Source organism: Dasypus novemcinctus, chromosome 5 (genome assembly GCF_030445035.2).
Source record: "Dasypus novemcinctus isolate mDasNov1 chromosome 5, mDasNov1.1.hap2, whole genome shotgun sequence".
Taxonomy (NCBI): domain Eukaryota; kingdom Metazoa; phylum Chordata; class Mammalia; order Cingulata; family Dasypodidae; genus Dasypus; species Dasypus novemcinctus.
The window spans coordinates 3587022-3731200 of NC_080677.1; the positions used below are offsets into that span (position 1 = coordinate 3587022).

The 144179-nt window shown below is 37.5% G+C and overlaps 1 pseudogene; it reads right to left on the bottom strand.

The window, feature by feature from the left end:
- Window positions 1–24063: 24063 nt before the first annotated feature.
- LOC101425662 (DNA endonuclease RBBP8-like) lies at window positions 24064–99827 on the bottom strand (annotated as a pseudogene).
- Window positions 99828–144179: the final 44352 nt, after the last annotated feature.

The following is a 144179-nucleotide window of genomic DNA, read 5'->3' on the forward strand; positions in this document are numbered from 1 at the left end:
TTTCCCATCCCTCAGAACCTCTGATAGCCACTATCTTTATATCAATGATAAGAGTTCTTCCATTGCCAAAAACAGTAAGTCTACTTTAGTCCACTGTTCATTCCACAATCTTGAGAATTTGGGATGGAGATGCCCACTCTGTTTGTAATTGAGACGGAGCTTAGATCCCATGGGGCCAATGGATAGACCTAGCTTGCTTGCAGTTGCAGACACTCTCTGTTCCTTGGGATGGTGTTAAACATCCTTATCGCCTTGATAGTTGTCCTGGGTGAGTCCAATGAACTGGCCATTAGGTGTCTCAACTCTGCTGAAATTCAGGGCTCAACTGGCATGTGAATGGATTAAAGATTTGAGTCTCTGGGACATATATTATCTAGTATAGTGTTAATTATAGGTTCAAATAAAAGGGGCAGAAAAGTCAGGTGTAGAGAACCTATAAATGAATCTAATTCTGTTTCATGCGGAAGCATAAATTCCAAATTAAGGCCCACTGACAGGGTGCTGAATTTCAGAACTGTCTGCCCTGTTTATAGTTTCTGGATGTCTCCAGAGCCCTCAAGATCACCACTATTTGAGGCACTGTTTGCTGTGGCAGTCAACGATATCCTGCTAAGACTTGCATAAGTGCAACCTTTGGAATGACCTCCCAACTCACCTTGAAGTCTCTTAGCCATAAAAACTCATTTTTATTTACCATTTACCCCTTTTGGTCAAGGTCTTTTTCCAGATGCATTGCTAGTTGGCACTTGGCAATAATCGCTCAGTGTCAGGGAGGCTCATCCCCAGGATTCATGTCCTATACCAGGGGGAAGGTAGTACATTTATGCAAAGTTTGGCTTTGAGAGAGACCACATTTGAGAAACAAAGAGTCTTTTAGAAGGTAACTCTTAGGTAGTATATAATACCAGGCTAACTTTTAAGTTCACAAGAAAAGGTTCATAAGTACAATTATCAATATCAAGGGCCTGGTATAAAGTTCTGTCTTCCTTCACTAGGCACTGCCCTTGCACTCAAGGTTTTCTTGCTGTCCTGTAGAGTATGTAGCAGGACTCCCCAAGAGGGTATTTCAATATTCTTTTGTTTATTGTGTGGATCTCCACCCACTGAGACAATGCCCATGAACTTTGAACATATTTATATGCTTCAAAAGTATGCCCTAGGTGAACCCCTTCCCATGCATCTCTTCATCACTGACACCCTGCACCAGTGATCCTCCCCCATCACTGTTATAACCTTCTGTGATCCAAAACCTCTCCCAAAATGAACTCAACAAAAAATTAAAATTAATAAGGAAATGAAATAATTATAAAAATAACCAAAAAGTATATTTTTAAAAAAATTTGAAATATTAAACAAATAAAAAAATTTAGACATTGCATCTTCCATCACTTTAAGAACTGTTGTCCTGTAAGTACAGTGACATTTTCTTCCATATAGTTCCCCAGTGCCTTATTTTTTTCATTTTATCTTCAAAGAAGCTTTAGGATACATAAAAGTCATATAGAGAAAATACGGGATTCACATAAACCCAATGCCCTCTCCCTTTCTCTCTTGCTCCTATTATTAACATTTTACATGTGGATAGTATACTCATTACAATTGGTGTACAAATATTAAAGCATTGCTATAACTATGGTCAATGGTTTCATTATGGTTTACATTTTGGATCGTACATTTTTATAGGTTTTGAGGAATGTTGAAATGACCTGTATCCATTATTGCAAGATCATGCTGAGCAATATTAAATGTCCAAAATGCCCAAGTTCTACCTATTCTATTTTCCCCTCCCACTCCCCTCAGAACTTATAGTAAACACTAAGTTTCAAATTTTGAAGAATAAGAGTCATAGTTACTTGCAATAAGATTGAGGGTTTGGCATATTGGTTCATTGTCTTTTATCAGGTATTGACTATTCTCAAGGGATTCTCGTCTCTCTAATTGAAAGCATAGCAGGATACCCCAGGATGGGAGTTTGGTATTTTCTTGTTCATTGTGTGCACTCCACCCACTGATATAGCACACTATGACAAGATAACACATATTCCACAGAAGCCTGCCCCCAGTGTGCCCTTTCCCAGGCACACCCCCCACCCCGCATCCAAAATTCTGTACCAGTAACCCTACCCTGCCATAAATGCCAAAGAACATTCCCAAAATTGTAGTTTTAACGATAGACCTGCAAATCCCTAGAGTTCACATGCTCCTTCCCCTGACCCTTCTCCCAGTTCCATGGATAGTCAGCACCACTGAACCCAAGGCATTACTGCACCACTATACCACTGCACAACTACCCCTTCCACCTGCTGGGTGAAGTAAGCTAGGCATTGAAGGACAAATATTACATGACCTTACTGATACTACTTAAGAATTTGAGCAGATTCATAGAGCTAGAGTCTGGAAGATAGGTTTACAAGAAGACAGAAAGGGAGTAGAGGATGGTGAGCCAATGCCCATCTGGGCAAAATCTACCACTGTCCTCTTAATATCCTTACTCTCTTTAGCCATCTCATTGAATTAATTAATGAGATTTGTTTGAACATCTATAAGTAGTTGTCTCAACACTTTGATGTCAAATGGAGGCTTATCTTCTTCCTTTAACTGGGCTATATCTTCCTGTTTCATGGTTTGGATTGTAATTTTTTTTTTTTTTTTTTTTTTTTTGGTGTCTTGGCATGTGGCTTGCTGAATGTGTTTTTTCTGTGTGTAGTTTCTTTCTTTAGTTTAGGGCTTTCTTGCCCTTTCCCTCTTGCTAGTTGTGTAGTAGGAACTGAGGATGTATTTGGTGCTATGAGCTGTGGAGGCTAAAGCTGCCTGCATTGTGCCAGGGACCAATGAAGCTTCTTCCACCTTTCTCCTTTGGCAGAGGTCAGGACAGAGCCACAGCTGTGTGTAATAATTCAAGTCATGCAGACAAAGATCGTCTGTAGTTGTCCAAGAGACTGATGAAGCTTCACACCCCTTCCTCTTCTGCCTGGGATGGGGATGGAGCTGCAGATGTGGGCAGCAGTCTATGCTATGAGGGTCCAAAATGACCTCAGTTACTCAGGTAGATTGACATAGCACCAGTCCCCTTCTTCCTGCCAAGGGGGGTGATGGATCCTCTTGGACTGTCTAATAATCTCATTGGTGTGGGCCAAATGCACCTGAAGTTGCCTTGAGTGCCTGAAGGAGTACTGTCCTTTTTTCCCCTTTAGGGGATGGGAATGGAACCACTGACAACCAACAGTTTAGCCTAGGCAGACCAAAAGTGACTGCAGTTGCTCAAAGAGGCTGAGGAAACACAGCTCCTCTCCTTTCTTATTGGGGTCCAGGGATGGAGCCCCAGATGACTCCCTGTTCTGTCTGTGCTGGCCGAATGTAACTGCAGTTACCCAGAGAGGCTGGTACAAGTCCTTCCAGTTTTCTCGCTACCAGAGGAGGGGCTGGAGCCTAACTTAGGTTTGCAGTATGATCTGCATGGAAAAAAAGCTGCTCCCTACTGTCACTATGATTTTTCAGTTAGCCCTGCTTCCCCTCAGGCCAGGAGTGGAGTAAAAATGGTGACTGCTGGCCTCTTCCTGTCTTAGGCAGATTCAAACTTTAGCTGTTCTTAGGATTATACTTTAGCCCAATGAATTTACTAATCAGTAGCTGAAGTTGGTGCCCACTGTCTCTTCCTCCCCATTTTTGGGAAATGGAGCTTACAGTTCCAGCCATGGAATAGCTCCCAAGGATGCTTGTGTCACAGGCAGTGGTCTCCATAGTGTGGGGTCCTTTACTCCCAAAGCAGTTTCCTCCTTTCATTCTTTCAAGGATGTTGCAGGATGCTCTTCTGGTCTCCTGGAGCCCCCAAACAAGTGCTTTAGCTAGCTATCTGTAATTACTAACTGCCCTATCACACAAGCTGACTCTTGGAGCTCCTTATTCTGCCACCATCCTTGTTGTCTCCCCATATCTGAACTTTTAAACCAAACTATATTATAGTTGTTTTATATAGATTTTTGTTTTTTTGGATTGTGCAGATATTCTATACATTTATAGCTGCTCTTTTCTTCATTGATTCTTGCTTACCAGACCTTTTCTTCTGTCAAAATTATATCATTTAGAAGTTTCTTTAGTAAAGGTCTCTTGATGACAGTTATTCTCAGTTTTATTTGTATCTAAACCAAATAATATCTTCTTCCTTAAAAAATGTTTTCCCTGGGAATAGTAGTTGGCTTATTTCTTCTCCCCATGATCCATGATCTTGATAAGTTTTTGTGACTTTGATTGCTTTATGTATGTTTTCGTTGGAATTCCTTATGTGAATTACTTGGGAAATTTATATGAGCATGTGTCCCTCCAGTTATGATTTGGTTTTGTCTTCTCCAGTGCATGCGATGCACATTCAGACTTAACCCATATTAAACTAAATTCTCAGTTTGATATACATACACACATACACAAATACACATATGCACCCATGCATATATATAAATATATATATATATATTCGCAAACATAGACATATGCATATGTATTCTTAAAATTCTCGTCTTGTGGTTTTAAACTGAAACTTTACATGGGAGCTGACTAGTGTTTTTTACTCTCAGGGAAAATTCTATTCTTCCCTCTATCAGAATTTGAGACAAGTGATGCAACTTGCATTTCTCTGGTATAGTTATATAAAAATTGGGGGATGACAGAGAAAACAAGTTTATTTCTAGGTCTTCTGTATATTAAAGATATAATCTTTTAAAATACAATTTTGTGAAGAGGTCCACCTTGGGTGGTCTTGGACTTTGTTTCCTGTTCTGTAGATCTTGGATGCACGTAAAGATAAAGCTGAAGTTCACTAGGCTCATCAAATGCTCAGAATGGGAAGCCTACCTAGAATTTAGATATGTGTATGTGTATGCGACTGTGTATAGTTAGAATGAATTTTGAGTTGTTTTCCACTAGTGGTATGGTCAAGGTATATAAACCAGCATGGTTCCAGAAGCAGAAGCCTCCTCTGTCATAAATCCTTGGATTATAAAATAATAAAGTAAATCACTGAACCTGAATATTTTTACACTGACATCAGTAAATGCTGTTATGGAATCCAAAGGGGAAACTTCAGAAGATGGAAACAATGCAGTGTTAAGAAGTTTACCAATACCTGCCCAGTCAGACAAGGAACATTGATATGTAAGCCCAGAGATAGCAGAAACTTATTTAAACATTGACTTTGGTGCTAAATTGAAATACAGTGCAATTAAGATTCTTACACTTAATGTTAGGATGTAGCCTCAGAGAAATTAATTATAGGCTCCAATCCCAGTCTCTTCATCTATTAAATGAGAATAATACTTATATGATTAAATAAACAAGTATATTATACATATACATATATGTAAATATATAATGTCAATATAGCTCATGTCGTCTGAAGTTTTATCAGTATGAATGTGTACAAACTTCACATTAACAATAACTTCCTAAATTTCATGAATATCACTTACTTTCAAGACCCAGAACTATTAAGAACCGTAATTTTTACTGTGCTGTTTATTGGAATGAACAGGAGAGTATGACAGGAGCTATCAAACTGTCCCCTCAAATACTTCTACTCTACAGTCTTGTTGGTACTTTTTCTCCTTAAGACACATGAGGTTGTCTCCTCCTGCACTGTTAGTGATTGATATGTCAACACTAACGTTTGCAAAAGGCTTATTTCTCAGTGCTTCCAAAGAGATAAAATCCTTAAGGCAGACAAAAAGGCCTCTGAATTCATTGAGAGTCTTATCATGTGAAAGCCAATATGCCTTTCCATATAAAAATGGGAAGAATTTTCATTTTTTACTCTACATCAATGTAACCATAATATAATATAATATAATGCTGAGTCTCCCAGAGGCTTTATATACATTTAATTCAACTTTTCTCTGAAGACCCTTCTTTATAGGGCTATCCCATAGATCAGGTTCCTGGGACAGAGTCCACACTGTCTACCCATTCCATTTCTATCTCCATGAAGATAGTAATTAACACAAAAGCAAAGTAGTACCAAACATGCTATAGTCGAAACGGCTAATCAAAGTGAATTTCCAACCGAGACCCACACGTATGACAAGTCTAAATCCCGCCTTATGCTCCAAATTTCTCCCTACTGTAGAATAGAAATCTGTGCTTAAAAGCACGTTATGAAGAGCCTGGCCTACGTAGAGCATTTAATCCATATTTGTTGGTGTTGATGCCATAACTCTTACTAATGACACTGGGACGTTTCAAACTATGAAAGTCAATAAAAGACTACCTTTTTTTTTCCATTTAGGAAATATAGTGAAAATAGACTGGGAGAATAAATGGTAGGTGAAATTTCAAATAGATTTATCTGAATAGGTTACAGCAGAGGACATTTGAAATTTCTATCTATTCACCCCCACCCTTCAGGACATCAATTACAGCCATTCTAATCTGCCTATTTTAACTTCAGCACTGCTCTAATTTTATTCTATTTATGGAACTCTAAATATCACAAGCTCATTGGAAAGCAATCATTTTGGTCAGAAATGGAATCTGATTGAGGAAGCACAGAGTGATTCTAAATCATTAGTGGCAATGTCTGTTTGCCAGAACATAGTTTGACTGGGGTCAGCGTAGTGAGTCTGCATCAGAAGAAGAGAATCCCAGTCATCATTTCGCAGGCTGGGCCTCTGAAATCAGCTGGCTCTCAGACATACATCTGCCACCAGGTATGAGGACAAAGTCTGGGAGAGGACAGCCCGATCCAGACTACTACTGGAAAAATGTTCAAGTAACATTTTTTGTTTGACAGGAAGCTCAATGGAGGCATCATTTTTGGATTAAATGATAGAATTTTCAGGCCCCTTTTTTATTCGTGGAAGGGAAAAACCTATAACAGTGTTAGTTTGTCTCACATGTTGCTGATTTTGATAATGTTTGAGAATAGCAATTTTGGGTTAAGTTGTTTTTCTATTAAGACCAACCCTTAGAAACATTTCACCTGATTGTTAGAAAAACAGAGAAAACAGGCTATTGGAACAGATTTGTAAAGTAAAATTCAATAACAAAAAGGAGACCAATATCCAGGAAAAAGTAGAATTGATAAATCACCCCCAGTAAAGCCCATGCCATGCTGATGCATTTGTTGTATAGCTTTCCCCTATTTGTTCCCTTGACATAGACACAGAATTGTGTTTGGACATCATCTGCAATGCTCAAAGGAGCCCTTACTTCACTCATATCTGTAAGTAGTGTCTGACCTTTCAAGTGATTGGCCAAACTTCCCGTGTAGAGCACATATAAGTCATGAGCCTTACAAAGGTCTTTATCCACAAACATAAGCATTTAAATAGAGTTGTAAGCATGCAGTCAACTTTGAGCTTGTACTTTGTTCATTTCTGTGTGTGAATTTCTGCTTTGTTACATTGCTAAACTAGCTTTGAGGGTAGTTTCCAAAGACTTCTTTTGTGCCTCCACTTCTCCAGTTGGCATCTTCCCATGAATGTTGAGTATTCCCTTTATTGGGTTTCACCGTAATGCTATACCCAATTTCTTAAAGGTAGGCCAGCTATGTGCTTAACTTTATGTTTGCATGAGTTTAATATTTTGGACATTAGTGAGGCACAATAACTGCACTGGAAAAATATGTTTCTGGGCACAGAGGGCTAAGGGAACATGCTTCTGTGCTCACCCCACAGTTAATGCCATAAATCAGAACCCAATACTCTTCCGTATATCTATTTGTATGATTGTTTAATTATTCTCCCTCAGAAATGTAAGCTTCATAAGGGTGAGGACTTGGTTTTGTTCCTTCATTTGTTTAGCTCCTAGAACACGGTCTGCCAGATACTAGGTACTCAATAGATTTGTGCTGCATAAATAAATGAATTAGAAAAGTGACCATCTTTCTAGTTTTGACATTTTCTGACATGTCTCTGGCATATACTTGGCAAAGTTTACTTATGCTTGAAACTCAGGGAGTTCTCAGCTCTTACATCAATGGACATTACTCACAGAGCATGGTTCTAATGGCCAGGTTGGGGGTGGAGACACACACACACACACACACACACACACACACACATACAGATTTTTTCCTCTATAGCTCTTTGAAATCTATTACTGTCTAATTTTAATTAAGTACAATATGTTCCTAATGTAATTTTGCTAAACAAAGTTACATAATTAAAGGTGATTTTTCTAATATGCTAGGTTGCCAAGAGCAAGATAGCGAGAAATAGGTTGACTTTTACAATGGGGATTTATTAGCTTGCACTTTAACAGTTTTGAGGCTGTGAAAATGTCTAAGTCAAGGCATCATCAAGAAGATACCTTCTTCCTGAAGACTGGCTGCTGGCAATCGCGAACTCCTCTGTCACATGGTGAGGCACAGATAAGATCTGCTGGTCTCTTCCTCCTCCTCCAGGTTTTGTTGCTTCCAGCTTTTTTGCTTCCATGGTTTTTTTCTCTTCCTCTGAATTTTATTTTATTATAAAGTTCTCCAGTATGAGGATTAAGACCTTAACTGAAGTAACCTAATAGAGAGGTCCTGCTTACAATAGATTTATACCCACAGGAATGAATTAGCTTTAGGAATATACTTTCCTGGGGTACAAACAGCTTCAGACCATAACAGTGATTATCTGGATAACAACTCGATGATAGCAACCCACTCGGGGAATTCAAAGGAAAATATATGGATGGTGAAGTTACATGGTTAGTAAGGCAACCTTCATTTTGTAAAGTTACCAAGAGTGTTGGAAAGGAGTTTTTCCAAAATACTTGCTCAAATTTTTAAAATAAAATTTTTATTTTGCAATAATTTTAGCTTTTCACAAAACTTGCAAGATAATAGAATTCCTGCATACTCTCAACTTTCCTCTACAGTTTTTTATATTACCATAGTGAATTTGTCAAAAATAAGAAACTTATTATGAATCAAAATCTAGTCATTTTTGGATTCCACTAGTCTTCCATTAATGTACTTTTTCTATTCTAGAATCTAATCCAGGGCACCACTTTGCCATTAATTTCATTTAATCTCTTTTTGTCACTGACATTTCTCAGCATTTCCTTGTTTTATTTCACCTTAATATTCTTCAGAGTACTTGCCAGATGTCTTGTAGAAAATTCCCTAACCTGGGCTCTTCCACTGCTTTTCTCATGATTAGGCTGGTGTTTGGTGGATTTTGAAAGAATACAACAGAGACGGAGTGACCTTCCCTCAAATCATATCTAAGGTACATGATATCTACATATCATTGCTGATGTCTTCATCACTTGGTTGACATAGTACTGGCCGTGTTTTTCCACTATAGAGTTACCATTTTTTCCTTTTCATACTGTATTATTTTGAAGTGTGTCAGTGAGCCTAGTCCACCTTCAATGGAAGGGGTGCAAATTAAGCTAATGGTTTTATCCTTAATAGTTAGTATCTGCTATGGATCAACAAACGAAATAATGATATAGGACAACAGGACCTACATAATAAAACTCTTTTATGTTGCAAATAAATAAAATACAACTTGAACTAGCCTAGGTAAAGTAAATGAATATATTTGAACATAAAAATTCATGGGGGACCAGCATGCAGATGGGCTGTGAGGCAAATTCAACATGGGGAAGGGAATACTCCACGAGTGTCTTGCTACCACTTATCCATGATATTTTCTGTAGGTTATATGAACAACTGCCATGGGGTTGGACAGATGCTTATACCTATCTTCTATGTGCTTTGTATTTATAGTTTCTCTAGTAGAAATGCCAAGAGACTTATCTCTGATCTCATGTCCCACTATCCCAGATAAGGGATCTAATGGGCTTAACTTTAGTTAGGTGCTCTGATTAACTGGGCTTAGAAGAATTGTTATAAAATGTGTGAGAATATTGAGCAAATTCTGAAAGAAGAAAAGAGCTACTATGGATGGGAATATTCAAAAGAACTTTTTCTTGAGTGACAGCTTCAAGATGGTAACATAAGGCCCCTGAAAAGACATGTTCCACCTCAGAAATGACAAATCCTACTTGTGTGAAACTGTGGAGGATGATAGAGACTTTAGAAGGACTCAACAAATGCTGAATGAAAGAAGAAAAAAATATAAACACCAAAACCGATAGGAGAACTGTGACTCAGATTTACCAGTCCAGACACCTACCCCTTGCTTGGTCTCACACAGCTTAAGAGTTACATAGAGGAAGTACAGTGAGGGCACCTCCTGCCTTGGCTGCAGACCATTGAACCACTCAGGGCAGAGAATTAGTACTCCAGGCACTATTGAGGCAGAGGACCCAAGCCCGCATAGACCCAGGGCAGAGCCCAAGTGACTGGCAGATGTGAAAACACAAGAGTCCTCAGGAAAAAAGAGAGATGTGCCATAGAACTGTTGGCAAGAAGAGCATACACCCAACCCAGTCTCTAACTGAGTACCTTAACAAAAATGGGCGTTTTTGAAAGCTGATCCCATCTGGCCACCTGGAGTGGGATACTAAATGGAAATTAGCAGGGGTAGAAAGTCCTCAAGGTAAGAAAAAGAAGAGTAAGAATATTGAATGACTGTAATGTATGACAGCCCCAGGACTGAAAATTGTAAGGAAAAGGGGGCAGTGAGGGAGAAGTTGAGCAAATCATAGGATCTGGGGGGGGGGGGGGACACTCTGCACAGAAACAAACAGAACAGCTTGACTCCTAGACAAAGAACAGGGGAAAAGAAATCTTCATCTAGATGTGAAACATTCGCACTTAAAAGGGAAATCTTAACAGTTGTGTTCCATGCCCAGGATAGGAAACAGATGCAGATGACTTGTGAAAATCTGAAGAGTTAAGCACTGTCTACTCTGCAAATCAGATGTAGAGCCTCAAAACCTAGCCAATCTACAATAAAACTCTAGGCAAGAGAGAGAAACTGACTTATGGATTAGTACATCAAAAAAATCAGATGTCCAGACATCAGCAAAAACTTCAAGCCATACTAAGGAACAGGAAGATATGGCTCAGTCCAGGGAAAAAAATTAAAACATCAGAGGAGACACTAACTTTGGAACAACTCATCAAAAAGTTCGAATAAATCTCCTAAATCAGTTTAATGAGCTGTAGGAACATATGTATAGAAATAAACTAAAAATGTATATAGAGTTTTAAGAAACAATGTGTTTATAGAGTTTTAAGAAATGTGTATATAGAGTTTTAAGAAACAAAGAAGAATTAGAAAATATAAAAAGAAGCATAATAGAAATTATGGGAAGAAAAACACAATAATAAATATTGGAATTACTACTAGGGGCATTAACAGCAGATTTGACTGGGCAGAAAAAAGAGTCAGCAAACTATAAGAGAGGAAAATTGAAATCATACATTCAAAAGTAAAGATAGGGAGAATTATAATTAAAAACAAACAACAACAACCGAGCAGTGTCTGAGAGACCGAACAGCATGATAACAACATATGTATCATATTAGTCCCTGAAAGAGAAGTGAAGGGAATAGGGGCAAAAATAATATTTGAGAAAATTGCAGACCCAAATTTCCCAACTTTTATGAAAGATATAAATATGCATATCCAAGAAGCAGAACATACTCCAAACAGGATAATGACTTATAGATTTCTCCAAGACACATAGTAATCAAAATGTTAAATGCCAAAGATGAAGAGAGAGTTGTGAAAGCAGCAAGAGAAAAGTGATTCATCACGTATAAGGGAACCTCAATTAGACTAAGTGCCAATTTCTCATCAGTAACCACAGAACTGAGAAAGAAGTAGTATAATATATTTAAAGAAACAAAAGTGAAAAACTAGAGCCAAATTTTCTTTAACTGGCAAAACTGTCCTTCAAAAATGAGGGAGACTCTAAGTCATTAATAGATAAACAAAAATGATAGAGTTTGTTACAAAAACACATGCTCTGCAAGAAAAACTAAAGGAAGTTCTTCAGATTAAAAAGCAAGGACAGGAGAAAAAGCCATATGAAGTGAAGATCTTCAGTAAAGGCAGCCAAATGGGTAAATGCAAAATCAAAGTGTACTGTATCCTCAATATGCAACTACACTCATTATTCCTATTACAGTTAGAATACAATTGAATAAAGATAATTGTATTTATTGATAATGGACATTGAAAACCTAAAAGGGTGATTTGGGATAAAAACAACATAAAGAGGGGAATCCATGGGATATGGGAACAGAGAATGCCTATTCTACTGAAGTTAAACTGGCATCTTCAAAATAGTAGACTATAGTCTTAGGCTGTGTAATATAAACCCCAGAATAATCCCAAAGAAGGTATTTAAAATACATATACAGAAATGGAAATGATAAAAAGATCCATCAGTTATATCATGAAAGATCAACTATATAAAAAGGGATGTTGCAATAAAGGAAAAGAGAGGTCACACATACATAAGAGGAATTAAAAAAAAAGAACAAAATGGCTAAGTAATATCACTGAATGATAATGGATTAAACCCCAAATCAAAATAAACAGATTTGAAAGAACTAATAAAGAGGATCATTCAACTGTATGTTGTTTACAAGAGACTCACCATAGACCCAAAGATACAAATAAGTTGAAAGTTAAAGTATGGAAAAGATAATCCATGCAAATAGTAACCAAAATAGAGCTGGGGTAGCTATGCTAATATTCAACAAAATAGACTTTAAGTTAAAAGCTTTTACAAGGGACAAAGAAGGACACCATATATTAATAAAAGAGTCAATCCACCAAGAAGTATAATAATCATAAATATTTATGCACCTAACCATAGTGCCCCAGGATATACGAAGCAAATACTTGCAAAACTGTAGGGAGAAATAGAAACCTCAACAATCATAATTGGAGATTTCACACACCATTTTCATCAATGGATAAAACATCTAGACAGAAGATCAATAGGGAAACAGAGACCTTGATTAATTTGATAAATGAACTCTACCTAAGAGACACAGAACACTGAGCTCTGTACAGCAAGATAAAATTTTTTCTGAAGAGCACATGGATCATTCTCCAGAATAGATCAGATGCTCAATCACAAAACAAATCTCAATAAATTTAAAAGCTTTGAAATTATACAAAACAACTCCTCTGACCACAATGCAATGGAGCTGGAAACCAATACCTTTGGAGAACTGGAAAATCCACAAGTAAATGGAAAGTAAACAAGATACTCAATGTGATCCCACAAGGGAAATTACTAAATAGCCTAAAATGAATGAAAACAAGAAAGCAACATATCAAAACTTGTGGAACGCATTGAAGCAATGTTCAGATGGAAATTTATAGTTCTAAATTCTTACAATGAAAAGAAGGAAGAGATCAATTCAAAGAACTCAGTGGAAAATTGAAAGAACTAGAAAAATAGCAGCAAACTAAATCCAAAGTGAGCAGAAGGAAGGAAATAACAAACATTAGAGAAGAAATAAATACATAAAAAACAATAGAGGGGATCAGATCTAGCTTAGTGGTTGAGTGTGTCTGCTTCACATGCATGAGGTTGCAGGTTCATTCCCTGGTAATTTCTGAAAAAAAATAGAGACAATTAAGGAAACAAAAAGTTGGTTATTTGAACAAATTAGTAAAATGGTACCTTTATCAGACTGACATGAACAAGAGAGGACACAAATAACTAAAATGAGAAATGAAAGGGGAAGACATTAGTACTTATCCCACAGAAATAAAAATGATCATAACAGGATATTATGAACAATGTTATGTCAACAAATTAGACAAATAAGATGAAAGGGAAAAGTTCTCAGAAACACAAAGAAAAACCTGCACTGTTTCTAGGAGAATATCCCAACTGAAACAAACCAGTTACAAGTAAAGAGATTTAATCAATAATCAATCAGGTGGCTTCACAGGTGAATTCCACCAAATATTCCAAGAAGAATTAACATCAATCCTTCTCAAATTCTTCCAACATATTAGAAAAGGCCAAGACACTACCTATCATTCCATGACGGCAGCCTCGCCCTAATACAAAAGTCAAATAAAGATACCAAAAGAAACGATATTTATAGACTAATAACCCTCATACATTTAGAAGCAAACATCAAGAAAATACTAGCAAACTGAATCTCACATCATATTAAAAGAATTGCACACGATTCTCAAGTGGGATTTATCCCAGGTATGTAAGCATGATTCAACATAAGAAAATTAATTTATGTAATACACCACATTGATAGAACAAAAGGAAAAAAAGACACATCATCCTTCCAAATGAAAGAAGAGTCATTTAACAAAATCCAGCACCTCTTCTTGATAAAGACACTTAGAAAACTAGGAATAGAAGGAAACTTCTTCAGCATAATAAAGGGCATATATGAAAAACCTACTGTTAAAATCATAATCAATAGTGAATTAATGAAACTTTCCCTGCAAGATCTGGAACAAGAAAAAGATGCCCAATGATACCATGGTTATTAAACATTGTATTTAAAGTTTTAACCAGAACAATTAGGCCAGAAAAAGGGAAAAAAAGGTAACCAAATTGGAAAGGAGGAAGTAAAACTTTCACTATTATCAGACATGATCCTTTATATAGAAAGTCCTAAAATGTCTATAATAAAGTTATTAGAGCTAATAAATGAATTTGGCAAAGTGGCAGGATATAGGTTAACAGGCAAAAGTCAGTTAGGTTTGCATACATTAGTCATGAGCAATCTGAGGGGGAAATTGATGGAAAAAAATCCCATTTCATGACAGTGAGAACAGCCAAACATCTAGGAATAAACTTAACAAAGAATGAAACAACTTCTATATAGAAAATAGCAAATCATTACTAAAGTATACCAAAGAAGACCTGTGTAAATGAAAGGGAATTGATGCTTATGGTTGGAATACTCAATATTGTCAAGATGTAATGTCTACCCAAAATCTTTCAATGCAATCCCAATGCAATCTCAATCACAACCCCAGCAGCCTAAAAATGGAAAAGACAATCATTAATTTTATTTAGAAAAATCAACAGGCACTTGATAGACAAAGACACTTTAAAAGTGAAGAATGAAATTGGAGCATTCACACTTCCTGATTTCAAAACTTACTGCAAAGCCACAGTGGTCAAAACAGCATGGTACTAGTGAAAGGACAAATATGTAGAGAAAGTGATTCAAACTGAAAGTTCAGAAATAGACCCTAACATTTCTGGGTCAATTGATGTTTTTAACAAATAATTTTTATTGATAAATATTAATAAAGCATAAATCCATCCAAAGTCTACAATTAGTGATATCAGTATAATCATGTAGTTGTGCATTCATCACTTCAAACATTTTCAGAACCTTTTCATTATTCCAGGAATAATAATAAAAAGCAAAAACCAACCAAACAAACAAATAAAATTCATCACCTCTCAATCTCTTTACACCTCCCATGCCATGCATAGCTGCAATTTTGTTTCCTTCTCTCTTGTATATTCATATTTGTATTTTGTAAAAACAGTCTTATAAACGTATTATCACCTATATTTGTGTTTTACATGAGGCTGAACTATCTTGTACAGTCCAATTGGCAATTTTTTAGCTTTTCTTCTAGCAATATACATGTCTTAGACTTTCCCTTTCAACCACTGTCATACCTATATAATAGCTCTGCTAGTCACAAACACCATGTTGTTCTCTCACCATTTCCATTCATTTCCAAAGACTTACAAACAACCTTTGGATGCATTCTGCTCAGATTAATGCTCAGATTTCCATGCTCTACCCTCATTCTATTTTCTGGTGACTTATATTCTAATTATTAGCTCCATGAATTTACATAATGTTTTTAGTCCATAATAGCACAATCATAGAGTATTTGTCCTTTTGTGTCTGGCTTGCTTCACTCAATATAATGTCTTCAGGTTCATCCATGTTGTCATATATTTCATGACTTCATTTCTTCTAACTGCTGCATGATATTCCATCATGTACATACACCACAATTTGTTTACCCTGTCATCAGTTGATAGATACCTGGGTTGTTTCCAACTTTTGGCAATCATAAATAATGCTGACATGAACACTGGTGTGCAGATGTCTGTTCGCGTCTCTGTTCTCAATTCTTCTGGGTTATACCTAGTAGTGGTATTGCTATGTCACATGGCAGATCTATATTCAACTTCCTTAGGAGCTCCACAGTGGCTTCACCATTCTACATTCCCACCAACAATGAATAAGCTTTCCTTTCTCACCCATCCTCCCCAACCTTTACAGATTTCCAACTTTTTAATAGCAGCCATTCTAATATGTATGTAATAGTACCTCATTGTAGTATTGATTTGCATTACCCTAATCACTAGTGATGACACATTTTTCATGTGTTACTTCACCATTTGGATTTCTTCTTCAGACAATTTATTTTTCAGGTCTTTTGCCTATTTTTTAATTCGGTAGTTTGTTTTTTTGTTTGTTTTTTGAGTTGTATGATCTCTGTATATCATGAATATTAAACCCTTATGGATATGTGATTGCAAACATTTTATCCCACTGAGTCAGCTTTCTTTTCAGCCTTTGGACAAATTCTTTTGAGGTGCTGATGTGTTTAATTTTGAGGAGGTCCCATTTATCTATTTTTCTTTTATTGCTTGTGCTTTGGGTATACGCTTTAAGAAACCACTGCCTACCACAAGATATTTACCATGTTTTCCTAGAATTTTTTCTAGGAGTTTTCTTGTTGTTGCTTTTATATTTAGTTCCTTGATCCATTTTGAGTTAATTTTTATGATATTTGATATATAGGTCCTATTTCTTTCTTTTGTATATTGCTATCCCATTCTCCAAACACTATTTGTTGAATAGACTGCTCAGGACCAGCTGGAAGGATTTGAATGCCTTGTCAAAAATCACTTGACTGTAGATATGAGGGTCTATATCTGAGTTCTCCCTTGGTTCCATTAGTCAGTCTCTATGTCTTTATCCCATACAATGCTGTTTTTATCACTGTAGCAAAGTAATATCTTTTAAAAAACAGGAGTGAGAGTCCTACAAGTACGTTCTTTTTAAAGATATTCTTTGCTATTCAAGCCTGTTACCCTGCCAAATAAATTTGAAAATTGGCTTTTCTGTTTCTGCAGCAAGGCTGTTGGGATTTTTATTGGGATTGCATTGAATGTGTTTGGGTAGAATTGACATCTTAACTATATTAGTCTTCCAGTCTATGAACACAGAATGTTCTTCCATTTATTTAAGTCTTCTTAGGTTTCTTTTAGCAATGTTTTGGAGTTTTCTGAATACAGATCCTTTATGTCTTCGGTCAAGTTTATTATTAAATATTTGATGGTTTTGGTTGCTATTTTCTTCCTGATTTCCTCCTCAGATTGCACATCAGAAGTATATAGAGAATCTAATGATTTTCACATATTAATCTTGTAGGAAACAACTTTGCTATTAATTCCAGTAACTTTTTTGTGGATGATTTCTCAGGAAATTTTAGATATAGGATCATATCATCATTGAGTACTGAAAATTTCACTTCTTTTTTTCCTATTTGGGTGATTTTTAGTACTTTATCTAACCTAATTGCTCTAGCTAGAAATTCTACTCAATATTGAATAACAGCAATGACAAGTTCCTGATCTCAATGGGAAAGTTTACAGTTTTTCACTGTTGAGAGCATGCTAACTATAGGTTTTACCATAGAGGTAGCATCCTTCTAATAGTATGTTTGGTGTGTTTTAATCAATAAAGGGTGCTGTATTTTCTCAAATGCCTTTTCTGAATTAATTGAAAGTATCATGTGATTTTTCTTCTTCAATTTATCAATGTAGTTTTCTGTCTTTATTTATTTATTTTTTATGTTACATTAAAAAAATACGAAGTCCCCATATACCCTTACCCCCCTCACCCTACTACTCCTATATCAACAACCTCCTCCCTCATCATGGGTCATTCATTGCACTTGGTGAACACATCTCTGAGCACCGCTGCTTCACATGGACAATGGTCAACACTATAGTCTACACTCTCCTCTAGTTCACCCAGTGGGCCATGGCAGGACAGACAATGTCCAGCAATTGTCCCTGCAGTACCACCCAGGACAATTCCAAGTTCCAAAAATGCTCCCACATCACCTGTCCTCTTCCTTCTCCCTAAACTCAACAGCTACAATGGCCACCCTCTCCACATGAATGCTATATTTTCCTCCATTACTAATCATAATTGTTCCAGAATAGAATATCAGCAAGTCCACTCTAATCCATACTCTATTCCTCCATTCTGTGGACCCTGGGGTAGTTATGTCCACTCCACCTCTATATCAAGAGGGGGCTTAGATTCCACTAGGATGATGGGTGCAATTCTCCTGCTTGCAGTTGTAGGCACTCTTGCCTCCCTGGTGTGGTGGTTGACCTTTTTCACCTCCCTGTCAGCTGGCCAGGGTAAGTCCAAGAAACCAGAGGGTAGGAGCTGTAAACCTCCTGAGGCCCATGGTCTGGCCATCACATAGACAGTTCATGATTCAGGTCTCCTGAGTATACACCAGCCCAAACACTAATCACAGGTCTAGTAAAAGTAACAGAAGAGGTATGTGTAGAAAGGTCATATCTGAGTCCAACTCCATCACACTCAGGAACACAAACTCCAAAGTAGGGCCAACTGATATGGCACTGAACTCCATCTGTCATGACCATAGAGCCTGTGGGTCTCGGTAGCCCTCAGAAGAACCAATACCTCGGCTTGTGTCTACTTTGGCTGTCTCTGGGACCTTGCTGAGGCGTGCATAAGGGCAACCCCTCTGATGACCTCCTGACTCTTTTTTGGAGACTCATAGCCATACAAATTCATTTGTCCTTTCCATTTCCCCCTTTTATTCAAAGTCAAAAAGCATTTTACCATCTGATAATACATGTAGGCTGAAATATCCTGCTGGTCTGAGTTGACCCTTTTATTCAAGGTCATTTTTTAGTTACATCATTAACTGGTACTTTGTAGTAATCCCTCGGAGCCAGGGAGGCTCATCCCCAGGAGTCATGTTCCATATTGGGGGAAAGGTAATACATTTACATGCTGAGTTTGGCTTAGAGAGTGGCCACATTTGAGCAACATGGAGGCTCTCTCAGGAGGTAACTCTTAGGTACCCTGCAGCTCTAGGTCTAGTTCTTATTTCAGGCACAGGCTCACAAGCAGTCCTTAGTATTAAGAGCTCATTGTTGGACCACCCTTCATTATTGGTCTTAGCCATTGCCCTTGGGGTATTTTTCTTGTTCCATTGGGAAATGTGATGGAGCTAGCCTGGCTAGGAACTCAGCTCTCCCTCAGTTGTTGTTGTTTTTAACTGTAACCACTATGAAAATAGCCAAACATTTTTATGTACCCTGTATACATGCCCTGGAGAACACCCTCACAACCATGTGCCCCCAATCAATAACACTCCACACCTGAATTCTTCCCCTGCCATAGTTGAACCTCTCTGTGATCCAAAACTTCTTCAAAAATGAAGTCTAATATATTGCCAGTTTCCATTAATAGTAAAATGGAATATAGTAATGGGTTTAAGAGTTAGATATAGAATACACACTAATTTAGAAAAATTAAAGTAAAAATAAATTAGGGTATTAAAAATTTTTTAATGAAAAAACTTTTTTTTTGATATTTTGCCTTCCATCACTGAAATAAGTGTTGCCCTGTATGCACAGTGGCAAGGCAACTTCTTCCATCTCTTCCTCAGTGTCTACGTCCTTTCTTTTTTTTTCCTAATTATAAGTTTGTCTTCACAAAAGTTTTAGATCACAGTAATTCGAATATACAATGGACAGTTCTCCCACATATCCAACATCAACACTTTATCCCTTCCCCAGCAATGATCTTTTTACATGTGCATATATTTGCTGCAAGTGATGTACAGATATTGAGATAATAGATTTCCAACATGGTTAAACTTGGGTTTACATTATGGCTTATATTTTAGACTATCCAATTTTCTAAGCTTTTAGTTATCTTGTGTTTTACATTATGATTTACATTTTAGCCTATAGGCCCCTATACATTTTAGGTGTAATTTAACATGTCCTATATCCATCCTTGCATAATCTTGTGGAACACTTCCATTGCACTATTCACTATTGCCAAAAGTTGGAATTAACCCAAATGCCCATCCACAGATGAATGGATAAATAAAATGTGGTATATACATACAATGGAATACTACTCAGCTATAAGAACAAATACAGTACAAACACATGTGATAACGTGGATGAATCTTGAGAACCTTATGTTGAGTGAAGCAACCCAGGCATTGAAGGACAAATACTATATGACCTCACTGATATGAAATAAATAAACCAAGCTGTCTTGGTGAGCTAGAGACCAGATGATAGGCTTAAAGGAATATGTGGGGTAGAGGAAGGTTGCGAGCTGATGCCTACTTGAAAACTATAATAAGCTGGAGGTAAGTATTTGTATGGGGAAGGAATAAAATAGGGGCATAGGGATACCTTTGAGTGGGGTTTTGTGGACTTGAGGGGGGCTAGGGATGGGAGGGTGGGTCAGATGGCCCAAGAAATTGGGGGGAGAGTAGGGAGCAATTGAACATAGGAGATTGTGAGGTATGTGGTTGAAAGTATAATGTTGAGAAAACTTTTTCAAAAATATAATAAGGAAGTTACCTATTTAAGATGCTTAAATGGGAAAAACTAACACAGGGCAGGCTTCTAGGAAGTATGTGAGGGCTCATTTTGACATAGTGGGTTATATCATTGGATGGGTACCCATACAATAAGAGTGAAGGTATACCCACATCCTGGGGAGGACTGATGTTTTCAAATAGAGGGAATTGTATTTCTATGGAGAATTGGTGGCTCCCAATGGGTTAGGGCAGTCGAGCATGTCAAGCCCTCAATATTGTTGCAAGTATTTCTGAATATGGCCCTTCAAGTAATGAAGATTGATTGTCAATGTGGGCCCTGAGGGGAGGGGAAAAGAGGTGTTGAATAGATGGAATCAATGTAGTTTATTACACTAATCCATTTTCTTATTTTGTAGAACCAGCCTAACATAACTGGGGTAAAACTCACTTGAGCAGGTTGTATAATTCTTTTAATGTGCTTTTGGATTGGGTTTGAAAGTATTTTGTTGAGGATTTTAGCATCTATATCCATTAAAGATAATGGCCTGCAATTTTCTTTTCTCATGGCATTGTTATCTGGTTTTTGTATTAGTGTGATGTTAGCTCATAGAATGAGTTTGGTAGCATACTTTCATGCTTAAATGTTTGGAAGAGCTTGAGCAAGACTGATATTAGATCATCTTGGAATGATTGGCAGAATTAAACTCTGAAGCCCTATAGTCCTAGGTTTGGGAAGCCCTATAGTCCCAGGTTTGGGAAGTTTTGATGAATTTTTCAATCTCTTCACTTGTGATATTATTGTTGAGGTCTTCTATTTCTTCTAGCATCAGTGTAGGTGGTTCCTGTGTGTGTGGGAATTTGTCCATCTTGTCTTTATTATCTAGGTTTTTTGGCATACTTTTGTTCATAGCATCTCTTTTGGTCTCTCTTATTTCTGTGGGGTCAGTGGTAATGCCCCCTTTCTCATTTCTCATTTCATTTATTTGCATCTTGTCTCTTTTTCTTTATCATTCTAACTAAGGGTTTGCCAATTTCATTGATCTTTCCAAAGAATGGACTTTTGGTTTGTTGACTCTCACTATTAATTCCTGTTTTTGATTTCATTTATTTCTGCTCTGATCTTTACTATTTCTTTCCTTCAACTTTGTTTGGGATTAATTTGCTGTTCTTTTTCTAGTTTCTCTAGGTATGCAGTTAGAGCTTCAATTTTTATCTCTTCCTCTTTTTTCATGGAAGTTTTGAGGGCTATAAACTTCCCACCCAACACTCTCTTTGTAGTGTCTCATAGGTTTTGATATGTTTTGTTCTCATTTTCATTTGTCTCAAGATATTTGCTAATTCGATTGCAATTTCTTCTTTAGCCCACTGATTATTTAAGAGTATGTTATTTAATCTCAATATATTTATGACTTTTCCTTTTTTCCATTATTTTTTCCAGCTTTGTTGTGTTATGGTCAATGTGTTTTATATAATTTCAATCATTTAAAATTTGTTGAGAATTGTCTCGTGACAGATATATGGTCTATCTTGGAGGAGAATCTGCGACTGTTTGAAAAGAATGGTTATCCTGCTCTTTGGGGGTACAATACTCTATAGTTGTCTGTTAGCTCTAGTTCATTCACCATATTACTCAAGCTCTTTCTTTACTTATCCTCTATCCAGATGTTTTAACTGATATGTAAGTGTACCTAAGTCTCCAACTATTAGTATTATTGTAGAGACATCAATTTTTCCCTTCAGCTTTGCCAGTGTGTACCTCATGTATTTTGGGGCACTCAGGTTAGGTGCATAAATATTTATTGTAGTTATTTTTTTTTAATGACTTGCTCCTTTAATAATATATATTGACCTTCTTCATCCCTTATAACAGTTTTGCATTTAAAAATCTACTTTGTCCACTATTAGTACCACTACTCCAGTTCTCTTTTGGTTACCATTTGCATGGAATATTTTTTTTCCAACATTTTACTTTTAACCTGATTGTATCCTTACATCTGAGGTGAGTCTTTTATAGACAATATATAGCTGGCTTATATTTTTTAATCCATTCAATCTATCCTCTTCGGGGAGGTCAAGCCATTAACATTCAATGTTATTACTGTAAAAGCATTACTTACTTTATCCATTTTATCCTTTGGCTTTCTGTTGTCATATCATTCTAGTGCCTGTCTTTTCACCCTTTAATGTCATTCAGTTCCATAAGACTCTTTCATTTGTTTCATTTTCTTCTCTTTCTGTTGTTCTGTGTTTTCCAGCTCAGATATTCTATCTTTGAAATCACTAATTCTGTCTTTGAGCCATTGAAATCTGCTCTTATGTATGCCTAATGTATTTTTCATCTCATCAGTCATGTCTTTCATTCCCATATGGTCTGTTACTTTTCTTTGCAGCCTTTAAAATTGTTCTTCATGCTCACCCAGTGTCTTCTTAATATTCTTTATCTCTTCAGTGATATTTTCTTTAAATTCTTGGAATTGATTTATGAGAGTTAGGTGATTATCATTGATTAATTGTCTCAAATACTTTATCTCTTCAGGATATCTGGTTTGTTCCCCTAGCTGGGCCATCTCTTCCTGTTTCCTAGTATTGCTTCCAATTTTTTGCTTATGTCTAGGCATCTGAATATGTTGGTGAATTTACTCTGATGGCCAATTTATCTCTCTTGCTTACTGTTCATTTTTTTCCACAGCTCTTCTTTGGTTTTTAGTTTAACAAATTGCTCAGCTTACAGAGAGTAATAAAAGCAGTTTTTGTCCATTCATATTCCATACTGGCCAGCAGATTGTGCTCATCAGCACACCTTTTCTCAGAGTTGTTTCTTTCAATTTCTGCTTTCCTGTGTTTTGGTCTTGCCAAAACTGTGATTCAAAGTAGGCTCTTCTGGCTGAATTCACTGAAGAGAAGCCTCCCAAATCCTCCTCCATTTTTCTTTTCAAAAGCTAACAGAGTAAAAGATGTGTTCCCCTCTCAGTCAGCTGCAGTGAGCCAAGGTTTTACCCCAGCTTAATATCTTGGTTGTGGGGGAAAGGAGCTTTTCCCTACTGCTGGGGGTTTTGGTAACTCATGTTGTCTTTTTGGGTTCATCATCTCTCTGTCTCTCACCCTTCTGGGAGCTGTGTAACACTGCCCTGGTCTGCTGACCCCTAAAGCAGGTGTCACAATAGCTTTTTGTTCTTTCTCCATTGTTTTTTGAAAGAGTTGAGCCCTGCCCGCCTACTCCAATGCCATCTTCATGGAACTTCCTATAAAATAATGGCTAATTGATTTTTTAAAATTTGAAATTGTAGTTAGTCACTATCAAATAAAGTAAATAAACAACTCTTAAATTTTAGTACAAAATGAAGACAACTTATTGTTTTAAAGATGCAAAAGGAAGAAAATACAACATTAACTCATCTACATTTTAAATAGTTTTGTGTTTGGTAAATGGTATTTTAAAACATTTTTAATAGAACATTGATTTTAAATTAGTTTATAGGAGGTCAAAATATTCAGTTTTAATACAAACTTTAACTATAAATTTTAAAAAAGGAAAAAAATGTCCTTTGTTTTCCAATTTTTACTTACATGTATGTCTTCTGCACATTCCCTTTTGGAGAAAACATTGCATTGTTAGGCTGCCATCTTTTTGGATGAGGACAAGGATCAAGATCTTCCTTAATGTAACCTCTCCCAATACAGGTTTGAGTGGAAGGAAAACCAAGTTCCCAGAAATTCTCTGGTGTGTTTGGTGGAATGTAGTAGAATCAGTGTCTTGAGGAGGAACTTATTTCTTTTCTTATTCTTCTGCTGGTATACCTGCATAGTAAATTTCACATCCCTTTAATGTATGTCCAAGCAATTCTCTTTTTTCTTTTTTTTTACTAACCCCCAATTTTGTAGGTAGTCTCCCTTTCATCACCTTTAAAATATGGCTCCACATATGCTTTTTGTTTAAAACTTTATCATGTTTATCACCGTGGGTGTTTAGTGCCTTTGTGGCTGCTGAGAATTCTTCCTTTTCATCTACTACTTTGGGAAAAACTATCTGCTAAACAGGAATCATATTCTTCATGTGTTGTCCACTCTAACATATCTTCCAATCTATAATTCATCATTCTTTCCACATCTGGATGTGTTTCTCTTTTCTGTTCTTGCTTCTTCATTTTTAAAAGTATGGTTCCAATAGCCAATGTACATTCCAGATCTACTGTCTCTTCTCCTCCTAATTTTAACTGACTGACATCCTTTATATCTATTAGAGTAATATCCATTTTATACTGAGAAAGGTCTACTCTTAGATTTATATTCCACTGGATACTTTTTAAAAATATGTCTTCATTGTTTTGTAGAGACTTTGCTTTAGCAATTCTACATGGATTTGATTGAGGAACTGATGCAAATTCAAATGCTTCTTGGGCTGACCTGGTTTTCATTTTTATTGGCTCACGAGAATGTGAGCCATTCATGTCATGCCCCCTTCATGTCATCAAAGAGTTCTGTGTCTCCAAATTTTCCCATGGTTTTGGAGAGACTTTTAAGATTGGATATTTTGGATATTCTTCTTTTATTTGTAATGGTGTTTTATTATCTGGAGAGGATTTAAGGACTGGAGGATGCATTTTTATACATAGAGATCCTCTGGGGAATCTTTGGTTAACAATGCAGCTCCAATGCAAGGCCTTACAAGTTGAGTAAGAACTCTTTGGAATGATTTTCAAAGTCTCATAAATAGTCACTTGCTTGGACCTATTTTTAGAGGTGTCATTTCCTTGTTTATTCTCTTGATATTGAATATTTGAAAACCAAACAGACAGATCCACTGGTTTACCCATCAACAAGTCAACATTGATGGAAAATGATTTTCCATTGGAAAAAGAAAAGCATTTTCTTTATCAAAAAAGGCTTGGGGGCAATTTACTTCATGTTCACTTTCTTGCTCAGTATTCTTCCTTTTGGATGTTCTTTCTCCCAGTGGTTTCAGAGGCACCAAATGTTTATCTTTATCAATAATGACATGTTTAATGTGAGCAGTAATATGCTGTACACCTACATACTCATTTGTTTTTATTTGTAAGCATTTATTTTTTAGAAGATGACTGCCTAATGATCATGATCATGTTCATTTCAGACCTAAGATAATGATGCATGAAAATGATGCTATCTTCAGATTTTGATCTAGCTTTCTCTGATTGGAATTAGAAGTGTTGCTGAATGGGCTTATATTCACAAAGATTTTTTTTTTTTTTGCCCAGTCTCTAAAAGTGAAAGTAACAGGCTTGTATTCAAACCTAAACTATTTTTCACATGAAAGGTAGCTCCAAAAACAGGAGATGATAAGCTAATAGTTAATTCTTCTTAGGGAGGAGTCTTTGAAGAAGAATCTGAAAATCTTAAACCATCTTCACTCTTTCTTGTGGATTTTTTAAAAGGTTGTTTCTTGTGTTCTTCTTTCAGACAGTGGTGGAGCTCATTACCAAGAGGACTCAGGATCTTGAGATTCAGATTCTTTTAGAACCATAAGTTTCAACAATAACTATAGCTAAATTAAAAGATAGCTTAGTGGGATAACTGCTTGTTCCATGTGTTTTAGCTATAGAAGATTGACTTTGATCAACCTTCCATGCATCAGCCCCTAGAATTTCACTTTCATTAGGGTTATGTTGTGAATGAGTTGAAGAATTTGGAACTTTTCTCAATTCATTTGTACACAGAGAATGTTCCAGTTTAGTATGTGTTTGTTCTACATGTTCGACATGGAGGTTTTCCTTTCTTTGAAGCTGGTTAACTCCAGAAAATGTAAAGGCTGTTATTGGTTAATCTGGAATAACATCTTCAAATTCAAGGTGAGTTGCTTGAGGCAGTTGATTATTCCCAACTTTCTGCTGCAGTTGTTCAGAAAGGTTTTTTCTTTTCTTCCTGTATTCTTTTCATTCATAAGCTTTTGATATTTTAATATTCTGCTGCCTAATATTTTCAAACTCTTGCTGGTTTTTGACATTTGTTCTTCAGTTACTGCACAGCAAATACATAATCCTGCTCTGAACCAATCTTCTAAAACTTTGATAGTTTCATGAAGGACTTTCTGCTGCTCTCTGAATTGTTGGTTGGGCTGTCTGAGTTTTCACCAAGAAGATGAACTATTTTTCTAATCTTAGTGCATCTAAAATTTATTCCTTTTTCAGTTTGGTTACTTTTACTTTTAAACCTTGTACTTCTTTATCAGATACTCTTAGAATTTGTTCCAAAGTTCCTTAATGTTATTAGATATATCTGCAGAACTAGGACTTCCATAACTACTTTCAGAGATGTTTATCTTGCTTAATATACCCCACACTTTATTTGTCTAATATTTCTGACCCTTTCTGTTACATTATACAAATAAGAAGTTTTCTTTGTAGAACATTGAAATATGGCTTCCAAGGCTGTCTCAACATTCCCAAAACCCCCATAGAGAGGCAAGCACCCTTTGAGACTGTGAAGAGATGGCTACTTGCTTTTTCTTCTTTAGCTCATTTCCCTCTCCAGACAGCCACCCCTCCAGGGTGGGAACCCAGGTTCCTCAGGGCAGCCGGCACTTTCTAGGGGGAAGAGAAAGAGGAGGGCCACTGCCTAACTCAGAGGCAGACATACCCACCCCACCCGTGACTATGTGGCATCTGGCCAATTGATTTTTTGACAAAGGTGTCAAGTCAACTCAATATGAAAAGAATAGTATTTTCAACAAATAGTGGGGAAATTGGATAAAATATGCAAAACAATGAAGGGGAATACCTAACTCACACCATATGCAAAAATTAACTCAAAATTGGTGAAAGACCAAAATATAAGAAGTGAGCCTCAGAACTATTAAAAGAAAAAGCCAGGAATCATCTTCTGGACTTTGAGGCAATAGTTTCTTAGAAAGTATACCAAAAACACAGGCAACAGAAGAAAAATAGAGATACATGGGACCTCATCAAAATTAAAAACTTTCATGCATCAAAGGATTTCCTCAAAAAATAAAAAGACACCCTCCGGAAAGGGAGAAAATATTTGGAAATCATATATCTGATAAGCATTTAATTTTTAGAATCTATAAAGAAATCCTATAACTCAACAAGAAAAAGACTAACAATCCAATTAAAAAATGGTCAAAAACTTGAATAGACAGCTCTCCAAGGAGTCATGAATGGCCCAAAAAACCACATGAAGGATGTACAACATCATTAGCCATTAGGGAAATGCAAACAAAACCACAATGAGATACCATGTCACATTCACTAGAATGGTCACTATTAACAAAAAACAATAAACAAGTGCTGGAGAAACACTAATTCATTTTTGGTGGGACTACAAACTAGTGCAATCACTATGGAAAAGAGTTCGGTGGTTAAAGTTAAGTATAAAGTTACCATATGACCTGGCAATCCCAGTTCTAGGTTTATAATGAAAAGCATTGGAAGCAGGGACTTGAAAAGTTATTTGCACATTGATATTCATAGTAACATTATCCGCGATTGCCAAAAGATGGAATCAACCTAAGTGTCCATGAATAGATGAATGGAGAAACACAATGTGGTATACATACTCAATGGAATATTATGCAGCCATGAAAAGGAATGAGGTACTTGTATATCGACAATATGGCTTAAGATATCCTGTTAAGTGTTAAGTCAGACACAAAAGATTAAACATCATATGATATCATGAATGTGAAATAATTAGAAATAATTCATAGAGTCATAAAAACTAATAGAGGTTACCAGGGGCTGGGGACAACTTGGAAATAGAAAGTTAAAGCATAATTATTACAATTTTTTCTTGAGGGTGCTAGAAAAGTTGTGGTAATAGGTGATGGTAATGCTAGCACAGCTTTATAAATGTAATTACCACAATCGAATTATATATCTGGGTTTGGTTAAAGGTAGATATGTTAAACTGGATATATTTTACTATAGAAACAATTTAAAAACAAAACATTTTCCTGTAGAAGGGAATGAAGGTACCAGTGAAATGATGGAGAGGCAAAACTTTCAGTGCCTTGTGGCCTGAGGGGAAGCTGCGGATATAGCCATTATCAACAAAGAGGTCTGGCTCAGAGACAAAGGTGCTGCAAATAGACAAAGTAGTCGCATTCAAAATGTGTTTCATGCAGCAGTATGTACACATATGCCATCAGTTCAGAACTATTTTCCAGCATTAATTATGAGAAGTAAAGTGTCCTTGTTTTAATTTATTAAAACGTGCTAAGTTGGGGAGAGTGAGTTAAATTGTCTACTTTGCAACACGTAGAAAACACTCTCTAACACCTTAACTATAATGCCCACCAAATATAGTACTGGTATATAAAAAATTCTTAAATATACATGAAATTAGGCAAAAACATAACATTTTAATATGAAAGAGTTTGTAGGACATATATTAATGAGAAAAAAAAAACATAAAAGATTTCGACATTTTTAATAAGGTATAATGTCTAAATACTTGACAATATTTAATAGAAAATATATGTAAATTTCCCCTAAATGAAAATGGGATATTTCTTAAAATTGGGCCCTTAGCCATTCAAAATGAAACTTTAAAAATTCTATCACTAAAAATGCATTCAAAAAATGCAGCAAATTAACCAGTTAGCAATCATTCATTTCAAGTGAATTTTAGTATGAGTAATTATCAATTAACTATATAAATACATTATTCAATTAATAGTATTCATTTTATTTTTAATAGCATTAAACAAACATCACATAACATGAAATTAACATTCTATTAATAAAATAATTTATATTAATTATTTAATGATTACATAACAGTTAAACAAGAAATGTTTATCTTGTCTTTAAAAAATCTGACATAAGTGACCATTGGGTTAGCAAGGAAAGAAGGACACAATATAGTAAACACAATAGTAAATATTAATTGTCATAGTAAACAGTAACATATTAGGCAATGATATTGATGACTTTGGTAATTATCAGTTTTTAAAGAATAAACTGAAATAATTTTGAGAAGGTTATAGAGTTAAATCTTTTTCCTAATTAAAAAAGTAAATTAAGTAAATACTAGGAAGGCAATATTCTATAGAAATACTAAGATGAAGGAAATTAGAAGATAAGAAATAAATTAGAAAGAAAACCCAAAATAGTTGAATATATAATGGAAATTAAGAACTAGGTCTTTGAAAACAGTATCAAAGAAATTTGTCATGCAGAACATGATAACAAAAAATATTGGCCATAAATAAATCAATAGATATAAGATTTTAAAAACCTGGAAATATCACAAAAGGAGTTAAAAATATAAAACGAATTGAAGATTAAAATATAATTATAAGAACTGCTAATTATATGGTAAGGCATAACATGCCTAAGTCTACAAATACATTTTAAAGTTTGAGAGTTATTTTCAAAGAACTTTCATGATGTATATGAAGTTGGTAGGTAAGTTATTTGAAAATTATACATTAAAAAAAAATTCCTGGGCATTCGAAAATCAAAGCCTCATATTTCTTTTTACAAGTTAAACACTGCTCAGTATAACACCTTAAAAACATACCCCCAAAACTGTTTTGCCTCAAATGTTTAGAAATACAAAGGAAGAATTTCAAAACGAAGGATGCCACTTAATTTAAAGAAGGATGCAAGGTATCCAGCAGACGCCATTTCAGAGATTCAGTGATGCAGTCAATTCCTTTGGTGGGCAACTTAGCAGAGTGCGTGAGCGGGGTGATGGGAGGATGAAGGAATGGAAACCTCACGGGCACTTCTGTGACACGTGGTGGGACAAGCTAAATTAACAGAAAACTATTTTAAGATCCATGTCGTCAGCCTGCAAGGGAGAAACAGCGGCTGTCAGGCCACGTCTGTAGCTCCAGGAGCACAGCTTGGCACTGCCCTACAATGTCCGGGGATGGTATTAGGTACACGGTGTTCAAACTTTCCTCGGAATTGCACAGAAAATAACCCCAAATATAAATGCTTAGTCAAGACTCAAATTTGTATCAATTAGAATTTTTAGGTTCAACTATACTGAGATTCTTAAAGCTTCCTATGCTTGCTATTTATTGTAAAATTTCATGTTTTTTAAAATATTTATTTTTTCTGGATTAAGCCTTTCCTTTATTTTTACCCAATGGTAAAGTCCAGCATATATGCCGTCTCTTGTAGAAATCTTCTCTGGAAGCCCACTGTGTTTTGTTGTTTGAAAAACACACCATTAAAAACAAAGCATCAACATGAAACAAGACACTTACTGTGTTATTACAAAGAATGATTCAGCTATACATTTACCCCTGGCAGAGCAGTGGGATGAGTCAAACATTAGATAGATGGTCAGGTAGTTCTCAAAGGTTGCTTGCAAGCATGAAAATCCATGATTTGTACAAATGTAATTGAAAAGAATACATTAAGATATGACAACTCTTTACAAGTTAAGATATAGATTTAATGCATTTCCAATTAAATGCTTAATAAGATACTTTATGAAACCTGACAAAATGATCCTAAAATTCATTAAAAAATAAATGAGTAAGACAACTTAATATCTTCTGAAATGAAAAGAATAGCGATGATGTAGGAAAGATCTCACCAAAAATTAAAACATATCATATATCAAGAATAATTAAACTTCTATTGAAGGAACATAAAAGACAGAGAAATAAATCATTGAAATAATGTAAACCATAAATTATAGCTTACATAATTTAAAAAGCATTGAATGACTCTTAAACCGAGCAAACAATTTAAAAAAGAAACAAAATACATTCTTTATTCTTTGAAAAACTGGATGCCAATATCAAGGAAAAAAAATGTTACTTCCATACTTCCTGGTGCAACACTAAAAAAATTCCCAATGTATCAAGGGATACATATTAAAGAGAAATTAAACCATTAAAATGTTTTATAAGATAGAACATTCTAAATTTGAGCTGTACGATATTTTATGTGAATAACAAAGAAAAAAGTAAATATATACAGTATATATAAAAATAAAATAATTAGATTTGGTAACACATGGATAATGAAATTCATTATGTAAAAATTATAGATTTATCTCCTCTTTCTAAGTCATAGAGCAGTTTGATGTTACTGGTTACATAAAAAGAACCAACAACAGACTGTGGTCCTGAGAACACAGAAAGTATGAGCTGTGATCTGCGTGTAGCTATATATCTATAACTGTCTTAGTTTGTCAGAACTGCTATAAAAAATACCACACACTGTTTGGCTTAAGGGGCTTATGGGCTCACAATATTGAAGGCTAGAAGTCTATGATCACATGTCAGCAAGGCCATACTTCTCCAAAGTCCATAGCATTCTGAAAATGACTTTCTGGCAATCTTCCATCACATGGCTATCTCTTTCTGTCTCCTCTTCTGGCTTCTGCTTCTATATCTTTTTGTTTGTTTGTTTTTTATAAGGACTGTAGTGATATTGGATTAAGGTCCATCCTCATTCAGTTTGGCCACAACTTAAATAGTGACATCTTCAAAGATTGTGTTGATAAATGGGTTCACATTCACAGGAATGTGGATTAAGATTTAAACATATTTTTGTGGAAGGCATTATCCAATCCCTAAACAGTAAACATGAGTAAGACACCCAACCATCATTCTTCCTCCCTCCCTCCCCCCCCTCTTCCTTCCTTCCTTCCTTTCTCTCTTTCTCTTTCTTTCTCTCCTTTCCTTCTTTCTTTTCTTTCTATTCATTCTATCTACCTACCTACCTATTAATATTTATCACTTATCCATTCACCCATCTATCATCTATCCATTCATCTATCTATCCATCATCATCATCATCTCTCTCTCTCTCTCTCTCTCTATCTATCTAATATCTATCTATTTATCTACCTATCTATAATCTATCCAATCACTTATCTATTTGGGTTATATGAATTATCTGTTCTGTGCAAGCCCAAGTAAATCATTCCTTTATAAAGAAATGTTTCCCTGGGTTTGCACTGGCATGATGTAATTTTGCCCATCATTCTAAGTTCAGTCTTCCATGTCGTGTTAGTTCTGGGCACAGTTGACAACATCTAGACAGCATGCATGAGAGTGTCTTCACTGACTGGTGTTGACTGAATTTTGTTCTGGCCATTGATGTGTGTTGATTCATTTGTATTTATTTTCATCACTAGTACTTTCCTTAATCCTATAATTTATAGAATTTATGAAAATAAACTATTATTCTTTTCTATTTCTTTTTTTCTTCTTTATTTTTTTTTAAATGTAACATTCAAAAAATATGAGGTCCCCATATCCCCCCACCCCACCCATGCCACCACTCCCACACCAACAAACTCTTCCATCATTGTGGCACATCCACTGTACCCGGTGAATACATTCTGGAGAACCACTGCAGCACATGGGCAGTGGTCCACATTGTAGTCCACACTCTCCCCCAGTCCACCCAGTGGGTCACAACAGGACACACAATGTCCAGCATCCATCCCTGCAGCACCACCAGGACAACTCCAACCCCTGAAAATGCCCCCACACCATATCTCTTCTTCTCTCTCCCAACCATCAGCAGCCACCATGGCCAACCTCTCCATATCACTACTACAATTTCTTCCCTTACTAATCACAGTAGTTCCCCAGCAGAACACCAGTAAGTCCACTCTAATCCATACTCTATTCCTCCATCTTGTGGACCTAAGATGGCTATGTCCAGTCTCCCTCTAAATCAAGAGGGGGTTTAGATTCCACGTGGATGATGGATGCAATTCTCCTGCTTGCAGCTGTAGGCACTCTTGGCTCCCTGGTGTGGTGGTTGACCCTCTTCACTTCCCTGTCAGCTGACCAGGGTAAGTCCAAGAAACCAGAGGGTAGGAGCTACAAGTCTGCTGAGGCCCTGGACCTGGCAGTCACATGGACTGTTCAGAGATTCAGGTCTCCTGAGTATACACCAAACCAAATGCCAACCACAGGTCTGGTAATAGTAACAGAAGAGGCATGTGTAGAAAGGTTATATCTGCTTATTAAGGGAACAGAAATAAATATGATTCAAAACCTAAAATATAGAGAATCAAAGAAATATCTCAACAATGAGATATCATCTTTCCTATTTCTTTAATTCTCTATATCTTAGGTTTTTGAACCATATTTATTTCTGTTCCCTTAATAGGCAGATACAAGCCCACTCTTCATCCTGAAATCATGGGGGGAAAATTAAAATTCATGAGCTGAAATAATATCATGAGCAGAACAGTGAAATACCCTTTTATACAGATGGAAGGCAGGCATCTTCCATCTTCATTTTATTTCATTAAAATCCCTTAAGTGCTTTTTAAAAATAAAGTGAAAAATTATTGTTGGAATTTAGATTCACAATATAAAAATATTTTCATATGTATATATGTCTATATTTAATATCCATGCACTTTGCATATCAGATTCTATTTGTTTCTCCAAAGACCATCAAGAGAAGGCAATTTATAAAGCATTTTGTGTTAAAGAAAATAGGAATCTGTGTTAGTGGTCAGTGAAAGTTAAACTCTCAACTCATTGACCAACTTGGAAGGTCTCTGGGCCAACAACATCGGAATCCCTTGAGGGGACTGTAAAGGATGTCAACCAATAAAGTGGAGAAAACGCTCGTACTTCAGTGTACTTTTAATTTGTAGTCTTTATGAAAAAGGCTGAGCAATTTTCATTTTACACTAGATATTTGTGGGTCTACAGCTATGAAATGTTTGCCTATTATTTTGCATTGTTATATCAATTTTTACAATTGATTTATAAGAATACTCTGTATATTAGAAGATATAAAATTTGGTTGACTTTGAATGATGACAATTTTCTCATTTTTGTATTTGTGGACGGAATTATTTGTGTATACTTTTATAAACTGTAATCAATCTAACTTATTAGCCTTTATTTTTGGATTAAATATAAATTTTATAATATAAAAATTTTAAATACAAATATTTCAGGAATTATTAATGTGTCAAGAATATTTTATGGCATTCCATGTCAATTTAAATTTCCTTTTAAAATGGTAAAAAAAATAGTTGTTTAACTCTGGGCAAAAAGATTTTGAGATTTTCCATGAATATTAAATAATAATAATAATAGCTACTATTGTTTATTACTGACTGGTACTTGTCTAAGAGCTTCATATTGTTACTGGATTTTGTCTAGGTTCTTGGCTATGATGCAGAAATGAGTTTCAAGAGCATGTCAGGTGAGTTAGGCCAATAATTTATTCAGGTAGAAAGGGATGAGAAATGGGAGATAAAACAGATTAGGGGTCCCAGGCAGAGAGAAAGGGGCTGAAAAGTGATAAAGTGGACTGATTTACAGACTACAAGTCTCCATTACAGATTATAAATGCCAGGTTTTACTTATGTGTCCACATGGAAGAGGGAAAATGGTGAGAGCAGTGCATGGAGGGCAGGAAGAGCGGTCCACAGGTGAGAGAGCAAGTTCAGGCCTTGCACCTGCTTTTTGAACCATTAATGATTCCACCTCTTTGTTCATGGCAGGGGAGGAGCCCCAGCTGTTTGTTGTTTTGATTGATTACCCAACCCATCAATCCCCCATGAGGGCCCAATGATAAAGTCTTTGGGGAATATCCAGGGCTTCTCCTGGCTTCCAGAAGGAGTCTCTTTGTTCTGAGTGGCAGAATCTTGGGGAGGTCTTCCAGCCGCCTTCTTGGGGTTATTGATGTCCACGTGGACTCTCTGCCGCGTTCCAGATCCACCTATTGATTCCCTATCTTCCTACCCAGCTTCAATATTACATGTAATTTTATCAAATAAATGACACAAGAAGGTATGTGTTTTTATGACCATTACACGACACAGGAATTTGGGGCTTAGAAAGGTTAAAATGGTTGCCAAAATTAATGGGATAACTTTGTATTTTTTATTCATGTAAATATTTATTTGAAAAACATTTTTATAAGATTACAATCATTCTGATATTAACCAAGGTCTGATTAGCTATTTTGAACATAAACTAGGAAACACTGTGGACTTATATTTCATAAGGGCAATAATTGGATCAATTATTGTTATTGGAATGTTAGCTCAAATTTTCTTTATTCACCCAGTAAGTTTCTTTGTATTTGTATGACCACAAGAAGCTTCCCTTTAGTTGTTTTTTTCTGGAATAGTCTTGTAAATTATCCCTCAGAAAAATGCTATTGCAATTCCAGATTTGTTTTGATTCAAAATTTACATAGAATCTGAATAAATAATGAGATAGTAGAGTAAGTTAATAGAATTGAACTGTATGATCTTATGAGTTACAAAAATATATAAAAATCCAACTGTTGGGGTAATATTTTAATTGGGAAAATACTCCTTCATTAATTGATTTATTCACCAAATGTTTGTGCATGATTTCTGCACTCAGCTTTGAGCTGTACCTGGAGAAAAAATGCAAGGATAATATATGGCCCTTGCTTAGTAGAAGATTATGATACAAAAAGGTAAATTATACTTTCTTTGCACCATAGGATTTTGTTGCAAAAAATGTGTAGCACAAAAACGTGTTGTAATAAACAGTAGGGCTAAAGATATTAGAATGAATTTCTTAATAACAAACATACTGGTATTCACACTGCTTTTTTTTTTCCTGGTTGACTAATGAATTCAAAAAGAAAATGGTATTTTCTCCACTTGACTCAATATGGTCTTAGGGTGGCAAATGAAAGGCAACTCACAAGCTTTAAAACTTACTCCTCCACAAGGTGTTTAAACCGCGTTTCATCTCATTGAAACCTTATCTTAAAAAAAAAAAAAAAAAACCAGCCAGGAATATGGAATATGTTTCAATTGGATTAAATAAACATCAGCTCATGATCGTCAGTCTATACTCCCTTGTCTACCCACCTTCACATTCCCACTACATATTCAAATTATTTTGCATAATTCAATCCCCCTGGGGACCTTAAACGACCAGCTGAAATGAGGCATAGAGCCTATTGCTGTGGACTCTATTATTTTGTCTGATGTTTTACAGGCATGAGTCTAAAAACTTCACCAATAGGATATTTACTCTAATACATTTTAAGACATTGTCTTTCACAAAACATCAATAATGTGCAATTTTCCTAAATGGATCTTGGAAACCTGTAACAGCTCACTAGAATTTTGTAGAATGGATTTTTTTAAACAACAGAATTCTTTCAATACATCCTCTAAATGTAGTGGGTACATGTGTTACAATTCCAGTCTTAGAATAAGTGTACATGTGTAATTTTTAAAAAAACATATGCTTTCAAACAATCTACATGATGTCCAATTTCCACAGAAGTGCCTTGCTTTATGGTTGAAATAAAATTATTTTATATCTTTGGAATGGCTGTGGTTTGAGAAGATGATTAGCTTTGTGTTCTGATTTCTGGAGAACAATATTTATCTCCTCAATATGAACTTTAATCACAGGTAACCTCAAAAGTGAACATAGGAAAGTTGTCAGAACCTTTGAACTAATCAGAATTTAGATATAACTATATAATGATTAGGAGAGAAACAAAAACTAATACGAACTTTCAAAGACTTTTAAAGAAAGGTGTACTTGCTGTTCTGTTCCTAAAATATATAGCTTTTTATTTTTTAGGTTATAAAGAGAAAGTCAGGTTTAGTTTATTTGCTCAGATTTGTTACTTTTCTTGGGGAGAATTTATGGTGCCTGAAAGAATCAATAACCCTGGCAACAAAAATCCTGTATTTATCCAAAGAGAAGGAATAGCAAGGCACAATAAATAAAAGTGCCACTGTGAAACTCACCCTGGCTCCCCTCCACCCCTGAAGAGAGTTCCAGGCAGTACTGGCCTCGGGCAAAACCCTGAGTTCTGTGTTCAGTGCTCAAGGTCCTTTCTAGCTCCTCTTCCTCTGACTGCCCTCACACGGACCAGCCCCTCAGAGAAGAAGCTCTCCAAAGCAGTGCTGTACCCCTTTTTGAATCTGTGCTCTGGCCCTGCCCATTTAGCTGCAGGTGTGACAAGCCCTTGCAAGCCCAAACACAGTACCTACCTCCAGGTGATTCATTAACATTTGAAGTAATCTATTCTCAAGTGGCTTGCATTTGGCACTAAATGGACTAAAGACCTGCAAAGTCTTGGGAAATGACTATCAATGCAGGAATTTCAGGAAGCTTTAAAAAAGCAACATAAAAGGAGTAGCCATAGAATTATTGTGACCCAAAATGGGCCAACATCTTAACTCAGTGAAGTAAGGGGTGAGCGCCACAGTGCCTCCTGGCAAGCAGGAAGCATTGGGTGCTCTTCTCTTTTAACTCTTAGATAATGCCTTTGCTCAATGTGAAACTCTTGGCGATACAGTCTATAGTTTCTTTTATCTTAGTAACTCAGTAGTTATGATGACAAAGTTTAATATATGTTCCCTCAGGTAAGTTTAGGAAGCCAAGTTTGATGACGTAAAGTTACACCAGCTTCTTCGGTACAGGAATTTTCATAGGATCCAAATGAGTGAAACATTATGCAACAGAAATATTTTATGAGGCAGTTTCCCAAGCTTCATTTAGTATGGTAATCATCTGTGTGTATGTGTTAGCAATTAATAATCTCTCAGAAATAATTGTGAACTAGGAAATTGTAGGTCATAATCTAAGTAGATATATAGAAATTTTTTTTTTCTATATTCAGATTTACTTTTAGTGATCTTTGAGCTATGTCTACAACTTTTGGCCTTTATCTTTGTATTTGCTCAATTTACTGATAATGAAGGTAAAAGGAAACATTTGGCTCTAGGCAATAGCCTCGCTATGAGGACCTCAGGAGGACCCAGATCCCAACGATTTTCAAGAGAGGATTGGGAGAATTAAGCAGCACAGAACACCAAGGGCTTACAGGAGAATGACACTGGACTCCTGAAAATGAACTTTTATGAAATGGGAGGGACATGCACATAGGCAGATGAGTAGTGCTCTCTTTCTCCATAGTGGTGCCTCTGTTTATTTCAGGATATGGGCTGTTAGAGTGATGGATTTAGGGATAGGAGAGGATGGACATAGAAATATGTATAGAGACTAGGTACTATGAAAGTTTGCTCTTTGGGAGTGGGCTAGCAACAGCAAAATTGACACAGTTGCATTGCTGATATGGAGTACAGAGTTGCATTGCTGATATGGAATATATATGTGTGTGTGTGTGTGGTATATACAAAAAGAACTGTCTAAGCTTACCTCTGCATTTCCTTCATTACTTTAGATGCCCAGGGAGGTCATGATGAGAAAGTCAAGTATTTCTATATGAAGGGCAGTAGATTGAATTTCAGGCAAAGAAAGCACTGAAGCAGATACCATGTGGCAGGTAGAATACTGTTACATGTTTCAAACCACAGCACTTCAGCCACACCATTTTTTTTTTACTTCAACTTGTGTTGTGCTGTGTGATTATTTTGCAAATTAATTACAAGTAGTACAATGTGTTCATGTGAAGACAACCCATCTCATAGACTGACTGAGCTAATGAACCCCTTGAAATGGCAAAGACTTCTTTAAGGTTTAAAAAAAATTGATTAAATTTGATTGTGTTTTATCAGGTTGCAGACAGAAAAACTTTCAATGCATTAATTAGAAATAACAGCTACTTCACATTACATATATATATACTTAATTTTTGTCCTCTAATAAAAGACTATCAATATTACAGATTTTGTAGAGTTTAAACCACCAGAGAGAGAACATTACAAATGTAGTATGAATCATCTAGTGCCTCTTCTTTAAGAAAAATTAGATGTCTGCAGGAGAAGTCATGACACATCTGATGCCCATCTCCTAGCCCTCACCTAGCACTCTTCCTTTCCTATTGTGTATAGAAGTTTCAATGTTTCCATTCCACAGCCCCAGGGACATGTTAAGTCTAATGGAGTGACCTGCCATACATTTGACAGTTTGAAGTTATTTGTGAATTTCAGAAAATTTCATGTTCTTCAACTAATCCGCTGATGTCAGTTTGGGGCCCTTTGATTGTATTAGGGGTCCCTTTGATTAGTTCACTTAAGTAGATCACTTAGAGTCTTTGAGTGGACCATGTCAGTGAGGCATGACCCAGGGTGATTCTCTGCCCTCTTGCTGGGGTAGTATATAAACAGAACTGGAAGCAGAGACACACAGAGAGATTTGCCATGCGATCCTGCCACGTGAGAGAGGACTGCAGAGATCAGCCTCCATCTGGCCTTGCCACAGGGCAGGATTCCAATACCTGCCAGCAGTCAAGAACTTCAGTGAGAAAGCGTCTCTGATAATGCCTTGATTAGGACATTGTTTTGCAGTTCTGAACTGTAAACTTTTACCCCAAAAGATTCCGTTATAAAAACCAACCAATTTCTGGTAGTTTTGCATTGGCGGCTTTGGCACACTAAAACAAAACCTTTACCCCTGAAACCCAGAACAAACAGTCCCTGCTGTTGATCAGGGCAGCAGCTCTCAGTGGCAGGTCCTGCAGAACTGCCATCCATCATCCCTGACCAGAGCAGGTGGCCTCCCCAGGAGACCAGCCACGATGGGCTCTCCGACTCTGCTCTTTGGAACATTTGCTCAATGTAAGTAATAAAACAGTCATTGGCTGAAAGTTTCAGTTATGCCTGAGCCTGCGTGCCCACAACACAATATATAAAAATATCACAATGTCAGCATGTATGCTTGCAGAATATGCTTGCCCAAATGGAAAGTGTTGAAATTTACTTCTTATTTACTTATTAGCCAATCAAAAGAAGAGGAGAGAAAATAGATACCTGGCTGTGTACAGAGCTAGGCCTACCAGAAATGAGCAATTAACTGGCTTCCATATATTGTGGCACAGTCACGACAGCAATCTTAACTAAGGAAATAGCAGCACAGAAAAAGAGTTGCTGGAGTAATGAAAGCTTACATAGTTAGCAAATCACGATCCTAATTTGAATTCTGGTTGCCCTTGCCTTATGAAATCATATGCGTGATTCACGCTCACTTTCAGATTCCTCAGGCTGTAGGTTGGTTTGGCAGTGCGTGGCAAATTATAGAAGCATGTAAAACAGCTCTGCTTGTGTCTCTTCCTATGCAAGAGCAACTGATGAGATTGTGAGGGAGGTGGTTGCCAGAACAGTTGATTTAGATGTCACGAGCACATTTAGTGGATTAATTTACTTCTTAATTCTGTTTCTTCAAGATGTTTACTTCTTTCAAGGAACATTTGGGATCAAGTCAACGAGACTTATACCACTGAAAGTATCTGGCAGATCAACTAATGTTCTGAAGAGCAAATTTTCTGAGTTGAGCTTGAGGACAGCTTGCACCACTGGATGTACAGCCATTCTGACCATAAGATCTGCAAATCTCTTAATATCCAGGTTGACATAACTTAATTAAGCCTTTAGGATACATGTCAGTTAACCACTTTCTTTGGTATGCCCATGTGTGGGTGTACCAAAGTACCAAAAACATGGTGACTTAAAACAAGAGCAATTTATTGTCTATATCATAGTTTTGAAGGTTAGAAGTCTAAAATCAAGGTATTGGCAGGCCCATGCTCCCTCAGAAACCTATAGAAGAAAATCCTCCCTTGCCTCTTCTGGATTTTGGTGGTTCGCTAGCAACCCATGGACTTTGGTTTGCAGATGCATTGCTCTGCCTCCTTCATCATCACATCGCCTTCTCCCCACTGCCTCTCTGTGTGTCCAAATTCCTCTTATAAATACACTAGCCACACTGTCATGTTGTTTTAAGCCACCCACTTTGCAGATGGTTGTTAGAACAGTTCTAGGAAATTAGGCACCTCCAAATGCTTTCCATTTCCAAAGACTTCATCCTTGCCTACAGGGTCCTAAAGAAGACGCTGAACTTCCCTGCCCACTCCTCTCCCCATCTTTACGAAATCTTTTCTTTTTTTGCTTCCCTTTCCTCACTGTCTTCCAAAGCCACAGCCTTCCTTGTGTTAAAACATGCCAGGCATGTTCTTTCCTGAGGACACGTGCATTTGCTCCTCTCCCTGCCTGCATCTCTGTTAATCCTGGTGGCTTAAGAGTTTGCACTCTCCCTGCTTCAGTCTTCACTCACATGCCACCTGCTCATCCACTGCACCTGCCCTGACTACACAGGGGCAGATTGCATCTCCCAAACACGTACTTCCTCCCCTCCATCTCTGATTCCATTTTTTTTGTAATGCGCCCAACTTTGCAATGTCATATCTTTTATTTGATTTTTACAGGGTTATTGCCTGTCTTGTCCTCTTTAGAATATAAACTCCATGAAAGCAGATTTTTTATGTCCTTCCTTCACTGCTGAATTCTTAGCATCCCTATAACAACTTACCACAAAATAAATGCTCAGTAAATATTTGGTAAAAGTAGGACTCAGGGAAGTTGTATGTTTAAAATTCACCTCATTATGTCTGTAACATGTAAAAATAAATTCACAGTTTTTGGAAATTTGAGGCTTTATAAATGAGTAGAATTTTTGGCTCAAAGTAATTAAACATGGGAGAGATTCTCAAGATGTTTTCCGGGATGATTTCTTAAAAATGAGTGATTTACTCTAAAGCCACACTTCTCCAGGGTGCATATTTTATGACTCAGTAATCAGCATTGTAGGATGATGACGATTAAGTGGAACCAATACCACGTTTCATCACCGCTTTTAAACCACAAGAGAGATTTGAATTACAGGGCCTTAAAGCAGAGGTCAGGAGAGTCCAACTCCACCCGGGAGAGTCACCGTGAAGGTTTCTCACACAGTCTCCCTAGCTGAACATGTCCCCTTTCCAAAATATATGCACATACTCTCAGCACAAAACTTTCAGCTTCCTACAGAGAATTGCACTGGGAAGTAGAAGAAGAAAGAAGTAGCAAGTGGTCGTGCCTGGACAAACAGATCTATCGACACCAACAGGTCACGGTGGGATATCTGCATAGGAGATTTCTAGAATGATATGGCAGAAGATAATAACACACGGTCTTATAAAATCACAAGAGTAATTTCCAATACTTGGTTTACCAAGGCTAAATATCTGAAATCTCTACTTCCTCCACTTTTTTTCCCCTCTCCACATCAGAGAATCAAACGATGTCTAAGATGATCAGAAGGCAGAAGTAGCTGTTAATGAATAAGGCCTGTGCTGTTTGATCAAATGACTGTACTTTTAGCACAAGTTTATCACAAGACCGAGTTTTACCACAATGCAACAATGCTGGGGAAAGTAGGAAACAGGTAACTTAATTCTTAAATATCAGATTGAAAATCCCTGAGATATTAAGACCCAGGTGCTGGCTTTCCTCACATTTGTGAGTTTATATCACTTCTTTCTAGCTGTAAAAGAACAGTGTTAGAAAATAATGACAATGAAATAGTGTAGAAGGTATGTCAGTGAAAAATGCACAATCTTACACAGTTTTATTACTGATAAAACAAATAACTAAGTGAACTAGATTTTCAAAGGAAGATGTTAGAAACATTAAAATGAAATCACTGAAGGAAAATAGGAGAAAAAAGAAAATTTTCATTTAGTAAGCAAAAACATAAATTTAAAAATTAAGACCAATACTAATCCTTAAAAATATGATACAGTAAGTAAATATCTAATACCTCTAATAAGAAATATATGCAAATATACAAAATATTAAATAGGAAATAGTATAAGCAAATATAGAGGACATTCAAATTTTAGGATTGCTTTGCAGAACAATATGCCAATATATTTAAAACATAAATTTCTAGGCAATTAATTTAGTTAAATTAATTTTGAATAATTTTTTTCTAGGAATTTGATAGTTCTGGCTGTCATATTTAAGTCTTTGATCCATTTTGAGTTCATTTTTGCATGAGGTATAAAATAGTAGTAGCCATCCACATTTTTTTTTTTGCAAATGGAGATCCAGTTTTCACAGCATCATATGATTTGCAGAAGAGACTTTTCTTCTTCAATTAAGTGATCTTTTCTAACTTGTCAAAAATCAGTTGGTCATTAAGGTGAGGGTTGATTTCTGACTCTCGATTCAATTCCATAGGTCTATGTGCTTGTCCATAGGCCACACCATGTCATTTAGATGTTTTTGTTTTTGACATGTACAAATATGTGCCTAAGGAAATAAAACTGGAAAGAAAATTATCAACATATTAAGAGTGGTTAACATTAGGTGATGAAATTTACAGCCATATTTGCTTTCCTCTGCACACAATAGTGTGGAGCACTGTTGACAACTTGGGGTGGGAAATATAATCATTATGCCCCAAGATGGCACAGAATTCCTGTTCCTCCAGAGTGGTCGAAACCCTCTTTATGGGGAAAGAGCAGAAGCCTTCCAACTAATCTCCTTCAGTCAGAATTTTGTCTAGTTCCCTGCATATTACAGATAGGTGTCAAACTTCTCTCTCCAGCATGTAAGTCAGCACAAGCATCTGATGATGCATGGTAACAGCCTATGCTCCTCTTATGATCTTTGCCTGCCTGATCCCTGCAGGTCTAATTTGCCCTAGACAGCTGATGCACTTCACCAAAGTGTAAGAATGTAAACAATGTTGAGAGAGTTTTAAGAAATCTCTGCCTTGATTCACAAGCATCTAGGCCATCTCTAAGCTAGGTCTCTCATGCTTGTTGTGATTTTTCCTTGGGAAAGAAACAGAAGGCCTTCAGTTATTACGCATAACAGGCTGTGGTAGTTTGAAACTGTGTGTACCCCCAGAAAAGCATGTTTTTAAAGCTAATCCATTCCTTGAGTATGAACCTATTATAAGTAGGATTTCTTGAGTTTCCTTCAGTTAAGGTATAGCCCAGGATGGGTCTTAATCCTATTACTGGAATCCTTTACAAGAGAATGAAATTCAGACAAAGAGAAAGCCATGGAAGCCAGAACCTAAAAGCAACAAAACCTGCAAGAGAAGGGACCCCAGCCGAGGCCACCATGTCCCTTGCCATGTGACAGAGGAGTCTGATTGGTGGCAGACCGTCTTCAGAAAAAAAGTGTTGTCTTGATGTGACCTTGATTTTGACATTTTCAAAACGGTAAGCTTGTAAGCTAATAAATTCCCATTGTTAAAAGCCAACCCATTTCATGCTATATTTCTTTCAACAGCCTAGCAAACTAAAACACAGACCTGCTTCATTTGCTTTGTCGTCTCTTCTCTTCTCCATCTGAAGTTTTAATTTACTCATTTATTTTCTCATTGGTATGTGGAGCATAGCAGATTCTCAGAACCCAAGCTCTTAAGTGATCAATCTATGCTATCACATCCCCAAGGATGGAATTATTATGGAGATTAAAATTTGGAAAGAGTCCTGAAGACAATGTGCATCCTACCTGCCATATGCCTCACTTTCCTGGAGGATAGGAGGGATTAGGAACCTATATTCAACAAGCTCCTATCTGTCAGGGAAAATGGTCATATTTGCAAAAGTCTTATACAAATCTAAATGTGAATGGAAACTATGAAAAATGGAATCTAATAAGGAAATGTGGAAGTCAGTAGGAATATCAGCTTTTCCTCAGGGGTAGCTTGTGTGGTCATAGGACAGAGAATATAGATACTTTGTAAATGTTAATTTGAAAAATCAGTAAGCCTTGCAAATGATTTGCTTTTTTATCTGTTTGTGTTACATCAATCCCTAAGGACCAACTACAGGCCCTTATTTTCCTAACAGTGCATGCTTCTTTATTTTTATTTAATTTTATCATTATAAGAAAATATGTTAAGTGTCCATTCACGATACTTTCCTAACTTAATTTAGTCTGTCCCTGAAATCCAGGGGGCATTGCTTGCCAGATTAATAGGCTTTAAGCAGTTAAACAACTTTTAATTCCACTGACAACTCCTATGACCATAGGAAAGTGTTCAACTAAATAGATGGTTGAACTTAAATATCGTCACCTGATTTAGATACTTTCTACACAACCCTGCCTGTATTGAAATACCAATAGGTCCAAGGTAAACAGATGTGAGAGATGTTAGGAAGATTTCCTGCAATGGGAAAAGGGAGAAGGTGCTTGCCAGTGATTGGATTTGGAAAGATGCAAGAAGGCAGAGAAGGCATTTCAGCTGCAGCTTGAGGTACGTCTGCGTTTGGTGGAGATGAAAGAGAACATAACAGGCTGTGAACTCCCCTAGCAAAAGCATGGAGGGTGAAAGAGTTCCTATAGGAGCAGGACGAACTCTCCATTGGCTGATGGGAAGGTTTTAGGAAGGGGCATGGAGGGGACGCGTATGAACCCTTGAGTTCCCAGCCGATGCTACCCCTGGCTTCACTCTGACGACTGCACCCTGGCATGTCCTTTCCATGATATCCTATCATCAGACCCAGAGGATTTGGCACAACACTAAATTGCCCTAAGAGCCAGGCTTCTCAAATGAGATCTTCTGGGTTCTTATCTCTACTTTGCCTCTTACTAACCAAGTGACCTTGGATAAGGTGCCTAATTTCTTATGCCTCAGTGTCCACATCTGAAAAGGAGGATAATTTTATTGCTTGCTTCCAAACATGATAGCAATGACTGAATAAGTTAGAAGTAAACCACTTAGAACTGTGCCCTCATTAATCAATAAATAGTAGCTATGATGATGATGGTACTTCTACCTCCCCACGGATTGCAGTCAACTTCAAACTAAAGTCTGCATCTTAAATTTTATTCAACCAAATGCATAGCATAAGCTGGATATAATATAATTGCTCAAGAAACCCTGTCTTGCTTCACTTTAAAAATGGTGATGAAAGTCAAAACAAAGTCTATCATAGAGGAGAACATGACATTTGTTCAAGTCTGTTCTGATTTCCTTTGGGATCCAGATGAAAAAGAATTAAGACTCATGGGAAAAGAAAGGAAAAAGGAATAGATGTTAGGTAATACAATTCCATGAGAATGGCACTCCAGGTTTTTTCTGGCTCATGCTGAACTACTTTCCCTGAAGAAGATACTTAAGAAGCTAAATTTAAGTACAAGCAATATCAGACACTGGAGAGGGAGCTCCTGAAGTATTTTTATACCACTCGACTTCTCTAAAGATATTCAGAAATTTTATGGCTATGGATAGCAAGACTAGGAAATCAATGCTGAATTCTAAATAGAGGTAAACGAAGGTGAGGAAGTTATTACCTGAATTTAGGGAATGGTGGAGATTCAAATATGAGGGTCAATGTTACTAACTTCTGTTTTCACCTAGTAAAATGACCAGAATATATGTAGATGCCTTAGGGAAAACTTTGATGGTAGGTAGTAAAACAAAAGACACTCAGGAAAAATATTATCTGTTACTACTGTGAGGTTAAGAAATATTTATGCTCAGTAAGTGGAACCAGTAGACACTTATATGATCTGTAAACCAGAATCAGCAAAGTAGGCTGAAAGACTAGACAACACTTCATTCATTCTCTTTGGGTATTTGTCTCTGTTTGTGTGTCTGTGTTTGTTTGTGTGTGTAGCTCAAGTTTTGGCCAACTTAGATTGCATTGACTTTTTATGTCTAGGCTTAGGGGCAAAGATTCAGGCAAGACAGGGTCCCAAGGCCCATTACGAAGAAACTCAGAGCAATGGAGTGAGACTGATAGCTTGCCTTCTCATGACTCAAGAACCTAACCCACCTTTATCACTATCTCCAATGGGACACACTACCCATAAAAATGAAAGGACTGCTTGATGGGTTAGCAGTTGGGCAGGTATTTGAATTTCGAGGTGGAGATTTATTCTTTCCCAGGGGTCCAAGTGACCAACTGAGTTAATCAACTCCTTTGCAAAGGAATAGTTTTTCCAGTCCCAAAAAGCCATCAGACTACCACAGAGGACCAAAAATACTCCTTTATCCACCATACTTTGACTTATAACTGGGTACTAGGAGTTCAGCCCATTATTTCCAAACATGAACGGAGCAACTTGAGGGAAAAATACCAGATATTTTCCAGAAGGAACTTGATATTTCACAAAGGGTGATTCTAAACAATGTACCATTTATCTTTAAAAAGTTCTATTAGGAAAAAATCAGTGATGTCCCCTACTACTTAAATCAGTTCTTTCCATATTTTTATGAAGAGTACGAAGGACCTTTTATTGAGAGAAAGTGTTTACAGATATGATTGCCAGATGTATTCATGGAAGTACTTTTTTTTTTTTTTAAGATTTATTTTTTATTTATTTCTCTCCCCTTCCCTGCCTGCCCCCCCCTCCCCCCAGGTGTCTGCTCTCTGTGTCCATTCGCTGTGTGTTCTTCTGTGTCTGCTTGTATTCTTGTCAGTGGCACTGGGAATCTTCAGCTCTCTGTGTGTGCGGTACCACTCCTGGGAAGGCTGAACTGTTTTTTGTGCAGGGTGGCTCTCCTTATGGGGCACATTCCTAGCTCGTGGAGCTCCCCTATGCGAAGGACACCCCTGTGGGGCATGGCACTCCTTGCGTGCATCAGCACTGTGCATGGGTCAGCTCATCACATGGGTCAGGAGGCCCTGGGTTTGAACCAAATCTGCCTTCCTGGAAGTATTTCTAATGATGACACTCCCAGAAAGGTCCAAGGGTAGGTCTCTTGAGGCAAAGTTACATATCCATAGGTACTAGCTATCTACCACTGCATAACAAATTACACTCCCCCCCCCCCAAATTATTTAAAACATGGCTTAAAACAATAATAAACATTTATTACCTCCCTCAGTTTCTGTAGGTTGGTTCTGACTCAGAGTTTCTTATGAGACTGCAATAAAGACGACTCAGTCACAGTTTATTTGAAGGTTTGACAGGGGCTGGAGAATGATTTTTACAGTCTAACATTGTGTGATAGTCAATTGCAAAAATGGTACCCAATGATCCCTACCTGTTGGAATTTACCCCTGGTTTAATCCTTTTCCTTTATGTGTGGACCGGACCTAGGAATTTGCTTCATTGAATAGAATATGGCAAGATGGGATGTCACATCCAAGATGAAGCTTTACAACACTGTGACTTTTGTCCTGCTCATATATATTACACAAGTCTCTCTTGATCAAAACTTAAATGGGCTGTAGCCTATAGGAAGCACAGAGTCGGAGGATAAAGTTAAGCCATACTTGATTCCTAACCCACAGAAACATTTCAATAATTTTTTTTTTTTTTTTTAGTTTTCTAGGCTGCTGAAATTAGATACCATAAAACTGGTTGGCTTTTAACAATAAGAACTTACTAGTTTACAGTTTTGAAGTTGAGAAAAATTTCCAAATCAAGGCATCATCATGGTGATGCTTTCTTTCTGAATCTGGGTGCCAGTGATATTTGGCAAGGCACATGGCTGGATTTGCTGATTTCTCCCTTCTTATCTGGGTTTCATTGCTTCCAGCTTCTTGCTTCCTTGGCTTCTTTTCTACATTCATCCAGTTTATAAAGGACTCCAGTAAGACGATTAAGATGCACCCTGACTTGAGGCAGGTCACATCTTAACTAAAGTAGCTTCATCACAAAGTCCTGCTTACAGTGGATCTACTCCCACAGGAATGGACTAACTTTAAGAACATACTTTTCTGGGGTCCATACAGTTTTAAACCACCACAATAATAAATATGGGTTTTCAGGTCGAAAGCAGTATCAGAACAGCCTAGACTCTGGGAGAAAGCATGGCCCAGTGGTATCTGCGTGTTGGACTTTTTTTTTAATTTATTATTTTATTTTATTTTTATTCATTTTTTAAAAATATTACATTCAAAAAATATGAAGTCTCATTCAACTCCACCGCCCCCACCCCACCACTCCCCCCACAGCAACACTCTCTCTCATCATCATGACACATCCAGTGCATTTGGTAAGTACATCTCTGGGCATCGCTGCACCTCATGGTCAGTGGTCCACATCATAGCCCATACTCTCCCACGTTCCATCCAGTGGGCCCTGGGGGGATCTACAATGTCCCGTAATTGTCTGTGAAGCACCACCCAGGACAACTCCAAGTCCCGAAAACGCCTCCACATCTCATCTCTTCCTCCCATTCCCCGCACCCAGCAGCCACCATGGCCACTTTTCCCACACCAATGCCACATTTTCTCTGTGGACCTTGGATGGTTGTGTCCATTGCACATCTATGCCAAGAGGGGGCTTAGATTCCACATGGATACTGGATGCAATCCTCCTGCTTTCAGTTGTAGGCACTCTAGGCTCCATAGTGTGGTGGTTGACATTCTTCAATTCCATGTTAGCTGAGTGGGGTAAGTCCAATAAATCAGAGTGTAGGAGTTGAAGTCTGTTGAGGTTCAGGGCGTGGCTATCATATTATCAGTCCAGAGATTCAAATCCCCTAGATATATCTTAAACCCCAGCACCACGTGTTGGACTTTTAACCACCAAAATTGGGAGTCAGTATATTCCTTTTTTTTTTTCTTAACAGATTTTTTCCATTTTTATTTTATTACTTGTAATTCCACATGAGAATTGTTTCTATCTTTGCCTCATTTTTACATTTTCACAAAATTTATTGAAATATATTACTCGCACATAAACAGATACATAAATAATAAGTGTATAGTAATAGTTGTGAATTTATAAAACCATATCTATAACATCATACAGGACTCTCTACCTCACCCTACCACCAATAATTTGCATTGTTGTTAAGCATTTTTAACTAATGCTTAAAGAACATTCTCAAAATATTGCTAACCAAAGTATTTTCCACCAACCCACCCTATATATGAACATACATAATAAGTGTATAGTAGAAGTTGTGAACTTACAAAGCAAATGTGCATAAGATCATACAGGGGTCCAATACATCAACCCTCCACCAACACCTTGCATTGTCGTGAGATATTTGTTAAAAATTATGAAAGAATATTGTCAAAATCTTGCTATATTATAGTCCTTATCTTACATTTGGTGTATTTTCCCCCAAATACCCTATTATTTTTTTTAAATATATTTTTTATGACAGAATATGTAAACTTATACAAAAAATCATGCACATGTGCATAATTCCCAAACAACACCCCTCTATCAACACACCACACTGTGATGGAACCTTGGTTACAGATAAGCTAATATCATCATGTCCATATTGTACATTTGGCAAACATTTTTCATACTGCACCATTATCAACAAAGTACATTTTTGGCATAGATGCAAGAATATTATATTACTACTGCTATCCACAGTCCATAGGTCACTCCAGCTGTATTTTTCCCATGCTTCTCCACATTTCCAGCACCCTGCAGAAGTGATATACATTTGCTCTAGCTCACAAAGGACCCTCTTGGATCTGTACCATCAACCACAATTCTCATCCACCTCTTGGTTTACTGTGCTATTCAGTTCCTAGATTATTCTCTAGCATTCTGTCAATTGGTATTTAAATACCTAGACTACCATTTTCAGCCACATCCCCCTTTATAAGCTAGCTGTTAGTCACTATGTGTTAGCATTCACTCTATACATTTCCACACTTTTACAGTAAAGCTAATTAAAACTTCTATATATGTTAAAAATCAGTAATCCATCTCAATTCTCCTCTTATCTCCTTTAAGAATCCACCACCTACCAAAGGTCTTGAAGACATTTTCATACAATTTCATCAAGAAGCTTTATGGGTCTTGCTTTTATGTTTAGGTTTTTGATCCATTTTGACTTAATTTTTGGATAAGTAGTGAGATAGGGGTCCTCTTTCCTCTTTTGGCTATGAATATCCAGTTTTTTCAGCACCATTTTTTGAATGGTCTGTTCTGCCCAAGCTGTGTGGGTTTAACAGTCTAGTCAAAAATCACTTAACCATATATATGAAGGTCTGTTTCTGAACCATTAGTTTGGTTCTATTTGTCTATGTGTCTGTCTTAATGCTGTTTTTACACTATAACTAGTTGGTATGATAAAAAGTCTGTAGATTAGAGTTCGCTTTTCCTTTTTAAGATGTTTCTGGCTATTCAGGACCACTTACTCTTCCAAATAAATTTGATAATCATGTTTTCAATTAAAAAAAAAAACTTCTGGTGGATGTTTTATCAGGATTGCATTGAATCTGTATACCAATTTGAGTAAAATTGACATTTTAATGATATTTAGTCTTCCAATCCATGAGCATGGAATATTCTTCTAGTTATTTAGGCCTTTTTTAATTTCTTTTAGCATTGAGTTGTAGTTTCTAATACAAATGCTTTACATTGTTGATTAAATTTATTCCTGGGTATTTGAGCTTTATCTGCCATATTTTGTTTTCACCACTCTTTTGAAACTTTTAATTACTTTTATTGACAAAATCTTCAGTTCTAGACTCTCTTTAGGGTCTCTCTCTCCTGTTTTTTATATTCATGCTCTAGCACACCCTTTAGAATTTCCTAAAAATATGGTTTCTTGGTTAGAAATTCTGTTTTTGTTTATCTATGAATATTTTAAACCCACTGTATTAGTATTAGTCAGGGTTCTCTAGGGTAACAGAATCAACAAGAAATATCTGTCAATAGTATGCGATTTTATCAGTCTCTCACATGACCGTGGGGATGCACAAGTCCAGGTCCCGCAGGCAGGCTGCAATCAGAGGCTCTGATGAGAGTCCCATAAAGGTTCTTGATGACTTCTGGGAGACGTTGGCTGTGCAAAGATAAACTGGGAAATTCTCATTCAATGCTAGAATCATTCCCCCTTTTAAGGTATTCAACTGACTGGATGAAACATCACTCAAAGCTGATGGCAATCTCCCTGATTAATGTAATTGTAATCAGCTATCTATGATTTACCACAGCAGTAAAGTCAATGGTGACTAAAGCCCATAAATGTCCTTGTATTACAGTTAGCCCAGTGCTTGCTTGACTGAACAACTGGGCACAGTTACGTGGCTGAATTGACACATTAGCCTAACCATCACACTTGCCCTCATTTTTGAAAGATAATCTTGCTGGATATAAGATTTTTGGCTGGAAGTTTTTCTCTTGTAGTATCTTAAATATATCATACCACTGTCTTCTTGCCTCCATGGTTTCTGGTAAAAAATCAGCACTTAATCTTATTGGGTATCTCTTATATGTTAAGGGTGTTTTTTTCTTGCTTCTTCTCAGAATTCTCTCTGTTTTTTTCATTTGACATTCTGATTAGTATGTGTCTCAGAGTTGGTCTGTTCGGATTTTTTCGGATGGGAGTGCACTGTCCTTCTTGGACATGGATGTCTATGTCCTTCAATAGGGCTGGGAAATTTTCAACCATTATTTCTTCAGATGTTCCTTCTGCCCCTTCTCCCTCCTCTTCACCTTCTGGAACACCCATGAACGGTATGTTTGCATGTCTTTTGCTGTCATTCAGTTCCCTGAGACCCTGTTCAATTTTTTTCATTCTTTTCTCCATCTATTCCTTTGTATGTTCACTTTCAGAGGCAATTTTTGCAAGATCACCAAACCTTTCTTCTACCTCTTCCAATCTGCTATTATACGTTTCCAATGTTTAAAAAATTTCATGTATTGTGCCTTCTCAGAAGATCTGCTATTTTTCCATGTATGCATTCAAATTCCTCTTTGTGCTCATCCAATGTCTTCTTAATATCCTTAATCTCTTTATCCAACTCATTGAATTTATTTAGGAAATTTGTTTGAACATCTATGATTAGTTGTCTCAACTATTTTATGTCATCTGGAGGCTTATCTTTTCCCTTTAACTGGGTCTTATTTTCCTGTATCTTAGTGTAGATTTTTTTGTTGGTGTCTTGGTATTTGGCATACTAGACTATTTATTCTGGGTATGGTTTTTCTCTTTAGTTTAGGGCTTCCTGCCCTTTCTCCCTTGCTGGTTGTGTAGTAGGAGCCAAGCATTTAGTTGGTGCTATAAGCTTTGGAGGCTCAAGCAGCCCTCATTATGCCAGTGACCAATGAAATTTCTTCCAACTTTCTCCTTTGTCAGGGGTAGGGACAGAGTCACAGCTGTGTGGAGTAGTCCAAGTCATGCAGACCTAGACTGTCATTGCCCAGAGAGACTGATGAAGCTTCACACCCCTGTTTCCCCTGCCTGGGGCAGGGAGGGAGCTGTAGCTGTTGGAAGCAATCTATGCAGTGCAGGTCCAAGATGACCACAGTTGCCCCAGTAGACTTCTGACTATTTAGTCTGTGCTAGCTGAATGTACCAGCAGTTACCTGAATAGGCTGGTACAGGGTCCAACAGCCTCTTCCCTGCCAGAGGTGGGGCTGAAGCTTAGGTTAGGGTTGCAGGCCAATCTGGGTGAAAGAAACTGATTCCTAACATCACTGTTATTTTCAGTCAGCCTGGTTCCCCTCATGCTGGGGTCAGAGTCAAAATGGCAACCACAGGCCTCTTTCTGACTTGGACAGTCTCAAACTCTAAGTGTTACCTGAGTCACACTTCAGTCAGCCAAATTCACCAGTCAGTGGCTGAAATCAGCAGCCAACTGTCTCCTCCTGCCCTGTTTTTTGAAAATGAAGACCCAATTTCCAGCCACAGAACAGCTCCTGGGGCAGCCTGCACCACCAAAGTAGGACAATCAATACCATCTATAGCTTGGCCGGTAATTTCCCAGAGAGGCTGGCATAGGCCCCCCAAGCTTCCTCCCTGTGGAGGTGTGGCTGGGGCTTAGACTAGAGCTGCAATATGATCTAGATGGAATGAAGCCTGTCCCACTAGCATTGTGATTTTCAGTCCAACCCACTTCCCCTCATGCCAGTCGTGGAGTTAAGATGGCAGCTACCATCCTCTTTCTGACTTGGACAGGTTCAAACTTTAGCTGTTCTTTGGATTGTACTTTAGCCCACTGAATTTACTAACTGCCCTCAAGCAGGAGCTGACTCTAGGAGCTCCTTACTCTGCCACCATCTTGCTTGTTGTCCAATACATTCCTTTTGTTTATACCAACCATTGTGTGGTATTTGTTTCAGCAGCCCTGGCAAACTAAGACACTGGTGTACTGGTGTTCACCATGAGATGGCAACAAATAACTAGAATAAAACATAATTTTTCTAAAGCAGTCTGAACAAACACACTATTTAATACTCTAGTGAGGTGGCGGTGGAAAAACATTAGCAGTTTCTCCTTCCTGAGTTGAAAGTGAACTCCATAAATTATAATATTTAAATGGCACTTAGAATTGACCTTTGATGGGATTATGAAAGCAGAGTTTAAGAACAATAAGGGAAGAAGTAAGAGAACATGCATGTGGAATAAAAGTTACCAGCTCACAGTACTAGAAAATGACCTTGGATGTAGTTTCTGTTAGGTAATTTCTTTGTTACAGAACATAAAACACTTAATAAATATTAAATTTCCATGTGTACTCCACAATATTTCTACTTGTATCTCTTTTTTAATATTTTTCCTTGTTTAGTTTTATCATCAGGAGGCTGAATTATTCTTAAACTTCAAAGTACTCTTGGCCAGATTCTCCACGTTGCTAAACCCAGTGACCAGTTCCTGGTCTTCACCTACCCTGACTGGTTGTCAGCAGGATCATCATTGATGACGGCCCCATCCTTCTGTAAACATGGTGTTTACTGTTTTTCCAAGACACCACTCTCTTCTGGTTTTCTTTCTAGCTCACTGGCTGTTGCTTTTCACGTTTCTTATCTGCATCTGCACATCTCCTTAACCTCTGAAGTTAGAATACCCTAGAGTTCAAGCCATTGCTTTATGTACATCTCTCTTCATGCTGATGATTCCCATAGGCATACCTAAGGCACATAATTTGCCCCTGAACTCTTGTCTTATCTACCTCTTTCCTTGATATTTCCATTTAGATAGTAACAAGTGCCTTAAACTCAACATGTCCCAAACTCAATTCTCTTTCCCTGCATACACATCCCCTTCCAGCCAAGTCCCAAATCCCAGTTTCCCTTTTCACTGTTGCTATCTCACTTGATAGCAATAGTATATTCCAATTTCTGATTTTAGCCCTAGACAGTCACCTTTATTTGTTTATACTTCTCTTTACTACGTATCTATTCAGTTAGCAGAATACCTTTAGCTCTACTTTCAAAATATATCCAGAAACTGACCATTTATCACCAGCTCTACTACCACCAGCTTGGCATAAGCCACCATCATCGTTCACCTAGATTACTACAATCACCTGAACTAGTCTCTCTGATTCTTCCCCTGTGCCCTTATAGTTTTTTCTCAACATACTAGTAAGAGTGATCCTTCGGAATTTTTCCCTTTCATATCAGTTGGCAGATCACAGCATTTCAATGACTTCCTATCATCCTCAGGAAGAACACCCAAAGTCTGCACATGGCCATAGGACTTACATGATATAGCCTGCACTGCCTTTCTACACTCAATCATAGCCATAACTGCATCTTTGCTGACTGTCCTGAAGACTAGTTGTGCCCTCATTTCAGGGCCTTGAACTTGTACTTGCATTTCCTCTGATGAGCACACATCCCTTACCACCTATAGGATGTTATGTAAATGTCTCTTTATGGATACAATTTTCTCTCCCCTCTACTTTCTTTCCCTTTACCAAGTTTATGTTTTCATTTGACAGAAACTTCTATACTGTGTGATTCATGGTGTACTTTGCTTATTTGTTTATTTTTTCTCTCTCACAGTACAAAGTAAGCTCCATTAAAGCAGTAGTTTAGCTTGTTTTGTTCCACGGATGTATCTAATTTGTGCAGAAAGAACTTGAGATATTTTGGGTGTTCTTTTGATATAAGCATCCACTTTGCAGTGTCTTTGAGAGTAAAGAAATGGGTATATGTATTTTTGGGCAAATGGCCATTAGGCTTTCACAGGAAAGTGGTGGGGACCAACTGAGGAAATATTTATACTTTCACATCATTCTTTCTGCATCCAGGGTACACATGATCCCGGGGAGCTTAATCCATGAAAAGTACCTCCTCTTGGATCAGTGCATTGCAGGAGAAAGTTGAAGGGGACAGGAGGTTTCCTTACTTTCTCTTTTGCTAATATTAATTGTGTTTTTGTTTTATTAGTTTAGGTGGTCTCCCACTGATTGGAGAAACAAAGGAGAAACCTCAACTGTGCCAGGAAGCATTTGGGGAGTACTGTCCAGCAGCAGGTGGATGCAGCCCTAGGAGGCCCAAGGACACAGCTTTGCCACTGGCTGTCCCTGGGCTGTTGGCATGGCAAGGCCCATCCCAGGGGTCAGGTCTGCTCTAGCCTTGGGAACATATGGGGACAGTTACTTAACAGGAACATTGCCAGGCAGGCTGGAAAGCCAGCCAACAGGCATTCCCCAAGACTGGGTCAGCCAGGGTGGCCTGGAGCATTCAGGAGGGTTGGGCAGCAGATATTTAGTGATTGCAATAAAGTATTAAATAACTATGAATAGTATGGGAAGATTTCAACAAGTGATACCACTGCTTCTTAGTCTAGGCTGCAGGGATCAGAGTGGGCAGAAGCACTGACAGAAGTGCCTCATGTGCCTTCTCCTCCTGGCATAGCCCCAAGGACGGAGCACAAAAACGTTGGGAATGGCAGGAGGTGCAGTGTCCAGATAGACAGCTCCAGATCACTGGGCCTCAGAGGATCACATGCACGTGGAAATCCATTGGGCTGAAATGAATGATACTGTGGAACGAAAGGCATTTGGAACTACTTTTCCAGGGAGGGAGATTTCTGGTGGAAATCTGATGAAAGGTACTCCTGCATTACTCTCTTCTGTATCAACTGACCGAGGGGCCAAAGCCCCTTCAGTATGAAAGAGTGGTCTTGGAGTTCTCATCTGCGCTAGGAAACTGACTTCGAAGAAGAAGGGATGACCCACACCTTTTTCAGGTAATTAAGAGTCAGAGACCTGCAAGGGAATTCTGGGGGCCCATTGAAAATTTTCCTTCTTTCATAATATGTAGCATGTGCTTTCTTTGATACTTATGAGAGGATCTCAACAGTCAGACAAGATAGTTATGATGGTGTTTGAACAGGGTTCCTATTTAAAAAAACGTAAAGACAACAGGGAACCAAGAGTGCCTACAACTGAAAGCAGGAGGATTGCATCCAGCATTCATGTGGAATCTAAGCCCCCTCTTGATATAGATGTGGAGTGGACACAACCATTCCAAGTTCCACAGGATGGAGGAATAGAGTATGGATTAGAGTGGACTTACTGATAATCTATTCATGAACTATTGTGATTAGTAATCAAAGAAAATGTGGCATTGGTGTGGAGAAAGTGGCCATGGTGGCTACTGGGGGTAGGGAATGCAAGGAAGAGATGTGATGTGGGGGCATTTTCGGGACTTGGCGTTGTCCTGGGTAGTGCTGCAGGGACAGATATCGGACACTGTATGTCCTCCCATGGCCCACTCGGTGGAATGTGGGAGAGTGAGGGTTATGATGTGGACCATTGACCATGAGGTACAGCGGTGCTCAGAGATGTATTCACCAAATTCAATGAATTTCTCATTATGAGGGAGGAGAATGTTGTTATGAGGGGAGGAGTGGGGGGAGGGGATGGGGAGTATATGGGAACCTCATATTTTTTTTAATGTAATATTAAAAAAATAAATAAAAACAAAAAAAAACTGTAAAGAACAAGAGATAGCAAAAAACACAGGTAAGACATAGCTTCTGGTCATTTCCTTGGTTTGGGCATAAGAAAAGCTGCCCAGTCATCTGGGATATACCTGACTTGCAGAGAAGTCAGTCCCAGTTTTCAAGGAGGCTGCATATTTAGTCCATTCTTAAGCTGTTTAAAAATGAATGAAAACCAAAGAACTTGATGCCCCAAATCTCTTCCATAAATTGATAAATGTCTTCTATTATTATACATTATTTCCTTTCAACCCACAAATCTAAACCATTTCTTGTAGCTTACTATCTTTCATCTAGAATCTTAAAAAAAGAATAGATTTTAAAAGTATACATCATTTATCAGCCCAGAGGCAAAAAACAAAAAACCAAAATAGTTACCTTGAGGAATATCAGTCTTCTTGTGGGAAACACTAGTAGTAACTTTCCTGCCATATTTCAAGGTCATTTTGACTGTCAAATGTCACATTAAAAGTTAACTTAATTGCAAACTCTAAAATATTAAATAAGGAAAACCTATTGGACTTACATCCTTAAGGTAACAAGGAATTGCACACATTTAAACTAAAGGAGGGAGACTAAGAACTTTTATTTGGAGGCAGAAGCAAAAGGGAAGAGGCAGTTCCCTTGTCTAGACTGGGCAAGAAATGGTGAAGCTTGAAGTAGACACTAGCAGTGGGGAATCGGTCTGAGAGTCACAGATGGTAACTACCCTTGACTTGCAGCATCCCCAAATTACCCGCCTCCCCAGCCTTTCTTTTCAGGAGGATGTTCTCTGGCATGCGAAGAGGAAAGAGGTTCAGCATTGTGACATTTGGCTCTCATCAGACGTTCTCTTAAACAGATCGCAACAGCTGCGATGCCCTATAATGTTATTAAATGACTGCATTCCCTAAATGGTTTCCCTCCCCATTTAGAAAGCTTTTCTTCGGCATTTTCTGGTGATCCTGCAGGGTTTTCTCTATTACACTTGCTTCTCTATGCTGTTATATGTTGTTTGAAAAAAGCCAGAGGGTTCTCACACAAAATAGTCTTTTAAAAACCCATGACAGAGGAAAAATGGGTTAAAATTAAAAATCCTTTTCTACATATTAGGAGTGAATATTTAGATAATTACATACCCCAAAAATGATGCAAGTCATTGGATTAGTGTTATGAAGGGAAATCATTCTTATTTCTTCTATGATTTAAGAATATTTTAGAGAGCCCGAAAGCTAAATGCCAGTAAATCTGAAAGGAACGATTTGATGAAAATGAGCAAACTGATGGTGCCCAATGAATTGTGCAGAAACCTTCCTGCCAGAGACACATGACAAAAGTCATGGAAATCATTGTTGCTAACAACATGGTTTGTGACTTCGCTTCCCCAAACAAAAGGAGGACTATTAGTAAACTACAATATGTACCATTTGTCATCTCAGCCTGCATCCCAGCTGCACTTTCCCCAGCTTTCTCCATGATCTTCGAGCTTCACAACACTGATTTGATGCCATGAATCACAGCATGCTGCTGAGAAGTCCTCTCATCCTGTGCAGCTTTGTCTTACAAATGAAAGCTGCAGCTCCCTTATTTCTGGTGTCAGTTTTAGTTGATTAAATGTAGCATTATTTTAACAACGTGTGACAGATTCCATAGAGAGGATTTATGGAATGTTTCCAAGGAATTCATCCTCCTTCATTAAACCCAGTGCCCGGTGTGAGGTTATTTGTCAATAACTACTACAGAGTAGTAGCAACAACAACATTTGCAATGTGTTAACTTAATTTATGATGTTGTTAACGCAGCAGGATTTTTTAAAAAGATAGATCATGTTATTGAATCATTTTTATCAATTTTGCTAATGTTCTGACTTGCCTTGCTCTGTCTTGAATGCCAGTATTCCAGAAAATAACCTAAGCAAGTGGGTCCAGTAAAAGGGTCAGTTGCCTCGAGTTACAAAACTCCAATCTCCTGAATTCTGACAGTAACCCACCAAATGTCAATGGTGAATCTCCTAATATAATCTTCTAGAAGATCGCATATATTTTAAAAGTCCTGATCCCTGTGCTTTCCTCAATGTTATAATTTTAAAAAAAGAAAGAAAATTTAGAACCAAGAGATTTACTATGACTCACCTATTAGTTCTCATAAATTTTTTTAAAAAGTGACAGGAATATCAAACAATGGGAATCAAAATACAGAAAGAATATTTCACCTGGAGGAAAGTTTTGGTCCTAGCTGGTGCATTATCTTCATTTACAGGCACACCACTGCCATATGAATAATGAGACTCATTAATGGGATTAATGAGAGCTCCACCTTTCCCCCTATTCCAATAAATATGGTTTCCTGCTCACAGCCCAGCATTTAGCTTGACCAGAAAGTTAACAAACCTATTATTTCTTCATTTGTCGAGAAGGCATTCACTCTTCTTTCTTCAATTTGGTGAGTGAACATAATGCATTAATCGGGATTTTTTTTCCCCATTGGAACTTTAGCAACTCCTTTTGGGGGTATTTATCTGCCATTTTCAACAGCAGATTGATTATATAACGAATTTTCCTTTCACTGTTCTGGTGATTTATGATTGGTTTTTGTAATGCATTTGAATTCTAGGTTTCATCAACTAAATTATACTTTTGGATCCTAACAGAGCATTAAATTACATATTAAGAAGAAAGAAACAACCCTCTCTTTGCAGCATATCATGACTCATGTTCACTTTTATTTTTTTTCCTGGGGTTGGAAGGTGAGAAGAAATTGAAAAGGGTTGTTGTGTTGACCTTTTCCAGAATTTCTTTCATTTGAGACATGCCATATTTATTTATGTGAAGTAGCTATATATCAGGAGTTCATTTACACACCAAGGAAAGAGATTTGTCAGGTATCATCTCTTTTCCCCTGTATTGTCCAACATCAATTTCCAACATCAATGGCAAATTTTGCATGACTCTTCTTTCTTACATAGATGCTTTGAGGACAAATCAACAATACAGCTATTTTCCTAGAAGCTCTTACAGCTTAGAGAGTCCTCTGAAGTAGGAATCTGAGAGAGGCTAATTAAGGATAAAATGGGTCCTACTCCCCACACAGGAATTTCCCCAGCTCTGACCCCTCTCCCTTGAGCAACTGCTACCAACTCTACTCCTGAGTCTTATTATTTCTTTGTTGCTGTTTAAACAACGACATCCAATCTCTCCATATCAGTGTCTTCTGTATAGAGAATGGGGCTGGGTTGAATCAGACGGGTGGGTTAATTAGCTTAAAGAAATTATTAAGGAATATATTAAGGGAAGGGCCTAGTCCAGTAAAATTACCTCGTGTCAAAAAAAATTAGTGTGCTTTGTTTACCCCAAATGAAGGAAAGATGAGATGGAGAGTAATCTGTGTAAATGTGATCAGACCCCCTGGTAAAATCAGTTTCCTGCCTTGTCAGTTTCCATTGAATTCAGCAGGCTGCTTCTGTTTTCACACTTTCCTGGGGTGGCAGTCAGTATTTTCTCTCTAAAAATGTAAATGTGGAGATAATAACTAAATCGAGGTTTTACCATTGAGATTTAATGTGACCACAGGTTCAACATGGACTCCATTCTGCCTTAAACGCACAGCTCATCTGAATGCTATCACTGAGGGCTTCATGTAAAATATAGGTCAGATTCTTGTGTAATTTTTATATAAAGTAGTATAGTAGAATGCTCTTGATTCAATTTAGGAATCTCTGTCAATGATGTAATTTCTAAGTACAATTTCATTTCATTTCCTTGCTGTGACATTTGCTTCTGTGTTTAAGTTGAGGGAGTGCTATATAATAGAAAAACGGTTTTGGAAATAGAAAGTGATGGCTTCTAATCAATATTCAAGGAAAATCCTTATTGCACCGAAAGTTTCAAGTCATCTTATGCTAACTTGTATAGTTGTGAAATAATGAAATAAATGACCTATATAAAAAAGCTTAGCTTAATAGAAGATATGGCCAATAACTCGCTATTGCTAATTATTATTATTGTGATTAATGGAACTCATTTCTCCCTTGCCCAGGTTGTGAATAAATTGAAAAGTAAGCCAAGGGAGTGGCAACAGAGATCAAAATAACACCATTGGCACTGATAAAGCTAGGTTGATATTTTATATGCACAGATGCTTCTGGCATGAAAGGGCAGAGGAGAACACCTGCTGCCATGATGTGACTTTCTTCCAAGGAAATAAAGGGAGGCTCTGTCAATTTCACCAGTGAGATTGGCCTCTCTTCTCTCCTAGGGCAATGCAAGGAGAGGCTGGAGAACAAGAAGTTATAGAGTGCCCGCTCTTATTCAACCCCTGCCCCTGGTTCACTGTTCATCTTTTCTACCCTCTTCACCCTGACAGGCTGATCTGAGGAGGTCATGTCAGCAGAGTTTCTCAAGTCCCTTCTCTTCCTCCTTGGGTTTGGTTAATGGCTTGTAGTGTCAGGAATTCAGGAAAGGAGATGTGAGCCATCAGGACATTTATTCCCATGGCTTCCTTCTGAAAGGTTACCTCAGGCTGCCTGAGTTCCTTCACTGAGGGCCATTGCTCTTCCCAAGGACACCCAGCGATTGGACGTGACTCTCCTGCAGAGGTCCCGTAACCACTCTCTCGCATCACTCTTCTGGGTCTGGCTGTGATAATGGCTTGGCTGTTACTAGTACCAGGTTTGTGCACTATTGTTTGTGGTTCTACCATTCACAAGCCTTTGTAAAGTGGCTTTTATATATTTCAACTCTCCCCACACTGCTTTTCATGTATCCTCTTTTTTGTCTTGAGATTCTTGCTAATATGATAATTAGTATTAGCGAGAACTCCAGAAATAGACACTCCAAAATAAAGTTCTGGGATGAAGTTAGAGAAGTATATATCAGTAATAAAATTAAGAAAGAATTTGATCAAATAGGGGGATGGGACATGACTATTTATGCCATGGGATGGTCACAGCACTATTATGGTGGCATAAGGAATGAAGCACAGGTGGAGATCAAAATGATAGCAACTCAACTCGATGTAAAATTTACTAGCTGAAGAAAATGTAGCAAGAATACCTAAAGAAAAAGGGAAATGGGAAACACTGAAACTGTACTTACTCATGCTCAAAGAAATCTCAGTTTCCTGTGGACACTTTGAAGAAGCCTTTCATTGCCAAGGCGGCTTTGAAGAAGTTACTGTTAGATGTGGCTGGGGAAAAATGCAGGAGTTGACTGTGAGGGGTCTTAGCTAGGGTCTTCCCTCAACTCAATGCTACAAAGCAGAGTCTGAGACCAAAGCTATTGTGCAAATAGTTTATTTGGGGAATAATTCCTTCAATCAGGAGAAAGGGAGTAAGAAGAATGGAACATGGAATGGGAGAAAGCCAACATATAAGTGCGTGGGCATACTCCCTCTGTGATTGAGAGCCTTGTTGAAGCACCTCAGAATCTGTGCACTCAAGATATGAAAAGGCCAAGCATTTGCACACGAGCTTACCTTCTCATGGTAAGGGTTGGTCTCGTCTCATGTTGTGTCAACTAACTTGTGCTTCCATGTTGGTATTTGCATGAGAGCTAACATTGCTGTGCCATGGGAGCCCCAGGCATAGCAAAAGACTCTGGATACTGCAAAAGGATTTCATTCCATAATCATGATGGAAACAAGAGGAGCCCAGAATGGGAAAGACCAGGGGGCTACCTGCAACCATCAGAGGCAAGGTGGGCCAAATGGACAGAATAATCCACTGGAACGTAATTATAATTAGAGGTTTTTAGCCAATAGAGAGCTCTTTCAGGGTTGCCGGAGTAAAGCACAGGATTTGAATTTCAGATAAACAACAACTATTATTTTAAAGCATAAGCATGCTAATTTCAGATAAACAACAACTATCATTTTTTATCACAAGTATGCCCTATGCAATATTTAACTAAATTACTTGTTTTTCATCTGAAATTCAAATTTAACTGAGCATAATGCATTTTATCTGGCAACCCTAGGTCTGTGGCAATGGCAAAATAATAATGACACCTCTCAAAAGAAAATCATTTGTCAGTCTATTACAGCACTGCTTGGCATAAATTTATATTGACTTGTAGAGATATGAAATGCAACTATGGTTCACTGCTGAGGCTAGGGTTTGGCGCCACTATGTCAAAGAGTAGATTCCACTTGGGCCATGGATCCATTCAATCATTATTTTCTCAGTCTCACATTATAGGGTAGGAGTAGAATACCCAGAAACTGGCAGAATCCTCATATTAGCTCCCTGGTCCATGAGGTGAAGGCTGTTATTATAAGATCCAAATGGAAGCCTCTGAACTAAATCTTTGCCACATCAGAATATTTGACACAAAGCAAAAGTCCATCCCTGGTAAATTTGCAGGAGTTACCATTACCATGAACACTCATTCCTACTGTGTCCTCATTTTACTGCAAATGCAAGATGAGTCATGAAGAATGGGCATGGGCTGTCACAAACCAGGTCAGAGGGTGACGATCATTGAAGTTGTGCCTCTGGATGTACTATATTTACTAGAGAAAATCAAATCCCCCCCCCCACACAGTGCCTCACACAGAATTACAGAATGACCTGGGCATACTTGCATTTCAGGAAGGAAAATCACTTTGCAAATATAGAGCAGAGACAACAAAACACATGCTTGTCCATGAATTTGTCCCCCATTACTCTTTGCCAAAATATTGTCTTGAAGGGAACTTGATCAGCTTGATATCCCATGTAAATTCTCAGTGGCTCATTATATTGTTAACATTATGCTACTTCAACCCACTGAATAGAAAGTAATATTTCCCCTGATGTTTTAATATGATGTTTACATGACAGAAGGTAGAAAATTTAAATGCTGTGAATTTTAGGGGCTGGCCATATTGGTAAAGGATCTAGAGATCTCATGGTCAGCGAGTGTTGGGATGTCCATTTTTAATCAAATGAAGGACGGGTTATGTCATCTGGCACCCTTTGCAAATGTAAGGTGGCCAGTACTTGGTGAGATTTTTGAGTGTGCTGCTCTGTCCCATTTTATTTCACCAGATGAGCTATAAACCTGGCAATCTTGAGAGGGACTGGAAAGCAGCTCATAACTTGCTACTAAGCCTAGTAGAACTGAAGCTCTGCATTATGAAATAGTTGCTGCTTGAAACTGCATCCTGTCTAACTGTGCATGGTGGCATGCCGTATAAGCTAAAAGGCATGAATGAAAGAACAATCCCTGGTGGGTTGTGAGGACAAGGAACTGCAGGAGCAGGTAGTTGAGACTCCAAGTATCCCCTGTTCCTCCTTTCCCACTTCCTGCTGAACCATCCAGTGGCCTCATGGGGAGGTCCCTAAGGCGGTCAGCAGAGGAGGAATGGGGCTGGTTCCATGGGCTCCATCTGTCAGGCCAGGCACCTTAGAGCAGATAGTCAGTGCATAACAGGAAGTTTCAGTTCCCCATTCTGTGTGGAAGGATATGCTAATTGTTATTAATCACTTAAGGAATATTGAATGACTGCTCAACTACACTTTAAATCCCGTGGATTCAGTTTTTGCTCCTAGTACTCCATTATCTAATAGTGTTCTTTGATAGAAAAGAGCAGCAATCCAAGAATAAGCACAACAGGGACTCAGCAGTGATGAACTGGCACGAGGTTTGACCATACCTGGGAGGTTAGTTAACCTGGCTGCCACCTCCGTTTTATGGCAGAGATGTGGCAGGCATTGGCAACTTATTTCAACATTGACAACTCTGCAAAGCTACAGCCGGCTTCATCTGAGTTACCTCTTTCTCTGATATATGCAACCTAGTTATTTTCCACTTCTTTTTCAAAGCATATTTTTTTCTGGCATCTAAGTTATAAATTAGTAACAAAGCATTAAAACTTCCTTTGGAGCAAGCATCTTTAGTTCCAGGTCATAGGACCCCAGCAATAGAATTGTCTAGGGAATTGTTCTGGAAGCATCTGGGGCTACATCTACCTACTAGTGAATGTCTTCCCCCTATGTGATCCAGCAATCTGAAAATAACTGGAGACCATGCAGCAGATGTGGGAGGGTGTCACTTGAGTGTGAGGACAAGCCGTACAGAATCCCAGATTAGCCAGGTAGTGTTTCCCTCAACAGCATAACGGTGGAGAGGAGGTTGAGTTGGCTGATATACTAGGCCGAACAAAACCAAGAGCACAGAGAACTCTGCTCGGTGCCTTGAAATTTAAAAACAGTGAGTGTTCCTCTGCTCCCTGATATTTATGAAGCTGGCATAAAAAGTAGCCATTCGTCTATAGCTGAATATTTGACATTCCCATTCCTGCGTAGGTAAGGCTACGAGCGCATCGGAAGCTTTCGTCTCCTGAATCCTGAGATCTGCTGAATCTTCAAGACCCAGGTCCTCACCTTGCTCAGTCACCAGGAGGCATGGCACACAGAGGTCCAGGAGCCGTGCCGCAGTGTGGCTTGCCAGGGTGCCTGCACAGTCAGCATTTGCGGAAGCAATCGACAGAGCTTGCGTTTAACTACGATCCTCTTGACACGTCACTTTGCAGAAACCCCGAAAACTGAGCTTTGTTTTCTGGACCCTGAAGCTAACCCCTTTACTTAAGCCTGGTATTCTCAGCTTTGCCACTAGAGAAACATCCTTTGTCTTTGGACAAACTGTTGTCATCTAACAAGGTCTTACAACCAACCATGAGTCTAAGGGCTAATGTCAAAATGTCCTACTGTACACTAAATAAAAGACCCAATGGCCTGGGCATGGCAGAAGCCTCAAGAAGTCTTTGTTTTATCTTTGCTCCTGTGTATTCTATTTTATTTCTTGATGTTCCTGCTGACTGCACCAACTATTGCAGTCTTTGAGAGGCTAAATAAATAACATACCTATTTGCATCTTACTTCTGAAAAGAAAAATTGTCTAAAACAAAATGAACTGGAAGATAAAGGAAGCAAAACTGTCCTCCTATTCTCGGTCTGCTCTCTCTACCCCTCCTTCTTTCTAATATTAGACATACCCTTGTGAAACAGATCGCTGTTTGAGGGCATCATCCCAACAATATTATCCTCTCTCTTCTGCATTCATTCATTCATTGAAAAAATATTTATTAAGCATCTACTTATGCCAAGCACCATTTTAGTTACTAGTCATAGAGAGTATGCAAAATCAACAGAAAGCACTGCCTTCATGGGGTTTATATTCTAGTGGGGGAAGTAAGACAAAGAAATAAATGAGAAATGACATAGTATATTAAATTAAGACATACAGTATAAAAGAAAGATAAAGAACTGGAGTGAGGGATGCATAGGGATATTTCCATTTTACCTAGAGCGTCACAGTGTGGCATCTCATCAAAGACTTGATGAACTCTGTTTGGGACCATGTGTCACTAGCTGGAAGAATGTTCCAGAAGAGATCACAGCCAATGAGAAAAGCCCTGTGGTGGGAACTGTGCCTGCTGTGTTTGGAGAAGAGTAATTCTGGAAGTCAGAAAGTCAAGGAGACAGAGTCCATGAGAACTCTTCAGCCCTCTGAGGGCCTCGGCTCTTCCTCTGAGTGAGAGGTGGAATCTCAAGGAGCCTTGCACAGGGGGTGGGCGTGACCTGGTTAATTTTTGTCCCAGGGTAGAGAATAAACCGTCGGGTAAGGGTGGAACCTGTGATACCTCTTGCATGGCTCTTAGAATAATCTTGACAAAACACGACAGAGGCCTGGAAGGGGCTGGCGGCAGGAGAGGGCTGAGTCATTGGGTGGAATCTCTGCTGGGAGATGGGGAAGGGACGGTGGTTGCTGGGTTTGACAGCGGGCGTTACCACAGGTTTGTGTTTACAGCCCAGGGATACTCTGATTCAGGCTTTCAGGGGCGTGGTGCCAGGAACCAGAGCACTGCACCGTCTCGAGCTCCCTCTATGCGCAATGTAGTTTGAAATATAGATAACGCTTTGCTATTTGCTAACTTGAGATCTTGGTGGCTATTAGGAAAAATTTAAATAATTATTTTATCTATAAAAATAGATATAAACCTTGTTTATCTGACCTGATAAACATGTTATGTTAGGGCCCTCTACTTGGTTCACATGCTTGCAGTTCTGCCACTTGGTACCAAACTCAATTGCATACATTTTCTTTTTGACTTGATAAATAAACATATGTTACAAATAACTGTACTGATTTCTCGAATCCTGGAATTTAAGGTTATATATATTTTCTCCATAACTTTTTTCCATTAAAAAGCTACCTCTCTCTTTGTAAAAAGTTCAAGGGGTTAAATTCCCCTTTCCTTTAAGACAGTTTGTATTTTTCTTCTTTACTAATATTGTTACCATCCCTCACTACCTATCAAAAGAAAATTACATTCACTTGAAGCCTATTCCCTCCATCATATAATTAATTAAGAAGTTAATTAATATCCGGCATATTGTTGGCCTTTGTGACACTTCATTAAAATACTTCCATCCTGAAGACACTGTCATTTATTTTAGTTGTAATTAATGGTCTTCCAGCTTCAGTTCTTTTTAATGTCAAAATTCATATTTAACCCACATTGAATTAATTTTGCAGGTGAAACTTCAGCCCAAGATTAATGCATTAATTATTGGTTAAAAGCCTTATATTGTCTTCTGAGTTTGTTTTTGACTACCCTTGAATTCTAGACACATGTATGGAATTTACAACTTCTTTCTAGACTATTACTATACATTTTAAAATGTATATTATGAAAATTCTATGCGATGAGCATGGCAGATTTACTGGAAATCCCTACTACTTCTCTGACCTAAGCACACACTTCCCCTAAAGTCCTTTATATCCTTTTATCCCCCCACCTCCAAGTAAGGATCAGCTGCAGAAAGCCACATAGAGTGTGCATTTCTAGTCAATCCACCTCCAACTTCCTCATGTCACCAGCCGCCACTCAGGACGCACCTGAGATCTTGCACTTTGCCCACTACAAAACGTTCTCTCTCCCTTCCTGCCTTTCAGTGTCTGCCAAATGCATGTGATGACAGCAACCTCCCTTGTTCTGGAAAGATGTAGTCACATAGTCTTTGCTTGCTCTCCATTGGATGTTCTTCCTGTCTGCCCATGGGAACTTTCTCCACGTGTTTGAGTTCTCTCCTTTCACACCTCACACCTCACAGGACCCAGTCTTCACAAGCCATGGCTCACAAGGAAGGCTAGCGATGCCACTTATTCCAGCCCTACAGCCGACAGTCCAAAGGCAGCCTTTGTACAGGCTTTGGGAAGTTTTAACAAAGGAGAAAACCCAAATGTTCAGTCAGGGTATGACTTCACTGCTCGAGGTGCTGTTTTGGGGACAGCAAATGGGATGCCGATATCTTGAGATTCCTCACTAGTACACCCTAAAGGGGAGAGAAAGACTGAAGGGGAAGTACACAGACAAAGGAAAGTTTATCATGGAACTCTGAGAAATAAAGTGCAAGAAAACCTTGGAACCATTTGGAGTCACAGCAGAAGTCTACACATCATCAAACCAAATGACCCACAGCCTAAGGCAATGTTTCACAAGAACAGGAGGATCACGAGGAGAGTCACCCTGAGTCAAGATATTTACCTAAATCTTCAAAAAAGAGTCCAAATCCAATTATTTTAGAATCCAATTATTTTAAGAAAAGGTAAAGTTACCTGCTGAAGAATGTTCTCTCTTCCCCCATTCACAACAAATAGTCTGTGAAGATGGTGTTCGGATGTCAAATTGCTTTAGGGAGAAGAAGGCGCTTCATCGAAATGAGAAGAGAGCATATTAAAGTATACACAATGTCTAGAATGATGAGCTGCCAATGTTAAGAAGAAGATGAAAAGAAAGAGTTTCTTAATTATGCACATATTTTATAACCCAAAAAGAAAGAAGCTTAGAGGGAGCACAACAATTATACAATCCATTCTTAAAAATAATATTTATTCGAAAGAAAGGACAAAATCCTTATAAATCCTCTTTATTTCAGAAGTGTTTAAAAAGAAATTTATTAAATTTTTTAAAAGAGGAAAAGAAAAGTCTTCCTTAGAAAATTAAAAGGGAAATCATTGGAGTAAGGAAATAATTTCAGGACGAGACAAACAATAAGATACAGAGAACTCAGACACATTAATAGACAGGCCAGACAAAGCTGAAAATTGAATTAGTTAATTCAACTGAATAAGAGGAAAAAAACAAAGGTGAACAAAGAAGTGAGAGGATATTTTAAATGGAGTATAAAAATAATCCAGCATAAGTTTAATTTTGCAGTGAGTAAAAATTAACAGAGGTAATATGCTTCTCAAGTATAATAAAAAAAATGTTTCTCCTAAAACAAAGGAATAACTATATCCAAAACTTAAAGTAGATCATTGTGTTCCACTGAAAACAAATTTGATCTGATCAACAGGGACTTATATTATGAATTAGTTATTGAACTTCCAGAATAAGCACAGAAGTCTCCAGGCCAACAAATGGAAATGAACTTCACCTTCAGAAAGAAAATACTGAGCTTTAAACAAGACAGTTGCTGACCACTTTGAATTCAACATAAGCTTATCACCCTTCCCAAAACCAGGTGCCTGAATGCTGCTGTAGGAAAACAACACATTTGTGCTGATTGTTGCCATAATCAATCTTTTATAAGCACACTCAACTGGCCCCTTGGTGCTATTAGAAAATCTCTGTATATTTAAACAGCACTGCCTGTTGTTCCCTAGAGCAGCCACCTCAGACGTATATTCTTCTATTCTTCTACTTCCTCAACCTTCTTATTCCATTGTTTCTCCTTCTCTTTCTTCCCATCTGTCTCTTATCCAGAAGATGGAGGAGCATGTCGCCTCTTTTCCAGATGAAACTGAGTCCATAAGGTTTAATGACCACCACGTGCTCTCCCTTCACATATAGATGTTCTAATAGCGAAAGCTCTCCTCTCACCTCCTTCCATCTCAGGGAAGGGACTCCTATCCCTGTTCTCGTCTACCAATGCCTTCATGTGCCATCTCAGCCCTCTCTTCTTTTGCTCCTGGGTGCTTACAGAACATAGGCCCCTGCCCTGAGCTCTGTGGTCTGGCGTGGACACCCCCACATCTCTATCCTCATCCTCCACTTGGTCCTGCAGCCCTGCCCAGATCTACTCTACGATGCCTCAGCATGTCAAGTCTCTGCTCACGCTGCTTTCTCTCCTAAAAAACTCGCCCCTATTTACCTACCTCAGTTAGTCGTCACGTTATGAAAATTCTATTCATTCTTTTTGTGTAGACATTTCCCTTCTCTTCATGGCATTCTTTCTGAACCTGTACACAATTATACAGTATTAGCTGTACAATGCACTGCACATTTTTGTTCAAAATTCTGAAATCTATGGACATCTGGATCTTAAAGGGCAGGGAGTATTTTGTGCCCTTCTTTGATTTTCTGGCATCTTTCAAAATAGAGGCCACCTGCAGGAAATTATTATGTGATCATTGAGTAAAATGACTGAACTATAGGTAGGTTAGCTAACAGACCCCTTATCTATTAGGTGAAAATGTGGCTTCACAGACTGTCAAATAAGGGACCTTTCCCTTATGCTGTATGATCTCACTGAAAGAAAATTGCTTTTTAATTATGTGGTTCCTTGTCTAAAGACAATTCAGATAGAAGTATCAGGGGGAAAAAATCTCAAAACTAAAAGACCAGCAGAGGAATGAATCACACTGCAGGGCAAAGTAACTGATGCTGTGCACTCTCCACCGTTGATTCAACCGTGTTTTGTTTTTCTTCCTAAAGGGTCACAGATTGGAATAAAAAAGTACATGTTCACACAATGTTCAATGTCTTCCTACTTAGGTAGTTCACAGAAGTTTTATTGCTTACAACTGGCAAAAATGGAATTTCAGCACAAGTTTCTATCAATATCTATTGAGTTATAAGCCATGAGATTTAAATCTTCAGCTAATAAAAACCTAAAATAGGTTCTGAGTGGTACATGTCAGAATATTCATTCAAGAGATTTGGTTACTGTGGAAGACAATGAAATCAAAATAATAAGGGATAAAATTCAAGGAGTGTTGAGTACCTAATCACATCACTAGAAGAAAGGATTGTGGATCCTTGAAGTGTTTCTGATTTATCAAAATTAGCTGATAATGCTTCTTCTCTTTCTTTTGTGTGTGACATGCTTACAGCTTTCAGTGATAACCTTCTGTATTTTCCTCCCCTCGAAATTATTTTATTAGTGAATATTCTGGTCAGCTAGAAATGGTAAATTGTTCTTTGTTATGTTGCAGAAAGTTAATGGTATTGTTGAAGAGTCTGGTTTTAAACAATTCTTGTCTGTTATCTAGTTTCAGGCCTTCCTTTGAGCTGTAATGGGGGCGGGGCGCAGTGGAGGTTTACCAAGGAATGGAGATTCTCACACAAGACAAGGAATCCTTTTAGGACAGTCTCATGCTTTGGGTAGGTTTACTAAGGGACAGCAAAACCAGGAGCAATGTTAGTTTTCATTCAATGCTTTCTCCATATCATGGAACTTTCTAGACTCTTTGGAGCTCAACTTTCTGCAAAATGGTTATGAGGTCTCCCACTCAGTGTTGCCGTGCAAATTAAGTGAGACACACATGCAAATGAATATCACAAGGTGAGTGTGCCCTAGACCTTGGTGGGGCAGGATGGCTTTTGGGAATGGTGTGCTTCAGAGGCAGTAGGTTGATATGTTGTTTCCTTGCCCTGCCACTTACTCACTGCTGTGTCAGCTAATTTATATATCTATCAACAAGAGAGAAATTCATTCAACTTAAAATACAACTGTCACAGAATGGAATCTAAACCACTAGGCACAGCATTTTACACAGAATACATAGTCAACCAACATGAGATTTTCTCTCTTCAGATCATTAGCTCTTTCAAAATTAATATGCTAACAGTGCCTTTTCTACACCTTTCAGAAAATACAAATATTGATTTTGTCTTGTTAATGACATATGCATTTAAAAATCCCTGTATACATAGAAGAAAATTCAGGATATGATTTCTTTGAAGATAAAATACGATGTCTTCCAATAAATGAAAGGTATTTTGAGGTACATTCTAAGAATGATAGCTCTATGCTTCTCACACAAGAGGTTCTCAATATATAGAAGTTTTTGAATAAATGAATAGATAATAATTGCCCACATTCAAGTTCGACATTCACATTTGGTGTTAGAGAGTAGAGAAAAGTGATAAATGTGTAGTTTAGTTTTCTTCAGTTCTCTATACTCTATGCTCCCAGCTAAGCAACCCAGCCCAGCTGACAATGGCAGATGGCAGATTCAAATATGGGAAAAGGAACAAGAAGTTCTTCTTGACTAGACAAATTTTTATTCTTGGCTTTAACTAAGCCAACTTAACATTTTAGAATATTTGAATATCAGTCTTACTCATCTCGAGTTCCATAAGCATGGGGCATGTGTTTATCTCCATGACCTAGTGTGATGGCTAGGACATACACAAGACAGATGTGAACAGAAGTGGATGAAACAACGCATGCATAAATAAATGCATGAACTAATAGGTTACGTACATATGAGCCTCAGTCAGTTAATTCAGGGAGCATCCTTATATTCCTAGGATACAATCTTGAACCAGAAAGTAGATCTTTTATGACTATGCTCATTATGAAGTCATTTGCAACTCACAGTTTGCATTTACTTTCTTTTTTTTTTAAAGATTTATTTATTTATTTCTCTCCCCCCCCCCCCGCCCCCCAACCTGGTTGTCTGTTCTCTGTGTCTATTTGCTGCATCTTCTTTGTCCACTTCTGTTGTTGTCAGCGGCATGGGAATCTGTGTCTCTTTTTGTTGTGTCATCTTGTTGTGTCAGCTCTCCGTGTGTGCGGCACCATTCTTAGGCAGGCTGCACTTTCTTTCGCGCTGGGCGGCTCTCCTTACAGGGTGCACTCCTTGCGCATGGGGCTCCCCTACACAGGGACACCCCTGCGTGGCACGGCACTCCTTGCGCGCATCAGCACTGTGCATGGGACAGCTGCACATGGGTCAAGGAGGCCCTGGGGTTTGAACCGTGGCCCTCCCATGTGGTAGACGGATGCCCTAACCACTGGGCCAAGTCCATTTCCCCTGCATTTACTTTCAAACAAAAGGAAAGCAGACTTTCCTCCTTGACCATTCAGAAAAAAAAAAAAAGAGCAGATTATTATAATTGTCTCATATTTTTTCTAAAAGATAGATATTTGCTAGTATTATAATTAATACCAATCTTTTCTAAAGGTTATTGGAAAGAGACTTTACAGAGAAGCTATGCACCAAACATGTCAAGTTAAAAAAATTAATTTATTTATTAATCTTCACCATCAAATACCTTTTCTTCTTCATCCTTCCATTTAGTTGATACAAGTAGAGGTCTAAATATAAACACTGATTTTAAATACATCAGGTGAGTTGAGAGGCACTGTATTTTCATTTGTCTAAAACATATTATTTGGTAGTCATAATCACTTAAAACTAAATAAAATTAGAATATTGTTGCTTTTTTTAGTGAGAACTATATTTTTTATTTTGTTTTGATATTAATGTGGTAAACTACAGGATTAAATTGGTCAAACTCAGTGTTTATACTGCTAATTGTGGTGTAGATTTATACCTTAAATGCTAATTAAAAATAAATCATTTGGATGTAGCAATATGCCCACATAAAAATATTCTTCTCCCTAGATTCCCAAGTAGGTCCTCAAACAGCTTTACTCATTCACATGCTGTAACACCAGAGGTAAGGCAAATCTTTGATTTGATTCCTAATGCAAATCCTTTTTAAAGACTTTATTTTGTGATAATTTTATACTCACATGGAGTTGTGAGAAATAGTAAAGACAGATCCCGTATGCTCTTATAACCTTTAATCACTTTTGCCCCATTGTAACGACTTACACCACTAGAGTAGGACATAACATCCAGGAAATTGACAATGAAACAGCTCATCAACCTTCAGATTTCACCAGTTTTCCCTCCCTGCCCACCTCTCTAATCTCTAACAACCACTAAACTGTTCTCTAACTTATATTTTATCATTTCATAAACACAGTATATAGAGAATCACAGCCTTTTCAAATTGGCGCTTTTCACCCAGAATAATTCCCTTGAGATCCATCAAGTAGATATGTGTACCAGTAGGAAATTCATTTTTATTGCTGAGCTGTATTTGATAATATGTGTGTACCACAGTCTGTCTCTTCTCCAGTTAGAGGACATTTGGGTTATTTCCAGGTTGGGATTATCATAATTTAAGGTGCTATGAAATTCATATACATATATTTTTGTATGAAAATAAGTTTTTATTTCCCTGTGATATATGTGCAAGTGTGCAACTGATAGGCACTATAGTAAGTGCAAGTTTAGTTTTGTAAGAAACTGCTACACTCTTTTTTAGAGTGACTGTACCTTTTACATTCCCACCAGCATTTTCTCTGGACCCTTTCCAGCAGGTGGTTTTATCACTATTATTCCAGTCATTCTTAAAGTGTTTACAGATATCTCTTTGTGGTTTAATTTGCATTTCCTTAATGTCTGAGGATTGTGAACATGTTTTCAGGTGCTTTTGTGACATCTTTCTATTCTCTTTGGTGAAACGGTTTCATGCATAATTTTCAATAAGTTTTTTTAAGGTTGAGTTTTTTTATTATATTTACATACTATATATATATATATATGATTTCTAGATACTATTTCTTTTTTGGATAAATGGTTTGCAAATATTTTCTACCAGTCTTTAGCTTGTCTGATCATCCTCTTCATATGGCTTCTCGCAGAGCAAAGTTTTTTGTTTGTTTAATTTTTATGATGTCCGGTTTATCAATTTTCCCATTTATAGATTATCTTTTCCATGTCAAGGATAAAAACTCTTTTTTTAGCCCCAAATCCCAAAAATGTCTTATGTTTTCTAAAAATTTAAACTTTTACAATTTTCATTTAAGTTCTTGACTGTGGCAGTTTGATATGGTTATGTCTTCCAAAAATAGATATTGGATTATGTTTTTAATCTGGTCTGTATCTGGGCATGATTGAGTTATGATTGGGGCTTTGATTGGACCATGTCATTGGGATGTTGAGTCCCCACCAGGTTGGGGCTATCATAAATTAAAGTCCCCTTGGTAGGTAGGGACTCACAGATAAAAGGCATGACAAAGGACAGAGTGGAGGGGTTTTGATGTTAGAGTTTTGATGTTGGAGTTTGATGCTGAAGCCTTAAGCTGGAGACCCAGGAGGTAAGCTCACAGAGGAAAGAGAAGCCAGCCCCAGGAAGAAAGGAAACTTGAACCCAGAGAACAGCAAGCTCCAGGAATATAGAAACCCAAGAAGTCTGAACACTAGCAGACATCAGCAGCCAGCTTGCTCCCACATGTGAAAATAGACTTTGGTGAAGGAAGTGACTTATGCTTTATGGCCTGGTATCTGTAGGGTCCTATCCCAAATAAATACCCTTTATAAAAACCAACCAATTTCTGGTATTTTGCATCAGCACCCCTTTGGCTGACTAATACATTGATCCATTTGAGTTAATATTTATGTAAGGGGTGAGTTTTAAATAAAGATTCATTATTTTGCCTGTGGAGTTATAATAATACCTGTACAATTGTAGAAAGGGATTTCTTGATTGGATTGCTTTCTCACTTTTGTCAAAAATCAGTTGGGCAAAAGAACAGATATTGTGTGGCCTTACTACTATATGTGAAATATGAAGAATAAACAAATGAAGCTAAAACTTATAGTATAGATTCTTTGGAGATAGGATGTGGACTGAGACGAGATATTGATACTTAACATAGGTAGAATATTAATTAACTGTAAAAGTTCTGAAATGGATAAAGTTGATGGTAACACAGTATAGAGAGCATGACTAATAAGGCCGGTTTACAAATGTCATTGGGATTCAAAGGGGGAATCTAAAGACATAAATCACAATTGAAAGAAAACTAGAGAATAATTTAGGGACTGAATAACAGTGAACTCAGTGGTATGTTAGGATTGTGGCTAATATTACAAATACAAGAATCTTCCATGAACTAGAATATGGTGCTGTGTGGGAAAATAAAATTAACCTATTGTATTAGTCTGTCAAAAGGGTGCTGACGACCAGAAATATGTTGGCTTTTATAAAGTGTATTTATTTGGGATAGAAGCTTCCAATCACAAGGCCCTAAAGAGTCCAACTCAAGGTACCATCAGGGGTACTTTTTTACCCACAGTCATTGGCCACGTGATGAAACAAGATGGCAGGTGACATCTGTGAGGGTTCAGCCTTCCTTTGTCCTCTTAAGGCCTGGTGGTCCCAGCTCCTCATCTCAGCTGGAATCTGTCATAAGGCTCCTCTCTTTCCCTGGGTTTGTTTGTTTCTGGGTTCAGCTGCTCTGTTCTCTTCACAAGAATGATCAGGCTCAACTCTCTTCCCAGGGCCTCTGCATATCTAATGAGCTGTCTTTATTCCTCTGTGCTCTTCTCTGTATATCTACTTCTCATGTGGTAATCTTTTTTCAGTCCACCAAGGGATTGGGACTCAACGCTGAGTAGCACTCTAATGACATGGTTGAATCAAAGCCCTAATCCTGAATCAAAGCCCTAATCTTAACGTAATTTAATCAGTCATCTCCGTTGAATCTAATACAATCAAAGGGTTATCAATCCCAGAAAAACAGACCAGTTTACAACATAATCTATTTCTATTTTTGGAATTCATAAATAATCTCAAACTGCCACACTTATGAACAATAGTTAACAGCAATATTGTAATATCCTTGCATCGATGTCAAGGAAGGTACTATATTAACTCTAAGGGAGTAAGGGAATGTTTTCTTTTGAACTAAAGAAAATGTTCAAACTTTACTGAGGCGATTGACTGCTCAGCTATGATGTAAGTGAGAGCCACTGAGTATGCACACTGAATGGACAGAACAAGGCAGGGGGCTGTATAACACAATGAACTATGTGGTAGAAAATGGACTATGGTTAACAGTACAAATATGAGAGTGTTCTCTCTTGAAGTATAACAAATGTACAATACAATACATCGTGCTAATAATATGGCAATGTGTGGAAAAATACACCAAATGTAAGCTATGGACCATAGTTAGCAGCAATATTGTGATGATGTTCTTTCATAATCTGTAACAAATATAACACAGCAATGCAAGGTGTTGGTAAAGGGATGATGTATGGGAATTCTGCATGTTATTCATGACTGCTTTGTAAGCTAACAATTTCTCTAATAAAAGAATTAAAAGGGGGAAAATCAATTTGTCGCATTTGTAGAGGTCTATTTCTGAGTTCACCATTTTATTAATCTATATCTTTTTTATTCCTCCACCAATAATGCCTTGTTGTCAGTGCTTTAGCTATATGGTAACACTTAACGTACAGTAGGGTGATTTCTCCTACTTTATATTTATTTGCCAAGATGTTTCTAGCTATTCTAGAGACTGGTTTTTTTTTCATACAAACTTTTGAATAAGTATGTCTACAGAAACCTTGCTGTGTTATTCAGTAAGCCTATACAGCAATTTGAAGAGAACTGACATTTTTTCTATTGAGCCTTTTGATTTATGAAAACTAAGTATCTCTATGTACTTATGTTCTTATTTAATTTCTTTCATTGGCTATTTATCATTTTCAGGACACAAATGTCATATCATTATATGATATATTTGTACCTCAGTACCTCAATTTCTATGGTTCAATTATACATATTATTTTTTAATTTCATTTTCTATACATGATTACTGTTTATATATAGAACTGTGATTATTGGATTGTATTGAGTTTGAATCATGTGAACTTACTGGATTCTTTTATTAGTTCTAGAAAGTGTTTTTGTAGATTTTTTGAAATTGTTTTTCCTTTTTTTAAAATGTAGACTCCTATCATCTAAAAATAGGGACAGATTTGTTTCTTCCTTTCTAATCTATATGCTTTTTATTTTTTTTCCTTTTCTTATTATGCTGGCAAGAACTTCTAATACTATTTTGAAAAAGATGGGAAAGAGTAGACATTCAACTCTTGTTCCCAATATGAGGTGAAAGCTCTCAGTCTTACTCCATTATATACTATATTAGCTCTAGATTGTTTTTAAGTTCTTTTTATCAAAATAAGGGAGTTTATCTCTACTAGTGCACTGAGAGTTTTTATCATGAATGGGCTTTGGCTTTTGTCAAAAGTATTTTTCTGCATCAATTGATAAAAACCATTCAGATTGTTTATCCCACCTTAGCTGTTTTGTAATTTGTATTTTCAAGAAAAGTTTTCATGTGTTCTAATTTGCCAAATTTATGATCAGACCATTGTTCATAATATTCCCATATTATACTTTTATTGGCTGTAGGATCTATAGTGATATCCTGTTTCATCCCAAATAATAGTGGTTTGTGTCTTTTCTGTTTTAATCCTTGTTAGTCTTGATAGAGTTTTATCGATTTTATTGATTTTTTTCACAAAAAGCTTTTTCTGTGTTATTTTCTTAATTGTTTTTCTGGTTACTATTTCATTGAGTTTTGCTTTTACCTTTATTATTTCCATCGGCTTGACTTGAGTTTATTTTGTTCTTTGTTTTATTTTCTCAAGAAGGGAATATAGATTAGTGATTTAGAAACTTTCTTCACTGCATGGCTGGTATCCCACATATTTAAGATACATTTTCCTTTTTTATTCAGTTCTGTATATTTTACAAAGTCTTTTGAGACTTCCTCTTTGACTCATGGATTATTTAGTTGTGTTTGGTTGACTCTCCTTTTGTTGTTTTTTTCCCATTATTGATTTCAAGAATTATTCAATTATGTCATAAAATAATAATTTGTATGACTTTTTTTTCTTTTGAATATATTTTATTGCTCAGAATATGGTCTGAGTGAATGTTCCATAGATTATTGAGGAAAGAATGCTTGTGCTGTGGTTGGGTGACATGCTCTATACGTAAGTTTATGTTCTGGTGGTTGATAGTATTGTTCAATCACTCTACATCCTTCCTGATTTTCTAGTAGGTCTTTCAAAAGCTTAGAGTGGAGTGCAGCAGCCCTAACTTTTATAACTGTGGATGTGCTCATTCCTCCATTCAGTTCTCAGGGCTGTTAGGCCTCTCAGATACCATCATGTAGAGAACCAAAGTGCCAGCTGTTTGTGAGGTGGGAGATGGGTGGAAAATCAGCTCCCTACAGAGTTGCAGCACGGGGCAGTTTTTCCATTTTTTCAGTTAGAATAGGACAGATATTACCAAAAGTTTTTCCATTCTGTTAGTGGGCCCTTTCAGGGTACTTGGCTAGGGAGAAACAGTTTTCTTGTATTTTTTTTTTTTTTTTGAGTCAGTTAAACTTTTGAATTTGGAGCCATTTATAGTCCTATGTCTAGTATCTATGGGAAGCAATAAGGAAATCCATGGAAATCACTGCATGCCACTCATCTGGAGGCTCCTGGGTGGTCTGCCTTTTCCCTTGGAATGTTCAGAATCTTCCTATGATGGTCTGTTGTGTTGTGCCCGATTTTTCAGGTATAAGAAGGACTTGGGAAGAATGGGCCTATTCCATGTCGGCCTGTGAAAATGACTTTTATTAGCCTTTGCTACTCAAGGCGCTTCTTAGTTTTGACTTTTACAGTTAGGGTTCTGTGAGAGTTTGAAGTTTTTGTGGAACCCAGAAAGGATCACATTCTTAGAACAAATCCATTCCTGTGGGTGTGAGACCCTTTGAGTGCATCAGATTCAGTTATGGCAGGGGTTCTTAACCTGCTTTGTTCCACAGACCTCTTTGCCAGTCAGGTGAAAACCACTAATCCTTTACTAAGTCCACATTACACTGTGTATTATTTAATAAATATATCACACCCGCACCAACATGTCCCCGCAAGAAAAATGGTTTTTTTGAATTTCAATGCAAACTCACGGATCCCCTGAAATCTTTCCACAGACTCCTTGGGTGTTCGTGAACCCTCGTTAAGAACCCCTAAGGTAAAGGACATTTGGTTAGATTACTCTCAATTGGAGCGCTTTGGGGCCTTTGGTTGAACTAGGAGGAGCTGAGCCATGTGGCTGATTGTCCACAGCTGGAGGAGAAAGCAGAGCGTGGCCGCCATTTGCTTTGCCATGTGGCAGAAGCCCAGGATCACCCACAGCCTTTCTCACTTTTGGTGAAAATGCATCTTTTATAGTGCCTTGATATGGACATTTTCACATCCTCAGAAATGTAAGCTTTTACCCTAATAAATCCCTTTGTACAAGCCAACCCATTTCAGGTATTTTGCATCAGCATCCTTTAACCAACAAAACCAGGTTCAGACATAATTGACATGTCGAACCTTGCAATTACACAGACTTTTGACTTGTTCTCTTCTCTTCCCATCCTTACTGTGAAACAGCTACCTCTTTGGCTCATTTCTTGTAATTTCTTTTCAGTTATAACTTACACTAACCAATGCATACTATTTATGTTTTACTCTTTCAAAGGTACAAGTTAACTGGATATTATATCTTCCAACATGATACGTTAGGCAAGACTTTCAGCAAATATTCCTCACTGCCTGAAAGGATCACCAACATGCCAGCTTTTGATAAAACCTTCCTCGCCACCTCCCAACTGAGCACTGAGCTAGTATCCCATATTTCAGGTTTCTATTGCAGCTATGCACATTCTCAGGAAATAATTCCTAAAACCCTGTGGCTTAAAACAACAAGAACTATTTCTGATGTCATATGTATAAGCATAACCATGTGTGGACTCCACAATACCTCATCCCCCTTTGGGCCATAGCAATGACTGTCTTGAATGTTCCCTCTGTTTCTGAAGAAGAAGGATGATGAGGGCTTGGTGAAGCACGTGCTGGCTCAAAAGCCTGAGCCTAGAAGAGACGCATGTTGCCTTTCCTCACCTGTCACAGGTCACACCTAGTTTAATGAATGAACAGCCCAGCCTAGTGACTTGCTCTATAGATGGCAGAAGAGTCTCCCATTAGCCACAGAAGCTGGCTTTCAAGCTTAGTGCAGTGTCTAGATGAGACATGAGGGCTGCTATCTTTGGGATAAGAATGAATTTGCTCCATATTTGGGAAGAGGGATAGCTGTGGGCATTGGTTAGCCACAGGGTTGGAGGTGTGGTAAACATTGTCAGTTGTCTAAAAGCAAGAACTGTCTTCTTCTTTCTTGTAAACCAAAGCTCAATTTAGGTTAGGTCAGTAATATGCCTAGTTTAAAGAAGAGTAAATATGATCATGTGCCCTAGATGATGGTGATATTTTCAGGATCCACATTATTGTTTTGAGGAAAGAGGCCCAATAAAGCTATGAAGCAGCCTATGCTTTTTTGCCATGTTGCTTTCTTTTCTCCTGGAAATGCAACAACTATTAGATGACCATGAAGATTAAAATAAAATGTATAACTGATCAGAAATATGGAAGAAGTGGGGTGCATGATACATTGCAGATCTATGCATTTATTTTTGGAATACTAAGATTTAGACTTCCAATGATAAGAGAATAAATAAAACTCTAAGTGATGGAGGTAACTTATCTGAATTTGTTAACTGCAGCTGTATGTAATCTAAGCTTAACTGATAGAAAAACTAAAAGCCTTTTTTTAATCTACTAATACATATTAAGACATTCCATCTATATAAATATGACTACACACACATAGAGAGAGAGAGAAAGAGAGAGACAGGTTATGTAACTTGTCCAAATTTGACAACTGGAAAGTCATAGAGCTGGCATTTCACTTCAAATGTATATGGCTACAAGACATGTCTTTTCATTTCTAATTGCTTTACATGATATGTGAGGGTGTGTGTATATACACATATGTTTGTGGGTCCTGTGTGTTGTCATCTACAAGCCATTCTTCATATTTTTCTAAAGAAAATTTTCTGAAAGAAGTTGAGTGTTTGAAAATTTATGAGGATATAAACATAAATTGCAAGCCACATTTTTCTGATCTCCATCCCTTCAAAGTTGCCCCAGGGAATTATATAGCTAAATGAAGTTTTAAAGTGGAGGGCAGGAAACTATATCATGGAACATGGTAGCTGTTGCCAAAATAAATGCCATTACACAAACACTGGAGTCAATGAAAACTGTTCAGCCTCTTACTGCCCATGGCCCTGTGCTCGAGAGGAGATGGATTTCCATGGAAGAACGTGGACTAAGGAAGAAGTTATATTAAACTGCAGTTTCCCAGCTAGGTAGTTCCACCATTTGAATGAAATTTTAAATCATAATGTTTTCTAGCTTCTTCTGTAAAATACCAAGCTGCATGAAGCAGTAAGTGAGCCGGAGCTCCTGTGCCCTGCACACCTGACCCTCTGAGGCCAGGTGCTGGCTCACTGTCCCATTCCTTTACCCAAATCCCCAAAGCCACTCACTCTCTCAAGACCCTTACCCCCAGGGGCTGTCTTCTCCCTGGCAGGAGGCCTAGTTCACGGTGTCTATAACTAAGGAGGATAAGGAAGGTGGGAGGAAGAGCCCAGGCAAAAGGGAGGGTCTATTTTCCCCCATGGCCATGGCTTCTACGGCCATGGCTTCCTGGGCCCATCAGAATCTCCTGGGATCAGGCATGACTCTGCCTATGTAGAACAGTCAATAGCAAGATATTTTTCTCACCTTTCTTCTTAAATTATTTTACAGATACTGAGGCTATGCATGATCCCCAACTCTTAGGGAGATTTAATTTTATTCTAAATAAATATTATTCTAAATAAGGAAGAATGAATGAGCAGCAACACTAATGTGCATACCTGTGAGTGTAATTTAGTGGTTGGGACATCCCTTAGGTAGCGCTAATAATTTAATTTATTTTACATTTAAGCAGTTTTTAGATTATCTAGTATGATATAATGATAACGGCAAACACCTAAATCCATGAAAAGTTATCAGATTTCTCCATTCTCCTCATGTATAAAAATCTTCAATGCACAAAAAGAATTGAAAACGTCACCATAGGGTGAACGCACCTGTGTCAGGTATGTTCCTAATACTCCCTTTCTTCGTATTATTTGGTTTAGAAATCATCTTCCTGTCTTACCTCTGCAGGCCTAAGCAAAGACCTTGTTTTCTGTCAACTATGACCTCAATTAAGTAATAAAATGAAGGTCGGTATGTGACCTTAATTAAGTGTAATAAAATGAAGGTCTATATTCTACTTAGCTTTTTTAAAAAGTGTATTCAAACTATTTCAAACTCAAAAACTAAAATAACTAGCAAAATGCAGCTCATGGAAGCACTGCTCCTAAGAAGTTCTGCCCACTTATCTCATTTAATTCCTACAACAAATCCCAGTGTTGAGAAAGATACACAGATGAACACAGATTCATTAAATGATTTCCTTGTTAATGAAAAAAAAAGGAAGAAGAGAAAAAATATGGAACTTAACTTTTGCATGTTTATAGATGTATAACCAGGTATGTAGAAAATGCACAACCACAAATGTCCAGCTCAATGAAAGTTTGCAAAATGAACCGGCAGATGCATCACCAATGCTGAGAAATAGAAAAATGCCATTGCCCTCGCTTGAGTCTACTAATAACAACTCACCCTACATGCAAGCACTATGCTGAATTAAAAGATATAACTCAGATTTCCCTGTTTTCTTTTCTTTTCATATAAATGGAATCATAGAATATGCAATGAACTGGTTGGCATATTTTTGCTTAATTTTATGTTTGGGAGAGTTTTGTCATATCATTGCATACACGTTTCATTCATTTACTTTTATCGGAATACAGTTTGGTTTTGTGTCATTCTGACAAATCTATGTATCCACTCAGTGTTCGGGTTTCCAGCCAGGTGCCTGTGATGTCGCAATGGGCATTGGTACGCAGTGCACGTGCGTTTCTGCAGGTTCCACATCTAGGAGAAGAGTAGCTGACTCAGGGCGTATGTACACATGTCAACAATAGCAGACACTGCTGGAGGGCTTTGCTCAGGGGATCGTACCAAGAATATCCCCACCAGCCCGCTCCCACTGCGTGGGGGATGGAAAAACCACAAGCTGCTCCTTCCTCTGGAGACCACTGGGTGGTGGGCTCTGGGTGGAAAATCAGCTCAGCCCCCCTGAAGCTGGAACACAGCGGGTCCTGTCGGTGAGGATTTCTGTTCCTCTAGACTGCACTTTGCCAGGCTTTGGCTGGGGCGCAGGCTCTCCTGGAGCTGCTGGAAGTGCTGTCTGGGGGCTCCTGAGCACCTGGACTGGATAGATGTGTGGGTCGTGTGGTTCACAAGTCCCGTTCCTTAACAGCCTGCCGGCTGCTTTCCTCCTGCCAGCCTCTCCCTCTGTCCTGTTTGCTGTGCAGGTGCAGGAATGTTTAAGCGTAAGCACCAGGGCCGGGCAGTGGGGCTGCCATCTCCCTTTTAAAAGTGCATCTTCCTTTTCTCCAATCAGAGCCCTCATTGTGTCAGGCTTGAAACCGGGTGACCATGTAGTTTTGAACGCCTGTCACATTCGTCTTTTGCTTTTTCCATGTGATTTCTCCCTTTGTGAGAATTTAGTAAAGAATATCCAAATGAGCAGGAGTTTTCCTAATGATACTAAAAATTTAGAGAATCTACACAGATTTTTTTCAACCTATTCACACATTTGGACAATAGCCATAAAACCCTACATGTTCACTCGTAAGTCCTGACCAAGATCATAAGGAATCCACTTGGAACATGAGAAGTTGATAGTTGGAAGCATCGTTGGCTGTGTACCATGTTCCATTTCTGCACCGAGGAAGGGAGAGAGCCGGGGTGGGGAGAGGATGCTCTCCCAGTGGAGAGAGGCAGGTTCACATGGGGCACTGAGAACAGGAGGGCTTCAAAACTGATGCATCTGCCTGTGAGTTCATCTTCACTCCTCGTCAAATAATCGTCCATAAGATCGATTTCTTCATTTGTAGAATGAGAATAAAAAGCCCGTGCCGTACGCCACCATTTCTTTTCCAAAGCCAAACTCTTATCTAACCTCAGCCACCATTCCCTTCCCCACCCATCTCCCCCAGCCCACTGTTGTGCAGATGACTGGCACTAATGCAAATCAGCAGGACAGAAGGGGATAAATAAATATGGAAAGCAGCTTCCTAAAATGTGCAAATTGCATCCAACATAAATTCTTCTCTTTCCAAGACCCTCTCCAAACAGTTGAGAATAAAAAACATCTTGTGTTTTACAACTATATATATTTTTTATTACAAAAATATGCAACTCTATAAAAAAAAAAATGAGTGCTGCAAAATCCTTTCTCTAACAGAGCTCTCATGAAGTCCGGGAGGTTTTATCACAGCATTGATAATAAAGGCAGAGCTTGGCTCATTTCCAGTAACTTAATGAGTTTCCCCAGCTGCTATGACTAGCCTAGTACCCTTAAAGAGGAAGACAGAGTTACTTTGAAATATCTATGCTGATTTTTATCTTCTGACTAGTCGTCTGTAGTGCACACTAAAACATTTTCTCAGATAGCGCCTTTATAGCATATAAATTATGACCGAAGAAAAAGTCTGTCCACTGTGCTATTGGCTTTCCCATGGCTAAACACGCTGCCTTGTGCCCGATATTGTTAGCCTTTGTATAAACACCTACAGGTCACCAGATGATGTTCTCTTTGCTACATTATTAATAATTGCAAAAGCAATTTTTTAAAATGCTTTTCAGGATTCATAATCTTTCTTTCCTTGCTTTAAAAATGCCCAAACATAAAAGGGAACAATAAACACTCCAGGCTATAATAAAAACTTAATTTGCTCATTCTCGATATAAATTCGCATAGATTGCTGAGATAAAATTGGCATTTTAATTATAGATTGCAAAGAAAAAGGGTCATAATTCACTGGATATTTCCAAGTTAGTGCATTTAAAAGGCTTTACTCACGGAGTAGCCAGATCGGTCATTCCTGGAGGCTTTGATGATCTCGAAAAAATGTGGAAATTTTTACTTCTAAACAATTAGTTGAAGTATCATTAAGCCTTTTAAAACCCATTTTGGCTTATTATAGCTTACATATTAAAATGTATTTTATTTAATGAGATATTGGGTTTGTGTCAAATATGAGAGAAAAAGACAGGCCATGGAAACAATAAATTCAGCTACAAGCCTCTTAACTGTTGGAACCTCAACGTTCTCCTGTCTGAGTTTCTTGCTTTTCACTCTCTGCGGCCACATTTATATTGTTCTATAGTACATAGAATCTAGAGGCATGTAATATGGAATAGAGTCAATTTTACTTCAGGGCACATGGGCCATGCAAAAACAAAATCTATGAAGGGTTTTGCAAGTGAAAATGTGCTCAAGAGTACTGTAAATAGCTGAGGCTGTCCTGCAAGCGGTCGAGTTTGGTGTGTGCATCTTTGTGTATGTTCCTATTTGCTGAAATGCACAGCCAAGGCTGTCCCTCCAGGCCTCATCACTTGTAGCTCAGAATGACACATAGTTGAAAACTTCAAAGCTGCCCCTCTAGTTTTTCACTAAAAGTCCAGGAAAATATCAAAAGAGGTAAAAGCTCACAAACTTGCTAACTTGCACTGAAGATATCTGGGAAGAATTATCATTATTATAAGACAGATGGGAAAAAATAACAAAACTTTGTCCAGGCTTCATCTCATTAACACAGTGCCTTTAATGAATGAGCAGTGTGCTTCCAGGGATGATAGTCATAAAATTATTACATATCTCCTTCATGGGTGTTCTGATTATGGAATCTGAGGCCAAAATCAGCAGTTCCCAACATGTTATCCACAGATACCAGGGTGCCCCAATGCCCTTTCGGGATTATTTTTCTAACCACACTTATTTGAGTTTTCACTGCATGGATATTGTTCTTGGAGGCTACAAAAGCAATGTGGGTAAAACTGCTGGAATCAGAGCGCAAAACGTGGCAGTGGTAGCAAACATCAGATGGTCATGATGTTCTTACCCAGGAACTACAAGGAATTAAAAAAAGAAAGAGAAAAAGTAGTGCCAATTTCATTTAGAATGTCCTTGATCTTAATAAAGCAGAGGAAGTTATCTTTTTCAAAATTCCCTTTGAGTATATGTCCATTCAACACTTGATGTGATAAAAATGGGACTACACGCAAAGCCCTTCTGCTGCCAAGGACTGCTTTGATGAAAAGCACATGTGAAATTGAGTTGTAAACCTAACTAGTTGCTTTTTCCATGGAACACCCATTTTTACCTCGAAGAACAAATGGTAAACCATGGTTATTAAGGCTGGTACACGTAGCAGGAATTTTCCAGACAATGAATAACCTGATTCTAGTATTTTCAGGAAAACAGAGATCAATATTCACTATAAATGTAAAATTCTAGCTTTCGTGAGGAAAAATGCAATTTTGGAAAATTTGAATCAGCCTCTAAGAGCCTAAAAGCTTGCCAAAACTTAAGGCTTTACTGAGTAAATTAGTGGTGCTATTAATGAGTGGGATTTTTTTTATATTGTATTCTAAAATATGTCAACATTTGGAAGAAATGGATAAATCAGTGAACTGATATTTTACAGAACACTAATGCATGATATTAGAAAACCATACTTGGGTGAAAGAATCCATTCAATATGCAAATTAGACTAGTGGATTTTAATGTAACTGAGTTTAAAAGTTCACTGATATGGTTTTAGATTCCACATAGTTCCCTATCTCTGAAAACCCATGAATGGCTGAGATTTGCTATAGTCTCAAAGAAGAATATCTACATTATTCTGAAAAAGCTATTAAAATATCCCTCCCTTTTCCAAGTACATATCTTTGTGAGGGTGGATTTTCTTTTAATACTTCAATGAAACAACAAATTTGCAACATATTGAATGTAGGAGCAGGTAAAAGAATCAAGGCTTCTATTGTTGGGATAGACTTTCAAGAGATGAGTAAAAGTGTGAAACAATATCATTCTCACCTTTATTGTTTTTTGAAAATTACCTATTCTATTAATAATTTAACATGTACTATGTTTATTATTATTAACAAATTAATACCTATTATAAAAATTCTCAAAATTAATTTCAAAAGCAGTAAATATCAAAAGTTATAATCCACATAAATATGATCACTTTAGGACCTCAATAATTTAAAGAATATAAAGTTCAAGGAACACTGGCCCGAAATAAATAGCTGGCCCTAAAAATGGGTGAACGGACCTAGCTTTAAATGAGATGAGATGTGTGGTCTTTGCCATTATCAGAGAGGGGATATGTGAATATTTGACTGTACTCTTCCATATTGGAAGAAATAATAACTCAAAGAATGTTCTGGGGCTGGAAGTAGCTAGATGTGTCACATCAGCAGTAAACAGCAAAAGGTAGAGAAACAGATGGAAATTTTATCCCAATTATCACGTTTTATAATTTGTATTGGCTTAGACTTACACAGGACCAGATAATATAGAAAGTTAGAAGGTGTAAGTAGAGCATGTCATTTTATTGAAATTACAAATAGATGAAATGGGTAAAAACATGTGAGAAAACTGAATTCACACAAGGAGAATGCATATACCTTCTCCCTTGCCATATCAGATCAGAGCAGAGTATATGTTCAACGTATGATAAAAAAAGTAAGAAAATGGAATTACTAGAAATGCATCCTTTCTGTGGACAAATTCCAAATCAGAGTTAATAGAACTTTTTATGAAGCCATCATAAAATGAGACACCATGGTCCTTCTGAAAATTAAAGTAAATTTAACAATCTAAAATCATTGGGAGAAAATAATAATTCAAAAATAATTACTGGGGTAGAGAGAAGAAAATTCAACGGTACTGGCCTCTCCCATAAAGTGCAAGGATTTGTGGCCATGATATAACAAAAGCAAAATAGAAGCTATTAAACTGGAATAAAAATCAAAATGAGAATAATATTTTGATGGATAAAAATACAGAAAAGTAAAAGCAAAAGGGCAGAATTTTAATCCACATCAGAGATAACAAATTATAAAAATGGTGCTGAATGTAATACTCTGGATTATGTGCAGAATCATTTTGAGAATACAGAAGAGAGTACAGAGGTAAAGAAAACTTTAAAATGAGAAAGATTAGATAGATAGATAGATGGAAAGACAGGAGATAATTATTGCATAAATAATTTGTTATACAAATAAAAGTGGCAGAACAAATAGAAAAAAAACCATCTCAAGTAAGAATTCTTTTCTGAATTGAGAAAATGTTGCCTAATAACCTTATCATGTTTCAAATGAAATCAGTGAAAGGACACATCAGCCCATCATGCAGTACTTTTAATAAGGATAGAGACATTCCTGGAAACACGCAAATACAACCTTCATAAAAATCCACCCAAAAGTTATGGAAACTGACTAAACACAGCCTTCACACCAGCAACAATAAATTACAGTGATTTACATGCAAAATATTTGTGACTCTGAAACTATAATTTACTACCAATATCCATGATGTAAAACTTTCTACTGGGGAAAGTAATCTTAACTATATAAGAACTTCAAAATATATAAGTTGTGATTCTCTTTAGTATATTTCTTGAAAATAAACTAGTATATATTTCTTGAAAATATATATTTAGTATATTTCTTGAAGTCCAGTATAAGGTTTTCATAATAGCCAACATGTATACAAAGGTTACTATATGCTAAGTAGTCATCTAAATTCCTTACAGTGCTTAGAAGAGTACACATATAGATACAGAGTGTCATTATGAGAATTTAACAATTATATATATACATGTAAAATTGTGCTTATATGCATATGTGAACATGTATGTATATTTAAATATAATAACATTGTTGATTTCTCATAACAACTCCATGAAGAAGACACTTTTATCATCCCCATTTTATAATTTTGGAAACCAAAGCACAGCAGGGTTAAGAAAGTTGCTTTAAATTCCACAGTAAGTAGCAGAACAGGAATTGAATCACAATATTCTGGCTTCATAGTTCCATCTGTTAACCATACCACCTGCCTACCCATGTTATGTAATATCGCTGTGTACAGTTTCAAGATATGAGAACAGAAGAGGATAAAATAGAGATAGAAATACATAATTTCTATGTCTAATTATATATTACAGTGAATACAACTCTTATTCTGTGCGTGTGTTTGTGTGTGTGAATCCATCCTACTTTTATATTAGAAAGCACATAATAACCCTCAATTTTATAAAAGGAAAGCTTGAGCTTTGGAAAGAAATGAAGGGAATAGCTTAAGGATGGCATGTTCTGAAAAGCCAGCAACACTTCCATCCCTTCAAGGTGTAAATGACATAGTTACGGTTAAAGATTTTGAAAGATAATTTAATGACTAAGAAAAATATAAACACCCAGTTTAATTTTTAAACAGAGAATGAGTAATCTAAAAACAAATGAGTCTGTAAAAGAACATAAATCTACAAGAGAAGTGGAGTCATGTTGGCCAAATTCTGAAGATGACAGCACCAATATTGGCAAGGCTGTAGGCAGTTTGCTTTTAGATCCGCCCATCCTCACCCCTCCCTGTGCCAATACACTTTGCCATGTGACTGTGCAGTGGCCCTCACTAAAGAAGCTGTATTTCTCCTCTGCAGCGATGTTAGGTCCACTGCATGGGTTGATGTGGTCAGTGGAGTGAGCGAGAGGTCACAGTTCTGCTCTTAGGATTTAAGAGAAATCCGGTGGCTCCGTTTAGGCTTTGGCCATGGGAAAATTAACTTGCTACTCTCCAGCCCCAGAAGACCTAGCAGAAGAACCCTACCCAATCTGTAGATCTGTAGCATGATATGCAGTGCTTTATGTCATTTGTCACATAGTACTAGGGTACAGAGTTACATAGCATTCACGTGGCAATAATCATCTGATACACTAAGGTACAACCATGTATTGTTAATGTATGCATAAATTCACTCAACAACTTGGTAAACCATTTTGACATTGTCCACTAAATGTGAATATACAAATACCTTTTGACTCAATAGCTCCACTCCAATATATAGAATTTAGAGTTTGCAAAATTATGTGAAACAAGAATGCTCATGGCAGCTTTAGTCATAATAGCACAAAATTGGAAAAAAAAAATTTCCCATCAAGAATAGAAAGGTAATACGTGTTGACCTATTTATATGATGAGATATTATACATTAGTGTATATGCATAGACCTCAACTACATAAAATGACATAAGCGAATTGCACAATCATAATGCTGAATTTAAAACCTATGACACAAAAGAAGGCATATTGAATAGTTTCTTATTTTTTAGGAGCTACCAGGGATTGAACCCAGGAGCTTATATAGGCTGAGCAGGCACTTAGCCACTGAGCTGCACACACTTGACTGATTACTTTTATAAAGTTTTAAAAGAAACAAAATTAAACTAGTGCTTAAGATGCATTTGTAGGTTTTACAATTATGAAGGAAAGCAAGGACGATATTATCATAAATGATATGGGATAAAGGGTATCTGGGTAGCTTCTATGTTGCTGGCTATGTTATATCTACTTCTGTGATTGTTACCTGGGTGACTTCTTAACGATAATTCAGGAATCTGAACATTTATGTTGTATGTGTTCTACATATTTTAAATTTCACAATAAAAGGCTTTTGTTCTGTTTTTGAAGAAGAAAGTAGCAGTTAGTTCTCCAGAACATAGCAGTTGGGAGTCAGCTTTCTCTTCACCTCTATAGATGGCTAGAGAAGTATTTTCAGGAGAAGGTGAAGCAGATGTTAGGAGAAATAGGAGAAAAGTGTATCAAATGAAAAAGAGAGGAATGGGTGAAAACATTCATTCTGGAACCACCAAACCACAGTTCCAATACAGCTCCCTGAATCCCAACAGCCTTTCCAGAGAGATAAGGGAAAATCTTGTTTGTGTGTGAAAGGTCCCAGAGATACTTACCACTGCAGTATTAACAAAACTCAGGCCAACTGGCCAGAGAGGCTCACAGTCAAGGAACCGCATGCACCAGGCTGGGATTCAACTCTTTAGTCTTCTCTTCCAATCCTGACTCATTCTTAACTCTAGATGGATACAAAGTTATCAACAGGTAATCGAAGAAAGCTTTTAAAATGAAAGGTGAAAAATCACAGCATGTAAACACATGCACACATAGACACATACATGTACAAACAGGAAAAAAGCAACTCTGAGAGAACAGGGTCTATGTAGATAGATGAAAATTTAAAAATAAAAGCCACCTTTTTTTTTTTTATCCCAGAGTACAAGAATTCATATTAATGAAACCAGAACCAATGTTACAAAAATGGAGTACTAAAGAAAAAAAAATGCCTTTGGCATTTCATACAAAAACACTGTAATTATTGGAAGAAGACCCAAAATAAAATAAAAGGTAAAAACAGTGGGAAAATATGAAACCATCATCACAGGTGAATCCAGGAATAATAGGTGTTCCAGGAAAAAGAAACAGAACAAGGAAAAGTGAGTAGAAGAAATAATCGAATGAACAACTCAAGGGACATCTCACCAATTTAAGAAAATGAGGTCTCAGCTATAAAATGACTATCAGGTATCCCAGAGAATGGATTAAAATAAACTCACAACGTGGCATTGCATTGTAAAAAGCCAAAGAAGAAAGGATTCAAAGAATAATCTGAAAGCTTTTAGAGAAAAAAGCTGACAATGATTTCAAATCAGAATGGCATCACACTTCTCCAATGAAACGGTGAAAAGAAGAAGACAGCTATTACAGATAATCTGCCTTCAAAAAATATTTTAGTTTTTGTACCCAGCCAAATTATCACAAAATCATTAGAACAAAGTTTTTTCAGGAATGAAATATCTCAACAATTTTGCTATCTTTTCAGGAAGCTAGTGAAAGTGGGATACAAACAAAATTAGAATGCACAGGTTTCTCACAGTCTTACAGAAGAAGAGATATGGTGTGAGGGCATTTTCAGGATTTGGAGTTGTCCTGGGTGGTGCTACAGGGATGGATGCTGGATGTGTGTGTCCTGTCGTGGCCCACTGGTGAACTGGGGGAGAGTGTGGACTACAATGTGGATAGCATCTTGTGCAGATTGGAACAGGCTGGAAAGCACTAGAAGAACTTTTTATCAACTGGAGACAAAAAATAGACTGCCTGGTTTATCTGAATGTATCTATAAAAGATGTAAGAAATGGGGAAGTTTTAAGAACAAATTCATGATACTTGCTTTAAAAAGTTAAACAATTGAATTATCAAAGAAAATTATTAATACTAGGTAAAGCTAAAACAAGTACATGAACAAAAAATCTATTTATACTGAGATATATGACTCTTATTTAGTTACATTTTATATATTTTATTTTATAGTCATGATGAGCTTGAGAGAACAGGAAATCTCTCTCTCTCTCTTCAGAGCAGAGGAAGAGAGAACATACAAATTATTTTTCTTCACAATGTTAATCAATGGAAAATGCCAAACACTGAAAAAATTTTAAAGGGTACCAAAAATTTGAGAGAGAAAAATGGAGGCTGTCAAGAGCAAGCTGTTTCTCCTTTAATGGAATCTTTGATTCTAAATTATGTATATGTACCACTTAAATTAAAAATTAATATTATACGCGGAATTGAGTGAAAGAGAAATATAAAACTTTTCAAATTTCTTTATTTTACTAGACAGAACCCACATGATACTAACAATTAGAAAAAATAACCATTAAAGAATGATTTTGGGAAGAAAATCATGTAACTACCAGTACCCTAGATATAGTCTTTATATCTTCTCCAAATATGGGATAAAATTAAAACAAAGAGATCACTCAACAACATAGAAAGAAATGGGGATAAAAATACTTATTTACCAATATACATGAGAAAAATAAATATTAATGGATAAAATCCTCATAATAAAAGACGAAAGGAATTCAAATATATGATAGTTATAAGATTCTCATTAGAGTAATATAATTATATTTGTCAAAGAAAAAATACATATGTAAACCTAAGAGTGCTATATTATATTGTTGGCAGTTAAATTTCAGAGTGCAGAGACACAAAAATTACTGCATATCACATGTATTTCAAAATTCTAAGAAAGACAATATTCGATGGAAGACTTCAATAGAACATGTCTCAAGCAACTAATACACAAGTTTATGAAAGGTCTGTGTAATGTCGAACAGAATATCCAAAATACTTGAATTATCTAGGCAAGCAAAGGAATGCTAATTAAAATTTGGAATGACTATTTTAGCTAAAATCAGCAAATAGAAAACAAAAAATACAATACTATAAGGATAATCTGGGACATATCATTGCGGGAGTATAAACTGGCAAAACCGTTATTAGTGGACAAGTTGCATTTTATGTCAAAAGCCCTTAAATCTTATTTACCATTTACTTAAAAATTTCATCCCTAAGACTATATACTAAAGAGAAACATACATATTCAGGTCATTTATGTGCAATAATGTTCACTGTACCCATTCATTTTAAGAAAAGCAAATATTTGGAAGACCAAATATTTTGAATGTCCATTCATCAGAGTTAGAAAATAAATCATGCAACTAATATATTACTTTTAAAAAGAACTTTTTAAAACTATTTGTTCTTATGACCTAATATACAGAACTACTTGAAACAGAATTTTTTAACAGTAGTAGACTATGATCTCTCTTCAGAGCAGAAGAATAAAGAACAGATAAATTATTTTTCTGTATAAAATTAATCATTTAAAATAAATATTTTGCAGAAAAAAAATTACACAGAAAAAAATGATGATGTATAGGAAAATGCAAACATTAGTTTTTTTTCCCAAATATTGAGATTGTGTTATTCCTCTTTCTTCTTTTTTGTTTATCTATTTTCCAGTATAAAATTACAATTATTAATAGGAAAATAACTGAAAATATTATTTTAATTGAAAATACCTAACTATGGGAGATACACTTTGTCTTTCCAAAATTCATATAGAAATTTATTATAAAAACTATAATATGATTGGTTTACATTACTTCTATTATTATCCTTACAAGCAATCTTCATTTACATCATAATTTTGAATTCTTATGCTCATATTAACTAATCTTTGAATATATCATTGTTTTTAATGTGTTTTCCTTCTTTGTAAATATTTTTGGTAATATCTCTAAGTGGAAGTAGATTTTAATCTCCTTATTAAACTACTGAATTAAGTTTTAAATTACATAAAATAAATTTAAAGATCTATATTCTGACCGTATGCATGAACACCATGGTGTTCTCTCACTGTGTTTTGCTTATAGATATTTGTTTGTAACAATTTCTCTGTTTGTTTCAGGTGAAGCTAAAGGGAAAGACCTCAAACATTATTATTGCCTGTTAAATCTTGCTAACATATTTTAAATTATTAGGGAAAAAAACTCTGGAGGTTTTATCAATGCTATTTTTTAATATTAAATATTGCAAGGTACAGTTAGAAAGGTAATAATATAAATAAATAATATAATATACATAATGACTGAATAAAAATGAACGAGTCAGAAAACATTTCAAATATTTCAATGCTTCCAAAACTTTGGTCAGTGAAACACTTATTTCTGGGACACTAATAGATTTTATTGGAGCTGGGTGAGAGGAAATGTGTTTCATTTCCACTGCCCTGAAACGAACTATGAAAAATCTTGTGGCTAAAACAGAAACCATTTTATCTTAGTTCACGGTTTCACAGACCAGGAATCTGAGAAGGGTTCTGCTCCACCATGCGGTGTCTACTGAAGCCATTCAGTTCTATCAAAATGACATTTGGGCTAGTGTGGCATGCCAAGATGGCTTCACTCACAGTGTAGTACCTCAGCTTGGAGGGCTTGAAAGTAGGGCTCACCAGTAGCTGCCAACTAGATTTCTTACTTCTCAGGGGTTCCCAGGAAGATTATTTTAAGGGAGTGTAAATGAAAGTTTCAAGCTTCTAATGACATAGACTCAGATTCTATTCTTATGTCACATTCTATTGATCAAGCACATCATTAAAACCAACCCAAAGCATCACTATATTCCATTTTACTATTAATGGAACCTGGCAATTTATTGGGCTTCCTTTTTGAAGAAGTTTTGGACTATAGAGAGGTTCAACTATGGCAGGGGAGGAGCACTTGTATGGGATGTTAGTGGTAGGGGGCATACAGTTGGGAGGGAGTACTCTAGGGCATGTATACAGGGTACATAGAAAGGTTTGGATATATTCATAGTGGTTTCAGTTGGAACGAAAGATGAGAGAGTGCTGAGTTCCTGACCAGGGGAGCTCCATCACATTCCCCAATGGAACAACAACAATCCCCCAGGGCAATGGCAAAGACCAACAAAGATGAATGGTCCAGTGATGAGCCCTTGATACCGATGGTTCCAATTATGAGCCTGTGTGCTTGAAGTATGAACTAGGCCTAGAGCTGCAGGGTGCCTAAGAGTTACCTCCTGAGAGCCTCCATGTTGCTCAAATGTGCCACTCTCTAAGCCAAACTCAGCATGTAAATGCATTGCCTTCCCCCCAGTGAGGGACATGACCCCTAAGAATGAGCCTCCCTGGCACCAAGGAATTACTATCAAGCACCAGATGATGATATAACTAGAAAAAGACCTTGAATAAAGAGGTCAACTCAGACCAGCAGAATATCTCAGGCTACATGAAATATCACGTGTTAAAACTGCTTTTTTACTTTGGATAAAAGGGGGAAATATAAAGGACAAGTGAGTTTATATGGCTATGAGTTTCCAAAAAAAGAGTCAGGAGGTCATCAGAGGGGTGATGCTTATGCACACCTCAGCAGGGTACCAGAGATAGCTAAGGTAGATGGAAACCAAGGCATTGGTTCTCCTGAGGACTGCAGAGACCCATAGGTTCTATGGTCATGGCAGATGGCTCTCGATTTCAGGGCCATGTCAGTTGGCCCTACTTTGGAGTTTGTTTTCCTGAGTGTGATTGAGTTGGACTCAGATATGACCTTTCTACACATGCCTCTTCTGTTACTTTTATTGGACCTGTGGTTGGCATTTGGGTTGGTGTATACTCAGGAGACCTGAATCTCTGAAATGTCCATGTCACGGCCAGGCCCTGAGCCTCAGCTGACTTGCAGCTCCTACCCTCTGGTTTCTTAGACTTACCCTGGCTAGCTGACAGGTAGGTGAAGAGGGTCAACCACCACACAGGGAGCCAGGAGTGCCTACAGCTGCAAGTAGAAGAATTGCATCCATCATCCATGTGGAATCTAAGCCCCCTCTCAATATAAAGGTGGAGTGGACATAACTATTCCAGGGTTCACAGGATGGAGGAATAGAGTACTGATTAGAAAGGACTTACTGGTGTTCTGCTGGGGAACTGTTGTGATTAGTAAGGGAAGAAATTGTAGTGGTGATGTGGAGAGGGTGGCCACAGTGGCTGCTGATGGTAGGGAGATAGAAGAAGAGATATGGTGTGGGGGCATTTTCAGGATTTGGAATTTTCCTAGGTGGTGCTGCAGGGATGGATGCTGGACGTTGTGTGTCCTGTTGTGGCCCACTGCGTGGACTGGGGGAGAGTGTGGTCTGCAATGTGGACCACTGTCCATGTGGTGCAGCAGTGCTCCAAAATGTATACGCCAGGTGCAATGTATGTACCACAATGATGGAAGAGATTGTTGATGTGGGAGGGGTGAGGTGTGTGGGGAGGGGGTTATATGGGGACCTCATATTTTTTAATGTAACATTTACAAGAAAATAAAGAAGAAAACAAAAACAAAGATATGGGAAGTAGTCTCCACCTCCACAAAGAATTTGTAGCAACCATTAATCTATCACAAAGTGTTATCTGGTCAAAATATTTGAGGCAGTACTGATTTCCTAAATTCAGGCTCCTTAGAGACTTTAATACTTTATACTTTAACATATTAGGCATTGTTGATTTCTAAGTGATCACTGAGGAAAGTAACTTGCCCAAACTTCTTTATGAGAAATGTCTTTTCTCTCCAGAACCCTTCCTGGGATGTTTGCTCTATTCATTCATGTACATCTCTTTTTCATTTTTTAAAAAATTGTAGTAAAATATAAATAACATATGAATGACTTTAACCATTTTAAGTGGACAATTCTTTGAAAATGATTACATTGGCAATGCTGTATAATTTTCAGCACTATTTACAAAATATTTTCATCATCCCAAACCAAAGCTAGTACCCATTAAGCAATAATTCCCCATTTCCCTTCCCCTTACCCCTGGTAACCACTATTTGTCTTTCTGTCTCTATGAATTTTCTTAAGTATTTCATATAAATGAGATCATGTAATATTTGCCCTTATAAGTCTAGACCATTTCATTCAACATGGTGTACTCAAGTTTCATACATGGTAGCATGTATCAGCACTTCATTTCTTTTAATGACACATAAGTGTGCCATTCTAAGTACTACTTTTAACAATTGTAAAATTGTGCAGAAACCTGGGCTCACCTCCTGAATTGCCCTCAATTCCCTTTTAATCTCCTGGCATTGACTTTCCTCCCCACTTCAGAGAGCCATGTAATGTCAATTACAGGTTATTTTTCAGTTGATGGTGTAGTGTTTCCTAAATTTGAGGGGCGAATTCATTTTATGAGAGCACTCCGGAAGACAAAGTCTTCACCGTAAAACAGACACTGAAACAGTGGGACTTCATTCTCACTAGAGGATGGAATGGGTGTTTTGAGGGTAATGGGGTTCCGCTTGCAGTCTCTGAGCTTCCTGAGAGCTCGGGGTCACCTCACTGCTCCTTGGGCTGTCTGTACCAGGCCTCCACACTGCTCCTTGGGCTGCCAGCACTGGGCCTCTGCTTTGCTCCTTGCGCTGCCTGAGAGCACGGGGTCACCTCACTATTCCTTGGGCTGTCTGTACCAGGCCTCCACACTGCTCCTCGGGCTGCCAACACGGGCCTCCACACTGCCCCTTGGGCTGCCAACACGGGCCTCCACACTGCTCCTCGGGCTGCCAGCAGTGGGCCTCTGCTTTGCTCCTTGCGCTGCCTGAGAGCACGGGGTCACCTCACTATTCCTTGGGCTGTCTGTACCAGGCCTCCACACTGCTCCTCGGGCTGCCAACACGGGCCTCCACACTGCCCCTTGGGCTGCCAACACGGGCCTCCACACTGCTCCTCGGGCTGCCAGCAGTGGGCCTCTGCTTTGCTCCTTGCGCTGCCTGAGAGCACGGGGTCACCTCACTATTCCTTGGGCTGTCTGTACCAGGCCTCCACACTGCTCCTTGGGCTGTCAGCATGAGGCCTCCACAACAGCTCTCTGAGCTGCCGACATGGGGCCCCACACTGCTCCCGGAGCTGCCCGAGAGCACGGGGCCTCCACAATTGCCCTTGGAGCTGCCTGGCACGGGCCCACCACATGCTCCTTGCAGGGTGAGCTCTAGCCTGGTTTTCCCCCATCAGGGGCATTAACTTGTGAGATTTTCACAGAAATTGCTAAACACATTGATGAACAGCATAGCAAATGGCAAAGCATTTGTGCCGGACACAAGACACAAAGTTTTGAAATCAAGTTTTATAAAGCTAGTTTGAAGTAGTTAACGATGTTTATAGCAAGGTTCACTTAAGTCTATCATAAGACATTTTATCTAAGTATTAATTCAGTTTCACTTGCTAAATTCTCCCAGCTCTCCCACTTTATTACTGTATCATGATACCAAATTGTACATAACATGCAGAAAAAAGAAAGCACTCTAATGAATTCCTCAGTGGATTTTATTATGAACTGTGATTTCTTAATATATTCTCTTCTGCCAAAGGACTTGTCAAGTTAAAAATAACTGAGCCTTACATTATGCTCTTAGCATCTATTAATATAAACTCATTGAATAAGTTATATTACCTTACAATCAAATCAAAGGAAAGATAAGTCTGGCATCAAATTTGTAAGTAAAAAACACTGAACTTTTAAATGATAATTTTTGTCCTCATAAAAGTAACCAAAGTTTTGAAGCCTAAAATTAAACACTATAAAAATCACTTCCTTAACATAATGCAATATGATAACTGTAGGAATGTAATTTAATGATAAATGCTTTCTGATTTCCACCTTTGACTATAATTGTCATTATATTTTACCATTTCTGGCATATTATCCCCCTAGGATTTTATAGAATAAACTGATTGAGGGAAAACTTTAGGCAATGAAGAAATAAATATAGCAACTACATAAAAATATTGAGGATGCATGTTTAATACTTTAATTATACTTACAAAACAGACTCTACTTGATCTGTAAAACTTGACCACATGGTATCCTCTAATGAAATTCTTAAAGTTTACTTCTAGGACCCAATATATAGCAGTTACACCTGGTCTATCAGATAATAACTTTTAGTAATAACTGTTTATGCCTAATTATATGTGAAGTATAAGAGTGAAATATTTTTTAAACTCTAAAATAAATAACTAAAATTGCATAGAGCTGAGGGAAAAGGAGGAAAGATGGGACTAAAGGAAAATAAAATAATGCATTGTTGCTCATAGAGGGCTCAAAAACCAAATGTAAATAAAATGTGAATTAAACATATAAAGTTAAACTTAAAATGGTAATCACAAGAAAATTACAAAAATCTTTTATGACAAAAAAAGACAAAGAAAAGAAAGACCACACAGCGAAAATATTTGTAAATAAGAATTGATAACAACAGAATATACCAGAGACGATATGAAGGTAGCCATAAAATAAAATGAATCCGTCAAATCAATAAAATAAAAACAGAACCACCCAAAAGTACTCATGGATAATCTCTGAACAATCTGTGGTTCACCCTGACCATAGCAGCAAGAACTGGAGGTGATTTTGTAGTCTATAACTTGAGAGTAGGTACAAGGCAATTAATAAGATCCACAACATTGGAGAGGGTAGAAGCCTGGACATGTTTGTATTAATTCTTTGAGGCTGCCTTCAGGACTAAGCCCAGTGGAGGAGAAGAAACTGCCCAGAGTGAGTCCAAATTGAACTGGACAAGGACATAGTGGAAAACAAAATATGGCCAGAAGAAAGTGGAGGGTAGGAGCCGAGCAAGCAGAAATTAACAAGTATGAGAAAGTTTTCAATTCTTTCATATATATATATATATATATATATATTTCATATATATATATATAATATTTATATAAAAGAGAGAGAAAGAGAAAGGCTTATTTCTGGGGATGTCATTCTCAGTTTCTGATTAGCAAGGTGCCAAGTTCTGGCTTCGGTCTCCACTGGAGGCACGACCAGTGCTAGAATCTGGGAGGGAAGAAATGCAACATCTAAGCAAGGTAGAGTAGGTTTAAGCAGAACAATACTCCAAGTATAAGTAGAAAATATCAAAAACGAGTAAAATCCATCTCTTTAAAGGCATCAGAAAGCGAAAGAACCAATGAGAGTTGAGAACTCTTAGATTGTAGAGAACTGTGCATTGATGAGGTACAGCTGCTTTTTCCAGCATTTTTCACATGTGGGCAAACTCAAGAGTCAGAGAGCCTGGCCCAGGCAGAGGCTGCGGTTGGGGCGGATGGGGATGGGCTGGGAGGATTGCAGGTGAAGGGAATTTTGAAGGATTCTCAGAACTGCAGTGGTGTAACAGGAGACTTAAAAGGCTCCTCTGAGGGACAGGCTTAGGGAATACTAAGTTGAAACCTTCTGAAAACAGAATTGCATGCTCCTCACAGTTAAAAGATAAAAAAAGTATGTTATGGGAGTCATGACTTCCACACCCAAAGAAGAGCCCAAAATCAGCAGAAGAATGCTCCATAACAAATCTGCACAACTACAACCCAGACTTATGCAGCAGTCTCTGATTTAATCTGATCAGCAACCCTCTCCCATTATAGCTATTTTACAGAGAAAGGATGCACTCTTTCAGAAAAAATATCTTATAGACATTCAATCAAAATGTATTGAGCATATCAAGCCACAGACCATACGCATGGAAAAGTGAAGACTATAGAGACCCATAGTGACCCAGATAATAGAACTGACTGACATTACATTTAAAACAAATAAGAACCTGGAGATTTTTGCTAGATAATTAAGAATCTATTAATGTGAATTAAATGGAAATTGCACAAAAGTAATATACATAATCTGATATTTATAAAATCCATAGATGATTTTCACAAAAAAGATACATAGCAGAAGACTAGAAAGTGAAAAGTAAGCCAGATCAATAGAAAATATTTAAACTGAATCTCAAAGATTAATACAAAAGAAAAGAGAAATAAGACTTGAAAGACATTTTACAAAGATGAAAACTACATTGTGCTGGAGTAACAGAAAGGGAAAGTTGAGATAATATGACAAAATATCTAAGAGATAACAGCTGAGAATTTTCCAAAATTTATGAAATCTCAATCCCAAGACACAAGAAGTTCTTCTAACTGTAAACATCAATATGTGGACACGCATCCAGGCCCTTCACTGTAAAACTGCTGAAACAAAATACTAACAAGCGAATGTTTTCAAACCATTTAGAACAGTGAAGACATAGTGTGTTCAAAGGAACGTTTGACTGCTTCAGTGCATGCTGTACTCAGTATCTATGTTCTTTTGCTTTAAAAACCTGCAGAGATTCAGGTCCCCTGGGTATACACTAAACTCCAGCATCAACTACAGATCTGGTAAAAGTAACAGGAAAGGCTGTGAATAAAGGGCTGACCATGTGATTCCAGACCCTGAGCCTCAACAGACTTGCAGCTCCTACACTCTGGTTTATTGGACTTACCCCACTCAGCTAACATGGAGGTGAAGAAGGTCAGCCACCACACCAGGGAGCCAAGAGTGCCTACAACTGAAAGCAGGAGGATTGCATCCAGCATCCATGTGGAATCTAAGCCCCCTCTTTATATAGATGTGGAGTGGACACAATAATTCTAAGGTCCACAGGATGGAGGAATAGAGCATGGATTAGAGTGGACTTACTGATATTCTATTCGTGAACCACTGTGATTAGTAATCGAAGAAAATGTGGCATTGGTGTGGAGAAAGTGGCCATGGTGGCTGCTGGGGGTAGGGAGTGGGAGGAAAAGATGTGATGTGGGGGTGTTTTTGGGACTTGGAGTTGTCCTGGGTGGTGCTGCAGGGACAGTTCTGGACATGGTATGTCCTCCCATGGCCCACTAGGTGGACTGTGGGAGAGTGTGGGCTATGGTGTGGACCATTGACCATGAGGTGCAGCGGTGCTCAGAGATGTATTCACCAAGTGCAATGAATGTCTCTTGATGGTGGAAGAGGTTGTTGTTATGGGGGGAGGAGTGGGGTAAGGGGAGTGGGGGGTATATGGGGACCTCATATTTTTTGAATGTAGCAATAAAAAAATAAATAAAGACAAAAAAAAAAAAAGAACTTGCAGAAACTGCTCTCTTCAGATAACTGACAAAAGGATACTGGATGTGCTCCACAGCAAGTGCTGACGCCAGCCCTCAGCAGCGGGAGCTCCTTCACCCTCCAGGGCAGCTCTGAGTCCGTGCTGACTGGGTTCCCTTGCTTGGAGTCAGGGCCAGATGGACACTGAGTACTCTTGTTTGGCTTCTTCCCCTTGTTTGTCCTGAATCCCTCATTACTTTATTGCTTTCTCCTTGAGACACTCCCTTCATAATAACTTACATCCACTCAAATCCTCCTCTTTGCTCCTGTTTCTGGGGAACCAAACCAAAACAGTGCTACTTAAAAGAGACATAAGGATGCAGAAAGTGTGCAAGAAAAGGACAAAATTATATTCAATGTGAACACTGATGACAAGAGAGCTACAGTAAAACAACACAGGTTTTAAAATATGAAGACTTACTAAGTATAAAGATGTGCATTTCATCATAGTTTTATCAACCACAAACACACAATTCAATATATGCATTTGATCAATAAAACATGTTCAAAACTTATAAAAGATACAATTAAAAATGAAAATGAAATGTACAAATCATAATCATATTTGAGATTTTATCTCAATAAGCAATAAAAGAAACAAAAAGTCAATAAGATCTGAAAAAAAAACAATTAAAAAAGTGACAAAATTGAAGGGATGCACATAATACCTAATAATGACAGAATATGCATTATTTTCAGAGTGATATAAATACATAAATTGTTTTACATACTCTGGGATATAAAGTCTCCATGCAAGTTAAGGAATTTAAAAAATACAGAACATTTTCTGTAAACACAATAATTTTTAGCTCTAAATTGATAATATAATGAAACTTAGGAATCATGCAACCATTTGGAAGTTAAGTAATATGTTTCATAATAACCCATGGGTCACAAAGGAAATCATAAAGGAAATTAGAAAATAGTTTGAACTGGATGATAAGGAGAGATGACTTATCAGTTTATTGCAATTTAAGCTAAAGGCTTCTTAGAGGAAAATTTATACCCTTACTTGCATATATTACAAAAGAAAAAAAACTAAAAATCAATGAACTAAGTATCAATTTTTGATACATATTAATTAAGCATAAATCCATCCAAGTGTACAATCAATGGTATTCAATGTGATCATATATATGTGCATTCATCACTTCAGTCATTCTTAGAGCTCTTTATTACAAAAATAATAATAATAAACAGAAAAACAAATGAAAATACATCATCTCTCTATGTCTCTGTGCTTCCTTCACTATACATAGTTGCTATTCTTTTTCCTTCTCTCTATTGTATTTGCAATCAAATTTTATAAAAACAGTCTTACAAATGCAATACCCATATTCACGTTTTACATGAGGTTTTACTATCTTATACATTCCCATGTTAGAGTTTTTAGTTTTCCTTCAAGTAATATACTTTCCCTTTAAACCACTGTCATACCCATATAATAGCTCTGCTAGTTACAAATACCATGATGTGCTTTCATCATTTATATTTATTTCCAAAGATTTACAAAAAGCCATTTTACCAACTCTGCACTTAATAAACCTCAGCTTTCCATTCTTTACAAGCCTTCTATTTTTTCGTGAACTATATTCTGATCATGAACTCCATTAGTTTGCACAATATATTTAGTTCATAACTAAAGACAAGTTCATACAGTATCTGTTCTTTTGTATCTGGTTTACTTCACTCAACATAATGTCTTCTAGCTGCATCCATGTTGTCATATGTTGCACAACTTCATTTCTTCTAAATGCTGCATAATATTCCATCGTGAATGTATACAACACAATTTGTTTATCCATTCATCAGTTGATGGACACCTGGGTGGTTTCCAGCTTTTGGCAACTGTGAATAATGGTGCTGTGAACATCACATGCAGACATCTGTTCGTGTCTGCTCTCAGTTCTTCTGGGTATTTAACAATGGTATTTCTGGGTCATGTGGCAAGTCTAAATTCAACTTCCTTAGAAACTGCCAAACAGTCCTCTACAGTGTCTGTACCATCCTACATTCCAACCAACAGTGAATAAGCATTCCTATCTCACCACATCCTCTCCAACATTTACAGTTTTCTGACTTTTTAATAGCAGCCAGTCTAGTAGGTATGAAATGATATCTCACTGTAACTTTGATTTGCATTTCTCTAATCGCTAGTGATGTTGAACATTTTTTCATTTGTTTCTATTCTATTTGCTTTATTTATTTATTTATTTTTTGACAACTGCCTTTCCAAGTTTTTTGCCCATTTTTTAATCTGGTAATTTGCCTTTTTGTTGTTCATTTGTAAGGTCTCTTTATATATCACAGATATTAAACCCTTTGCAGATATGTGATTACCAAATATTTTCTTTCATGGAGTCTGCTGAGACCAGCTCAGCAATAGGTTGGCTTGAAGGGAAGGTGATGCAGAACTTAAGTATAATCAGTTTCAGCAGTTGCTACAGGCAAGGCACCTATGGTTGCTGTTGTTATGGCTAACATAGCTTCCAGCAAGTTAGGGGCAGTAATTGTTAATTCCTCCTTTACCAATTGTTGTTCGACTTCCTGACTCAGATTCTTAATTTGCCCCCAGGTAAGAGGTGAAGCTGCTCTAGTCTTTGGAGTGGGACCCAGCCATGGAGTTTTCAGTGTCAGTCTTTCCATCTGCATGACTGGAGGTTCTGGGTCCCACAGAAACTTTTATCCTCTTTCCGCATTCATGCTATGGTTTTATTCAACAACCTGGTACCCACACAATCTGCCTTTTCACCCTTTTGACAAAGTCATTTGAATTGCAAAAGTGTTTGGTTTTGAAGAGGTCCCATTAATCTATTTTCTCTTTTTTCGCTCATGCTTTGGGTGTAAACTTTAAGAAGCTAAAGCCAAGCACCAGGTCATGAAGATGATTTCCTACATATTCTTCTACAAGTTTTATGATTGTCACTTTTATATTTAAGTCCTTGATCCATTTTGATTTAATTTTGAATAAGGAATGAGATAGGGGTCTCCTTTCTTTCTTTTGGATATAGTTATCCAGGTCTTATAGCATCATTCATTAAATAGACGTTTGTAGTGCAGCGGGGAGGACTTAACAGCCTTGTCCAAAATTACTTGACTGTAGATGTGAGGGTTGAATTCTGAGTTCTCTGTTCAGTCCCATTGGTCATTATGCCAGTACTAAGCTGATTTTACCATTGTAGCAAAATAATATGCTTTAAAGTCTGGAAATGAGAGTCTTCCAACTGTATTCTTTTTTAAAGACATTTTGGGCTATTTTGGGCCCCTTACCTTTCCAAATAAATTTGATATTTGGTTTTTCCATATCTGCAAGAAAGGTTGTTGGCATATTTATTGGGATTGTGTTGAATCTCTATGGGCAGAATTGACATCTTAAAGATATTTATTCTTCCAATCCATGAAACAAAATATTCTTCCATTTATTTAAGTCTTCTTTGGTTTCTTTTAAAGGCAATGTTTTGTAGTTTCCTGAATACAGGTCCTTTAGGTCCCTGGTTAAGTTTATTCCTAAATATTTGATACTTTTATTTCTTATTATAAATGGGATTTTTTTTTCTGATTTCCTCTCAGATTGCACATCAGCAGTGTATAGAAACATTATTGTTTTTTGTGTATTAATCTTCTATCCCACCACTTTGCTGAACTCCTCTATTAGTTCTAGTAATTTTGTGGATATTTCAGGAGATTCTAGATATAGGATCATCAGAAAATAGTGAAAGTTTTACTTCTTCCTTTCCTTTTTTGTGGCTTCTATTTCTTTTGAGAAAGCTTCCTTTTATTCCAATTTTTTGCTGTGTTTATATCAATAAAGTGTACTGCATTTTGTCAAATGCCTTTTCTACATCAATCAAGAGGATCATGTGATTTTTCTTCTTCAATTTATCAATATGGTTTATTACACAAGTTGATTTTCTTACACTGAACCACCCTTGCATATGTGGTATAAAAACCACTTGATTGTGATGTATAATTCTTTTAATGTGCTTTTGATCCTATTTGCAAGTATTTTGTTTAGGATTTTTACATCTATATTCATTAGAGATTTGGTCTACAATTTTCTTTTATAATAGTATCCTTATCTGGTTTTGGTATTAGGGTGATGTGATTTCATAGAATGAGTTTAGTAGTGTTCTTTCCTGTTCTAATTTTGGAAGAGCTTGAGCAAGATTAGAATTAGATCCTCATTGTATGATTGGTAGAATTCACCTGTGAACCATCTAGTCCTAGGCTTCTCATTTTTGGGAGGTATTTGATGACTGTTTCAATCTTTTTACTTGTGACTTGTTTGTTGAGGTCTTCTATTTTTCTAGTCAATGTAAGTAGTTTGTGTATTAATAGGAATTTATCCATCTCCTCCACATTTTCAAGTTTTTTGGCATGCAGATGTTCATATGATCCTCTTATGATCTCTTATTTCTGCAGGGTCAGTGGTAATGTCCTTCTTCTCATTTCTGATTTTGCTTATTTGCATCTTTTCTCTTTTTTTTTTTTGTCATTCTAGTTAAGGGTTTGTCAGTTTTGTTGATCTTCTCAAACACCCAACTTTTGATTTTGTTGATTCTCTAATTTTTTTCTCTACTTCACTTATTTCTGCTCTGATCTTTACTATTTCTTTCCTTTGGCTTGGTTTGGGATTAGTTTGCTGTTCTTTTTCTAGTTCCTCCAGGAATGCAGTTAGAGCTTCAATCTAAGCATTAAGGGCTATAAATTTCCCTCTCTATACTGCCTTTGTGGTTTCCCATAGGTTTTAATATGTTGTGTTCTCATACTTTTTTGTCACAAGATATTTGCTGAACTTTCTTGCAATTTTTTTGACCCACTGATTATTTAATAGTGTGAGGTTTAATCTCCACATATTTATTACTTTTTCCTTTTTCTATCCATTATTGATTTCCAGCATCATTCCATTATTCAAGGAAAGTATTTTTTATAATATCAATCTTTTAAAATTTATTTAGACTTGTCCTGTGACCCAACATATGGTCTATCCTGGAGAAGGAACCATGAGCACTTAAAAACAGGGTATATCCTGCTGTTTTGGGTGCAACTTTTTAGATGTGTTTAGGTCTAGTTCATTGATATTATTCAAACCCTCTCTTTCTTTCTTTATTCTCTGTTCAGATGTTTTATCCAATATGAGAGTGGTGTATTGAAGTGTCCAACTACTATTGTAAGGCCATCTAATTCTCCCTTCAGCTTTCCCATGTATCTTGGGGCAATTAGTTTAGGTGCATAAATATTCAGTATAGTTATTTATTCTTAGTGCATTGACCCTTTTATTAATATATAATGACCTTCTTCATCCCTTATAACCATTTTGAATTTAAAATCTATTTTGTCTAATAGGAATATCACTATTCCAGATCTTTATTTGTTACTATTTGCATGGAATATCTTTTCCAACTTTCACTTTTAACCTGGTTGTGTCCTTTCATCTGAAATGAGTCTCCTGGAGACAAAATATAAATGGCTAATATTTTTTAATCCATTCTATCAGTCTATGTCTTTTAATTGGGGAGTTTAAGCCATTAACATTCAATGTTATTACTGTAAAGACATTACATAATTAATCCATTTTGTCCTTTGCTTTCTGTTGTTATATCTTACTATTGTCTGTCTAGCCACCTTTTTATTTACCCTTCTTATAATCTTCTTCTTTACACTCTTCTCCAAGTCTCTCACCCTGTTCTATGTGTGTGTGTGTGTGTGTGTGTGTGTGTGTGTTTCCAGGCTGCAGCACTCCTATTAGCATCTCTTGTAATTCTGATCTCCAAGTAACACATTCTATCAGTTTTTGTTGTATGTGAGGACTTTGACCTCACCCCCATTTTTGAAGGACAGGTTTGCCTGATAAAGAGTATGAGCAATATCTTATCTGACAGTTTTCTTTCAGTATCTTAAATATATCATACCACATTCTTCTCTCCTCCATGGTTTCTGATGAAAGGTTGACACTTAATCTTATCAAATTTCCCTTGTATGAGCTTTGCTTTTCTCTTGCCACTTTCGTAATTCTCTCTTTATCTCTGATTTTTGTCATTCTGAATTGTAGATGGCTCAGATTAGATCTATTCAGATTTATTCTACTTGTGGTGTGTTGTCCTTCTTGGATATTGATAATTATGTCTTTCATAAGGGTTGGGAAGTTTAGGGCCATTATTTCCTCAAATATTATTTCTGCCCCTTCTCCATTCTCTTCTCCTTCTGGGAGATCAACAATAGATAGACTTGTGCATTTCACATTGTCATTCAATTTTTTCTATTTTCTTCTCTTTCTGTTCTCCTGTTTTTTCCAGTTCAGATGTTCTGTCTTGTTTTGTCTTTGAAATCACTAATTCTGTCTTCAAGCAATTCAAACTGTTCTCATGTGTTTCTAATGTATTTTAAATCTAATCCACTATGTCTTTCATTCCCATAAGGTCTGTTATTTTTCTTTGCAGGCTTTCAAATTGTTATTTATTCTTTCCCAATATCTTCTAAATATCCTTTATCTCTTTAGTCATATTTTATTTATTTTTTTGGATTGATTTAGGGGAATTGTGTGATTATCACTGATTGTCTTAACTCCTGTATCTTTTCAGGATATTTGATTTTTCCTTTGCCTGGGCCATCTCTTCCTGTTTCATAGTATTGCTTGTAATTTTTTGCTGATATCTAGACATCTGAATATGTTAGTGAATTTACTCTGATGGCCAATTTCCCTCTCTTACCTTTTTTTTTCCACAGCTCTTCTTTGATCTCTCATTCAACTTACTGTAATTCTTTAAAATTACTCAGCTTAAGTTATTAAAATCGGTCCAGGGACTCACTAATAGGGCACAGATATTCTCCCAGGTGTTAGGATACAAAGCAAACAAAAAACAGTTTTTCCATGCAATTTCCAAGCCAGCCAGCAGGTGTTGCTCCTTTCCATGGAGGTATTGCATTCTTGACTTTCCTGTGTTCTTGTGTTGAGTTTCCAGAGCAGTAATTTGGTGCAAATTCTGCAGGTCAAATTCACTGAAGACAAGACCCCCATCTCCTCCCCCTTTGAACTGCTGACAAGGAGGAAAATGTCTCTTCCTCTCTCAGTCAGCTGCAGTGAGCCTGGGGTTCTACCCAAGCTTAAGATCTTGGGTGTGGGGGAAGGGAGCTTTTCCTTGCCACCAGTGTGGGGGGGTTAGTAATGCGCATTTATTATTTTGGGTTCTTCATCTCTCTGTCCCTCACCCCCTGGGAGTTGTATAGCATTGTCCTGGTCTGCTGACCTCCAAAGAAGTTCCTAAGACAGCTTTTGGCTCTTTCTCTGTTGTTTTCATGAGAGAATTGAGCCATATCTGCCTAGTCAAATGCCATTTTCCAACAATCTTTCTATTTTTAAAAATTATAAAAAGAACATCAAATTGATTCCAAGACTGAAGAGTAAAGGAAGTGAGTAGAAATAAATAAATGAGGAACATAAAATAGAAAAGATAAAGAAACCCAAATTGATTCTTTGAGAAGATTCTTATAGATACCTAGCAAGACTGAGGAAGAAAAAAGAAAGAAGGCACATTATAAAAACTGAGGACAAAAATTAAGATATCACTACAGATACTAAAAGTATTAAAAATTTAAAGATGGGATAACAAGGAAGCATTATGAAAAACATTCCATTAAATTTTAAAATTTATAGGAAATGTTAATTTCCTAGGGAAAAAAAGCAATTTCTGACACATCAAGTGAGATGGGATATTAACAATATTGAATCCAAAATATAGGCATATGTATCCACAAACTGTTAGGACAATATAATTCAATAATTATATATATGAAAATAACATACAAAGTGAATTGTTGTACTACAAAAGAATGAAAGTAGGTAGGCTTAGTAATAAAGGAAACAACTCACTTATTAAAGCAAAAAAACAACTTGAAAACACCTAGAAAAATCAATAGGTATATTAAAAGGATTTGAAAAAAATGAAAAGGAATATGCTCTTTTGGAATAGAAAGCCCCTGAATAAATCAGAAATATAATAATTTTAACTAAATTATCTATGGAATTAGTATGACCCTATTAAAAATAAAAGTATTTTCTAGTACTAGACAAGCTGACCCAAACATTACATAGAATAATCTCAAGAATTCTGAAACTGAAGACATATGAAAAGACAGTAACCCTGCCAAATTTAGATAGATAGATAGATAGATAGATAGATAGATAGATAGATAGATAGATATTGAAATATATGGTTAGTATGGGTACTAATACAAGCAACTGAATAAGCAAGGTATCAAAAAGTATGTGAGCAGTTATTAATTCACTTATTAGTTTAAATACGAAAAAAAAATATCTAAAGGAGTAAACAACCTGGATACATTTGTTCGCTGTCAGGGAAGAAAAGTGGTGGACTAATTCTCTCATGTTACTCAGGATAAACTGGGTTAACCTGTAGTAATTAAGAACTCTCACAATTTCAGTGCATTAAGGCAAGCACTTTTAATTCTTGTTCATGCAAAGTACACAATAAGTCTGACACCCTAGGAATGTTTTCCCCATCTAGGCCAATTTCAGCTTTCTTTTCTGTTCTACTAAGAGGCCTTCTCCATGATCCTGTCAGCAGAAGGAAGGCTGGGAATTGACAAAGGTTTTTCTTTCCCACATCTTGGATGTGATGTACAGCACTTGCACTCACATTTCATTGGCACATTTCAATGGTTCCTGGTCTCTACCTTATGCTGAGAAGGCAGGGAGCCTAACCTCTGGTACATCAAGAGGGAAAGAAGAACCAGAAAATGCTGGGAACTAGCAATTTCAGCCATAACTCTTTTATTAGATTGGAATTTTGGCTTATGGGAATTTATTACTCTCTCCACAAACTAGTAAGTAAACATTTTATAGGGTTATAAGTGAGAGAAATGAACAAATTCCTTGGTTATAATTCCTTAGTCAGAATGTACTCACATGCAACTGTATGCCAGTATATTTACAGCATTACTGATCAAAATAGCAAATAATAGGACCGGTGTCCTAGTTTTCCAGGTTTCCATGACAAATACCACATAGTGTGTTGTTTTACACAGTGGGAACTCGTTGGCTCATGGTTTTGGAGGCTGGAAGGCTTTCTTCCTCTCAGATAGAGTGTTGTAGCAGCCAGCCACCCATGGCTTCCTGGACTTTCCCATCATATGGCAAGGTCTTCTCCTTTCTCTTCTCATTTTCACTGACTTCTAGCTTCCAGCTTCTGGCTTCTCCCCTGTATAATCTTCCAGTAATAAGATTAAGATCCATCTTGACTCAGTTGGCTACAAATTTGACTGAAAACAACATCTTTAAAAGGTCCTAATTGCAACGATTTCATTCTCCCAAGAATAGGACTAAAATAAACAAGTATCTCTATTCTCTTGGGGTACATAACTGCATCTGCCACAAATGGACAAATCAATTACATTACATAGTTTAATATAACAGTTGTTTTGAAAATTGTGCTGGCTTTGAGGAACAACCTCAAAGTATTTAAAGTTAATAAAAACACCTAAATTCAAAAACAACCTTTTAATTTAAATAGTATTTTCTTCTAGAAAATATGAAGGCTACCTTATTTCAGAAAATATTGATACTATAACATGTCAATATTGCATTACAAATAGTGTCTATATGCATCCAGAATACTCATAGGTTATCTCTGGAAGATAAATAAGATGCCCATAACTTCCAAAGAGGAAAAATGAATGCTAGGAATATGAATAAGAGGGAACTATGCTTTCTACTGTATATATTTTTCATCCCAAAGTTGTCTTAACTAGTCTTAAACAGAATCAATTAATTACTAATGAAAATATGAAAATCCTTCTCATGTCACAGGTCATTAAAATTTATAGAAATCATAAAATAACTTAGCAAAATGTGAAATTTAAAACAGGAAGTTTCATAAATTTCACTGCTCAAAATTATATATTTACTAAGCTTCCCTAGGAAAAATATATATTTATATTGATTGCAATAATTATAATAAAAACAGGAAATGGATACACAGTTTTTTCTCTGGCTAGTTACATAATTTGAATAATCTAAAACTTTGTTGTAATAGTACACTTTTTTCCAATGCTTACATCATTTCCTTGCAATGGTGATGGTCATTGATAAAGCTAAAATGAAAATGAAATTTAAAACTATGTCTGTCAAGCCATATAAAATGTGATATATATCACATCACTATATGCTTTTTCTTTCAAAAGCAGTAACATATTTTAACTCTTCTTAAAAGCATATACTTAGCATACACTTTAAAATTTTATGTTATCATGTGAAGGGATTATTTTTAATAAAAAAGAGTTGCATTTCATTTTTAAAACTAGCTCAAGTTGAATGGGGTATAAATGAACATTTAGTAATTTTGCCTGGAATATGATAATATGATTGTATTAGTCAGTGTTCTCTAGGGTAACAGAATTGACAGAAGATATCCATAAATAGTATGAGGTTTTATAAAATTCTCTCACATGACCATGGGAATGCACAAGTCCAAACTCCACAGGCAGGTTTCAAACCAGGGGCCCCAATGAAAGTCCTTGATGAGTTCCCAGGAGATTTTGCCTATCCAAAGTTGAGCTGGGAATACTCTCTGAATGCTGACATCACTTCCCCTTTTCAGGCATTCAACTGATTGGATAAAATGTCACTCATTGTTGAAGGCAAATTCCCTGGTTGATTTTAGATGCAATCAGCCATGTATGCAATGAATTCACTGATGACCAAAATCCATAAATGTCCTTGTATTACTGTTAGCCCAGTGCTTGCTTGACCGAACAATGGGGTGTAATTAGCCTAACCATCACAGTCCACCCCTTGTCAACTTGGCAGCCATACACATCACCTTAAGCCATACTTAGTCTCCAAATAAAAACAATAACAGACAGATATATATATACACACATATATTTCCATCTAACAGTATCCATCTGTCCTGCATACAACCAGAAATGCATTAATTCCTTACAGGATAGATGCAAGTACTTGAGTAATAGTCACTCTTAAAACTTGAAATTATTATGACATGAAAATAATACAACTTATATCATATGATCAGGGAAAAAGTTAGAGAAGAAAACAAAGATATTCATTTTATATACATATATAATCATACTCATAACAAAACAAGGAAGAAATGTTCATGACATTTACAGTCCTCATTTCTATAACTGATCGTATGGTAGAAGTTCATTTTTATCATTACATTCTTTCACTACCCATTCCATGTTCTCATTACCCTCAGCAAGCACCTCAACTGGCCTTAGTTCTTTGCCTGTGGGGTCACCCAAACATTCCTTTCTGAAGATTCTGGGCTATTGGTTGTCCTGCTTGGATTGGTTTTTTGCAATTTTCCATTGACTTTAATCACAGGGCATGACAGTACTTGGAGACACCCTAGAGGATGTGTATTCTAGGGAAAGTTCTTTTTTACCCCCGTTATGTAAGCTCAGTCCTATTTTCCTTTCATAGTCAGGATCAGTCACCCTAGCCAGTACAGTAATGTCCTTCTTTGCCTGTTGATTCTGAGGTAAGAGGAGCCCAAAGTGGCCAGGTGGCAGTCTTAACTTCCAGTTCAATGGAATCATCGCTATGTTCCTGGCGGAAGCATTCCTCCTTTTGGGATTAAGACATGTAGACCAGCAGAAATTCAATTGCGGGACAGGAAGCAAAAGCTTTCCTAGTCTATTACTAAGGGTAATAGTGAGTGGTGCCAATCCCATTTTCACCCCTTAATTCCTGGACCCATGAATCCTGGCTATGGGAGAAACAGCCCTATAGAGTGGATGCTGGTTTAGAGCATACAAAGCCCCCTGAAGAACACTGCCCCAGCCTTGCAGGGCATTGACACCTAGTTGGCACCATAATTGGATCTTCAAAAGGTCATTCCACCACTGTTGATCCAGTTGCTTCAGGATGACGGGGAACATGGTAAGACTAGTAAATTCTATGGGCATGTGCCCATTCTTGCACATCATTTGCTGTGAAATGGGTTCCTTGATTAGAAGCAATGCTGTGTGGAATGCCTTGGTGATGGAGAAGACATTCAGTAGGTCCACAAATTATAGTTTTGCAAGAAACATTGTGTGTAGGAAATGCAAACTTATATCTGGAGTATGTGTCCATTCTAATTAAAACAAATTGCTGCTCCTTCCATGGTGGAAGTGGTCTAATGTAATCAACCTGCCACCAGTAGCAGGATGATCACATTGGGGAATAGTACTATATTGGGGACTGAGTGTGGGTCTCTGCTGCTGGCAGATAGGGCACTCAGTAGTGGCTGCAGCCAAGCCAGCCTTGGTAAGGGGAAGTCCATGTTGCTGAGCCCAGGTATAACCTCCATCCCTACGTTGATGGCCACTTTGTTCATGAGCCCATTGGGCAATGACAGGAGTGACTGGGGAAAGAGGCTGAGCATTAGCCACAGAGTGCATCATCTTATCCACTCGATCATTAAAATCTGCCTCTGCTGAAGTCACCCTCTGGTGAGCATTCATGAGGGGCACACATGTTTTCATGTTTTTGCCCACTCAGAAACGTCTAGCCACATTCCTCTTCCCCAGACCTTTGTAACCCATTTTCCAATCATGTTCCTTCCAAGTCCCTGACTATGCAGCCTAACCATTGACAGCAGCCCATGAATCAGTGTACAAATACACGTCCAGCCATTTCTTCTTCCAAGCAAAATGAATGACCAGGTGCACTGCTCAAAGTTCTGCTCATAGGGAGGAATTACCCTCACCACAGTCCTTCAGGGACATCCCAGAAAGGGACTTCAATGCTGCATCTGCCCACTTTCAAGTGGTTCCAGGAGGATTAGAACTACTGATCTTAGGGCATTGATTCCTTTGCATTTCATCTGGTGAGACAGGATTAATGTCTTCAAGTAGGGGCTGGAAGACAGATTCCTTGGGGCATGATGGAGGTTGGACAGTGCATGCTAGAGTTTGTCTGGTACCTGCCTCAGGGCTGGGAGGAGGTCCAGAATTCCTGGGGCAGGCTGGAAGCTGGAGAGTGCAGAATTTAGTTTGGCTGGTACTCACCTCAGGGATGGAAGGAGGTCTGGGCTCCCTGGGGCAGACTGGAGGCTTGAAGATACATGCTTCACATTGTGTGGTCTCCACAGAGCAGGCCATCACAGGTTAATCTGGCAAAATCTCAGCATAATTTAGGGTTATGTCCCCACTGATATCATCATCAACCTATATGTCTCCATCCCAATACTCAGGATTCCAAGCCTTTCCAATCAATGTCTCCACTTTAACAGATGCACTGTGAGGTTGAGATTTTAGTTCTCTTTGTAACTCCACTACTCTTACAATGAGACTCTGAATCTGGTTTTCAGAAATCTTAAGTCTGTGGCTGCATAAAATGATTTTCTATCAGAGCACACATAGAAACTTTCAAATTATTCATGCAACATTTAAATTGAAAATTTGAAGACTTTAGCTCATCCTTTACTTTGGTAACTGTATCCAAAGTATCTAAGATGAGCCAGATAACATCACTGTATCATTTGATTCCCCAAAACTCTGTTAAGGTTTTGAAAATACTCTCACCCAGATCCTTGCTTCTTAAAAGCACGAAAGTAGGGCAATCCAGTGACATTTTGTGTATCTCTATTGACAACTCACACCATGAAATGTCAGTGGCTTCTTGATTATTGGAAAGGGGGTCATTAGTACCCTTGAGTCCAATTATAGTAGAGAGCAAATTGCAAAACTCCCAGAACCACTTCAGAAATCCCACCTTTACAATTTTGTTTCTCAAAAACCACTCCTGGTACAAAACTGTGTTAGTCAGTGTTCTCTAGGGAAACAATTGACAGGACATACTTGCAAATACTGTGAGATGTAATAAAAATTCTCTCATGTGGCCATGGGGATGCACAAGTCCTAATCCACAGGTAGACTGCAAACCAGGGGTTCCAATGAAGGTCCTTGATGAGTTCCCAGGAGATGCTGGCTCAAGTTGAGCTGGAAATACTCTCTGAATGCTGAAATCACTTCCCCTTTTAAGGCATTCAACTGATTGGATAAAAAGTCATTCATTGCTGATAGCTAGTTCCTTGGTTGATTTTAGATGTAATCAGCTATCTGAGCAATGAACTCACTGATGATTAAAGTACATAAACATCCTTGTATTAATATTACAATTAGCCCAGGGCTTGCTTAACCAAATAACTGGGCACAATTACCTGGTCAAGTTGACACATTAGCATAACCATCCCAATGATAAAATAGATTTTATCCAAATGCTACTTAGGTGGGGGTAGAGGGGACAATGTGTGTTTATTTTATATATTTTTCCTAGTCAGGAATGATGTCCTCATTTATATCTTTGGTTGTGACTTTAGATCCAAATAAGCTATTTCTTTAGTTATTTTGTAAATAAAATTTTCCCTAACTATCATCTATCTAAGTACAAAAATCTTAAAGGTTCAGTGTGATACCTTTTTTACAAAGTGAACATAGCCCCAGGAATCTCTGTACAAATTATGATCCCTTTCCTTTGCAGCTCTCCTCTGAGCCTCACAATATCTCTGTCTGCATCCCCCTGTTTATTCTCAAAAACACTTTCCCTTCTTAAGCTCAGCTACCATCCTCCAGCCCTTGCATCTCACTGGATGGATCTCATTTTTATTTCAGCACTCACCTGCCTTCTTTATGTCTTCCCTAACAAGGACTGGACTTCCTCAAGGTCAGTTATGGATTTCACAGTTCCCATGTAGAATTTTAGCTCTAACATTTCATTATTATTTTTTCATAAAACTTTCTGAAACCACAATGCTATCTTTCTGTCTCATCTTTTCATTTAACTTTCTCCACTAAATATAACTTTATGATCATATTTAATAGAATCATAATCATCCTCTATCCTCTTGGGTATAGCAGTTCTGAAATTTTTCTTCTGTGCCTCTAAAAAGTACGTGTGGGGAAGCGGATATGGCTCAACTGATAGAACATCCATCTACCACATAGGAGGTCCAGGGTTCGATACCCAGGGCCTCCTGGCCCGTGTGGTGAGATGGCCCATGTGAGTGCTGCCATGCAAGGTGCCCCTCACATAGGGGTGCCCATGCACAAGGATTGTGCCCTGTTAGGAGAGCCACCCTGAGCAAAAAAATCACAGCCCACCCAGGAGTGGTGCCGCACACAGGCAGAGCTGAGGCAGCAAGATGACTCAACAAAAAGAGACACAGAATCCCAGTTCCGCCTGGCAAGAATGCAAGTGGACACAGAAGAACACACAGTGAATGGACACAGAGAGCAGACAATGGGGTGGGGGGTGAGGGGAAGGGGACAGAAATAAATAACAATAAATCTTTTAAAAAATAAATAAATAAAAATTATGTGCGAAGGTATTCTTATAAAATGAGTCTTTGGAATAAAATTCCTTTTTCCTTCCATTTCCTTCATGACTTCAATTTGGAAATTTTTGCATCCTATTCCTGGACAGAGTCTGCTCAAACAAAGTCATTTCCAAAAGATGAATAATGTGGCTATGTACTTGGAAGTGTTACCCTCCTCTTGCCATCCATAGATCTGCTTGGAAGTCTGATAAGCACGATCCTAAACCTGTTCCTCAGATCTAATGGACTTCCCTTTAAAAGGGCTCTGAAGCACTGGTTTCTCCTACCTTACTGGCTGTTTTTCCAAATTTCATTTTGATGTAGTACACGCAAACCTGTAAGCCCTCATATGAGGTGATACCAGCCTTATTTTTGTTCTGTCAACAATTTATTTCTTGCCCATTTACCTCTGAGGATATAGTACACTATCACTAAATTCCACCTTCCTCTACTTTTTATACCTCAGGTGTTCAGAGATTTGACGTTTCTATCTAGAAAAAAAAAAATACCAAGGAGAAGAAAATGCCCAAAAGGACATTACTGAGACAACTGAAAACACTGGAAAAGGATAGTATGCAATATATCAATGTTAAATGTCTTTAACCTGGTAGCTGTAGTTGAAGGAGATACATAAATTACTGACCTTGTTCTTAGATAATGAACTTGGAAGTGTTAAGTGTTAGAGGAACATGATGTATGCAAAATACTCTCCATTGTTTATGAATTAGATAGATAGATGGATGGATGGATGGATAGATAGATAGATAGATAGATAGATAGGGCTAGAAAATAGATATAACACTAGATATAACACATGGCAAAATACTGAGTTGGTAAATCTGGTATCTAGGTGGGGGAATGTAGGAGTTCTATGTATTGTTTCTGAATTATTTTTGCAGCTCTTCTGTACATTTGAGATTATTTCAAAATAAAGATATTAAAAAATACCCATGAAGGAAATGAAAACAGGCAGAACTGTACAGGCATTCTACCATTGGTGAAGAGATGATGAGGCTATGCTCCTTCTTTCAGGAAGTCACATCACTAAATGTGCAATTTAGCTAAGTTTTACTAAGATTGTGTTCAGAAGAAATTCTTTTAGATTCTGGCAATTATCTACCAATATTAATTATTAGTTATTGGGTTAGTTTCACATTTCTTTTCCTCATAGGTTCTCAAAATGATATTGGAAAACAGATAAACATAGGATTGAAGAACTATGAGTCTCTGAGGAACCTGTTTTCTCCTCATACTCTGCCACATTTGTCAACCGTCAGGAAGCAGTCGTGCTCTCGGTTTGAAGCTGAATGCCTGGGTTCAGCTCTCAGTGCTGTGTGAATCTTGGGCAAGTTCCTCAATATCACCGTTCCCTCATTTCTAAAGTGAGTATATTACTAATACTTAAGCCTTGTAGGGTTGTGGTCAATATCAAAATAATTAATTCAAGGGATCTCATAAAATATTATATGGCAAATAGGACCTGATAAGAGTGGTGGTCGTTGCTCTTGCTTGATGTCCTCAGTACAAGCACTTCCATATTGCCTCAGCTGTTGAACACATAAATACTATCTTTGCATGTGGTAAACCACTGAAAGAAAAAAGCCAGCCTCCCTGTAGTCAATGTCATGTGACTAAATTCTGGCCAATAAGATGTTCGTGAAAATAATAGAGGCAACTACTTTGATGTGGCTTAGTGACAGGAGGCCTACACTTCTTCCCTTCTTCCCCTGGCTGGCTAGAACACAGACACAATGACCAGAGCTCCAGCAGCCATCATAGCCAAGGCAGAAGTGGAAGAGGATAAAAGTGGCCTGGATCTGCTCTCCCAGCACTGTGCTCTCCTGTGGGTCTGCACATTCTACTTGGGAACATAAAGTCCTGGGTGTTTAAGCCACTCTTCATTTGGGTTTTCAGGCATATGCAATGGCTGCACCTAAACCCCAGTAGATTTCTTTCCTTTAGACCTTCTGCTCTTTTTGCTCTGTGCTCATATTTCAATTTTCACTTTAGTGCAGATAAGTTGATTTTTCAAATCTCTAGGCCAGAATTTTCCTCTGAGTTCCAAGCACAAGCATCCAACAACATACTTGGCATGTCTGACTGGATATCATAAAGGAATTTCAAAATAGATAATGCTAAATTTGTGATTTCCTTCCCTGTTCCAAAACCTAGTGCTCCTCCATGATCTTGCATCTCAATTTATAACACCGTATCATCCAAAACAAGCTAGAAGCAATCCCCTTATTTGCCATATTCAAGCTTTTATGGTATATGCATATAAAATAGCCTCACCTCCACAACTATTCCAATATTAAATATAATGAATTACCCTTTAGCTCCACAATTCCTTTCCATTCATGTACCGCCCTTCACAATAGAGTCTGTTGATAATTTTGGTAAGGAAGTGCCTTTCCAAGGGCCGTAGAATAAATACCACTGTTGTTATCCTAGACTAAAAAGCTTGGTGATGCCTGGCTCTCACCTCCCTCTCTAGCTCATCATGCACCATGCTTTGATTCCCTAAGCACCCCAAGCAGACTAGCCATTTTCTCTTCGAAAATGGTGCGATCCATTTAGTTGTAATATTTTGCCCTTGTTGTTCATTCTCCCTAGAAACATCTTCTCAATATTCCACTACAGAGGCATGTTGAAAGATAATACTCAACAGAAAGTACATAGTCCAAAATATCTGCATAAGGATACAGAAAGTGGGAGCCCATCTGTCCAATAATACCTTGGAGAGGCCTCAGGTTCCCACACAACTGAAATGGATTAATCCATCCAGGTAGAAATATAAGTGCTGGAAGGTAAGCAGGTACCCCACCTTAAAACACTTTTCCTTATGGCACTTGGGGAAGTCTCCAAGAAGCTAGTCCAAGTCTCCAAGAAGCTAGTCAACAACTATGCTGGCATCTACAGGGATCATAGCGCACCTTCTAAATCCAGGGAGCGCCCAGCAGAAAACAGATTTATTTACCTACGAGCAAAAGAAACCTAGGACTTCACTATGAAATATAAAGAGATAAAAAAGGCTATCACCCACATGTCACAGAGAAAGACCAGATCAATACATGATGCAAGATGGGCATCCACAGATAAGTCAAGGAGCAGAGGAACATTTTATAGGCAATGTCTAGTGTTCATTTCAGTGGTATACAAATCCCCTGGAGTTTTGGGCCATCGTAAGCCAAAGTGTGTAGAGATAGATAGTAATTTTCTAGCCAAATTATGCTGAAAACACTTTTTTCTGTTTTTTTTTTTTTTTAATTTATGAACAAATAAAAATCCAGGCAGGTTGAGAAATTCTGGTCCATTGAATTTGGAACCCAGGATGTTGGTTTTGGTTATTTAGAAAAATACAACTTGGTACTATCAGCTCTCCTAGGCCTCAACTGAATGATTTCATTCTCAAATTTTTCTACTGAAACAAGAGACTGAGGTAAGTCCTAGAACTAACATGACCCTTTCCCTCCAGCCTCCAGGTAATGGGCTTAGACAACAGTGGCTATTGTCATCCGACCAAGCATAAACTTAGAAGTTGGGGTTCCTTGCTATACCCAGGTTCAACATTGACTACAATATTCTCATGCCATTTTCCCACTTGCCTGTACTTGCTTATACTAACTTTAGCTGGATAACCTGTCATAGCCAAATGTTTGGCTACATGTTAAGGTTCTTTGTGTGTGTGTGTGTGTATGTGTGATTTTGGAAGTATCTGGGTTTTTTTTCTCTCTCTTTATTTTTTTTTAAATATTATATTCCAAAAATATAAGAGGTCCCCATATATGCCCACCCTCCTCACCCCACTCCTCCCACATCAAAAACCTTTTTCATCATCATGGCACATTCATTGCATTTGGTGAATACATTTTGGAGCACTGCTGCACCACAAGGATATTGGTTTACGTTGTAGTTTACACTCTCCCCCAGTCCACCCAGTGGGCTATGACAGGACATACAATGTCTAGCATCTGTCCCTGCTGTACCACTCAGGACAACTCCATCAAGTCTTGGAAATGCCCCCACATTATATCTCTTCTTCCCTCTCACTACCCTCAGCAGCTACCATGGCCACCCTCTCTGCAACAATACTGTAATTTGTTCCATTACTAATCACAATAGTTCCATAGTAGAATATCAGTAAGTCCACACTAATCCATACTCTATTCCTCCATCCTGTGAACCCTAGAATGGTTATGTCCACTCCACCTCTATATCAGAAGGGGCTTAGATTTCACATGGATGTTGGATGCAATTATCCTACTTGCAGTTGTAGGCACTCTTGGCTTCCAGGTGTGGTGGTTTGACCTTCTTCACCTTACTGTTAGCTGGCCAGCATAGGTCCATTAAACCAGAGGGTAGGAATTGCAAGTCTGCTGAGGCTCAGGACCTGGCTGTCACATGGACAGTCCAGAGATTCAGGTCTCCTGAATATACACTAGCCCCAGTGCCAACCACAGGTTTAGTAAAAGTGACAGAAGAGGCATGTGTAGAAAGGTCACATCTGAGTTCAAATCCATCACACTCAGGAACACAAACTCCATAGTAGGGCCACCTGACATGGCACTGAACTCCAGAGCCATCTGCCATGACCATAGAACCTGTGGGTCTCTGTAGTCCTCAGGAGAACCAGCACCTGGAGTTGTATCTATTTTGACTGTCTCTGGGACCCTGCCGAGATGTGTATAAGCATGACCCCTCTGATGACCTCCTGACTCTTTTTTGGAGACTCATAGCCATACAAACTCATTTGTCCTTTCTACTTCCCCCTTTTATTCAAGGTTGAAAACAGTTTTTAACACCTGATATTACACAAAAGTGGAGATATTCTGCTGGTCTGAGTTGACCCTTTTATTCAAGGTCTTTTTGTAGTTACATCACCAGCTTGTGCTTGGTAGTAATTCCTCAGTGCCAGGGAGGCTCATCCCTGGAAGTCATGTCCCACGCTGGGGGGAAGGCAACATATTTACATGCTGAGTTTGGCTTCGAGACTGGCCACATTTGAGCAACATGGAGGCTCTCAGGAGGCAACTCTTAGGCACCCTGCAGCTCTAGGCCTAGTTCTTATTTCAGGCACAGTATCAATGACTATCCTTCTTTATTGGTCTTTGCCATTGCACTTGGGAGATTGTTGCTGTTCCAATGGGGAATGTGATAGAGCTCCCCTGGCTAGAAACTCAGCACTCCCTCACTTGTCGTTTTTAAATGTAACTACTATGAAAATATCCAAACATTTTTATGTACCCTGCATACATGCCCTGGAGAACTCCCTCCCAACCATGTGCCCCCCATCAATAACACCCCACACCAGTGCTCCTCCCCTGCCATAGTTGAAACTCTCTGTGGTCCAAATCTTCAAAAATGAAGCCTAATATATTGCCAAGTTCCATTAAGAGTAAAATGAAATATAGTGATGGGTTTAAAGGTTAAATATAGAATACAAACTAATTTAGAAAAATTAAATAAAATAAAAGTAAATTGGGGTATCAAAAAATGAAAAAATGAAAAAGCTTTCTTTTTGACATTTTGCCTTTCATCACTGCAATAGATGTTGCCCTGTATGTACAGTAGCAAGGCAATTTCTTTCATTTCTTCCTCAGTGTCTACATCCTTTTTTTTCTGATTATTAAGTTTGTCTTCACAAAAGTTTTAGATCACAGTAATTCACATATCCAGTATAGGGTACTCCCACATATCCAACATCAAACACTTTGTCCCTCCCCAGCAAAGATCTTTTTACAAGCAAATCTACTCTGCCCTTATAAAGTGAGCTTTGGTAGATTCCTGCTTGAAGTTACAGTTTAACCAGTTATTTCTCTTGAATAAATCCTCCCTGTTCTGGGCACACTGCGACTTTCAAATTCAGTACCAGTTCCAATTCCTGCTTACTCAGGAGTTTTCCACTTACAAGTTAGAGAAATCTTTTACAATCTAACTTATGCAAAATTAAAACTCATTAGCACTGAAGGGATCAAAGAGTGTCTAGCTTAATGTCCTGGGGAGTTGAATGCTCATTGGGTGTTTTGAGGGACCTTGCTTCTCTATTGTCTACACCCTCAGACTTACCTTCTCACAATAGCCCACAGTGGATTCAGGTCATCAGTCCTGTAGTTCACAAGGGCAGAAGGGCATAGATTTTCTGCTCAATAAGCTGCAATATGAGCAGCTTCCAAAGAATTCTGTCATTGTTTGAAATATTATGAAGCTTTGGTGTTGGCATCTTGGTTCTGCCTGATCCTTTGCCATTCTAGCCTGTAGTGGGATATGAACTGTCACTTTATTGCATATGGATGGAGAGAAACAGGTCCCAAGTTAAGTGATGCAATTGATACTAACATGAAATAGATACCCAGTAGTGGTAAAGCTTTATTATTTAGACTACAGTGATACTTCCATAAGACCTAAAAATAATGAAAAATTGTTGCTTCTGGAGACTTAGGAAAGGTTTGACTTGGATCAAGGAGGAGCTGTGCTTTTCATTACAGGACTATATGGTGATATTGGTTATTTTGCTACACACATAGGCTACCTCAATTAACATTTAAAAATAATAAAATGACAAATGGGAGCTTTGGTTGATGCACATATATTCAGGATCAAGTAGGTATTTGTATACTGCAGATCCAATTAGGAGGTATGTTAAATTTTTCAATGTTCAAATGACAATATTAAGGGAACTTGTATTAGTCAGCCAAAGGGATGCTGATGCAAAATACCAGAAATTGGTTGGTTTTTATAAAGGGCATTTATTTGGGGTAGGAGCTTACAGATATCAGGCCATAATGCGTAAGTTACTTCCTTCATCAAAGTTTATTTTTATGTGTTGGAGCAAGATGGCTGCTGACATCTGCTAGGGTTCAGGCTTCCTGGGTTCCTCTCTTCCAAGGTCTTGCTTCTGTCTGGGTTCAGGGTCCCTCTCTTCCTGGGGCTTGCTTCTCTTTCATTTGTGAGCTTACTTACTGGGGCTCCAGCTTAAGGCTTCAGCATCAAACTCCAATATCAAAACTCCAACATCAAAAACCCTCAATTCTGTCCTTTGCATGCCTTTTTTCTATGAGTCCCCACTCACCAAGGGGTGGGGACTCAATGCCTTAATAACATGCCTCAATCAAAGCCCTAATCATAACCTAATCATACCGAGGTACAGGCCAGATTGTAAACATAATCCAATGTCTATTTTTGGAATTTATAACTAGGTCAAACTGCTACAGATCTGAAGATGTATAAAATTTGAAACAAATGCCATTTGGAATTTCGATGATTTTGGTTTTTAATTTTACCCAGAGGAGCACATTAATAATATAGTAATGCTCATTCTAAACCTTGATCAAGAAAGTACAGACATAGATAATAATGAACCAATCCCAATGAGGATTAGAGTTGTAAAAAAAAAGAAAATTAAAAATCACCAAAATCAAATACAAGAAAATTAAAATCAATGGTATATTAAAATATAATCTACCAAGATTAAGTAGGATTTAGGCCAGGAATGCAAGGCTTACTTTTATTTGAGAATCTATTTCTGTAATATATCCAACTCTTTGGCATATTTCATTATCTCAAAAAATATTCAATGCAATTAAATTCATGTCCTGTTTTAAAAGCTAGCAGGGAAAAACATTTCAACTGTGGGAAACAAGAATACACCTTTACTTACATTTCATAACAAGGAATACACATCTCCAACCATTTTTAGTTCTATGGAAAATCCTTAGAGATGATACTTATAAAATTTTGCATCACAAATGATTTTTAACATCATTAGTTTAAATTGCTCTGGAATGTGGAGTCAACATTTTAAGACATGAAATGAGCATAGAATATATGACTGTTACCAAAAAAATGGAGGGGAAATAATCATTTGCCTCAGATTATGTCATAATGTATTTGGATAAACCAGAATAGCAACTGAAATTCCATCATAATTTAAATTGAATTAATATACAGAATATAAAAATTATTTAAACTGGGATAAGTATCTATAAGCAATCACCTCTAATACCCTAATTCCTGAATCTTTACTATCTTATTATCATAGTTCCAACAAGCTTTATTTTCAAGGTGAAGTGAGAAAAATCAATGTAAATGCTATCACCCAAGAAATTCTGAGGGTCTTAACAATAGTTGTTTTTTTTCTTTGTCAGCAGCTATATTTGACTGGATTTTTAAAACTATCATTTATTTTAGTGTAACTAATACAAATATTCTTGAGGATATGGAGGTCAAAATCTAACATCATTTCTAAAATTTCTATGAAACATCTTGACTTGGAAAATCAAACATTCTCATGTCCTCCCACCTTTCCAGGGTTTTCTAAAAATCCTGGAATTCTGCTGTTTAAACATTTTGTGAACACTCACAAAATAACCAGTTTACTACATCATGAATCAGAAATTTAGATACTATTTTCTGCTATCTGATACAAACTCACTGCATTAGTAAAGTTTCTCTAGGGAAACAGAACTGACAGGGAAAAATGTAAATACTATGAAATTTTAAAAATTGCCTCACACAACTATGGGGATGCCCAAGTCCAAATTCTGCAGGCATGCTGCAAACCAGGGGCTCTGATGAAGATTCCTGATGAGTTCCCAGGAGATGTTGGCTGTCTGAAGTAGAGCTGGGAATTCTCTCTCTGAATGCTGAAATTCCTTCCCCTTTAAAGGCCTTCATCCAATTGGATGAGATGTCTCTCATTGCTGCGGCAAGCTCCTCAGTTGATTGTAGATATAACCAGCCATCTGTTCAATCAACTCACTGTTGATTAAAGTCCATGAAACACTCTTGTATTACAATTAGCCCAGTGCTTGCTTGACCAAATGACTGGGCACTATTACCTAGCTGAGTTCGATGCATGAGCCTAACCATCACACTCACAATTAACTAAAATCAACACAAGTCTTTGTAAATGCAATATTTAAAATTGATGAAATATAAAGCAGCCTTCATTTTATACAATCTGAACCCTGATGTGTAGAAATGTCCAGCCTGGCACATAGAGTTTACTATCTAAACTGTTATATTCCAGTAGAGCTGTAGTAGATCTTCTAAAATCCTGACAGAAACCTATAATGGCCAACATCCTGAAAGCTGCAAGGGTGATAAGTAAAAGGACACATCAAAACAAACTGCCTAAAAAAGCAGAGATTGCCACACTGCCTAGGTCCGTTTTCACTCCTGCCTATAAACCAGCATAGAGCATTTCAAAAAGAAAATGCCATGGGTCAATTCTATGGGTGAGTTGCTGGTTCTATTTAGATTTTCAATATTTCATTGGGAGGGCAGAAATTTTTTTAAAAAAATTAAAAATCCAACAGGTTACATTAAAAGGAGATGTGACCCTGTAGATGTCATTTTTTAAAATTCATAGCTCTGGAGTATGGTGAATCGAGAATGCTAGGCATAAAGAGAAGCTCTAAACTAGCTTTACCAAGTTAGCCTAAAAGAAAGGACAAGAGATGTGACGACTTTTCAAACATTCAGCCCTGAATTATGCATGATCAAGTCATGCATTGCAGGTGTGTCTGCTGCCACCTTATGACAACAAAGCTTACAGATATGAAAAGAAACTATGAACAGCTAAAAGAATAAATTTGTATTCATTAAGCATTTGATGGCTTACTATATGCCTACTCTGAAGCTAGGTGCTGAATGAATGCCAAAGAATTTAAGACTCCTCAGCATGCCAGGGACAGATTGTTTAGTTGGGAATACAACCAACCATTCATGAAGCAATGAGGTAAAAATGCAAGATCAGACATCAGGACATTATCTGAAATTAGAATGAATGGTGGTTGGAGCTGTTAGGAAATATTGCCGGAAAATGACTGCTGTGAGAAGATATATAGGAAAAGTTGCTTTTTTCATGGGTTTATTTTATTTTTTTCATGTAACTTGTTTTCATACGTTGTTCTGTGGAGGGATTAGTTATCAAATGCTTAGATCTGAAAAACTTAAAGATAGAGAATGATAAAAAATATTTAAATGATATATATTTTGTATATTTTCAGTAAACTTTCCAAATCTAAAAGCACCTTTAGATTTTCAGAAAAATTTAAATTTATATATAGCATGGAGAATTCTCGTAAACTCCACATTTAATTCTCCCAAATATAACAACTTAAATTAGAATGGTGAATTTGTTAAAAAGAACCAATATTGAGATCCTATTATTAACTAAAATCGATATTTTATTCCTATGTCCATTACTTTTCACTTAACGTCATTTTTCTGTTCCAAGAGCCTACCCAGGATCCACATTCCATTAGTTGTCATCTCTCTTTAGGAAACTTCACTGTGAAAGACTCCTTCATTTTGATGAGTTTTGAGGATTTCAGGTCAGGTATTCTGTAGGATGCTATCACACTGGAATTGGCCTGATGTGTTTCTCATTCCATCTGTGGTCACAGATTTGAGGAGGAAGATCACAGAGGTAAAGTGTCATTCTCAAGAAAATGTATCAAGGATACATTCTGCATGGTATTTATTGTTGATGTGCCATCTTGATAGCATGGCTGAGAAAGTTTTTTGGATTCTCCATGGTAAAGGTATTATTACCCTCCCTTTTTATCTACTATTTGGAAGGAAGCCACTGAAGAGCCTACACTTAAGCAAACCGAATTTAGTCTCCACATCCTTGAGGGCAGGGTGTTTACAGATCACTTGGAATTCTGCCTGGGAAGGTTTTCTATTCTTAGCCATTTATATATCTCTCTAATTATTTATTTACATCAATAAGGAACCACGGGTACATATATTATATGTTACATACATTGTGTCTATTCAGTCTTGTTGCCCATATTTTAATTAGGTTGTTTGATTTCATACTGTTGAAGTTTAAGTGTTCTTTGTATATTTTGGATCCAAGCTTTTTACCAGATCTTGGTTGTGCAAACATTTTCTTCTTTATGTTTATTGTTTATATTTCCCTATAAAACAAGCACATTTAAATTTAGTTAATGGCTTTTCATTTGTCCATGGAGGAACTTTTACCACCTACAATCCTATATTTCTTTTTTTTTTTCCACTTTTTAAATTAAAGTTAAATAGATCACAAAGAATGCTACATTAAAAAACATAAAATACAAGAGGTTTCTGTATATCCCCCACCCTCACCCCACTCCTCCCACACCAACAACCTCCCCCATCATTGTGGTGCACTAATTGCACTCGGTGAATACATTTTGGAGCACTGCTGCGCCACAGAGATAATAGTTTACCTGGTAGCTCACACTCTCCCCCAGTGCGTTCAGTAGGTTATGGCAGGATATATAAAGTCCAGTATCTGACCCTGCAATATCATTTAGGACGTTCAAAGTCCCAAACATGCCTCCACATCACATCTCTTCTTCCCTCTTCCTGTCCTCAGTAACTACTGTGGTCACTTTCTCCACCTCAGTGCTACAATTTCTTGTATTACCAGTCACAATAGTTTTGTAGTAGAATATCAGTAAGTCCACTTTAATCCCAATTTTATTCCCCCATTCCGTGGACGCTGGGATGGTGATGTCCACTTGACCTCTAGATCAAGAGGGGGCTGGAACAATGCTGAGGGCTTGACACAGTAGTCTGTCCTTCCCCACTGGGAGCCACCCATGCTCTCGTGAGATGCCCTCCCTTGTTTGAGAACGGTGGGCCTCCCCAGATTGGGGGCATAACACCTTCTCCCTAATTGTTTGGGTCTCCACCCACTGATGCAACACACTATGACAAGATGAGCACTCACACACTCCCTAGAAGCCTGCCCCAGGTGCACCCTGTGCCAGGTGCCCCACATTCAACTCTTTAAACAAGTAACCCTTCCTTATTATATTGTCTAAAGAGTTTTCTCAACATTATAGTTTCAACCATGTACCCGCCAATCCCCCGTGTTTACCTGCTTCCTCCTCGAAACCTCCCCCCAATTCCGTGGACCAGTCAACCCATCCTTACTCTGGCAAACATAAAGAAGCCGCAGAAGCACCTAAAGTGATGTCTAACTGGCTGCACAGATGGGGCTCCTCATTCTGGGGAGGAATTTAGAGCTCTAATGGTGCCTTTCCTCCAATACGTTTGGGTTCGCGGTGGTAGCTTGAGGTGAACTGTCACAGCCCCTCTCCCTCTCTGCATCTATTGTCTCTCAGAGAACAGTGGAAAGACGACAACCACGAACGAACACTGGGAAGCCATGGATGCTGCTGTCAGTTTCTCCATATAGAGATGATGGATTCCCCGAAATCATTCAGAAACCTTATGGATGCCGAAGAAATGCACGCACTTACCTCCTAAGCTAACACACCATTTACCTGTATTGAATCTCAAAGGATTTCAGGTATTTGGCTTCTCCCATGAATAAGACTAATCATCCAAAAATGTCTCAAGAATTTCGGGCTACTGGTGACAACCTTCTGTGCTTTCTGAAGCTCCCTTAGGACTGAATATATATATATATATATTGGTTTGGTTATTTTAATGGAAAGACTGAGGAAAGAGAGGCAACCCTCTGAACTGAAAAACTGCATCCTATTAAAAAAAACTGAAAGAATAAGCAATGGCATATAGTGATAGTATTTATTTTAATCATATAAATGACTAGATCATCATTTTATTTCTAAAATATCCACTGATGAGTGACATTTACTATGCTCGTAATTTTTAATCTAATTTTTAGCAACAAAGTTTTTACATTAAGAAAGGTACAACTGCATACATAGATCACATAAAAATTCAAAGAAAACTGTGTTCCCATATCTGCAGTAGCACTTAACTAAGGAAATTATAATGCAGAAAAGCTGATATCAGAGAATATTTGCAAATAGGAAAATAACACATAATACTTCCAGCATAGTCAATGATTGCCAGAGACTCGATTTAAGTATATAAATCCAACATTAACCTCCCCTGGCTAAAAGTAGCTATATTCAGCTGCCTAGATATAAACTGTATCTTATGCTTATCTTGCACAAGCAGTTCAAAACTAAACTACTTTCTTATTGAACCTTGAATGTTCCCTGAGAGTCAGCAGTCTGTGGGCTCAATCTCACTTCTCCTGGTTGCTATGTGACTGAGAGGTGGAATATATAGTGATTATTTGAAAGCAGTTTCGTATTTATTATCCCAGAGATGCAAAAAACATAAATCAGAAGTATCTTTAAAAATCATAATTAAATCTTCCAATCTTTTAAAAATATTACGTTTGTCAAAAAAGTCACAGTTTTCTAAACATAAATATTAAGGATAACTTGCAAATAATACATTGGAAATAATAGCATGATTAAAGTACCAGAAGTCACCACCATGGTAAGTGAAATTCCAGTATGGGACAAACAGTTTGCCAGAACAAAATCTAGAACTCCACTGAATCAGAGAAGAAGGTTAAAGCAATAAAGAAAGCTGACCCATGTCCTCCCATGAGTGGCCTGTGGAATGACTAATTCCTTGACCACCACAGCAACTGTGAAATGTTATCACCACTGGGCAGGCAGAGCTGCAAAGGGGCAGTGCAGCATCCTCTAAAAGTTTAGGCATTTGTTCTGCAGTCTGAATTCCTGGATGCAAATACCGACTCTGATATTTACTAGCTTTCACCTTAGCAGGTTACATAACCCAGCTGAGCCTCAGATGGGTGACCTATATGAACAGGGGACAATAAGTTCCATAACCCAAGGTGGGGTTGAGGAACTGTGCATATCTGACTTTGCACCCCTGCCCCCAACCCTCCCAGCCCTCCCAGTTTCCAAACTGTAGCAGCGTTCCTCAGTAGTTAAACCTGCAGGCCCCTGTAACTTGTGACTGATCCACAGAGCTTGCACTAGAATGATTAACCTACTTTTCTAGAAGCCTGCCGAACTGTTTGATCACCCCTATTTCAATAAACCTTTCCACCAATGGACACCTTCTACGCTCCTGAAACCTTCTGTTCCTTTAGGGTCTGTTTCCTGTAAAAGTCACTTGCACCCGCCATGTGCCTTGGTAATTACTGTCGAGCAATGGACCCTTGGCAATGCACTGCTTCCTTTAGAAGGAGGTCCCCACCAGCCGTGGGTAGACGGATCCACAGAAGGACGCCCTCCTCTGGTGGTGAGGGGACGTCAAGCCTGGGAAGTGCCCCCTCTCCTCCTGCCACCAAGGATGAGGCCCCCACGGAAGTCCCCTAAATAAATTCCCCTTCCCAGTCAAGCTGGACTTGTCCCGGTCTTTCTCTGGTGTGGGGTATCCCTGTCAGTTCGGCGGGAAGCTGTGGCTTTCTACAGTTCCTTGCCAGACTTGGGACAGGATCAATGTTACACTGTGTAGCAAGTAAACAAGACAATGCCTGTCCCCCCTTGGAACCTGCTCAATACAGCTGCAATTATTTTTCAGAAATGCAATCTTTTTGCTTGCAGTTAACATAAAGTTTCCTCAAGTAAGGAAGACTTGGAACTTAACCTAGCCATCGGTTTATGGTGTTCTTGATACTAATCGATAGCTCTTTCATTCACACAGAGATGTTTCCTGACTTGTCAGGTTGTGTGGACACAGCCGTGACCCAGCAGGCACATTTGGTGCTTCACTAAACTCATCTCTGGACAAGGAAACTTAAAAAACCCAGGGAAGAAAAGAAAAGTAGGTCCAGTACAGGAGCTTATGGAGCAAAAAGGCAGTTTACTAGAACAACCTGGACCTCATGAATAAAAATCACTGCCATAATATGAAGAGTAGAAGATTGCAGAAGCAATTGATAATATTCTGACTAGGCAGCATTTCAAATGTTGTTTTTAATGCGAACCACAGTATAATTTACCTATGTGTTTAGCCTCATGTATGCATTAAATCCAAAATTGCTGATCTCAGGCCAGTCTGTCAAGCCAAAATTATCCTTCTAAAAACTTTCTAGACATTCTGGCGAAACTTTTTACAAACAAAGCTATCGGTTGGACATCTCTAAAGGGAAAGAGCAGGAAGAGGGGACTTTCTGCTGATGGGAAAACAGGTTTCTCAGGTTGCAGCTAAAGAAGAAATATTTGCTAGATTTCAATGGCAAGTCACACCTTTAAGTAAATCCAGTTGCATTAGGAGGATAAAGATACATTGCAGACTTTTAATTGCCATTACAGATTTCAGGTATTTCGTATTCACATTACGATGTGGGCAGTAAGGAGCCATGGTACGAAGCAGCAGTGGTCTGGCATGCACTGGAAGTAAAACATCATCCCTTATTAATAGAGGTTAAGTGTAGCAATCTTTGAAATTCCTGCAAACTCAGGTCCAAAAAGAATAGCTGCTTCTTGAACTTCTGTTTGGGTTATTTTGCAGAACCAAGTTTAAATCCATTTAGGTGCCAGAGACAGGCAGGAAACTAAAACATAAATATCCCCAATCTTGTGAGATGAATTCTTTGTATGATGAAGAAAAACTGATTATTTTAATCAACAGTAGAATTATTTAGAAGAGTAGAAAGTGACCCAATGTTGACTATAGATAATTTATAACTTTATTTTATAGTAGAGAGCAAAATAAGGAGAAAAAAATGGGACAAAGCAGATGTCATGACGTGAATTTCATTCAAATATTTATTTCAGGACAAACCATTGAGATTTTCATAATGTGTGTTTTCACTATATTAATTTCATGACTGCTTTAATATTCAATTGAGATCATAATTTTGCTTATTTAAGGAAATCAGCACCATGCTCCATATATCTTTGAATTATTATATGGGAACAAAAGTTTGCTAATTATATTTATTTTTTAAAAAGAGTCATGGCCGCTGCCGTTTGAGACCTTCTTTACTGGATTATAACTTTTTATTTTTTCTGTGTTGAAGGTTTCATTTTATTTGTACTTAAATATATATGAAAATTTGATTCATTTTGCTTTCACAGTGAAATATTTAATACAGGTATATCCTGGTAACCATTTAATTAACTATACAAGAGGCATTATAAGATAAATGCTATCAAGTTTTCTATAATTCAGAAAAAACTCAGACTAAGCACAGAGTTCGGAAACATTAAAAAAATTTCAAGACATCAGTAAAAGTGTTTACTTTATCATGACAAATAGGTATGTCACATCATGGCATAACCTTAAGGGCTGATGACTATAAAGATATATATCATTCATATCCTCTTTCTGTTAGAGTTGACATTTGGGAAGTACCAAATATATCTTTCATGTGAAAACTATGATGACAAAGCTTTTCTATCATAAAACAAGTATGACACTGTTATTTCTTTTCAGAGAACCAAAGTCGTCTATCTATCTGGATCCAGGAAATATTAGGATACAAACTTGAAAAGCGCAAAAGTCACTGAGGAACCCCTGGGCTATGGTTTCCCATTTGATGACACAGAATGAATTTGGGCTCAGTTTCATTGCGCTTAGGAGGCGTAATATTAAAAGGAGTGTTAATAAACTCAAGTAAAGTAATCATTTTTCATTAAGAAGATATTAGGGGAAAAGTGAAATTAGCTTTGGGCAGTTTGTATGTGGCCACCAGAGCATCAGAGAAGCATTCAGGAAAAATAATCACGGGCTGACACACCTGCTAGCTATGCTTGCCCTCTACCCAAACGTGCTTCCCTTTCCTTTGCCCATTGATTTCTGATTCTCATTTCAGAAACAAAATCCCGTGTATCATGGAAGGCTTCCAATCATACCCAAATCAATAGGTCACCAACCTGAAAGGACAAGTAAGAAGAGGGAATGCCAGGGAACACAAGGCCAGCAACCAAAGGTGTCCGCCAGAGATGGATCAAATATGACCTGGCGAAATTTTCCATGTGTGCTATTCTGTATGGCAGGATAAGGAATACAAGGCTAAGGTGTTGGTATAATTTTTATTTTTAAGAATAACATTGCTTTTTTCCATTGATCCACATCTCATTAATGTAGTAGGTAAATTGAAAATGTCAGTGTATTAAAAATAAACAAAACTTGCAATCTCCACACCAGGAAATATAATCTTAATAATTTTGGTGCATTTACAAACATACATGTACAGTAGGATTGGAATTCACAATCAAAACTTCAATTGGCAGACCTATGTGCAGTTATTCATTCCTTGCTGATTCCATACTTGCTAATAGGCCTGCTCACAAAGGTTTATTTGCAACCCCAAAATGAATATGTGCAACACCTATGTGGTCATTTGGTGACATGGGCAGAACAGAGAGGAATATGAGTTGCCTGACATGCATGTCTAAAAAGGCCATGCACTTCCCTAGCTTGGCAATTTTACTATTTAACATGGCCTCCAAACATCATGCTAAAGGACCGTTCAGTGTCCTGAGTGCAAGAAGGCTGCGATGCCTCTTAGGGAAAAATGCGTGTGTTAGATCAGCTTTGTTCAGACATGAGTTATCGCACTGTTAGCCATCAGTTCAGTGTTAATGAATCAGCAATGTATATCAAATAAGCTGTCTTTAAACAGAAACATTCATGAAACAGCGTTGTTGAAAATATTGATCAGTTGATGAAAATATTGCGACTAGCGGTTCACAGGAATATAACCCCTGCTTTTACCTAATAATCAGGGTTCATTATTCGCTAATTCAGTGATCCTCAGGGCTTTATAAAACCGGCTATGCTGAATAACGAAGACCAATTATGATATGGTTTGTAAGCAAACTCGCCTTCCTCCTGAGCTCCTACAATGTCTCGGTCGTGGAGATGACAGTGTGGCTAGAACACCAGAGATGAAGCTGAGGAAGGGGGCTCAGCAGATGGGAGGTGTTGCAGCTGTGAGACCCTTGCTCTCTCAGAGAGATGGGATTTATCTGTATTTCTAGGGCAGCAGCCCAGGGGGTGTCGTCAGTGAATGGAAGACCTCCAAAATACCCAGCCCCTCCTCTGCAGCCAGCCCCGTATGAGCAGGGCCCTTGGGGCCTCCCATTCCCCTCTCGTCCCCCACACGTGCTCTGCTGATCTATGCAGGCCCCACAATCGCCACCTAGTTTGTTAACTGCACTTACTGTATACATTTAACATTTCTTATGAATTTCCTCCAAGCCCTTTGATTTTGCTTGTCTTAGATGGCAGAACCGAACTTCAGCAAACATTTCGAGCACTCTGCTCCTTAGCTGGACATGCGTCCAATGCTAGGTTGTAGAGATTTTTCCAAAGATTGTAACTTTTTAAAACTCTGCTGTCATATCTTTTAATCTGTTGTCAGAAAATCACCTGCAATCTTCATCATAGCCACAACTGATGGTAAATAAATTTGAAATTTTCTGCTGCTTATAGACTACATCTTTCAGATACTGAGACAACTGGTAAGCTAAGAGGGAAAAATGTCTGCCAAATAGAGAACATTTTCAATTCAGTTTTTCATATGAAATGTATAACTACTTCAGCACAAATGCTCTCATGGATTTTTAGAAAAAATTTTCCCTTCCAGAAAACTTTTCTTTCACAAATACTTTTATATGACACAAATCATAAAGTTCTTTGAAGATAAATTAAAGTTCATTATATTATAAATTATTTAGTTAAGCATTGACATTCCACCTAAAGATTTTCTCTGTAGTTTGAAGTATTCTAAAGTGCTGCTAAAGAAAATTATCTTTTTTATAACATTTGAACTCTTATTATTTTATATGTACAGTTAATCCTTTCACTATTTGAGGTAAACTTTAGTGGATTTCTATTTTTTTCAGGGTTTGTTTTCAAAAATTAAACATTTGCTGAAACATAAAATTTTGGAGTGCAGTCACATAATATTTGATTAATTTTCCAGCAGAGTTTAAACAATATGCAACCAAATTGTGGAATATACCTTTAATAAAATATAGTTCAATACCTTTGTAGATAACCAGATCAATTTTCAAAGGAGTTCTTTAAAGGTCTCAGAAACTTCTGATAGATTAGTTGATCTTGGGAAATAAAGGAAGTGTATTCTGCCATGTTGACACACACATGCATGTATATATAAATATACACATATATAAATATATATGATTAAATATCAGTTTCAGCAAACACATTATGTAGTTCAGCTATAATACATGTGTATATATAAAACAGTTGTAACAAGTATAGATTTTATTTTTATTGGTAGAATAATTTGTGTGGTTTGGGCACAATTATAAATTACATTTTTATAGCAATGAATTCAAGTACATTTCTACCCCAGAGGTTTCTTTTTATTTTCAATTTTACCTCAGTAAAGCTTTTATTAAAATAGATTTAAAAAATTTTTAAAGATACATAGATCATACTAAATGTTACATTAAAAAATATAAGAGGATCCCATATACCCCCACTCCCCAAACCCCCCCAATCCTCCCACATCACCAAATTCTTTCATCAATATGGCACATTCATTGCATTTGAAGAATACATTTTGGAGCACTGATACACAGCATGAATTATAGTTTACATTGTAGTTTACACTCTCTCCCAGTCCATTCAGTGGGTTATGGATGTCCTGCATCTGTCCCTGCAATATCATTCAGGGTAATTCCAAGTCCTGAAAATGCCCCCATATCACACCTCTTCTTCCCTCTCTCTGCTCTCAGCAACTTCTGAGGCTACTGTCTCCACATCAATGATACAGTTCCTTCCATTGCTAGGTCATAATAATTCAATAGTAGAATACCAGTAAGTCTACTCTAATCCATATTTTATTCCTCCATCCTGAGGACCTGGGATGGTGATGTCCACTCCGCCTCTAACTAGAGAGAGGGCTTAAATCCCCCATGGCTGATGGATGGAATTATCCTGCTTGCAGTTGTAGAATCTCTTGGTTCCCTGATGTGGTGGTTGACCATCCCCACTTCCCTGTTAGCTGACATGGGCAAGTCCAATGAACTGGAGAGTAGGTGCTGCAACTCTATTGAGGCTCGGGGCCAGACTGGCATATAGTTAGTCCAGAGACTCAAGTCTCCTGAGCATACACCAATCCCAGCACCAACCTCAGGTTCAGGAAAAGTGACAGAAGAGGCATGTGTAGAGAAGTCACATCTGAGTGCAACTCCATCACACTCAGAAGCACAAATTCCAAAGTAGGGCCCACTGGGAGGGCACTGAACTTCAGAGCCATCTGTCAAGAACTCAGGACCTGGGTGTCTCTCTAACATTCAGGAATACCACTACTTGGGATTGTATCCACTTTGACTGTCTCTGAGATCCCGCTGAGAAGTGCAAAAGTGCAACCCCTCTGATGACCTCTCAACTCACTTTGAAGTCTCTTAGCCATATAAATTCATTTGTCTTTGCCATTTCCCACTTTTATTCAAGGTCTTTTTCTAGTTGCATCACCAGTTAGAGCTTGGTAGTAATCCCTCAGCACCAGGGAGGCTCATCTCCGGGAGTCATGTCCCATGCTGGGGTGAAGGTAATGCATTTACATGCTGAGTTTGGCTTAGACAGTGGCTACATTTGAGCAACATGGAGGCTCTCAGGAGGTAACTCTTAGGCACAGTGCAGTTGTAAACCTAGTTGAAATATCCAGCACATAGGCTTATAAGCATCATCATCACTATCAAGGGCCCATCATTGCACCATCCTTCTTCACTGGTCTTTACCCTTGCACTTGGTGAATTGTTGCTGTTCCATTGGGTAATGTGACAAAGCTCCCCTGGCTAGGAACTCAGCATTTCCTCAGTTTTCATGTGAAACTCTACCCATTATGTCAATTCCCAATGAACATCCAAACATATTTATATACCCCATATGCATGCCCTGGAGAATTCCCTCCCATCTGTGCATCCCCCATCAATGACACCCCCCATTAATGCTCCTCCCCTGCCATAGTTGAACCCCTCTGTGAAACAAAACTTCTTAAAAAATGCAGTCTAAAATATTGCTGAATTCAATTTATAGGAAAATGAAATAGTAATGATAGGTTTAAAGATTAGAAATAGAATACTTAATAATTTAGAAAAGCTAAAATAAAATAAATAATAAATTTGGGTATTAAAAAATGAAAAATATCATAATAAATTTTTTGATGTTTTGTCTTTCATCACTGCAATAGGTGTTGCCCTGTATGTACAGTGGCAAGGCAATCTCTTCCTTTTCTTCTTCAATGTCTACATTCTTTTTTGTTCTTATGTCTTCAAAAAAGTTTTAGGTCATAATAAAGTCACATATAGAATATAGAGGACACCCATATTTCCAACATCTAGCCCTTTCCCCCTTCCCCAGCAACAATCTTTTTACATGTGGATGTTAATTTGCTGCAACTGATGTACAGATATTGAAACATAGCTACCAACCATGGTTCCATTATAGTTTACATTATGGTTTACATTTTACACTATATACTTCTATAAATTTTTGGTGAAGTTTAACATGGCTGGTATCCGTCATTGCAGGATCAAGTAGAACACCTCCATTGCCCCTCAGTTCCCCTTTCTTCCAACAATTCTATTCCTCTCACCCCCTCCCCTCAGGGCCCACGGTGATGACCATGCTTTCCTGCTTAGAGGGCTGTATTGCTAGATACTTACAACAATGCTGAGGGCTTGACACACAAGTCTGTCTTCCTCAACTGGGAGCCACACATGCTCTGGAGAGACACCTGTTTTGTCATGATGTTTATCACTGAGATCTGTTTCTGGCTTTGTATTTCCAATACAATTTTTTTAAAACGTAAATATTGAGTGATTTATATGATTTTGCAATATCATTCAAAATAATTGTTTTACCCTTGACAAAATAAACATCCAAAAGCTTTATTTTGATTCCATGAATTGCTTAAAACACCAAACTGTAATTAAAATTAATTTAATTTCTATTTGAAGCAATTAATGACACCATTGTAAAAGTTTTCATTTCATTTTTTTTTCCCTAATAATGGAGCCTACACAATAACAGATCTTCTTTCCTTCTCTCACAGATATAGGAAGACTTAGAATAAAAATTCAATTAAATAAATTTAGGGCTAAGAGTTAACAGATAGATTATAGAAATTTATACTTAATATATTTCTAAAATAAAAGAGAAAATGAAAACTATAAGTAATAAGAAATTATTTAAAAACTGACCAAGAAAACTTGAAATATCACCAAATAAAATACATGGAAATGGAAAATGTGACAGTTCACATTATGTTCTCAATGAACTTGTTAAGCAGCATTTGAAGATGAAATTAATGGTCAAGAAGGTAGATCTAAAAACATTCTCAGAATGTAGTCAAGCGAGACTAGAAAATGAAATATTGAAGGTAGAATACAAAAACTGGATATTGAACTAGAAAATGAAATATTGAAGGTAGAATACAAAAACTGGATATTGAACTCATCTGATTCCCTGCAGAAAGGAGCATAGAGAGCAGGGGGAGGGTAGTGGTGGTAGAGAAACAATATTTAAGAGATAATGATCAAAATTTTCCTAGAACTAAATGTGGAGAAATACAACTTTGTAGATATTAAACTGACTATAAATTATGTACTTAAAACCATTTGGTAGTTTTGTAGGGGTAAATAAACAGACCATTGAAACAGAATAAGGTGTTTGAAATAGAGGCATGTACATATACAAACATGATGCATAATATATGATAGAGATGGCTTTTCAGATCATTGAGGATAGGGTAGATTGCTCCAGTAATGATGTGGCAATTATTCATCAGTCTTGGGTGAGTCACTCAGGTCATGTTGTAGTAATTACTGTTCTATATAATTTTTTTTTTCCAAATTCTACTCAATTTATTCATTTTTTTAAAAATATTACATTCAAAAAATATGAGGTCCCCATTCACTTCCACGGCCCCCACCCCACCACTCCCCCCACAGTAACACTCTCCCCCATCATCATGACACATCCATTGCATCTGGTGAGTACATCTCTGGGCATTGCTGCACCCCATGGCTTATGGTCCACACCATATCCCACACTCTCCCACGTTCCATCCAGTGGGCCATGGGAGGACATACAGTGTCTGGCAAATGTCCCTGCAGCACCACCCAGGACAACTCCAAGTCCCAAGAATGCCTCCACATCTCATCTCTTCCTCCCATTCCCCACACCCAGCAGCCACCATGGCCACTTTTTCCACACCAATGCCACATTTTCTCAATTATTAACCACAATAGTTCATGAATAGAATATCATTAAGTCCACTCTAATCCTTACTGTATTCCTCCTTCCTGTGGACCTTGGCTTGGTTGTGTCCATTCCACATCTATGTCAAGAGGAGGCTTAGATTGTTCCATATATTTTTAAATGGATTTTATTGAAGTACAACATTCATATTTGAACATACATAAATAAAAAAATGCATAGTAAAATTTGTGAATTTGCAAAACAAACATGCATACCATCATACAAGGCTCCCATACATCTGTTATTATATATTTGTTATCTTTCAGGGGGAAACATTCTCATATATGTCCTATTAACCACAGTTCATCTTCCACCACAGGATTCCCTGTGTTATACAACCCTGTGCTTCGTAAAATGCATTAAAAGTGCATACTCAGTGGTTCTCACTATCATCACTGAGTTGTGCTGTCACCACCTCAGTCAATTTTAGAACATTCTAAAATCCCGTAGTTTTGTTATCCCTTAGTATTGAAATAATATCTTCTTGCCATTGCTGCAAAATATTACAATGTAACTGATACCTATGTCCATAAGTTATATTAGTAGTAATTTTCCCATGTATCATTATATTCTCAACACTTTTTCAAAGACAAGCATTCTTATATTTACATGATTCATCCACCACTGAAATCACTGTTACACATTCCCTAGATTAATCTTCAGTTTCCTTTCAATTGACATTTATGTCCACAGACTACATCTTTCAACCACAATCACATTTGTAAATCAGCAGTCACTATATTAAACTCTATTCATCTCCACACTTTTACAGTTAACCTTATTAAAAATACTACATAAATTATGCACGGTCACCTATTTCCAACACACCTTTCTTTTCCTAGAAATCTATGCTCTACAGTTCACTCCCGTGAGTTTATTCATTACATTTAGTTCATATTAGTGAGATGATGCAATATTTTCCTTTTGTGTCTGGCTTATTTAATTCAGTGTAATATCTGCTAGGTTCATCCACATTGTCCTATGCACGCCGATTTCACTTTTTCTTATAGCTGAATAATATTCTATTCTGTGTATATACCACATTTTGTTTATCCATTGACTGGTTGATTGACACCTGGGCTGGTTCCATATTTTAACAATTATGAATAGTGCTGCTATGAACATTGATGTGCAAATGTCAGTTCACGTCCTTGCTTTCAGTTCTTCTGAATATATTCCTAGTAATGGATTGCCGGATCACTCAGCAGTTATATATTCAGCTCCCTGAGGTGTAGCTAACTGTTCCAGGAGGCTGCACCATTCTACATTCCCATCAACAGTGCAAGAGGGTGCTCCTGTTTCTCCGCATCCTTTCCAGCATGTATAGTTTTCTGTTTTTTGTGTTTTTTTCACTAATAGATATTCTATAAGGTGTCAAATGGTATCTTGTTGTTTTTGTTTGCATTTCCCTAATTGCTAGGGATATTGAGCATTTTTTTCATGTAATTTTGACTATTTGTATTTCCTCTTTGGGGAAATGTCTATTCAAGTATTTTGCCCATTTCGTAATTGGGTTGCTTGTCTTTGAGTTATGTGATCTCTTTATATAACATGGATATCAAAACCTTATTGGATATGTTGTTTCCAGCTATTTTCTCCCATTGAGTAGGGTCACTTTTCACCTTCTTGAGAAAGTCCTTTGATGAGCAAAAGTGTTTAGTGTGAGGAGGTTCCATCTACAAATTTTTCTCTCATTGCTTGTGTGTTGGGCATTAGGTTCAAGAAGCCACTGCCTACATTAGATCTTGACAATGTTTTCCTATATTTCCTTCTAGGAGTTTTATGGCTATAGCATTCATGTTGAGGTCCTTAATCTATCTTGAGTTAATTTTTGTAAAAGGTGTGAGATAGGGGTCCCCTTTTTTCTAGATCCATGGCTAACGAAA